This window comes from Vicugna pacos, chromosome 3 (genome assembly GCF_048564905.1).
Source record: "Vicugna pacos chromosome 3, VicPac4, whole genome shotgun sequence".
NCBI classification, from domain to species: Eukaryota; Metazoa; Chordata; class Mammalia; order Artiodactyla; family Camelidae; genus Vicugna; species Vicugna pacos.
In genome coordinates, this window is record NC_132989.1 from 58,891,149 (window position 1) to 59,035,327 (window position 144,179).

General features: G+C 34.6%; 2 long non-coding RNA genes across 3 annotated transcripts; both read left to right on the forward strand.

Annotated features, from left to right (window-relative positions):
* Positions 1 to 21,063: 21,063 nt before the first annotated feature.
* Positions 21,064 to 24,285, forward strand: LOC140695631 (uncharacterized). The gene is made up of 4 exons (XR_012071328.1): positions 21,064 to 21,146; positions 21,439 to 21,617; positions 22,893 to 23,044; positions 24,164 to 24,285. It is a non-coding gene; the product is annotated as an uncharacterized lncRNA (long non-coding RNA).
* A 15,953-nt stretch (positions 24,286 to 40,238) lies between these two features.
* LOC140695632 (uncharacterized) lies at positions 40,239 to 108,635 on the forward strand. Of its 2 annotated transcripts, none has more exons than XR_012071330.1 (2): positions 40,239 to 40,316; positions 108,432 to 108,635. It is a non-coding gene; the product is annotated as an uncharacterized lncRNA (long non-coding RNA). The 2 variants fall into 2 exon arrangements; XR_012071329.1 differs by lacking the exon at positions 40,239 to 40,316 and adding an exon at positions 61,976 to 62,056.
* The last annotated feature ends 35,544 nt before the right edge of the window (positions 108,636 to 144,179 follow it).

Sequence of the window (144,179 nt, forward strand, 5' to 3'; positions counted from 1 at the left end):
TTACTCAGGCTCAAGAGCTCAGAACAACCATTGTCTTGTCGATGTTTTCTTCCCTTGTATTAATCAGTCACTATGTCCATCTATTGTTTTTCAAGCTTCTCTCACTTGAACTCTTCGTTTTCATCATTACTACCATGCTAGTCCTCACTGTTTCACACTTGGACTCCTAATGCATTTCCCTGTTTTTAGTCTTTTTCCTCCAATAGATTATATGTACTGCAACAAGATCAAGATCAGTGTCATCAAGACACTACTTCCCCTTTGTCTACATGATGGAGGTCAATGCCTAAAATTGGAACTGAAGAATCTTATAGTCTAATTCCAACCTGCCTTTCTCACCTTCAACTCTTATATAAATCCTTCTCTGACTAGACCAGGATACTCAAACCAACTCACCGCAAGATGTTTTGTTGTAAGCTCTTATGTAGATGGAATGTATCAGCTAGAATAATTTGAATTGACTGACAGCAACTGAGACTCAATTCAAAGTTACTTAAATAGTAGGGGGTTTATTATCTCACATAAAATTCTTCAAATGATATTTTTTGGCATTGTGTTTTAATAGCTCAATGGCATCAATGACAGAAATTATTTCCAACTTTCTGCTAAACCATGTTTGGTATATTAAAAGAAAAAAAACATGGATTAGAATTGTGTCAACCTTCAATCTCTAAATCAATCACTTGGTAAGAAGAATGAGGTCCTTTTTAGTAGTTTGGACAAACCAAGTTCCCCCCACTGTAGGTGGGGAGGTCCCAGCATCATCTGAAAGACAAAGACACTGCAAAGACAAATCAGGGTTCAGATAACGAGAGAGGCTAATACGAATTTGTTAATAAGAGTCTATCCCGCCCCCAGAAATTCCTGGATCAATTACACATTTAAGGATTAATATTTATAAAAGTTAAATTTATTTTAGCTATTATAGCAGTAGACTACCTAGAAGAGAAAGTATACTGGCTAGCTGCACAATAGGAAGCAGTTTAGCCAATTAAAACTTTTATAAGCTATTACCACTAATATAAAGAAATACACACACACACACACACACACACACACCCCTACCTAAACAAGAAAACCAACAGAGACTTCCAAAATGTAGCTATGTTTACAAGACATATTCTTCCAGATGAGCTCTAGATGAGCTCAGTTTGAATGAGGAAACTGGATTTATAGATGCAAATGCCAGGCAGGATCCCGTCAGAAGTACTAGAAGAACACAAGAGAACAACTTGGCTTCCCTTAGAATTCTATTTGTGACATCAGTTTCCTTCAAAAATAAATCCAAAGGCACTTTCTTTCCAGGTAATTTTCCTGTTAAGGCCATCTCTGTCACCTCTCTTACACATTTATTCTTTCATTTTCAGGATTGTGTCTTAAGAAAAATTCAGTACTCTCCAGAAGATTCTTTAACTCAGCAGAACCTGTCAAGATAGGATCTTGTCAACTTATCCAGCTGGAAATAGTGAGCCATTATTTTGCTAGCTCCTTCTTTACTATTCTATATGAGAATGTTGTCATATATATGCAATATGAGCTCATGGACACCACAAAGAAAATAATCTTATAAAACATTTGAGAAGAACTTATGTGGAAAAAGCTTTTACAGTTATTAAAAAGAAAAAGACAAAAAAGACAAAAACATTTCTAATTGGGAAACGTTGCATTGAAATCTCTGTAGGAAATGGTCACATTAGACCTATAACACCTGAGAGAATGATTTTTCTGTTTTGTTTCTGTCCGTAGATTCCCTGTTTTTCTTTTCTTTCTTTCTTTTTTTTTTTTTTTTGCTCTTTTAATTTCTTTTTCTGGGAAAACAGTACTTGCACCCAAAGCCTCAGATAAAATTCTAGAAAAAAAATTCCACTCCAAATGGTAGCAATAATAAAATGACCTGCTACTTTGGATTCCTTCCTACATGCTAGTTATTGTCATGTGGAAATAAGATGTCTACCTTCCATATCTCTATCTATCTACTGAAGTTGTACTAAAGTATCTGTAGAAGAATGGATTTCAACAGAGAAGACAAAAAACTACGAATCCTACAGTCTCAGGCTTCAGTTGATTTTGTGTGTCGATAGAGGCAATTTACATAAATATTCCAAATATCTGGAGTATTTGCATTCATTTGACTTGCAGGTGGGCTTCTCTTTTCTGAGTTTTTCCGCTCCAATTTTTCAAATTTCTTTGTCTGCTAACCTGCCTTCACAAATCAAGCTGTTCGTTGGACACTGTTGTCTCCAGTAAGAGAAGCTAGAACTGAGGGGTATTTCTCTGGGCCAGATGCCTCAGTGGTAGTTCACAAGCAACTGCTGGAGCCAACTGGATGTTATTTGTACTAGAAATTCATCATCAGTGCCACCTCCCTCAGAGTGAGAAGCAGGACTCTGTCTTTTTCTATTAACATTTTATCAAGGGCTGTCCCACAGCAAAGCAGCCTCGACCCCAAAGATTTGTAGCCCTTCTATTCCACAGACAAAGCCACTTCCTAAGAGCCCTCAAATGTCAAAGAGATGGCTAGGTCATGATAAGCCCTGCTGTCCCCAGGAAGCTGTGTAAGAACTCACACTCCCCTTCTGCAATATTGGACTTGACCCTGGGCTCCCTTTGTCTGTCAGACTCCTTTTATGGTGAGCTCTTTCTCAAGGACCACACATCTCCTTTCAGTCCTGCTTTCTTTAAGGTATCCCTTATAGGTATGACATATTATCTTTTTTGAAATATAATTATAAATAATGATATAGTAAGACCTTAACTTCTCACAAACTTGGTTCAAATTCAATTCAATCTCATTCATGACCCTGGGTAAATCACTTACATTCCCAAAGCCTCATTTTCTGTTTAGAACAATAAAGAGTAATACTTTACTCACAATGTTGTTGTAAAGATCAAACACAATGCTCAGTGCTCCTAACGTGCTCTCTAACAAATTCTACATACCAAATTTTACATGTTTTTGTTTTTTAATTTTAGAAGCTTTCCAAATGCAAAGGAAAATCAGTGATGCAAGAGAACAAAAGAAGAAAACAGGGCTGTTTCTGGTCCTTTTTATCAAAAGTTTATCGGCTACATATCTGCCCAGACAATATGTCTCAGGTGTGCTGTCCTAATAATAAATAGCATGAATTACAAATTGGTTTTGATATTTGAGTTTTTAATTCTACTGGCAGATTGGGAAACAGTCACTGTAATATTGGATCTATTTGAAAGTAGGAATTATTTAATGCAACCTAAGAATGTCTAAAACAGTATATTAAAACTTGTTTGTTGACTGTTGTCTTTAAAAATGTATACTGAAATAGCAGATACTCACAGAAATTAAGAAAATATTAACAATAATTAAATATGTGAACCTACCAAAAAATTCTGCATTCTTTCAGAATACACGTGCACACATACACACATACTTGTATTACACTCTGTCACTTACACATGATCTATTCTTTAAGGCAAATTGATTAGGTTTCTAAGAAAACATAGCAACATATTTTAATAGTGATTTTTAAACTATTGTTAACATTGTTGTAACTGACTGTGACTGAGAAACCTGCTGGAACTAGGTATAAACTGACTCTGTTCCACTCTCTTCCTTGTTTGAACACCATAACCTGTGACAGATCTGGCTTATTTATCCCCACTTAACAGGGTTATTTGTGTGTATAATTTTTGATTTATCATAAATTCTTAAAATAATTAAATAAGACCCAAAAAAACCCTAATAACTCTGGAAATTGACAAAGAGAGCAAGAATAGCCACCATGACAATCATGTATGCCAACACAAAAGAACTTATTTACAAAACAGAAACAGACTCACAGACATAGAAAACAAACTTAAGGTTACTGAAGGAAAAAGGGGGAAAGGAAGAATTAAACTTGGAGTTTGGGATTTGTAGATACTAACTACTATATAAAAAATAGGTAAACAGGGTCCTACTGTATAGCACAGAGAACTATGTTCAATATCTTGTAATAATCTATAATGGAAAAGAATATGAAAGTATATATATGCATAACTGAATCACTATGCTGTACACAACAGAAATTAACGCAGAATTGTAAATTGACTACGTTGTAATTAAAAATACATATATAGGCCATATAGTACATATTGACTGAAAAACTCTTGTAAATATGGAACAATTATGTTTTGGAAACATGTAAAGCATCAGGCAAGCTAGGAAGATCCCAGTGGGAACAAGTTTATCTGTCAGCTGCTTTCACCCAAAAGAGGATAGGTATTCTAAAATGTATATATTTAGCAGCCATTTTATGACTGGTCCCCCAAATGAGAAAGTCAATCATCTTTTAACTCGAGTAAAGTCTAATCCCACTGTCTAGAGATCTTTTTCAACAATAAAGTTTTCCAAGTTTTAATATAGAAAGTATTAAATCTCATTACCTATTTTCCATTAATTATTAACAGGATGATATTTGAATTCCACTGCCCCGACCCTTCAACACATTCAAAATAAATAACACTGTATCCTCAATAGTGAACAATATTATTTTTGCACAATTTAATCAACTGCTACAAAACACACACTGGTTTCTATCTGTTTGACACTTGCTGTGTAAGATTTATTCCACTTTGGAAACAGAAGTTTTAGAAATGCTCTTAAATGTTAACTTTCTATTTCCTATCAAAGCATTTTTAACAGTATTCTGACACATCAGCATTTTTCTATCTCAACACCCTAAAAGTAAGCTCTCATAATATTTGCCCAGTTAATAATGCTCAATAGAAATATACATGATTTTTCTCCAATACAATCACAGAAACATACTTCTGCAGCACTGCATTTTAAAATGCTCTCGACTGATTTCTCCACAGAGCTTGCTTGTCACAGCGCTTTGTTAACCCTCCCTCCACAATGCAGTATCTCAGACAACTTTGCCTTGCATTGTCAATTAGAAAGAAAAATAAGAATAACCAAAATAGTTTGCCTTCCAAATTCTTTAGCTGCCCCAATGCTGAAAGCCAATGATGTGTAGAAAAGAAAAACCCTCATAACTCCTTGCCTGATAAATGAGTAGGGAGAATTTGACAGATCAGAACGAGATGAAGCAGCCTAAAACATTTGGCACAATGTGCGTCTGGCATACAGAGACTGCCTGTCAAATGCCTATGACTCCATACAGCAGCTAGGGACCCTATGGAGCAGCAGATGGGCCATTAAGGTAGTATTAATGTAGATGCCATCAGTTTTCAGTTCTGACTGGGACATACTCTTTAGAACTATGAGCAGCTGCTGCCATTTATTGTGACAGCTTCCTGCTAACTTTTGCCAACTGGCACAATCTGACTCTTTGTACCTGAGCTATTAAATGTGTGACTTCCACCATTTTATTCCTCCAGAGAACGCTTTTAATAATCGTCTAAAGAAGGAATGAAGCATTTATCACCAAAGTGAATATCCATACCGTGCAGTTCTATTGTATAAGACTCCCGCCCAGTGTACTTCATAGACCGTATATTAATACATTTTTATTAAAACCAAACATAGATCTTTCCATATATAGGGAAATGTTAAATTGAAAATTATCACTCATATTAAATCTAAATCTTTAATGTAATGTTGATGGACTTAACTATTAAGTACCTGGGAGCTTTTATCTTTAGAAATAGTTTTTCTCTAATTAGCAAATTTTTTTAAAAGCTATGTCACATGAAACAGAATAATAAATTAACAAACCAACAGTAAGTTATTTTGTGGCTTTCTAAATATAGGTAAATATTTTCATCTCAAAAGGTTCAAATCCACCTGGTGGTTTATTTAATATGTATAAAGAAATTTTAGGTGTATGAATGGATTTAAAAGCTCTCTATCTGAGTAATGTCAACTATAGATCGTGAACAATGCATTATAAATGATGGAATTGTGTATTTATCCCCTGCAGAATAATTTCAACAGAATATGCAACCCAACTACTGGCAGAAGCAGAACTCTGCTGCCTTCCTTTCACCCAGCTAGACTTCTAGGGATACACTGCATCATTTTTTATTATGTCGAACAAGAAAGCTCACAGTACAGCACAGCATACGGTTTGTCAGACAATAAAAACTGCAGCAAGTCATTATAAAAATGGCTGGCAGACATATTCATTATGCTGAGCTAACGTCTTTTCTGCTTCAAATATCCCTACAATCTGACCAATAATCTACATAGGAGATTTCTAAATAGCTCTCACCCACTCAATATTATACTTCATAGGAAGCTCTGCCCATGTATTTCCACCTGTGCTCCCATACATGTACGCACACACACATACACAGAGACAAACACTAGATCCTAAGGCAGTGAAACTTCTTAAAATCATTTAGAAATGTGCAATAAGGAAAATGCTTCTGTCAGAAAGGCACAGGAAAGTCTCAAAGATGTTTATAGTAATAAAACAGCTTTTGAAATGCTCAAGATATATGAAATATAATACTTTAAATACCCCATGTTACATGTCAAAGAAATATGTGAAATAATGATAGCTCATACAGACCAAAGAATAGTGAGAGGAATGACACCTAGATGTCAAGACACTCTCAGTGATTCCTGCGTTTTCTTTCCTGAACAAACCTATGACATTTGACAGCATTTCAGTTTTCTTTACTACCTGGGAGTAGTGTGTGTGTGTGTGTATTTCCATATGCATTTATTTGCCTTTGCATATTATTTCTAAAGGAATTGAAAAGTAGTTGCTTCTAGGAGACTCCAAAAAATGAAACATTATATTATGGAAATGGACCTAAAGAATAATATTATTGAAATTGAGTATGATTTACAAGAGTACAAAGTAAACAAAAATTGTTTTAAAATCTAGAGCCTGACTCTAAAACATGTATGTTAAAGTTTTGACTTATTAGATTAATCTTAGTAGTTGATAATGTTGATCTACTTAAAAGTTACACGGTTTAGTGTTGTTCTTGTTTTAACATTTCTGTTCCCACTAGTATTTTTTCACTTTACCTAAGAGTACCAAAATCATAAGACAACAGGAACTTGTTTTGAATACTTGATGAGCAGAGGTCATAAATGACGACATTACTTTGCGGTAGCTAACTTGTATAAGCCTCTCATAGGTTAACAACAAACAAACAAACAACTTAACTCTGTAAAAAAAACTGGCAAAATCTAAAACAGTTTTTGAAAATTCTCCATTATTTACTTTGACTAAGTATCAAAGAGGCCACTAGATGCTAAAAATTAGGAAAATAATCTAATAAAGCATTTGGAAAAAAAGGAACATCAAAACAGGAGGATTGCTCACGTTTCATACCGGTAGCAGTGTTCCCTCAGAGGGGTGTTTAACTGGGCTTTTGCAGCATGGGGTATGCTGTCTCTTCATGTGGAAACCAAAGGCCAAGAAATAAAACTACCATAGTGTCTCTGTTCAACAAAAAAGAATAAATCCATGGTGACCATGGAGAATGAGGACAGCATTCTTTCAAGAGGAATTGAGAGTTTTACAATACTGTGCTGATACAAGAAATCTGGAAATGATCCCAAAGAATTAAAGTGTACATGCATTTCCAAGAAAAACTAGATTCAGAAAGAGCTACATGAAGTTTATATTATTGCTCTTAGTTGAATGCTACTGCTTGAGAATGGTAGGTAATTTGGAATTTTAAAAGATGTGCCTTATATATGTTATTTTCAAGGAAAAAGCTGAATAAAATATTTTTCAAAAACCAAAGGACAGAAAGGCTGTCTATTCCAGTGAATTATTAAATAATTCTTTGTAAAATGTAACGCTAAGTAATAAAATGATGTCTAGGTAAGAAATTGTATTTGTTGTGATCAGAGCCAGCAATTACACTGATGTTTTCTACATGCGTGACTTAAACGTCTATTGAAGAAGTAAGAATAAGCAGCCTTTCTTTCAGATCCTATCTGCAAGGGTGGTTTTGTAAATCACCGCTTCATCATATGTGGTGATGCTGTGACATCAATGAATATATGTACTCTCAAGGATTTTCATCGATGATGTGTTTCAAACACAGTAGTGAAAACATTTTACTAAAAATGTAGGCACAGAATCTAGAATCTTTGAAATTCTGAGGCATCTTCCCATAGAGGAATCCCTTGTATTTCTAATCTGGTTCAAACTGCTATTGTCACTACTATCTGAATAGAAACATTTCACTCAACTATGAAAGGCATCTAAAGAGGTAAAATCTAAAGGCCTTAAAGAGAGAAGATATTTTAAGAGGTATTTTTATTAGAAGTAAGTGCATCTGCATTGTGATTTTTTTTAAGTTAGCAGATATGGACTTCATCATCAATAGTCTTAGATAAATTCACCCCTTATGTTTTGGTTTTATAATCTAGGAACAGGAAAACTCCACTGCCCACTTCAGATGTTATAATAAGATCATATGGTATTTGAATATAAAATGTGACAGACTAAGGGTCAATAATATTAATAATAAGTACCAAAATCATGGACTACATCTGCAACCTTACTCAATCCATAATTAGGTATTGTTGATTTTAGAACATATGCCAAATGCTACAATTTTTAAAAATACCTGTTTCTCTTTATCAGTCTGCTTATTTTATGAATTTCCGAAGCATATCAGGATCTTCCGTGATTCAACTAAATTAAACAGACATAACTGGAACAGTGAGAGACAACTTATTAGACATTTACTTGGCTAAAACAGGACACTCTAACGTACAAAAGTTTCCATTGTTAGTTATCTCTCAGAAAATTACCAAGGTTATGATGCCTGTTTCTCCTTTCACTTTTTAACCATAAAGGGAATAGTTTGTCTAGAAAAGTTTTATTAAAAACATACAGAAACTTGAAGCTAAAGCAAAATTCCACCCATTTGCATGTTCTTACTTAGCTCTTCACTTGTAACAAATAAGCATCAAAGTAAGAAATGTCTTATACACATAAAGGAACTGAACTTGATTTCCTTTGAATATGAAAACTACATTCTTGGCTTTGAGTGATTTTTCTTCTCCACAAACAACCACAGTGCATATCCAAGCACCAAATGCAGATAAGGAGGAATAAAGTTGAGATCCGCCTCAATCATCTTTCACCAAACTTTATCTCTTCCCATTCATACATACTTCTGCTTATAACTTACTTCCTATTGGAACCTTTACAAACCATGTTAACTAGTCTTAATTCAATGTATACCTAGATTAGGTAGAGGAAAAAAAATCTTTGCTTAGCCTAGAACCACTCTAGTCTTCCTCCTAACCCCAAAATTGAGGTTATCAGGAAGAAATAAACAAGCAAATGAGCAATAAAAAGCCTATTTTTAAAGTCTAAACTAAGTAATGCTATCAGTTGTTTATTTAAGGAGTGTTTATTGTCTTGAATGATAACTCTCAGTTTCTCAGCCTCTCTGCTCCATGTTTTCCTTTGTGAGATGAAGTCTAGGTGCACCAAAGTGCGTGAGACATGAAGCAGGGAAAGGTCAGGTGCTCAGATAAAGTGTCCATTGTCTCCTCCAGGCTCTGAGGTTATAGAGGTGTTGCTCACCCAGCTGGCCATGGAGGAGGAGCACCTTAATAGCATAGCCTAGTCTGATCTTTTAGTCTCTTTGGGAAGAGGCAGTGTTCCCATATGATTCAGGGCTCATCCAGGCTCATGTTGGTGCTACCAGAATTCTTTCATTTAATCTTTTATAATTAAATCTATAATCATCCAGCAGCAAGGTCCTTCTCGTGATCCCCTGTACTGGTCAAGTTTCTCCTGTTACAACATGGTATAAATAAACTCTAACTCTACCTTTTAGTGACTTGCAAATACAAATTTATTTTTCTTGCACAAAGGTTTGTGGTTTGGCTTGAGTGGCTCTGCTTTAGGCTCTAGGTCCTGTTCAGGTCTTTTTCATGTGTTTTTTACTTTGAGAACAGTCACTACCCAGATTAGGATCTTTTTGTGATGAATAGCAAAAGGGCAAGAGGGGCCAACAGAAACATATGATGCTCCTTAAGACCATGGCACAGACTAACATACTGTCACTTCTGCCCAGAGCCTACTGGCCAAAGAAAATCATATGACCAAGCCAAAATCTATGTAGGGGAGGTGTATAACCACATACTCTTGTCAGAAGCAATGGAAATTTAAATATTAGAGAGCGTGAATGTATATTTCTATGACAGGAAATAGTGATGTATTAGGTGCAATAATTCAGTTCACCGCATCTCCTCTGGAAAACTCTAGACTGAGTACCATCTGCTTCACGGTCTTGTCTATGTCCCACTAGCTAGGCCCTGGTTTCTTGTTATCTGACCACAAAGAACTGCTGGGCTGATGTGTCTGTGCTTCCACCCTGCCTCTCCAGAGACCTTACTAAGCCTGCCCTCCTTCCCTTCTCTAAATCTGAGATAGGAGAAACTGTGGCCAATTCTTTTTTCTTCACTTTTGTTCTTCGCAGCTTCTAATAATCCCACTCTAGACTAGAAAAGAAGAGATTTCTACCATATCATATCCTCAGTCTTTGGTACCCCATCTTCCTGGGAAACATTAAATGGCAAACAAGGTTATTTTCTTTGTGTATTAGAAGAATTCCATGATGCACATCCTCCAGGATCAAATGCTAGACGACGACAACAACATCAACAACAACAAAAGAAGGAATTTGGAAAATTTTCCCTCTAGGAAACTGCTTTGTTTGCAAAGCTAGAGACCAAATGTATAATCAATCCCATTTTTGAATATCAGAAGCTGAATACCAACTAAGTCTTTCCGTCTTACATTTCCTTGTAACACACACCTACTTCCCTTTAGACTTGATGGCTAGGGAGAAGGTTATGTTTTCTAGAAAGCAAGAGATAAAAGCACATTAAGTTTTTTTATATTGCCATTATATATGTAAGTTTATATTTTCCTTAATTTTCTGAGTTTCCACTCCCTGACAATAGACTATGTTGTATATAATTTTATTCCCCTTGGAAATAATCAGAATAACTATTAGAGAGAAAATAAATATATGATATAAGTAATTCAATAACAGTTGTCGCCTTGGGAGTTGATTCCTGGTAAAGAAATATTGACTGAAATAGCACTTGCATCCTCATTTGAAAAGAGGATGTCCAAAGGAAAGAAGGAAAAGGAGGGGGAGAGATGATTCTAGGAGCTCAGCTAAGGCAGTACAGAGGGAAGAGCAGAATCAGCATGCTCAGAAAGGAGACGTGTTTTTAAAACTGAATAAATAAAAACAAAATGAAGTGTATTTTAATCCGCATTTGTAACAGGAAATTCACATATATTAAAAAAAGAGATAGTGTAACAAAAATACACTGTAAGACACTGTAATGTTGGATACAGGTCATTTTTCATTTGTCCAAATTCATACTTTGTATAATCAAGAGAGAACTCTGTAAACTATGAAATTTAGATGTATCAATAGAGGTTCATCAATTGTAATAATAATAAATGTATCACTCTGTTCTTAAAAAACAGCCTTGAGAAAGAGACAGAAGAGAGGAAAGATATTTCATGTCCTTACAACAAAAGCCAAAAAAAAAAAAAAAGAAAGAAAGAAAAAAATCAGGCTTACTCATCAGTCCAAGGATCTATAAATGATAGGTTGTGATTTGTATTCAACATTCAAAACTTTGGGCTTGTTTTGAAGGGAGATAATTATGTAGAGATCCTTAGAGAGCACACCCAATCTGGTTATAAAAAGCATAATTCTGGGAAGCGGTACCCAGAAAGAACAGCCTGATCTGGTTTATAATAATATGTATGAGCAAAGTAAAAAAAGTAATTGTGTTAGAGGAAGAATATTTTTCAAATACACCTGCTGGAAGAGCCAAGATATTTCCTCATGTTACCTTTTAATAGGTTGGACTTCGTTTTATTCAGAATATTGGTACTTTAACTCAACCTACTTCCATTGACATCTCCATCAAAGGTTAGGATATAAACTGTACAGTCTGTATAATTTGTGAAGCTGGTAATAATTTGCTAACGATTAGCCTCAAAAAGTGCCTGTTGATAATTAAGTATCTTTTGATATGAGGAATACAGAAGAAAGTACTCTGAATTAGGTATAAATATTATCAGTTTCACAACAGAGAACTGTTTCCTTAATGATTTGCCCTCCAAGGCTCTCTTTTTAGAGGGGAGGAAACAGCACTATTTCTAGCAGGCCACAGGCCATCTCATTGTGCCTGGGACAGACTGGCTGGCTGAAGACCTTCCCGCAAATGAGCAACACGTTTTGTTTTTAAAATGGAGTTATTTTAAAATACTCAAAAATGCATGTGGTGTTCAACTACGAGTACAATTTAAATCATTTTAATATTTCAAATAAATCCAAGTATTTTTCAAAAGTAATTTTTCATACTTCAAAGTTTTTTTGGCACCTAGGTCATACTGGCAACATTAATGGAGGAAAATAATTCTATTTAAAAAGGGACCAAAACTTAAGTACAAAGCAGCAGCCTAACTTCAAAACTCTATTTTTTTTTTTTGCTTGTTTCCAAATAATACAATTTTTATCACAACCTTTAAGATCTATTTTAGTGATATATATTCCAGAAAAATTCTCCAGAATCTTATCAGGAAACAAATGGATGCATATCTCCATATAGCCACATCATTATTGACAGAACTTGTTCTCCCTGAGGAAGAGTTTCCTAAATGTTAGAATTGTTTTTCTATCCCCCAACTAGAATACTCTTAATATGTATTGTTAAGAAATTTATCGTAGACCCTTATAGGTTCTTCTAGGGTTAATCACTGCTCTGCCAATTCATTGACAGTAAAAGACAAAATTCATGCTTTATTGAGCATTTGTTTTGTGCTAAACACTGACAAATGCTTAACATAGCTTATCTACTTTAATCTTCATGAAGACCTTACGGGACAGAAAACCAAAAAAGTAGAGAGATTCATTACGTGACAGCAGATCCAACTGCTGCACTACTTGAACTTCATTCTTTAAAAATGTCATCATGCTGTTGAAAAGTCCACGTGATAATGGTGAAGGGGTGGAAATGTGGGAGAGTGTGTGGAGGGAGGAAAGAGAGAAGGCACTAAGGAGAGAATGACACTAGCATCAGAACATCTAAAATCACATGGCCTTGGTGGGGAAGCTTCTGCCTTCCCTGCTAACACTCAAGAGGTCACACTGCCAACAGATACAGAGCTCAGTATCATTGTCTACATTTTCTTCCAGAAAGGCATTAGGGACTTTTGTGCAAAAGACTGCTGATCCATTTTGTAATGTGTGGGAGTATGTGTATATGTGTGTGTGTATGTGATAAGAAAGTATAAAACTTTACAATATTTACACTCTCCTAATCGGAAATTCAGAGAGATACAATACTATGACTGATGTAGAAACAGGATCTCTATTGCACTTTAAACCAAAGTCCAGCTAAGGAATTTAGTCTTATAGATAAGTATCACAACCTCAACAATTCTCATGCCCTTTTAGGCAATAATGAAGTTTCTCAAAATCTAAAATAAAAAGAAGATACCCAAATCAGACAGTTTTACATACCAAAAACTATCTTATATACAGTGAAACACTGGAGAAAGACTAAATGTTCACAATAGTAGAATGTTAAATAAATAAGTATTTATATATAAATGCCATATATGTGATAATAATATGTATCTGAAAAGCATAAAGATGTTTTAGAGTCTTAAATTCATGTAGTATCATATAATATTAGATGGAAAGCATGGGATTCAATATTGCATAAAAATTCAGAAGGCCATCATCATATAAAGCAAAAAACATAGGATAAGAGACCCATACCAACAACTCTGAGTGGTTATCCGAGTACCAGGATTGTTTATTTTTCCTGTGTTTTTGTTTTTCTTTACTTACTTTTTGTATTTACTACAAAGAGGAGCTACTACGTTTGTTTTTGCAAAAATAATGCATTTAAAATTATAAACAACTTATCTTGCTGTCCCCATGAAATGAGATAAAACTTTATGAAACTAGATAAAATAAGATTTTTGAATAAAAAAAGATTTTCCATTCTGATGATCAGATCTTTTAAAATTATTTCACAAATTGCTTGCTAATATCCATGATATTTTCATATTTTAGATTCTACTTTAACATATTTCTAAATTGTTTAATAAAAATTAATTTTGGTAATTGAACTTATTCAAGACATAGGAAATACCTTTTATTTGGAACAATATTAAGGAATAAGTATGACAGAAAAATACTTAAACAGCTATCATAAATCAAAGAATTGGGTTGAAAAGTGTACATAAAATGCATAAGTAATATCTGTACTGAGACTTAGCATTGCTAAGTGTTCTATTCTACCACTACAGAAAAGTTCATTGGAAGAATACTTGCTTGGCTCATTTTGAATACTGGATAATTCTTTAAACTTTGCGTCTAGAGAAAGGGGTCTATGAAGAAAGGACTAGATTTTGCAGTTGAATGTTGCAGTTATGTTGTCTTACCTTTTATACAGTAAGTTATGTTTTCAAAGATCTACATTCAATTTATATTAGTCCTACAATGTCACTGCAAGGCATACAAACCAAATACCTAATGAAGTTTGCAGAGTTTTGTGACTTTTTCCATAGCCCACAGGTTGCAAATCTATGAACAGAGACCAAGTCTTATAGTCCTATGTTTTTTAATATAACACCTTTTTTTATTTCTAAAGACATTTCTTTTTAACCCAAGTGAGAGGAAGAAGTTGGACAGTAGGATCTCATTGCACAAGTCAAATTATGTCAGGTGAGTGAACTTGTCTAAACACAGGACAAAAGATGAAAATTGGAATTTATATGTGCATAAACTTGTCTGTTTTCCTCCAGTTCCTATCTCAGATCACATGCTTCTCATCTACTATTACAGTGCAAGGTACCTAGAGTGTGTTCCACAGCTGCTCCCAGGGTGTGGAGACTAATAGTAACTTCCTTGTCATTATATAGGCACAAGAAAACACTAACATTTTGCCTCAGAACTCTCAATTAACAGTTTACTCAGGCACTTCTAACCTGCAGGTCCATTAAAACAGTTTAAAAGGAGTGGGCACTGTAGTCAAACAGTATGTCACGAAATCTACACTTGGCCTTATGGAAACATGTATGTTGTATTCATAGAGAAACAAGGATACTAAGGTCAGAGTAGCCAGCTCCTTGCTGCAAAGTAATAGGTTTGAATTTTGTCTTGTTTATGACCATTAAAACATTTCAAAGAAATATCCATCACATGCGCTGTTGAGTAAAATAAACTAAGCTGCAGACAAAGCAGACAAAGACAATGGTGCTTCTGAAGTTGGTTAACAAGTAGATGTCAGTCTTTGCAAATATAGGACTTTATATATCAGTTTAATAAATTTTCAAATGCTTTATGACTTCAGTGATTAGGCATTAGAGCTAATTACTCTAAGTATTTTTTTCTTCAAGGCTTACTTGCTACTTTTACTCATTCAACTGAAACAATTAGATTCGCCAAGAGAAACGGGTAATGTCTTTTCAAACCATATTTCCCATAACACTTAGTTTCCTGCAGCAAATCATTAAACAATCAACAGATGCATTTAGTTTCCAGTCTATATAACTTTGAGCAATTATTTTGAAGGGCAAAGTGGCTTTTTTTTCTCCTTTGCTACCAAATATCTTCTCCTGCCCCAGTTAGATAGGTTATTAAAGAAACTGCTTTGCTTCTGTGTAACTTACACGCTACTTTCTGTTTCAAAATACCGAGTGTTAATATCAAGTGGTATGAAAGGTCTTGGCGCAGGGAAAAGATGAGATTTAAAGTTCACTTTGTGGACAAGAAAATGAGTGACAGTTGATACCCACAGTAAAGGAACCATCCCTGTTAGCAAGGATAAGCACCCCACAATATCACCTAGGAAACTATATGCTACAGAACTGACAAATTATTGGGAACCCCTCTCACCAACTGCCTTTTGTTTCATCCCCAAAATACAAAGCAAGTGTACTTTAGTGACATGATTTTTTCTTTTTCTGGCACCTTTCCATAGCCAATTCCATTCATGCAGAAAAAGGATGAAATTCCATCATTCGAGCATGACATCTCAAAATTCAAACTTAATGAGAGCTTTGGCAGCTTCTGTCGAAGGCAGACAGTGATTAACAAAACACTTCAGAGTACAAGGCACAGCAGTGCTCAAAGAAAACAGTGATGATCTCCACTTAATTGTAGAAAAGCCCAAAGCATCTGCCAGCCGAGGAGAGCTGGAGCCATAAGGAGCTATTGCTCAGATAGGCTGTCATCTCCAGAGATCAACAACCATATGCTCAGCTCAAGCACAAACTCCAAAGAAGTTAATTTTCTGACAAAATACAGGGATAAATATGACATTCAAACAAGTGTGCTCACCCATCCTGAACACACGTTCATCTGCACGCATCAGATTTATGCATCGTTTAAACACAAGCAAATATAATTTGTTTGGAACACAAACATTGCTGCATGAGTACAGGTATAATTAATCTTTGTCTGCTCCACAGGTTCTTGTGTTCTACTGGTTAACCACGCTTTTCAACAAACTTTTGATGAATGGAGAAGGCACTTGTTGCTTCATACCTAAACGTATATACATCACATGTGTTCAAGCTCTTGAAATCAATGCAACTTTTTAAACTCAAGATGAAAAATGAGCATTATTGGTATGATTTGAAATATGATACACATACACTCCCTCACATACACACACTCCCTCACATACACACACACAGATCTCTCTTCCTGTCTATCATCGGTCTGTTTATCTATCTGCCTATCTATCATTCTATCTACGAAAGTAAAGCTGAGATCTTGGCGAAACATTTCTGGGATACCTCTTTGAAAATATAAGCAAAGTTTTCCACCTAAGAGATACACATTTCTCAGGATAAAATCACTGTAGAAATTGTTTATTAGTACCGATGGTCATGATGTATTCTAGTTGAAAGTCACACAAGGTAAAAATAAGAAAATAAGCAATAAATGGGTGTCAAGCATAAGGGCTACAAAATTAAAAAATAAAACAATAAGAGATTGCATTCCAAGTTCGCTCATCATTGAGAGATCAGAGATTATTCTTGAGGTAATACTTCCTGAACAAATGCAACACGTAGCACCAGATGAACCAGCCTTAGCAGACTCTCAACTGTGCATGTCTTGAAATCAAGGTGTTTAAGCATTTGCACACTAGCCAAATGGTAGTTAATTTTTCAGAGGTGAATAATTACAGTCCTTTTAAAAATTAAAGAAACTATCTGGTGGTAAACAAAGTGCTTCAGTAGCAAACCTAACTTCTGCTTTAAAAAGAAACTCTGAATGCCCTTCACAAAAAAGAACTCGATTTCCCCTTTGTTTGTATCATCAGCATCGTCCAAGGTTGCACACTGAAGCTTAAGCATTGGCTTATTTTTGAATCATAGTCACTCTCCCTGTGTGGAGGTTACAGTGGAAAATGTTACATTGTCATGTCCATTTATAAACTTTGTTAGAGTTTGAGTTAACCTGCTATCTTGTAATTTTGTAATTTTGATGTTATTGTGTGCTCAGCATTTTAAAATGTTTTTTAAGATTTCTCTGATCATAGAACCAATTTATGCTTATAATAGAGAATTCATCAAATGCACGCAGGTACAAAAATAAAGTTTAAATCACCTTAAAGCCATAATTGGCAAAAAAGAAAACTGGTTAATTTTGATAAATTTTTCTCAAATTTATATATACATATATATAAAATGCTCATACCATTAAACTCATTAAATATGTTTAATTTTCCCCCTTACACTATACTCTGAACTTTAAGCATTATTTGTATAATTACAGATTTGAAAACATTTTTAAACTGCTAACATTCCATTGCATATTTGGACTTATTTTACCATGACTTATTTAACCATTTCTCTATTTGGAGTTTCTCTAATTTTTTACCATTATAAATGATACAATAATGAAATTCACTATAAAAGTAGTCTTAAGTTATTTCAGCTGGAGTTTCTAGATCAATTGATACGATTATTCTTAAGATTCTTGATACTTGTTAGTAAATTTTCCTCAAGAATATTAATGACAGTTAATTCTTACTGGATATACATGAAGATTATTATCATTTAATGGCATCTTTATTGATAGATATTTCCTTCAGTTAAACCATGTTCTAGATTACTATCAGAAAAAAGGGTTTGTGGTCTGAGAAACAAAAATGAATATGACAAAATTGATTAAAATGCCTCCAAACTAAGATGATTTGGGTAGAAGGAATACTTACAAATAAATTTCAAATGGAAAACTATGAGAATATTCATAATTTCAATTAGAATTGAAACATTATGGGTTTTGGGTTAAAATACACTTTTTACTTTAAGAATAGAGGAAATAAATAAAAGTCTATAAATAAGCCAAAATAGAAAAGGTAATGAAAAATAGTTCAGAGACAAAGTAGTAAAAGAAATATTTTTGACCCATAAGTATAGTTTATCCTCAGGTCAACAGTATATATTGATTTAACACTTTTATACACTTTTCAAGTCTGTCTTCAAGCATACACACAGGTTTCTTGAATAAGTTTCTTTGAACATTCTTAACCCTTAAACTGCTATAGTACCTTTTCCATCAAATGTCATAAAATAAATGGTCTGCACCCCACTGCTTCCATTTCCTCACTACCCTCATCCTGTTTATCCAATCTGACTTCCAATCCCATTATTCCACTACAAACAGTTTTTGAAGCACATCATTATTCTAAGTGTCCCTGGTTTATTTCTAACTTTCTTTCCCTTGTTTTTGTATTTCCTTCTTCTTGAAACCATTTCTAATGCTCTTCCCCTTCATTTGCCCCTATTCTTTCTTCCTTTGAGAACGACCTCTCTTCCTCTTCACTATCTACATTCAAACAGCTTTTTTTTTTTTTAAGAAATAACAAAATCAACACTTGCTCCAGAAAGCCTTCTCCTATGGCTGCAACTTGAAAGAATTCATGGCATACATTTGTCATTGATAACATATCACCTACTAGTACTGTTTTATAAACATGTCTTAACTCTCACAATAAATTTTAAATTGCTTGGAGAAGGCCTGAGGATCTTATATTTATGCATTGATTTGCCTATTATTTCATTCTTGTCAGAGAAGCTGTACTAATGGCAGAGTCCAACATCTTAGAAGGACCAGATGACTCTAGTCTCTCTAACAGCCTATAATTAAAACTGTCTCCTCCACAGTCATTCCTACTGCTCCCTGTGTCATATGATGTTTATTCTTCCACTGTGACAAAACCATGAGCATTCTCCCATGAAATTATGAATTTTAAAAGATCTAATATAGTGTGTATAGAATATAATGAATACTTAATACATCAATACTGCATTGTCTTTCTTACTTCAATTCCCAGTCCTTATTACTTCATTTTCTGTAGAAAATTGCCATTTCTTGCCCTCCAAATATCTGACTTATCTTCCTGTTAGCAGGAGTCTCTCTCCCACATTGTGTGGTACAGTCAGTTCCACTCTAACGTGGCATATGTGTTCCTAAAAACTGCCATGCAATGCAAAATTATACAACAAAATTATTTGGCTTAGGGAAAATGGGGCTAGGGGAACAACTTCATCAGTGACCCAGTAAAATTTTTTAAAACCTAACAACAACAACAAAAAAATAGCATGGTTTTACACATGTCAAGTGGTTAAGAAATTCATATATACTACAATAAATATGGCACTTTATCATGAAAAATATCTGAAGTTTGCTTATGAGTGAGTGATGGTAGGGCCAGAGCATGTGAGTTAGTGTGAAGTGGTGGAGGAGGGTTATTTGAAGCCAGAGAACACTGTAACACCAGTGGTGTGACTCATACTACACACAGTGAACTCGGCTATCTGGTAGATGTCTGAAGTTTGTTTCTGGGTGGGTAGGTGGTTGTGTTTCGTGTATTCCTAAGTGGCTTAGGTCAGCTGAATAGTTTTCTGCACTCGCTTAGTCTTTCTCACAATCATAATTAAAGAAACATGAAATTTGCATTATGCTCAAACTGTCCCCTCAACATATCAATGGAAATTTGTGTTTTCGAAATAAACATGACGTCAGAAGTGCAGGCACCTACCACATTTAGATGTGCTTTTCTATCCCAATTACAGAAGGTCCCAAACATCACCAGCTTTGTGTAAAATTCAGAACAGGAACAGGCTCTTCAAATGTTCCAGGTTCAATACAAATGCTTCTGTCATTTGGTCCTTATGAACCATTGGGTCCATTTGTACCCCATTTGTACTGTGGTGAATGGAGCTGCAGTCTAGAGCTTATTATATACAAAAGGTAAAATCATATTAATATCTTTCAGAGTTTATAGCAAAATCATGCCTTCTATAAATAGCTGTTTTCTTTCTGAGAAATAACTTGACTTTTTCTACCCTCCACTGTTAAACAACAGATAACCATGTGCCCTGATCGGCTTAGTGTTATTTAAATTCATGAACTCAGATGTCCCCAACATCCACTGATTGTCAAGTGATGGTTTTACTCATTGTAAAAGTCAGAAGGGCCTGAATGTACAAGTTGCAGGAAAACTTGACTTACACTCTCGACATGACAATACTTGCCACACGTCTATCAATTTCTTAATCCACACGTACGGACTCATAACTACGATTAGTTACCTGAAGAGGAAAAAACTGAATTTGGTTTATAGCTGGCTTTATATCATATGCCAGCCCAGAGTATACCCTAAGGACAGGTCAGGAAGGATAGAAAAGAAAATCTCCTACGGGGTAGAACTCTGTGTGACACATTTCATTATCCTCTTTGTCTGGAAGGAAAAATAGTCTGATTTTATACAATACGTGCAAATACCATACATGGATAGTGGCTAAGATATGGTCAGAGATTCAAAAATATTTGAAAATTAATAACTAGCTTAAAGAAATGTATTTGGGTAGATCAATTGAAACAGTTTCAGCATGGAAGGATATTTGTGTCCTTGAATGCTCACCTCCACTGTCAAAAAGTTTCTCAATAATCAGGCAGACAAGCAACTACTCTCTGTGAATGCCATTTAGCCTTTGTTTCCTAGCAACCCACTCAAGCCAGTGCTTTCACAATGGGCTTACAAACAAAGTGCTACCGTGGCAAAGACAGGGGCTACGTATGGGCCCAACTAAACGGACTTCCCTTCACCCAAATGGATCTGGCTACAACTACTGCTAGATGTCATGATGCCAACATGACAGGTCAGTCTAAAACCTATAAATCCCTAGAATCAATCATCCACTTGTTGGCTTGCCCATTACACACCAGCCTATTTCCATTACAGAGAGAACAGAAATTTGACTCACTGGGGGGAAAAAAACACTTTATGGATTTGAATTTTTCTTAACTACCTACCATGGTTTTGCCAGCAAAATCTTCTGGTTACTTGCTGCTATTCCATTCATCATCTTCAGGGAATTTACATTATAATTAAGAAAGTAGGTAAAGATCTGATATCTAGAAGTTTCATTGTTCTTATCATATCAATTACAGAAATAGATGCACTTACAGAACTGGAAGATGGTATAGCAAATGCAATAGTGTCAGGAGGTAGACAATGCCTTGAGCCATTGAACTGCTGTCCTATGTGATGAAGTGTTTGTTCTGAACCAGCAACAATATAGGAAAAGCTGGAGTTGCTACTCACTGAGATGGGACAGACTGCAGAAGGAGTAAGTATAACAGAGTTTCAGGATTTCTGTTCTGACACTTTGAATTTGAAGTGCCCTTTAGATATCAGTGTGGAGCCTTAGGGAAAAGGGGCCTGGGAAAGATGTATTTATATGAGAGTCATCAACAAGTAGATGGTATTTAAAGATAAAAGACTAGATGAGTTCACTCAGGCAGTGAAAGCTGAATAAATAAGAAGAGGTCCTGTGATTTTATGCTCTCTGAAACCCACCAGGGAGACTACAGGAAGCAGCCCCTAGGCAGGACGACCAAGAGGATGGTGTCTTGGAATCTAACTGGAGAAACTATTTCAAAAAAGGAGTTTTTGAAATAATTGATTTCAAATCAATTATTTCAAAAATGTTACTGTAAAGTCAAGTTGAAAAGCAGTCATTACATTTCACAACATGGGGGTCACTATTGCCTATGACAACAGCTGTTGCAATGGATTGATAGGAGCAAAAGCCTGACTGAAATGGGTTCGATAGGGTTTGGAAGGAGAATTCTTGATAATAAATACATAAACAATCGGGGGGAAATGTACTCTAAAGGAAAGGGGTCGGTCACAGAAATAAGGATAAACTGTTATTGCATGACAAGCAAGGGAAGGTAGAACACAGACACATACGCAAATGCATTAATAGACATGGGAAGCTTTAGAAGTTCTCTTCTGATTCCTCCCTGCTTCTGTTTTCACTGTGAAACATGCAGTAAGGTCATCCAGAGTGTGAAAATACGGAGCTGGGATAAGAAGTTTAAGGAAAAAAAAAGAAAATGTGGGATAGTAGTCTAGGACAAAGGAAGAGTATGGGGAATGGAGTAGCACTAAGCAATGGAGACCAGTTCCCTTGCATCTATTTTCCTCTAGTCTCTTTCAGCTCTTCATGCATACTCCTGGGGTGGGTAGAGAGTAATTTATAAAAAGAGCTGAGGATTTGCTAAGCCAAGAAAGATAAGCAACAGAGAAGATGCAAGGGTGTGATTATAAAAATGGTCCACGTGATCTGAACCAGCGGAAGGAGAGGTGAAAATCATATGCATCTCATCCTACTGAAAGCACTTAAATTCCTTCATTTCTGCTTCCTTCATTTGTGCTTATAACAAACACAGTTCCTTTACTGCCATTTAAGTACTGTACTATGTGTCCTGAGGAGTAAGTTCTTTCAAAATACAAATAGCCTGATCCCGACAGCAGCTCAGTCATAAGTAAGTGATCACTGACTAGTTACTACTTTTGTAAATAGTCAGTTGTTCTGTCTGTTGTTTCTGGTCCACAGAGAAGAACAAAAATTAGGTTGAGGGCTTACCTGTGCAGCAAAACATTTTCAGGAGATAAGAGAGAAGAGGACAAATCATGAGCTTTGAAATCATGCGGACCTGGGTGTGAATTCTGGCCCCATTGCTCACATGGTTTGTGTCACCAAAGAAGGTAACTAGACTTCTCTGCACCTGAGTTTCCTCATCTTTCAAATGAAGATAACACCTACCAGGCAGCTTTGCAGTGAATATTAAACAAGACAATATGCATTAGGTAATACCTTGTAGGCCAGTTTATTTTTTAAATGTAGATAGTTTTCTCCACTGACAGTAGATATGCCTAAATTGTATTATCTGAAATGCTTGTTTCCCTGAAAATTGTGTCATAACGTGATTCTATGGTCAAATACATTTTAAAATGCTGTGTCAAACAAGAGTAAACAGTATTCTTGATTACAGAACTTCTGAGAGGGTTTGATACGTTAATAAGCCTTTGAAATTTGAGAGATGGTTATAACATGCAAAGTATATGTATTTGACAAGACATTCCTTTTTTCCCAAATATTTAAATGGCCTACTATTTTACAAGATGTACTGTTGGGAGAAACTGTCTTAGACATTTCTCTCCCTATATTTCCACCCTAAAAAGTCATTCAAGGAAAGCCAAGCTCTATATACTCTATTTGGCAGAGCTAATGGCATTTTCAAAGGCCATGCCACACTTTTGAAGATTTGGCATCGTTATTTTTCGGGGAAAAAAATTCTACAGCCTCTTGACTAATGAAATAAAAAAAAAAATCTACTTTTAAGGATAGCCTTCTTACCTACCCCACCAGTCATCTGTATTTTAAGTTCAGTCAGCTTTTTCTTACTCAATATAACTTTGTAACAGTATGTGTTTTGTCACACCCATAAAATCTGAAAGTTGGAATAGCAATCATTTCATGTCTTAATTTTTTGTAACTTTTTCAATGCGTTTCCACATAATATAATCTATTAAACTATTTTTGTTTGATAATAAATCTTGCTAAATTTTTATAATCAAATTATTCCATGTCTTACACAGAGAAAACAAGTTAGCTTAGCAACTACCTGGATATACAGTTGTTGGAGGAGATTTAAAAAAACAAAAAACCCAAGCAGGGAATAGTTATAGAACTATACAGGAAAAGGAATATAAGGAACTGCTTTTTTTTTAATCAAAATAATGTCATTCATTAAGCAAGCGCATGACAAACTTTTATTTTTAAAAATTGAAATTCATTTTTCTTTTTCCTTTATTTCCTTCTAGAAATTACCTTATGATGTTAGTAAAGACCAGAAAGTTACTCTTCCTGTCTCTCCCTGATCTTTTATACAGTTAACCAAGAAGTGAACAAATAGCAAATAAAAGATCATCACTTTTTTACATAATCACTTTTTCCTAGAATTGCACACACATCTCTGGTCTGCCTTAACCATGGAAAATCGACATTTCTCATATCCTTGGATTAGTATGACATTAACTGAAGCATCACATTCTGCTAGTATCTCTTTCTCTTATTATTTTTATGTATTTTATGCTATTTTTAAAGTCATGCTGTTGAATATGTCATGACTGAATATGAGTGAATCCAAATATCAGATCTTTTGATATGAATACAAATGTCAGAAGGCAGGCAGGCCCTTGCTGGTTGAATTTCCTAACAGAGAACAAGTCCCATGTCCAACTAGAATGCCATCTCAACCAGGTGTCCTTATAAAAGTACAAGCATAATGGTCCAAGCATAATTTTAAACAAATTCAGAAAAATGTAAGTGTTTCAGGTTAACTTTGGGAAAAAAGTAAAACTTCAAACCTCTAAATCTAGCATCAACCTAAATATAATATGAAAAAAATTTTAATTGTGTCTTTCTAGGTAATTTAACTATCAGTTTCAGATTGTTAGTGTTAGTGACTAGTTTCAATGGGATAACTTAAAGGTAAAATAACATTCATTCCTTCTTTTTTGTTGTTGGTTTATTCTTCTTACTGGGTAATGTGTATAGCCAGGTCATTTAGATTTCCAGTAATCCATTTCAAAAAGTGACCACAGGTGACAGCGAGCCTTTTGACAGTCATCTTTTTAAAATCTTGATCTGAACAGTTGTTAAAGGAAATCACTGAAAGCTAGGTGACCCCAGAGTCTGGGGCCCTTTGACACAACATATTTAGAGCATCAAACACAGGTGCATGCCAACCTGATCCTAATTATTTTGGCTGCTAGAAAGAAAGATCGTTTTACTTCATTTTGGACTAACCTCCATTTTGCCATTCAACCCAAAATAATAATACTTAATGTGAGCTATGTAGAGACATAGTGCCTTTGCAGCATCCTGCGCTCTGAGCAATGTCAATCTATACTTCTTTTATTTGGGTGAATCACTTTCTCTTCGAGACTGTGGAAGAACACCAGCAGCGGGAAGGATACTTAGCGGAGTCGCAGTACATAAATAGCTCTGCTGAGAGCATTACAAAGGCTCTGTTGTGCTATCACACAGCAGAGCCAATAATACACAATATGAAAAATCCCTGCCAAGTGCACAGAGAATACAGACAATGTTTGCCATTTCTCTGGTCGGCTGTTTGTTATGTGTTACAAGAGTTTATAGCCATAGAGTCAGAAAAGCCTACCACACCCCAAAGTCTTTCTATTACAACAGTAACAACAACAACATAACAATAAACACACACACACACACCCATAAAGACATCAGAACAGCATCGACAACAACAAAAAGATAGTGGGGAGTGGAATTGAAACACAAACATTTCTATAGAAACAGAAATGGCACTTTTTTTTTCACAAAGCGCCAAAGCCTTGTATAACCACTTCCTTGAAGATGTCTTCTGTTTTCTGAAAGCACATCAATTCACACATTTGTAAGATTCAGAATATCAGCAGTCTTAGGGAAAAATCACACCTTAAAAAAGCATGTGTGAACTGAGTACCTTCTTTAAATGCTGAAACAAAGCTATTTATCCTCCATGAAAAGATATAATTTTATTTTCAGAGGACAGACTCTAAAATCAGCATCATTGACTTTTGTTTTCAAAATATGGCTCAGACACATAGCAAGAAAATAAGATACTTGAAAGCTACCCCTTAAGATTCTCTTTGACTTTATCTGCTACATTTGAAGATTGCGGTTGTCAGATACACATTCTGGGCATTCTTGATTTTTGGTACTTTCGACAAGCGTTTTCAATTTTTTAAGAGAAAAATGTTCATGAAAGTTGTATTATCATATTTTTATTATAATGGCTTAAAATAACACTGCAGTCAGAAGTGTTAAAGCTTCTCTTTCCTTCTCGCCCAGATCTCTCCTTCGTCTCATTTACTGTGACTCTTCCCTCTTATTTCACCTTCAGTCCTCTGATCCCCTCTGTCCTCTTCCATTTCTGTCTTCCTTTTTTCCAGTTACTTCTAAAATCATTCAAACCCTTCTTTGGCTTTTATCTTTATTTTCCATATACTTACTTCTGAATTTCCCTCTCCTTTCTTGATTTCTGGCCCTACCAAACCTCTCTCTCTCAAAAGCATGAGGCCACAGTAAAATTTTTGAAAATAATACTTTATAAATTTTCTCAAGTTGTGGAGAACAAAATGTTCAAGGTGAACCATTCCAGTAGATGTAAATTTCCTTTAGTGGAATCCAATCATACTTCATATTCCAGTTCAAAATTCACCTCTACTATGAAATCTTTCTGTTCTTCCTTAGGAAAAAAAAAATGTTTGCTAACCCATCTGCCCCCAAAGAACTGTATACACAATTTTATTTTAGAACTTGTCAGGTTCTATTATAGAAGGTGGTTCACATAGTCACCTGGACTAGTAAAGTGTTAACCACTTGACTGGAAGATATATGACTTATATATCTTTTTCTTTTCTGTACCCCAAATGAAATCCTAAATCCAGCAGGTTCTCAGTAAACAGTTTGAAGAAACACATATACCTAAACTATTCTGAGTTTAAAGCCCTGCTTTCTGCACCTTGGGGAAGACACTTAACCTCCACACACTCAGATTCCTATTTTGAAAATTACTTCCCTGGGTGGTGAAATAATGCATTTAAAGCATTTGGCACATAGTAATTGCTCAATTTGTGTTAGCTGTTTGTTCCCTAGGAAGGGAGACCTGGCCTCATAAAACATTGTTTTGGTGTGGTTATAATTTCTTTTAAAATAAAACTGCAAGAGTTTTCCCAAACACTTTTTATGGCCAACATCAGCCTGCAAATGTGCTGCGGGATGTCTCATTAAATGATATCTAGATCCCTTAAAGGTGACGTTGAGGACTTGAAACTTTTCTGTAATGTGCATCACTAGGGAGTAGGAACTCCAGATGGTTCACGGCAGAGCCAGCTGTCCAGGGAGCACTGTTTGATGAGAGCTATGGCCCAGAGAGAACAGTGAAAAGGTAAGAGTCCGTCTGAAAGTCTGGCGCAGAGGCCCAGAGTAAGCCTGCAGGCACATCAGATATGAGATCCATCATTCGATCTACTCATGAGTCATTTATTATTAACCCATTCAGTGTCTTACAGCATTGTAAATCCTGCTACATTAAAGAACAAACTAGCTAACACTCCTTGATATATAATCACTTTCTTCTGGAGATAATTTATTTTCTTTTTAGTACTCTCAAAGAAAAAAAGTCACAATCTAAACTATCCCAAGAACGTGATAGAGATTCCTGGTATTCCACTTGAAATAAATATATCTATACAACAAATGACACATTGTTCCCAAACTCTGCTGTACGTACTATGGGTAGAGATGAGAGAAAACTTCAGTTTTTTGTGTCTCTGGCAATCAAAAAATTTCACTTTCACTTCCTGCCTCACACATCCAAATGCCTTTTCCAAACTCCTCAAATTTCCCTAAATTCTCAATTTCTGAAACTACTCAAAAGAACCTAGGTTGTTTCCTCCCTTCACTTGCCTTAAATATATGGATATTGGTTTAGATATGACCCAAATCTATTCTTTTCTATTCAGCTTCATCTATTTCTCTACTCTGTATTTGTATCATTATGTTTTTGCCCCCAAAGATACTGCTTTGCACATGTATCAATAGAAACTCATCCTGATTTGTTTTGTGAAATCATTTTCCTATTTCCTCAAGGTCATTTTTATTTTCACTGTTACTTCTCTCAACCAGTCAGCCCTTACGACAGCTCTGATGTATGTAGTTACCAATACATCTAGGAAACAAAAAAAAAGCTTGACTCCCTTCCCTCTTTCTGTGATGCACCTACACTTCCAGGAGTATCAGGTGTTACACTTCTTTTCCTTCCAGGTCTCTACATGGGTTTGGTTTTTTTCCTGGCTTTACCTTCCTCCTTATCCAGTCTAGAATTCTTTGTCAATGACTCAAGCCTACCTCTTGCTAGCATCTCAAGACCTCTGGGCTCATATTTCCTCTGTTCCTACCTTCCAAATATTTAGCCCTGGACAAGCCCAGTCAACCACTCTCTTCATTTCTACATCAGTACTGAGCAGTGCCAGAGAAAAATCACAAAAATATGTCTTTTGGTACTTTTACAAATATACGGCTTCTGACTTTCACAATGCTCTCTCGGTTGATAAGTAATTTTAAATACCTTTTATTAATACTCTTTTCCATTTCTAGAGTATTTGTCCAAAGTTTCATTATTCTTTTGAAACTAGTATTAAAACTTTTCCCCATTTACTTCCAGACAATATTTGCCTCTTATTTTACAAATTAAAGAAATACTACATACAATTGATTTCTTTATTATTTTTCCTTTCAAGGAGGTTTTCTCACTCATCTTCCATTGAAAAAGAAAGAAAAAAGTAAGATTAAAATGTTATTTATATATATATATATATTTCTTGCTTGTGCAGTCTTTACTTCACACCTTTTTCTTTTTTATTTCTTGTTTCTTTTAGAGTCAATCTTCTAAAGGAATAATATACATCCACTGTTCAATTTCCATAATTCCCAGTCACCTCTTAACCACCACCATTTGATTCCTAGTCACTAAATTTGCCTTTGTTAAGAGCAGTAATCACCTCCATAGTCATTAAAGCCAAAGGTCACATTTAAGTCCTCATTTTTTTTTTTTTTATTTCAACAATGCCTTTGGCACTACTGACCATTTCCATACCTTTGAAAGTGTTTCCTCCCTTTGATATTGCAACATTCTTTTGTTTCTCTTACTTTCTGACAACACTACTTTTGGAGCTCTGCTTTATCTGTAAGTCTCCTGAATTTTGACATTCCTCCTGTGTTCCCTTCTCAGTTCATTCTAGTCTCACATGACCATTCTCTGTGTAATCTCATTCCTATTCCCAACAACTTCAAATAATCTGCATCTCGTGACAGATCCCATTACAGAGCTACAAATGTGTTATTCACTTCCCATTATGCATTTTTATCCATACATCCTGTTAACCTTCAGTTAAAGGTGCTCAAGTTACAAAGCCTCTTTTACATTTTCTCTCTCCATACATTCTATCAAAATGGTACTCCCCTTAAACTAGTTGTCCGAATCAGAAACCTGCTTCTCCCTTCCTTTCATTCTCCAGCCAATTAGTTACCTAAACCAACTTGTAAATTCCTTCTGTGTTCTCAATTCTGACAAGAACCACCTTAACCATTTTCACTTGATTTCTTGCTTTCATTAAAGCCATACCATTCTGACTCCAATCTCTTTCAAAATGCACCTCGAATGATCTTTCTAGAACCTCTATGGTTCCTACGATCTACAGGATGAAGCCCATACTCTTAACCATGCTTTTCAAAAGCCCCGCCTTTCTGATCATATTTCCCCGTACCCGTCTGCATCTTTCTCATCTTGCCTTCCTAGACATCTCAGTGCACTCATCATGCCTTCTGCTGGGCACCTGCCTCCCTCCTGCTGGAATGTCCTTCTTTTTCTCCCAAATTCTTGAACAACACTCAAGATACAGCTGAAATCTCCCCCTCAGACACTACTTGTTAGAGGATTGCTGACTTGCTTTGTCCAGCACAAGATTACGAGCTTCTTGACTAGAAGGAGTGTGCCTGTTCCATTTGGTATGGAACTTGGTTTTCTGTAGCTGCTTAATAGATGCGCACCAGTAAATAATATTCTCTTCTCTCAGCATAATCTAATTTCTCTCCTTGGTTTAAGCAGACTATTAAAATCTCCAGCTCACCTCTAGGAGTTTCTTAATTCTTTTAGTCATGAGCATTATGCCTAGCTTGCTACTGGCAATGTTAAACTTTTTCCTTTAAAAACAATCGTGAAGGTTAGTTCACAAACTCTTTTGAGTCAAGCTGAAGTCTATCAGTGCAAAAATAAATTAACGATGACAGTAGAGGTATATCTTGGGCTAAAGCTATTGAAAACATATACCATTCTTTAGAACAGCTCACTTATAATCTGATATTGGCAACATCCTAAATGTTCACATCATGAATAATGTGCTCAGTAGAAAGTTCGTAATTGACTTGCAAACTTAATTAGAAGTACTTTTTGAAATTAAGGGCTTTTATGTCAAAGGAAGAACTTAGTGAGACTGTATCTTTTCAAATATTTTCTCTTCCCACTAAGAAAGGTGCCAGTGACAATGAAAACCCAATTAATTAAAAAAAAACCTCTTTTTATCCTTAACTTTTAGTATTATAACCACATTTTATTAGACTACTCACAGATCTAAAACTCTTTTTTTTCTCACGGAATTTACAGGAAAAAATGTAAAATACGTGACTTGATCTCTGGCATTCTCCTAAGCCCCTATTTCAGTGTCTCTCCCCTCCTCCCCTCTCTCACAATGCCCCCTCCCTATGCACCAAGACAGGATCCCCCACCTTTCCAGGCACCCAGATCGTTTTCTGAAGTTAGTAGAGTGATAGAATAATAAAGGATTGAGGTTACACTCCCTCATGATAACTTTTGTTTGAATATAACACTCTGGAGGAGGGTGTAGCTCAGTGGTAAAGTGTGTGCTTAGCACGCATGAGGTCCTGGGTTCAATCCCCACTCCATTAAAACATAAATGAATAAATAAACCTAATTACCTCCCCCCCACCACACACACACACACACACACACACACACACACACACACACACACAAAGAAAATGAAAACAGCACTATGAAAGATGAAAAAATTTTCAGGAGCCAAAGGAATTATACTCAAATGTGCATTTTAGACTCAGACTAGCAATTGGTGGAAATATTTTTGTTTGGGGGAATGGGGTGAGAAGAGAAAACTATTTAATGCTGCCTAAATTATAACAACTATTCATAAGACCAGATGTATTGTTAATTTCCTGGAAAACATATCAGAACTGGTTTGAAGATAGGCCTTAAGCTTGCTTTTTAAAAACTAGTTTGATTTTTTTTCAACATCAAGGAAATCAGGCTTAAGTGGTACACAGTTGAGCACAGAAAATATCATTCAGGAAACAACCAGCAGACAAATACAACTTATGGGGTGAAAAACAAAGCATATGGCAACATAACACAGTAATTTTAAAGAACTTTAGAAAGAAAACCAGAAAAGGAAGGTACTTATGAAAGAGAAAGTAAAATAGCATATGATATCACTTACATGTGGAATCTTAAAAAAAAAAAAAAAAGGAGGAGGAGGATACAAACTAACTTATTTACAAAACACAGACAGACTCACAGACATAAAAAACAAACTTATGGTTATGGGGAGTTTGGGATTTGTAGATACTAACTACTGTATATAAAATACATAAACAACAAGGTCCTACTGTATAGCACAGGGAACTATATTCAGTACCTTGTAATGGCCTGTACTGAAAAAGAATATGAAAAGAAATATATATAAAAATGAATCACTATGTTGTACACCAGAAATTAACACATTGTAAGTAGATTATATTGCAAAAAAATTAATTTAAAAAAAATCAGAAAAAAAAAAAAAGAATACTTGGTCTCCAAGAAGTGTTAACTGGTGTTTGCATGAGCACATGCTTGGTGTGAGGGGTAGGGGCTGGAGGAACTGAGTAGCTTTTGGAAACTTTTATACAACTTATTTTAAGCCATAAACCACATTTACTCACTGCTTCTTCAATTCACAAGGAAAAAAAAATGCAAAGATGGATAACATTTAAAGCAAGATAAATGGTAAAGGGGCAGTATCTTGAATCTATCATCAACTAGTTCCTATGCTTGTAAACCAGATTTTGGAGTAGGAGTATAATTATTAGAAGATTTTTATGTTTGTCTTCATTGAGCTGAGGATCAATAGCATATGAGCTGAAGGGAGATTTTTCCCAGAGTTAGAGAGTTTTAGTAAATATCAATTTGCTAAGCCCTAGTGGAAATTTGAATTGCTATTTACAGACATGGAATACAAAAAGAAAAAAAAATGCTTCTCTTCAAAAGTGTATTTCAGTGTTGGACACTTGATAATAAATTTCAGGTTGATTCAAAAGTATTTAAATAATAAATATATCTTTAAACTCTGGCCTCATGAAATAGTTTTTAAGGTATATCTGTATCCCATTAATCATTGAAACTCCAATCTCCAGAAAAATGTCTAACCCCAATCTCCAGGTACTCAGTAAATATTTCCTAAATAAATGGTGGAAGTCATAAATTGCATTGATTTGGGCTGCTAATCATAATAAGGTTTAAGTGCTTACTGAGTGCTTTCTATGTACCAGGCATTGGAACTAGCACACAGAACAAGGGTTTTCTATGTAGTATCTCTTCTAATCCTCCTGGCAACACTCTAAAGTAAGTGGAATTGTGATCCTCAGTTTAAATATAAGGCAAATGAAGTACTGAGAGATGAAGTAGTTTCCCAAATAGTGAATGATGGTGTCACTCAGGCAGAGGGACTTCAGAATCTTGGCATCTTCTACTGTATTTGTTGATGCTCATTCATTTAATAAGCATTTATTGAGTGGCTTTTGAGTGCTAAGCACTGTTAGAGCACCAGGTATTCATGTTGTGATTAACCTTACTATACGGGGGAGAGGCAGGGGGAAGAGACAGAAGCTAAACTGATAAAGAAGAGATAAAAAGAAAATTAAAGTAGAGCAAAGGGGACAAAGTATGACAGTTCACACTTTGCTACTTTAGATAGGAGTCAAGTAAAGCCATTCTCTTAAGGTGATACTTGAGCTGAAACACAAAGGAGGAAGCCAGCTATGCAAGTATGTGGGCCCAGGGCACTCACGGTAGGGCAGGGCCTCTTCAGAGAATCTCAGAATCCCGAGGTGGCCAGTGTGGGCAGAGCAGATGAGAAAGTGCAAAGAGAGAAGGCAGTGAGGACGCAGGCGTGCTGGGAAGAGGCAGAGGACCGCATAGGCCATGAAATAGGCTTTCAGTTTTGTTCTGAGTGTTTTAGGAGCCCACTTGAGGGCTATGAGAAGAGAAGTGATTTTAAAAATAAACACACAGACATATATTTTGTTATTATGCAGACAACAGATTGTCCAGGATCGATTATCTAGAAATGGGAAAAATATGAGTTTAGAAATGTTACAAACATTAAATATTTTACTTCTGTAACGTAGTGCCTCTTAGGTCTAATGTGTTCAGCTGAGAAAATCTGCCTATAAGGAGAAAAGGAATGAACCACACCACGTCACTGCCATTTGCATCTGTATATGGCCCTCTTTTTCAGGCAATACACACTCTCTGAACCATTTCTTTTCTTATTATTTTATTCATCTCCATATGCTCATAACTTACAGATCAATAATTCCAACCCACACTGCTCTCCTCAGTTTCAGATCCACATGTGAAAGCATGCTACTGCCCTTATTCTTGACTATCCCAGTCAAGAGAACTTTGAACATCACATATCCAAAATTAAACTCTTCATCTTCTACTATCAACTCTATTCTCTCTTAAATTTCCTTTATTACTAAATGATATCACCATCCACTTATGCAAAGTCACAGGCCTGCGTCTGCTTATCCTCTTGTTCAGGAATATTTATTAAGATCCTACCATATATCAAAAATAATATTGACCCAGGATGCAGGTATGAACAAACAACTGTGGAGTCAACATATGAATCTCTGAGTCTAGTGGAGATGTGGTCAAGAAACAAGTAACACAAATGACTAGATATACAAGAGAAGCACAGAGTGCAAAAAGACTATATAATTTGGACTGAGAAGTTGGGAAGATCTCCCAAGGTGATTGCCACTGAATCTGAAACATGAAGTGATAAATGAGTGTTAGTGATAAGGTCAGTGAGGACTGGGTGAGAGTGGAGAAGAGAAAGAGATAGGGGTTGAGGGAAGAGAGAGAGAGAGGTAGAGTCAGAGAGGGGAGGGAAAAGAGAAAGAGAAAGAAAGAGATAAAGGCAAAGTTAGTTTACAGAGGGGAGGGCAGAGAATGTATTTTAGATTTTAGGCAGAAGGAGCCATTTACACAAAAGTTCTAGCAAGATAGTGGATAATGAAAAGAGAAGAAAGTTCAAGATGGTGCTCTGAAGAACACTAGCTATTAGAGACTGGTTTGAAAAAATAAAGAGCAGAAAAGAAGCAGGCAGAGACTAAGGAAAAGGAAAGGAAATGTAGAGTAGAAAAGCTAGTGTAGAAAAAAATCAGAAGAGTATGATGTCCAGCAAAAAAAAAAAGGAGTTTTTAAATTCAACTAAGAAATCAAAAATCAAGTGAAATGAAAACTGAAAATTATCCACTGATTTGTCAACATGGAGAACAGTAAAGACCTTAATAAGAGCAATTTTATGGTATGAAGTTAGAAGCAACTATAATTGGCTGTTTCGGAGACAGACCAGAACTCCTAGCAGTCTAAGTAATAAGAATAAAAACCTAAACAGAAATTAACAAATATCTTGAAGTAGCAATTCACAATGTAGAAAACTTCACGGGCCAACAAAATATAGGAAAAGCTGCTCAACCTTCTTGGTAATTAAAAAAATTCTGTTATTTTTTCCACATACCAGCACACAAAATTAACAAAAATATTCCATGTTAATAACATCAAGTATTGACAGTCCTCGATGAATATATAATATGCAATCATATGAAAGCACAGGAATCGTGTATAAGTGTTACAGTGCACACCTTGGAAACAACTTGTCTTTATCCAAAAAAGTCAAAGTTATCCCCGTTCTGTGACCCAAAAATGCCCTGGAGCAATTACACGATGTGTAAATACACCAGCATGTGCATATACATAGCATTATTTTTCCAAGCACAAAACCTAGAAGTAAATGTCCTACCATCAATAAAATAGATAAATATACTGTGCTATAAGAATATGATGGAGTATAATAGAATGCATTTGTAAAAAATAAATGAACTGTAGCTACAGATATCAACATAGATGAATCTCAAAAGTCCAACCCAGTGCAAAAAGCATAACGCAGAATACTACACAATGATTCAATGCATAAAATGTTATCAAGCACGTAAAAGTGAACAATAGTGTTTAGTAATATATACATAGTGGTAAATCAATAAAGAAGAACATAGAAAAAATAAAAAATTCAATATAGTGTTTATATTATTGCATTATATACAATATAACATATGAAAGATATGATTAAAGAGAGATACATTAAAAATGTTACATTACTCTTAATATTCTAATTATTCATAGATAATTGACACATGGGTATTCATTTCATCATCATTTGCTTCTTTGAATCCATGGTATATTTTTTCATTAATTTTTAAAAAGAATGACTGATAGGATAAGAAAGGAATAGATAAAGCGTAGACGATTCTTTGAAGAATCTTAGAGAGAGAGAATGATGAGAAGAAGATGTGAAGCCCGAGATAATTTTTATAGGAGGAAAGAGAGTCTTTTAATATCACTGAATAGGATCTTGAAGAGAACATGATCATAGCTCCAGGAGAGGTAGAGTAAGCTCTGAAGCAGGTGGGAGGGGGCATAAATGAAGAGAGGTTTGCATAGTTTCCTTTTTCTTATTCATTATTGAGGAAATAACACTCTTTCACAGAGATGTATCTGATAAAGTACCTTTGGACATAAATCACAATGTTTCTTGGAAATAAAATGTAAAGTCAAGTGCCCAGGTACTCTGTGACTTATTTCTTCATCTTCCCTTTTAAAAACACTTTATTGCAGAACATTTTCAATGGACACAAGAGTGAACAGAACAAGTATAATAAACCCCCCATGTATCCATTGACCAGACCCAAAGATGACTGACATATGACGATTTTATTTCATCTGTACCCCTATTCATTTCTCCCATTCCCACGTTATTTTAAAGCAAATCCTGGATAAGATATCATATCATATCATTTAATCTGTAAACGTTTTCATATGCATCTCTAAAAATGACCCTTAAAAAACCATATCTACAATGCTATCACTATACCATAATACATAATTCTTAATATAATAGTTGATTTCCTTCTGACACATCCTCAAACTCATCCCTTCCACCTTACTAGCAGTTTCCTCTGATTAGTACCATTTAAACATAATTTAAAATAGATCCACTATATCCTTGACTGGAATGAGACATCATCAATTTCCAGCCACTAAACCTGTAGATCTTCTCAAATTTACACCACTCTCTCCAACTTGACTTTTTTTAAATGGAAGAATATGTTTTCCCCATTCTCCTACTTGTATTCTGAGTCACAAGTTATTCAAACTAACTCATATTCCAAGATATCAGTCCTGGATCTACTTATGAATTAGAATTTTATTATAATAATAATTAGAGTAGTGTTTCATAGGAAGGGTTAAAAGAAAGTTGTAAAGAAAATGAAGATCAAGAAAAATTTAAGTCTATAAAAAATTCCAAGTGGTGATCAAATTTTGAGTTTTCTGTACTTAGTGCAGAAAAAAAAACTCAGTGCATGCACAAAGAAGCATGTCAAAATGGTTTGGTTTGTTCCCCGAGCTCTGACACCAGCTGACTTCGATTAAATAGCAGCGAGCTGGAAAAGCATTCTGGGTATTGGTATGCAAATGAATTCACCAAGCATTTCTTCCTGTGGTTTTGGAATTCCCACAGCCACAACTACAATGACACGTGTACTTCAAAGTTGCATTTTAAGCGAGTAAATATAAGGCTAAAACTGTCTTTCCATGAGCCAAATATAATCCTAACAGAGCTAACAATTTTCTCTAAGAGGAACAAAAGTATTTTTAATATAAGATTGTTTTTAAGTATTTCCAAAGACACTTGGGAACATATGCACATGGCATAGCCTTTAATCCATAATTTCAGCCTCAAGATGCTGTGATGGCTTTTATTGAATTAAGACATTTCTATTTCGGAGTTTCAAAGGAAGGTCATAACTGATATGTGTACAAAACAATTAAAGATCAATGATTGGATAGTAAGAGAATGTTCGGATAGCCTCTACAGCATCAGTTTTTAGTAGAAACTAATTGCACTCTGAAGCATTAACTAATTTGCAAAAAAGGGGAAAGAAAAAAAAATCATTCTCTCTCCAGTACAGAAATTCACATAGAGAATTTTAAAATATATTTATATTTGACACCTTGCCTGTCAATTCCCTTATTCTAAAGAGAATGAATTATAATAAAGGCATCTCTGGCTCAGAGAAAATATTCTGGTGGCAGTGCTTTAGTAATGTGACATAGCATCTTGATTTTTCTCAGTGTGTAACTCCACCCTCTTTCCACTCTGCGCACAACCTTGCCCCCCTCCAAACCCCCCACCTTAAATAAAGTAGATTCAGTTCTAAAATTATAAACTGAAATACAAAGTGCATCATGCAAACCATCCTTTTTCTGTGTAAGCCAAGATCACTTTGCAGCATACCCCTGCAGGGGACCTAACAGAGAATTTCCAAAAACATTAATGCATTCAGAAGAAATGTCAAAATAAAGAAAGCCTGTAAACATTGTCTGTGGGAAGCATTTTTGTGCCCTTCCCGAGTGCAAAACAAATTCTCATTTTCCCACAGAAGTAGGATCTGTTTCTGCCATCTAGTGACAATAAGGCCATTGGGTACTTAGAAAAGAAAAACATCTTCTAAACAATCTGAACAAATTCATCCAAAGCAAACAGGATTTTATACACATACACAGGCACATACACACAAACACACACATACACAAAGATTCTTTAGAAAGGAGTCTTTAGCAGGGTACCCAGAGAGTAAGTGGTGTCCCATGTTCCTGGCTATCTCTGAAATAAGATTTTTAAAAAGATAGCAGTACCTATATGTGCAGAGTCAAATCACTTTCACATGTTATTTTCACAAGGGTCCAAGACAGCGTTCAAGTATTGGTGGGGCTCTGGGCTCTAGGGTCAGCCTGTCTGTATCTGCTCCTATTATTTGAAATCTTGTTCTTGACCCATCTAAGCACAGGATTCAGCTCTCCTGATTATTAGGCTTTTGTTCCCTGCCTCTGTCTCCTATCTTCTGTACATTAAGTGAAGTTATATGGCTGCATTATGGTGAAAGTAGTACAGTAAAAAACTCACCTTTATTTAAAACATTCTGATTAAGAAATTTTACAGGAATATTAATGTCTACAAAAAATAAAAAAGCCAACTCTAATTTCTTAAATTAAAAAAGTCGCCATCTTATATAATAAGTCTCTAGCAAGACAGTTCCATACAGATTGGCATAATCAGAGTTTTAACCTCATCATCAGAGATGTCAGTGTGTCACATCTGTCCTCAAAATGATACCCTTGTGGTCATTAAACAATTGCAGTAACTTCAAACATCATGTCCAAACATGACATTTAGAGGAAGAAAGACACTCTTTCTTTCTTGAGTTCTTCTTTAAGACTGAGGGAGTGACGAAATCCTTACCAGAAGTGCCTCCTAGACTCTCATGTATCAGCAGCCAGAATTGGCCATTCCTGAACAAATCCCTGGTAAGGGAGACTGAAAACACTGTTTTGGAACTGTCATTCAAAGGAGACTAAGTATTAACCACCGTATCACAATCCAGTAAGTCTGAGTCATCCCGATCTGTCTAAATAGGTCACAGTAAAATACCTTTTCAAAACATATAACTGGAAGTTAAATTACTGAGCACACCCATCCCAATTCTCAGGGCTGGCATGGATATACTTAAATAAGCAGCTCTATTTATCAAGGTGGCAGCTCTTCTATCCCCTTGTTCTATTGTCTGGTATGTGAATGAATGATGCATGTGAACTATGCTAATTTCCAGAAAGTGTAACTACCAGTGTCTTTCTAGCCTGGGTTTCTGCCCATAAAATTTCATGTATGGGGCTTTCATGCCAGAGTGCACATGCCAATTCCCCTGCTATTTGCTTTTATCTCTCCTGGTAGTTGCTGTGTTGGAATAGAAGTAGAGTTGGGAATAAGGGAACAATATTTTTGCTTATCTAAGAGGCTAACACTTGGGAAGTAACAGATTTTTGGAAAGGGGCTCCAACTTGGAGAGAGTTAAATTTCAATAAATTTAACATAAAATAGAAAATTAAATAGGACTCAGCCAACATGTATAGATTAGAGCTAGGTAAGAGAAATCTTTAGCTTTTCTCTCATGATGGAATAAATATCAAAAACTTAATTAAACATTTGAGAGTCCAAAGGATGCATACTCTCAACATTACTCCAGAATCTCAAAGGACAGAGCTAATCAAATTTGGGAAGTGGGAGTTCCTGGTACCAATAACAGCTTTCTTCCTTTTATCTTAATGCTCACATGCACACTCTCTCGCTCGCTCATGTTCTCTCTCTCTCTCTCTCTCTCCTCTCTCCTTTCTCAAGTCTGCTAAGAATATTTTCACAAGGATCTACTAAACAGGTGGCTAACAGTTACTGAACATATACTACAAATAAAACACTGGGTCACACACATTACTTCATTTAACTCACAGAACCATGGGATACAAGAATGCATACTTTCCTCTTATTGATGTAAACTGAGGCCCAGAAAAGTAGAGTAGTTCATACAAAGTAAGTGACTGAGTCAATATATGAACTTAGATCAGTCTGATGACAAAGCCACTGGGTAAGAGATTAAATTTTACTGAATCAAGAAATTCTTTTATCTCATAGATAATTCTAAAGGATGATGTCTCCTACTTAAAGAAATTCTGACAACCCCTAGTGCATAAAATCAGACTACTACGCAGACAACTGAAGTTTGTTCAGTAACTGTTATCAGTCAGGTACCACAGTTTATGTTGTGCTAATAAACAATGACAACAACAAAAAGTTTACTGCTACCTGTCACTGGAAATAATGCACACTATTTTGGCTCAAATGTCATTGCCCAGAGTAAGTCTCATGACCATGCCTAACGTTAAAGGAATGGGAACTTGTAGTCTTCTTGCATGTCCAGAAGCAGCAGAGATCCAGAGGCGCTGGTGAGTGTTAGTGATGTCTGTGACACCTCTGCCTGGACATCTGTGCTCTCCGTTTCTTTGAAGGTGGATTCATAGAGGAGGAGAGCAACCTGTGCCTAGTGACACGGCACAACGGGAATTTCTCTGGCCATCTTTGCATGGTGAGTTCTACCTTCCTACATCACATGTTACATTTGTGGGTACTGAATACAAATCAGGTCTGAAATGAGTCTTTCTACATATATGCCCCAAAAGAAATCTGGTATCAAAAGCCAAAAGTAGAAATTCTTCGGGAAAAATAGAAACACCTAGCCTAAAAGACAATAATTTTAATTATGATAAAAGTTTCCCAAATAACAGAGGCAGATACATTTATATCCCTCAGTTTTTCTTTAAAAAATATTACATACCTTATCATTTTCAAAATTACCAAAGAAATATGTACTTGCTGCATCACACTGAATAATACAGAGGCATTAAAATGTTATTAGCTAGTATTCCTTCCCCAGGTATGTTGCCCCGAGTTAAATGTTAAATTTTCAGTGTATTTTCTTTGAGGCATGACTCAATACTCATACCAATATAGACAGTCTTATTCCTTTTAAGAGAAATTGGTTCATACAAAACCTGTTTTTCTACAACTGCCCTTTTACAAATCAAGAGCATCTATTCACATAAGGATGTATTAGTTTAACTCATTTATATGAATAGCTGCAGAATATTCCCTATTATAACTGCACCTTAATTTATATTTAGACATTCAGATTAATTCCAGGTTTTTGCAATTATAAACAAGAATAAAATAAACTATGTTTTACATGTGTTTTATGTACTATCATTTTTATTTTTGTACAACAGATTCCTAAAAATGAATAAGCTAAGTCAAAAAATATGTGTACATGTTAAAATTTAATAGATAGTGGCATATTATTCTCCAAATGTTTACTGTGACTTAATACATCATTTATCATCTACCTATGACTCTATCTCAGAGGCATAGAGTAAAGACAGATTGATTTCACCTGCATCCCTGTAAAATTTATGACACCTAAAGATTTACTTGTAACTTGGTTTTACTCACCAAATGTAAATGACAATATCTCAAGAAATGATGTAAGGAGGGAACAATACAATAGCTGGTAAAGAGATAAAGAGCAATTAAATGTATAGGCATTTGATTCATCAACTAGACTATACATGAGTTCTCCATGGCTTCTTCCTCCATTGACCAACAAAATAAAGTTTAAAGATCCTTACCTCATGACAAGAGACATTTCTCAAGAAAGGAAAGGGTATTTCTTTAGAGGCTCATATACATCCAAACAAAGGATACTAAGGTGCTCTGTTTGTAGTTCATTTGTCTACATGAATCCTGTTAACTTAGAAGATGAAGTAAAGCATCCTCACCATTTCAGTAGTTCACTTTGGATGATTTGCTTTCCAGCTGGGTTTTCCTCATGGGACCTAAAAGTATGTAAGAATGCTTTAACGTAAATCCCACGTTCATAAATTGCTAAAGCATTCTATCTTTTAAGCAAACACATTTTTTAACTATCAATATCATTTTGGAAGTTCGGTAAAGCAAAGAGAAAATCACTCAGAATTGCATATCAAAGTGGATAATGTGCAAAATATCTTGACCAAAAGAATAAATCTTATTAATAACATTTAACAGTTCAAATCAAAAAGAATAAAGAAGTGGATTTCTTCCTCTTACTTTTATATGCTATCAACATCAATGGCCAGTTACAACAGTCCACGAAGGCACTACAGTAATGACAATATGTTGATAAACTTCACATGGGGGTGGCCAGTTAAGTGATCACAAGCTTTACCCCAACCATAAGTGTATCGTATAATGTGACCTGGGCTCTGAAGAGGTTTGAGGACTATAAACAGACAGAATGATTACACATCGACACCCAAAGTGAAGAAATAACATGATAATGATATAAAAATCATGTTTTACTAACAAAAATGAAGTTGTAATATGGCTTCAATCTGATAAAGAACAGCACCTTAAGCAAGATGAAATTTCTGGTTTAAATGGTTTAATGATAAAAAAGAACATTCTAAGCTTTAAACTTTTCTTATATGCCATGATAAGATAAAATTTAGCCAAACATATTTCCTTAGGCATTATTATGATACTTATCACATATTCCATTCCCAATCTTACTCAGGGTTTCACAGAAACAGATTCTAACATGAGGCACAAGGGACATTATGGAAGAATTCCCTGGAGAAACTTATAAGGGAGTAAAGAAAGCAGGGCATAGAAAGGGAAAGCAGTTTAAGCAAGGGTGAGATTTCAGGCAAGGTCCTGAAGAGGGTAACTTCAGACCGATCCTGATGGGGAATTCTGGAGTATACGTTTATTTCAAAGTTGTCCTCTCTGTAGGTAAGGAAGCTGGGATTTCATGAACCAGTCAATCACTGGTTTGTCTGCTCCTAAGAGTAAATGGCTCCAGTAACTTGGGGACAGACCTCTGAAGAGAATTTCAAGTGCATGCAATTAGATGCAAAAGCACACAGAAAGTGGGAAAACAGTGTAGACTGTAAATGGGATCTGCAGGGTTCTGGGAGGAGTGCTGTAATTTCTGATTTTATTAGCACCATCCAGAAAATGTCAAAACCAAACACAACCTGTCCCAGTCAATCTAAATTAGGCTATTCTGTAGTTTCAAACGTTTCCCAAATCTCAGCAGCTGAAAATAAGAAAAGTTTGTTTTTGCTCATGATTAATGTCCACTGTAGGCCAGCAGAGGGCTCTGATCATTGAACTAACTCAAGGACCTAGGTTCTGACAGGATAGTCGACATCTTGTGTTGTCAGCCACTGCACCTGGGATTAACATGATTCTAGAAGATTCTGTACTGATAAGGAAATATTTTGATCCAGAACAGGCATACATTACTTTTGCTCGGAATTCAATGGACAGCACAGTCCTATGGCCCACTCCTCACGACCACAACAGGGCCTGAATGTTATGTACTGTCAAACGGTTAAAAGGTGAAAACTGGAAATATTTGGCAAGTTAATAATCACCAAAATGCTCAATGAATTCAATGTCTAAACCACCACTTCTAAAAAAGGAAAAGCTGTAAAGAAGTAAAATTCTACAATTTGAAATCATTAAGAAACACACAGATGGCTCAAAAAGAGCAAATAATTTCTCTACTATAATAAACTCAGTTAAATTCTGTTAGCTCAAATCAGATTGGAAAGTAACAGATTAGAAATCACATGTAAGTGTATTACATAATTTTGGCTAGTGAAATTAAAAATGCAAATGTCTGTAAAACCCTCTATTAATGGAGAAGAGAACAGAGAAGCTGGAAGGAAATCTATGTATTTTTCAAGGATAAAACCAAAATTTCCAAAAATCCTGCAGGAAAGGTGGATCAAGGAGAAGGACAACAGCAGAAAAAACTTGATCATTTGCATGAATGAAAGTTTACCCAAATATACAATGTGATGTTATTAACATGCACAAGTGCATCTCCTGAAAGACAGAAATATGAGACTAAAATTATTTCCAAATGGCATCATTTTTTCCTTTCTTCAATTCTCAAAGAGTTTTATGTCCAAATAGACAAAACAGTGGTGTAAAGGAAGTGCTCCTAGCCAAGGGTAATTTTCAGAACATCTGTGATTATTCCTCTTAATGTTCAAGAAAGGGCTGCCAATAAACAGGCCCTTGAAGGAAAATGTTATTTTATTTTATTTTACTTTATTTTGTTTTATTTTATTTATTTATTTATTTATTTATTTATTTATTTATTTATTTATTTAGGAAAATGTTATTTTAAACTGAGCTGTGGCAAGTTTGGAAATCTGTAATTCAACATTACATTACATAGAACAAGGGAATCTAATACAAATATTGGAGACTGGATTTCCAAAGTGATATCAAAGAAAGTTGTATCATTTGAATAGAGAAAAATGTATTATTCTATAGAAGGATGACACATGGAGAATAAATTATTTACTAATAAAGATTAGGCTAGAAAATTTCAGTATATTTAGAAACCAAGGGTTTGTCCATCAATCAACTGATTTTCAGTTAATTTATAACTTGGTTCAGAATCTAGTAAATTAGGTCATATAATCTTATTATCACATAATGCCAGTCAAAATATCAATACAGAGAAAAGTCAGTATTTGGGGAGGATTATCAAGAATATACAGCTCATTCATTCTAGAATCTGGGTCAATGGTTAGCAATTTTTTTTGAAAGCTAATAGTAAAAAAAATATAAAAAACAAAAAACCTCTCCAAACTGTTTTTTATCTCCATTCAAAATAAAATATACCTACACGGAGGGGGGAAAAACATATTCTTATAACTTACATTATTTACTAAAGTATGTCAGTCAGAACATTAGGATCAACGTTCTGGCCATGAAAATATTTATCGTGGAAGTGTTGAGATAATTTACTAACTTCTCATCTCTTACACTGGATAGTGTTTTAGAGTTTATTTGTTGATTCAGCAAATATTTATTAAGTACTTTTTATTGGTTAGTGTGTCCCTGTGTATTAATTTATCTTGCTCTGGAAATATCCCATTGAGGTTAGTATCATGATCCTTCCTTACAAAGGCAAAGTTATGTTCCTATATTAAAATGGTGAGTTAATTTTAGAGATTGGGTCAGAAATAACTTCTCTACAAAGCAGAGCATACCTGGCTCCTATTGTGTGCCAGGCATCCCGCTAGCAGGCCCTGGGGTTATGGAGAATAAAAGAAATGTTCTCTGGCCCTCCCTTACCTGACCCTTTCTTACTCCTGGCTGTAGGACCTCTCTGCTAAAGCTGGTGAGGTAACAAGGAACTTTATACTTAGAAGCAACAAATGTCATCAGTTTCCAAGAAGGATCCAGGGGATGCAAGCTGAACTGATGTTTTATTATAAAATGGCTTAAGTTGAGGCTTGGGAACCACTTATAGATTTGATGTTGCTCCTCACTTGCATTTTATTTTATTTTATTTTTTACTGACGTGCAATTGATTTACAATGTTAATTTCAGGTATACAGCAAAGAGATTCAGTTATACATATACACACATATGGTTTCAGATTCTTTTCCACTATAGTTTATTACAAGAAATTGAATATAGTTTCCTGTGCTATACAGTAGGTCCTTGTTGTTTATCTACTTTATATATAGTAATATGTATCAGTTAATCCCAAGCTCCTAATTTATCCCTCCCCCACGGTCCCCTTTGGCAACCACAGTTTATTACCTGTGTCCATGACTTTTCACTTGTACTGATATTCTGATATCTCTCCTTACATCAGCTGGATCATCGAGTGGTATGACAACATCATATAAAATAACCACCATCTTCCATAAAAGTACTTTTTAGTGCATCATACCATGGCCAGAGACCATCTTCCAATATTTAGGGATTTTACACAAAACAGACCCATTGTACTCCTCACCCTGTGATATATATGTTTTCAATTTTTCTTTCCTACCATATACAAATATATAAAATTTTGTTACCCAATCTTGGTTTCATGAATAGTTAATATGCTTCTTCAAAGCAACTCATTTCCTTTTACCCTTAGAGACAGGGATCACATTTCTGTTTCCTGATTGGTTTCTACAAAGCTTAGAGTCAAATTCGTGATTCACCTCTAGCAAGTGTATAGAACTCCAGGGCAAATACTAACCCACTCCTCGCTTAATTTTACCTTTTTATTCTTATTTTCCCTTACCCTTGGCTGTTTTACACATTGAAAATTCATTTCATCTTGCTTGCATGTTTATAAGTTCTGATAAATCATTTTTGTTACAACTCAGAGTATTAGTAAATAAATAACTAAAAACTAAACACTTTGGAATTTATTTGCAAGGCAACATATTCCAGAGCTCATAGCACTTATTTGTTGAAAAGGTAAGAAAAAGGCAGTAGCAATACAGCCCTTCAGTAAGTTCTTGAAAATAAAGATCATTCTGAGTAACACTGTTGGTAAAATTATATAGATGCAAGTCAGAGTTACAAGCAGAGATACAAATTACAGGAATAGACTGAAAAACAGCACACTTAAGGTCCCTGGGTTCAGAAAGAGACACAAGAGGATTTGCTAGGAGAACCAGTTTTCAGTTTCCTTGCTCCCACGCTGAGGAGCATGACTATTAGTAGTATATTAAACAAGCACATGAGAAAATTCGAATGAGAAAGCATTATTCATATTTATGTATGGTATCAATGGAAGATACAAATACTGGTGGTCTAATGACTATATATTTATTTATAAGGTGAGGCTTAACTTGAAAGTTCCTCTGAGCACATTTATTCCAAATCTTATGAAACAAAACTAAGAGTCTAATAACAACAGCAATACGTAAAGCTCATGGTTTTGAACTTAACTCTAAATTCATGAATAATCACACTCATCATGCATGTACATTCAAGAAGACTGTCAAGAATTAAGCCCACTCAGTTTCTGATGAATGGGTGTCTGCAATCAGCTACTAGATGGGTTACAGAAACCTCTGTGTTGGGAGCATCAGGAAAATAAAGACATCACCAGGGCAGGAGGGGACTAAGGTGTGCACATCTTTCCCTGCTCACTCCCACTTTAGGATCTAGAGGGCTCAATTACAAATAAACTTTCTCCATATTTTAAATTTTCACTTGGAAATGAGAGAAATTATCATTAACACATCAGAAATAATACTGTACAACGGAGCACGAGGAGAAATGACCTGTTTCGTGATCTACTACATTGGCATGATATTTAACCAGTGTAAAACATGAGGGAAACAGACATGTCCCAAAAAAGTATTTTCCATTTTACAATTTCTCAATTCATATTTGTAATAATCCAGTTTTGGTAAAGAACTACATCTGGGAATTACCATAGCATCTAACTCAGGTGCTGGGGTTCCAGGAATGAAGCTAGCAGAGCTGCCCTTATAAACCTCCCAGAGTACAGCAGGACAAGCAGGGGCCTTGGGCTCCTGTTCAGATCACTGAGGAACTTGAATGGCCAATTGCCTGGTCCGGAATACTTATTAAATGTGGTCACAAGTTATATAACTCCTGGGCTTCAATGTAATTGCCAATAAAATGTAGATAATAAGAACACCGAGGAACAGGATTATTGAAAGGATTAAATGAGATGATGTGTGCAATGAAAATAGCAACTGAATACACATTTGATGATTTCTAAATAAAAATGCTTTGTATGTTGTTTCTAAGTGAGAAATTTTAACCTAAATAATGTGTTTACCTCTTAACCACGAAGCTTTATTTATATTAACCAATATAAAGTATACCTTAAGTTAGCACAGTTTATAAAGGCTGTTATAGTTAGCTTAGATTTAAAATAATAGAATTAAGATCATGTATTCATCAAATATTTTTAAGCATGCAGAATTATGTTCACAGTTCAATTTTGAAATTAAAGAGAACACAAAAAAGATTGATAGTGAATAAATGTCTGACATCCTTTATAACTATTCTTTATTGAAAATTGTATCACTCAATCTATAAAAAGGGCTTTAGAAAACCACTTTCTCAAGTTAAACCTGATCAGATGGGAGGTTTTACTTGCATTAATAAATCGAATGAACAGTTTTAATTAAAAACTCATGCTATTTTCAAAATAATGCTGAAGAGTAGATTTCTGATCAATTGTAACTGCCAGATGGGAGATTTTCATAAGCTGTTTTTAATATTTCACTTTCATGAGCAAATCACTTAAATATGCTGCCTACCAATCTCAAATACAAATGCTATTCAATCACAGTATTAAAATAATGCAATAACTTAAGTACTTTTCTGTAATTTTTGTTTATAGACTTTAAATATAAGGCATGAAATTCAATAATTGAATTAACAAAGCTTTTCATCAAATTACTTTAAGTAAATTTCCATAGCAAGCACATCGATGAGGAATTATGACGTACCTGGTCGATAAGTTAACATTGTGCCAAGATGCTAATTCGACAAGTGTTGGTGATGACTGCAATGAAAAAAAAAATAATGTCTATGTGTGTTTTCCATAAGATTTTTATTTATATTAAGTTTCAGGAAATTAAGTTATATTGATATGTATAATTGAATGTGTTAGGGTTAGTATAAAAGAGAAGGGGGAAGCATCGCTCATAAGGGACATTATACATTTATCAAAAACATGACATTTTGCTTTTGCAAAGGACTTTGACATTCATTATTTTATCTGATTCTCAAAATATCCCCTTGATGTAAGGAAGCCATTACTTACCTGTTTAAATAGTAAGAAAACTGAGAAATATAGAGCTTTAAGGTTTTGCTAAACACACAGCACTAATTACAGAGCCCAGGTCTGGAGTCTCCCATGATGGTGTTCTCTTTCAGTACTTATCCTACATTTAGGTAGAGGTAAAAGGGATGACTCTAACTCATATTCCTCAGCTAAGTGTGAAAATAATTAGAATCAAGTAAGGAAAGAATAACAAGAATTCATTTTTTACTTTCTCTTAAAGTTCCTCAAGAAACCATAGCATAGAACAATTTTTTGTTTTTTTCCTAATCAGGAGAAGAAAAGATAAGCCACAAAAAGCACTAGCTGCAAAGTGATCAAAAAAAAAAAAAACAATCTTTATAGACCAACAACATCAGACGAACCACCAACAAACTAGATGAGTAGTCAGTCACCTTGTTCATCTCTAGCTCAGGACTGGGCTACGTCCTTGTTCATTTTGGCTTCATTATTACTCGCACTCTCACTTTTTTGAAGTGAATTGTTCTCAAATCCCCTTGCCAGACTGAGAAAACGGTTTAAAGGATTTTCATAACAAGCCACGCTAGAAATTTTAGAATTTAGCAGTCACGATGAAGCCAAGGGTCAAATGGGGATCAGGGTATAATATACAGTCACAATTAAGAGGGAAGGCATTTAGAGGAAACATCTTCAAAGACATGGGCATGTGTCCAGAAGAAGGTGAATTTGTAAGCTCAGATCTAGAGGAAAAATACAGAGTATTTTCTGTAGTGGCCTCTTTGTATATTAATGCCAAGGATAGACAAAATATCCTTAAAAGCAACCCTCAGGGAAAGCCAGATAAAACAAACACAGAGATTTAAACGATGTCAGCAAGAGTTTCAATCAGAATCAATGAGCTTAAACCCCAAATGACAATTTAATTTTTAAGGCAAAATATCTATGCTATACACTATACTGGTCACTTTCATATATGTTATTTGATTTTTGTAATATCCTTATGAAGTATGCAATTATATTCCCATTTTACAGGTGAAGAAATTAAGACCCAAATATTTGATAGAAGGCATAAGCAGGATAAACCCAAGATTTCTGGAAAGCAATGCATTTGCACTGAATTCCTGGATGTACACCCACAATAGGACAGATCTGAATATGAAACACATCAGCACAGTTTGCAAATACCACGAAGTCTCTTTCTGAGAACAGGGGTATAAGCAGTGCCAAGCACTACAGTGCCACAGAGCATCAAGGAGGATCTCGGTGGTTCTCTCTGAGGTGAAAGCTAGGGCTTCCTCTTTCCCATTTCATTCATGTCATAAAGAACCCACCTTGAATTCACCCTCATCCTGATTCAAAAAGACAACTTGATTACTGTTTGCTGACTCATGCTCCAGGGCTATTATGAAACTAAACAGTTTTTCAGTCAACTCTTTGCAAAGTATTCTTGCAGTAAATATGTTTGCCATTTTCATACTTTTTTATGGCAAAAACACCTCTAGTTGTGACTATTTCAACTGGTCACTTGATTCCAGTCTTGGCAATTGCTTTGTACGCCAGTTGTGGTATCAGGATTCTGTTAAGAGACAAATTAAAGAGAATATTATTAATCAAATCAATATTTTTTTCCAGCTGTTCTTTACAGGCAATGATGGAAGGATAAGAAAGATAATTTCCTTGATGAATGCTAGCATCTTGCCTTTTTATTGAGAGAAAAGTTAAGGATAAAATAATCAGAGTGCATTGATTAAAAAGTCTTAGACTAAGGCACAGCTTATATGAAGTTTGCTATATTGCTTGCAAGGGTTATGAGTCCAATCAAGGAAAAGCAGTAGTCTTCTTTGGGAAGCCTAACATCTGTGAGTCTGGAAGGCTGACTCAGTAATGTGCATATGACATCAGAAGATTGTCATATAACCATTCTAGCCAAGGCTAAGATTTGCTTTGGTGTCTAGGGTAGAATTGATTCCCCAGTTAATTACTCTTTCCCGAGAATATAAGCTGATGATGATGTTGCAGGAACATATATCTTCTAAAATATATAAAATTTGCTGTTATAAATATTGCTGCTATGAACACTGTGGGGCAGATATCTTTTCAAATTAGAGTTTCCTCCAGGAGCAACCTAAATGTCCATCAACAGATGACTGGATAAAGAAGTTGTGATATATATATAAATAATGGAATACTACTCAGCCATAAAAAAATAATGGCATTTGCAGGAACACGAATGGAACTAGAGACTGTCATACTAAGTAAAGCCAGAAAGAGAAATAAAAATTCCATATAACTTATATGTGGAATCTGAAAAAAATGACACAAATGAACTTATTCACAAAACAGAAACAGACTCATATAGAAAACAAACATGTGGTTGCCAGAGTTGCAGGGTGCTGTGGAGGGATGGGCCGGGAGTTCAGGATTTCCAGTGCTGACTGCTGTATATGGAATAGATAAGCAACAGGGTCCTACTGTATAGCACAGGGAACCTTGTAACAGCCTATGATGAGAAGGAATATGAAAAGGAATATATATATACATGTGTGTATGCATGTGTAATTGAATCACTATGCTGCATACCAGAAATTGGCACAACGTGTGTAAACCAACTATACTTCAATAAAAATTAATTAAATATAAATAAATAAATTGATAAATAAAATATGAAAAACCTGATGCAGAGGGCTAAAGAGTAGCAGTCACTCAAAATGGGTCATGATTTCATTATCTGAATAAATTAGAGGTCAAATAACACCTAGTACAGAATATTCACATACAGTAAAAACCTGACATAACATAGTTAGGATATGCGATAATGATGGCTAAGTATTCACAAAACTCCCTTTTTCCCTTCTGGGCATACCAGTCAATTACATTTCCTAGTCTCCCTTACAGTTAAGTGGGGCCATGTGAGGTTTTACAAATAAGGTGCAGACAAATGCCCCATGCCCTCCATGCTTTCATTCTCTCCCCTCACCTGACAGCCAAGTGCAGTTTCCAGCGGAGGGATCCTAGGGATGGCAGAGCCACTGAGTGAAAGGAACCTGGATCCCCTCAATCCATATAGAATAGAAACACAAGCAAGAAATAAAGTTCTCAGTGATTTAAACCACTGTGATGTGCACTTGGTTTTGCATATAGCAATTCCTAGCCTGTCCAGCACAGCCTCATCTTTATCACCCAACAACTGTTAAGTCTTCAAGACTCCTAACCTCCCTGATTTCTCTCTCGCTCTTAATTTTGAGGAAACAGTTTGTGTGCCTTCTCAGATTCTCTTGACTACCTTTTTCTTTCTCTCCTTTGGTCAGGTATGCATCCATATCAGGTCACTCCTCCCTTTTTGGACTTGTATGAAATAACACTCTTTAGAATAAGCAATCTCTCTTCCTGAGGGTCACCAAGGGGTCAGATGATGTAACCCAGTTATATAAAGGTAAAAACTCTCCATCGAGTTTAACCAATAGGTAATTTGAGGAGACAGACTTCTCCTTTCTTTCTCCTAGGTGTGATTTATTCTTACCACGCTTCCCAAGAAGGTCTATGTGCTAAGTGAACACATCCACTAAGTCATCTACATATCTCTTAGCGACTCATCATGCAATGAAGACCAGTGTTGTAAGATAATGCATTAAGTTGCTTTGTAACTTTTCTTGCATCACTAGCATTTTTCTTCTTACTTCAGATGCCTTGCATCTTTCAAAAAAAAAAAAAATAGCATCTCACTCCTTACCTCTCTCTATTTACTTTTACTCAGCATAAGTCCTCATCCAAGTAGACAAACCCTTTGAAGTCCAAGCACTTACCATCATTTCTGCCCCAGGGAAGTTTCAAAATGAGTTAACCTTCTTAGCATACAGCTGAATACCAGAAAAAATTAATAGAACCTAAAATCAGGTATTATTGGTATAATTTCATTATGTTATTATGATTTCCTCAAGATCAGAAATAACTATATTCAAGATTTAAATGAAACACATTTCAAAGTCAAATATTGGCCATGTGAGTTTTATAAGGAACATTTGCTCTCTTCCACCAATTCAGATGGTCAATAGCTTGTGCCATATAAAAAGAAAATAATCCATTTCTTCTTTATTAGGCCAACTCCAGGGCATTTCCTCACATAATTTTTACCATTGTCCCATAAGGTAGGTGTTACTATCCTCATTTTCTGCAGAGAAAACAGAGGCTCAGATGTTTGAAAAGTTTGCATAAAATCACTTAAACCATCAGTTACTGAGATATAATCCACACTCAGAGTTGACATCCAAGTCCACGAAGATTTAAAAGATACGTTTACATTTATAAAGTACTTTTGAAAAAAAAGCAGAAGTATCTACATTATTTTGCTAAGGTGAACTCTTGTAATATATAGGATACCATAAAGAATACCAAAACAGTAAGTTACCCCCCTCTGAACTGAAAGAATTAATTCAACTTTTGGAAAGCAACTTTAAACTAAAGCATAGTTTCTTCAGTAAAAAAATTCTGGCATACTTAATCAAGTAACAGATGCCATCTCAACAAACACAAAATATAAGAGCATTCTTCTTTCACTGGGCATTTGGCAACTTGTGAGAGAAATCAGGCAGCTGGGTCATAGCATAGTAAATTATTTAAAAGTCAAATATGCTCACCTCACACCATATGTTGAAACAAATTCCAGATGTAGTACTGAAAAGTTTAATATTTTGAAAATCAAGCCAAATAAAATGAAAATAATATTGAATACTTATCAAACCAAAAGACAAAGAAATCATTTTCTGTGCTATGAATTTACAAAGAATACACAAAGGAAAGTAACAAATGTTACCATAACATTTGAAATGTTAATACTAAAACAAAAACAAAAAGTGACTGCGAAATTTTTCAGCAAACATGGCATGGAATTAAAAGCTTGATTATATTTGTATGTGTATAAAACATGGAATATTCAAACTCCTGATAGAAAAGTCACTAGGAATATAACAGATAGACTGGCAAGAGCTTAAACAGATAATTAACATCAAAAAGAAAAACAGTATCAGATGTAAACTTGAAAATATTTAAACCCTCTAGTAGCCAGAAAATATAAGTTAAAACAAATACTATTTGACATGCAAAACAACAAAAATAGATAAGTAAATAAATGCCAAAAATGCTGGTACAAGTGCAGTGAATTGACCATCCCATTCATTCCTGATGACAACTTAAATTGGTACAATTCTTCTACAGAGCAATTTGGCAAACACCGTGTCAAAGTTATTCCCATTATTCATAGTCCAAGGAATCTAGCCTAAGGAAATCAGCAAAAAATACGGACAAAGTTAAATATAGGAAGGCCCAGTATTACACAGGACAAACAGAAGCAATTCGCTGTCTAACAGTAAGGGAATGCTTTAGGATATCTTCATAGATCTACTGGATACAATATCTGGCTGTTTTTAGAATGTTAACTGTAAAGACTGTTGAAGAAATGGAAATTAAGTATTTCCTGAAACAAAATTATGTGGCTCTATGCTTTTTAATTATTTATTATTATTATATTATTATTCTAAGTATCTTTTTAAATGCTTTCTTTAAAACTAAGTAGAATACATTAAAATTCTAATAGTAGTCGGATTCATGGATGCACTTTTTACATTTGTCCTGATTTTCAGATTTTCCCTAAGATCAGTTCTCTACATCTACATTTTTGTAAGGAGATTTATATATCAAAACGGTTAGGAAAAAACATGCCTGAACACTGGGATAAGAAACAGCATGATTGAGATAAATAGGGACAGACAATAAATGTCAATAGCAAATGGTTTCTAAGTATTGCCTCTTAACCAGCTGGATTCATATACACCTGCTGATTCCAGTAGGACACGTGTATCTGCTGAGTAAAGGAATCATCTAAGTTAGAGAACATAATTAGGTCTAACCCCTAAAACTCAGAAAATATCACTATCATGGTAAAATATGACTAAACAGAGCATTGTGATGCAAGCAGCAAAAGTAAGTAATACAGCAAGTGATTTATGTTGAATTTATCTATATCACCTGGTGTTCTGTACACTTTTTTTTTAATGGAGGTACTAGGGACTGAACCCAGGATCTCATGTATGTTAAGCATGCACTCTACCACTGAGCTACACCTTCCCCTTTTCTAAAAACAAATTTATTTTATTTCATTATTTTTTATTGGAAAGACTGGGGATCAAACCTGGGACCTCATGCATGCTAAGCACGTGTTCTACTACTGAGCTATACCCATCCCCCTTCACCTAGTGTCTTGAAGAGTAGTGGCCCCAACTTGGCAAATAGGTGCTTTTCAATAAAGAAATTGAAAAGTTAATTGAGCTGGCAGGTAGAGAGAGAGAGGGGATACATATAGATAAGCAGGCAGACAGAAGGACAGAAAAAGAAGTATCTCTTAGAGCTCTGTCTAAGTGTTTGTATATAGCCCCACCCCTCCAGGTGTTTACAACAATGTTTCTTGGCACTACATTACTAGAAACAGCTCTCATTCAACCACAAGCCTGCACATCGCCTGGGCCTCAATAATCAGTATGTGAAAGTCAAACTGAATTGAACCTGTTGATAAAGCCTGACAAATCTCATAAACAAAAGACAGTAAAAATGACTGATACTAGGCTTGGAACATGTTTATCTCCCTTTACATACAAGCCAAATGTTTTTTAGGACTTAAACGATATCTTGGAAACCAGAGAGTCCTCTGAGTCATCAGTATAGTGGTCTGCTCTCTCCACCCACTCTCCTCCCTGCCCCTGCTGCCCTCAAGAGAACACCAGTAATAGCTACCATTTATTGAGCCACGTGCCTCCCACGTGCCAGGGACTTTGCATCTGTTACCTCATTTATTTCCAGCCACAGCCTTGTAAGGCTGGGGCAATGGCTCTCGGAGGGCTATCCGCAGCTCTTGAAACACACTAGCAGCAACCCTTTCCTCCATGTGCTCATAAGACTAATTGGGCCAGCTCTCAGATATGCTGTGTGGAGACAATGTGTCAGGATTTATGATCTGCACAGTGATCTTCTCACACATCCTCTAACAGGTGATCAAAGAAAACATGCAAACCCAGAAATGAGGGGTAGATCGTGTTAGCAGAAAGAGAACAAGCCTCAACGTCATGAGCACAGTTAAATGTGTTCTCGGTTCATGGTTCTGCTGTTCACTAGTTGAGCAATCTCAGTTACGTCACTGCAACTCTCCAACTCTCCACGCCTTGGTGATCTCGTATTCTCAAATCAGAATGACCACCATTTTAGTAAAGGCTTTTTTAAAATTTGAACAGAAATCGTATCAGACATGCTTAGGCAACCCCAGTTGTACAGGGATATTGTTGGAAATGTAGCTAAATTTCCTCAGAATTTTGGACCAGAAACTAGAAAGTTGTCAGGAACATGAATAGCCCCTTTCTGAGGCAGACACTCCAGAAAACACCAGAAGGTCTACATTTAAACCCTCATTTCACCAATTAGTTGTCTCATCACTTAAACTAATTTGGTAATAGTGCTTAACACAGTATGTGGCCCAAGGTAGTCATTCAATAAATAGGAGCTATTTTATCATTATTTTACCGTCAGGATTAATTCAGTAATAATCCAGTAAATATTGGTGATATATTTACTCCACAGAGGTGTGAGAATATATTTCATAAATACACAAAAGCAGTCTAGAGAAATTACTGAGTTTCAGCTCTTAGGGAAGTCTGCTTGAGTTCCAATTCCAACCCTACCACCTATTAACTACTTGACTTTAAGAAAGTAACCAAAGATTATGATAACACATTTGCTTAACGGTGAAGATTAAATGAGATAATATGTATACAACGTTTACATTGATACCTGGTCAATTTAAATTAAATGTTCAAAAAGTATCTGTTACAAAACTGTTGTTTTAAAAAGTTTGTGTTTAGGAATAAAAAATTCTAGGTAAACTAAAGGGATAGAAAACATGAAAGAAATCCAAATTAGTGGGACAACTACAACAAAGCAGCATTTAATGGGAAAACTCGACCTTACTTCGCCCCTAGTCTGTCCTTCTTGTATTTCACTTTCCCTTTTCTTCTTTCCAGTCATCAGGAATAAAGAAATGACTAGTGACATCACTGAAATAGCTTACCAAACATTCTCGTGCAGCACCAGCACCACTTGGGAACTTGTTAGAAATGTACATTCTCAGGCACTTCCCAGACTCACTGGATTGGAAGCTCGTTGATGTGCACAGGACACGGGACAGCGGCGACAGGCTGCATTTCAACAAGCCCTCCACATGACCCTGAGTTATACTCAGGTCAGGGAACATTGCCTGCATATTAGAATCACCTGCGGAAATTAAAATATATATATATCTATATTGATGTCAGGGCTCTATCCTAAAACAGTTGAATAAAAATCAATGAGTAGGGGGTCAGGACAGCAATAGAGATATTTTTTAAATACAACAAAAACTTTCCCCTACAGTCAGAAAGACAATCACTGCAATAATCCATTCCACACAATCATAGTGCAGTGGCTCCAAGGCCATCACCTTGGATGTCTCTGAAAAGCATGAGGCTGGAGGTGGAGCTGGTTTTAAGTATCTCCAAACCTCATATTATAGATACTTGAACACTAAGATCTCCCCTGATCTCATTTCAGGGTTAACGCTTCCTCATGTGCATCTGATCCCATAAGGGAAACAGTTCTTAGATCTTTCATTCCTACTGACAGAAATCTCAGCAACCCAGAAGAAGATTTTTAAGCAAAATTTTATACATTAGCCAAATGCAATTTCAGACATTGGTCAAATGAGGTGGATAACAGGACAAGGAGGAGGGGATGCTTACCACTGTTTCATTTTAATTACCCAGCCTATTTTCTCAGCTACAGTGAATTACAGAGCATTGATCATTTATTATATTGAGTGGCATACCTTAATGAATACTAACTCATTTCAAACCTTTTTGGCAAACCCCAGAATGAACTGAACTAACTCTGTATCATTATGAGAACAGCCACTCAGCAGCAGCAAAGGTGCTAATTGGTAAAGTTAAGAGCAGTGAAAACATACCCTGCAAAGATATTTGGAGGCAGAAAAATGGAAGCACATTATAACATGGCCTAGAATGATAAAATTTCTATTATGTCATACAACAAAAATAAAGCCATTTTAATAGACTCATGTCAAAGGACCCATGTCTCCTGCTTTGAAAACAAATGTGCTGGCTTCCAGTCAACATTTCCAGGGCTTACCAGCAGGAGGTCATTACCCTTTGACAATGTTCAGTTACACAGACATTATCTCCAATTAACAGGTTTTAACTACACGGATTTCTCTCTTATTGAAAATAGTACTTTTTAAAATAAATAACTACAGAAATTATTCAGTAATCTTGTCTCATTGCTGGGACTGGAATGATTACATTTACTGCTATAAACACACACACACACAAACACACATCTGAGTCAAGAGAGTACTTTTGGTGTCCCTGAACTCTTTCAAAAGCATGGTAAACAAATATTCTAAATATCCTAATCTGTACATAAATAGTTCATAAAGACATCTTATTCATCTCAGAAAAACCTCCAAAACAAACAACAACAACAACAACAGAATACAAAAAAAAAAAAAATCCTTCCCTTTGTTGATGTAACCAAAACATTCTGGGTGTTTCAAATTTGCAAAATAAAGTAAGTACAAAGGACACATTTATCAATTGTAATACATTGTGTTTCTCATCTCACTGCAGAAGGTATTATGGAGTTCTGGATGAGGGCCAGAAGCTCAGAGGAGAATTTTTAACACCCTCTCAATAGACACATGTATGGCTTTTAACTACACAGAGTACTGGTCTTATCAGTATATAGCAGGGAAATGATTAAAATATTTCAGGCGAACTTAAACTTGGTTGTCCTTAGGTAGAAATGAAGCATCATTCTGGGCTGAAACCTCCAATTATGTAAGATAGGAAGTCACAGAAAGACATCAGATTCGTACACTGTCAGTCTACACGGCAGATGGTAGTGTCTGGCAATGCCTTTTTATAACAGAAAATATTATTATAAAAATATCCACAGAAGACATTTTTAGTTCTTTGACTTAATATGTGGAAAAATTAGAGATTTCTATAGAAATTAAAGGTTTAATGCCCAACAGTGTGAAACAGTAATTTTCTTTGAAATCTATGCATTAACTATTCTGTCATTTCTTAGAGAACTTTTTCCAGTTGGAAATCATCTGGTATTTTCATACCTCACTCTCTCTCTCCCTTTCTTGCTCTCTCTCCCTCTCAACCACTTATTTAAATTCAACCTAAATCTATATGTTTTTATACAACAGCTAAATCACTCCATAGTGTGTTGTGGTGGGCAGTAAATCACATTTTAGTCTTCCCCAATGTTATTACAAAAGAATTGCCTTTATCTCAAAGGGGATATTTCCTTATAGATGAGGTTTCTTGCAGGTAGAATTCTCCTGAGAGCTACACTTTTGAGTGGCATGTTCTTAAGCATATTGCATTATGTGTCAGTACAATTAGCATATTCTTCCGGATTGTAAAAAGTAACAATAGCTGACAGCTTAATTTGTAGGGAAATGGTCTGTAAAACTATCTAAGAACTAGGAAACCCAGTCCTTTTGCAGAACAAGCGGGAATAGCAGTTTTTGCGATCCTGGTTTGAAAATGGAGGAGGCTTAGGCTCCCAGGTGGATAGACCACTCGTGTCTTATACTGAGATACTGCGGTCAGTGTGGATATTGCTTGGGGAGCAGAGGGAGCCCCAGGGGTGGCTGAAAGAGAGGGAAGAGAAATGGAAATATCCCAGCCTGATTTGGGTAAAGTACAGAAGTTGTATCACTATAGCGATAGAAATGTCCCCAAAGATTTTCAAAGAATCTTACTAGCTGGAAAAAGATCTGTGTTCTCAGAAACGTTCTATTGCAGCCGCGTGCGTTCTCCAACTAACAAAGCACTGAGCCTGGTTCTTCCCACCAGAATGAGCCTGGCAAGGTGGGCAGTGAGCTCCACTGCATATCTGGACACAGATTCAGAATGTGCAAAACCCACTGTCAGGTAGAAAACCACAACACAGGCAAAAGAGCCACAGCCAAAAACCACTATTTTGGAGAATTTTATGAAACACCATCTGTTTCCTTTGTGTCATTTACATTGCTAAAGTATGACGGACAGTATGATTTTTCTAACTTTGATGCTTATGAAAAGGGTAACTGCATAAAAATGAAATTAACTATACAATCATAGATATATGACTCCTTTTCTTGGAGATATTCAAGAAGCACCAGAAGGACTTGGTTCTTCCAAATGCTTTAGTTTAGTAAGGATGTCCAGATAGGCTCTCAGAGCCTGGTCTCAGTGGACTGGACTCATTCCACAGCAGTCAATCGTTTGCTGAGACCCACCGGCTGAAAGTACTTTGTGATTGAGGTACAAAGAGACATGAAACTCATTCCCTGTTTGAAATATAGGTGACAAGCAGAGAAGTATGCACATAGTTAACTGAATGTAACATAAGTTCTTGAGTTATTATTTGATAAATATCAAGATAGTGTAGGCAACAGAAACTAAAATACTCTGGAGCATATGTTCCATTTCCAAATGCTATGAACCTCTCTGCTAGAGTCCACGTGAACTCCCATTCATTTTTATAGCAAACTTGTAACACTTAGCTAACATGTTAAAAGTCAGAAGCTGTGGTTGGTGCACTAAGGCAAGTGCTATTCATGCATATGTGTATAGTCAGAATGTAGCACAATATATTGAATCAGAAAACATAAGAAAATAAATGCTCTTTTAAAAAGTCTTTGATTTAAAAACACGGAGGACATGTAACAATCTCTTAGTAATGCTGAGTAATATAACTGTTTTAGTTATTTAGTTGTAGAAATATGAGTGAACTAAAACAAATTTCATTCACTAACATCGCCAACATGTAAGAAAGTGGAAGGTGTAAGTCACATTCTAATTTGCTCAGGAAATTGTGAAGAAAAAAATATAAATACCATTCTCTAATTATTCATTAAATTCATGTTAATGTAATTCTGTTCATAGAACTACTGAAGGGACAATGAAATGTAAACTTTATCTTATTAATTAACTATCCTGGAACTCAATCTTGCACACAGAATATTAATGAATTACAATCAGAAGAATTTTTGGACATTTGGTGGATGAATAAATGTTGAGCCCATATAGTCTTTCAAAATACAAATATAAGCCTATGGTTGTATATTTCATTTCATTTTTACACAGCTAATCTTTTCATAAGTACCAAACTTAAAAAATTAACCTGTCTGTAACACTTTAGCAATGTAATTGACCCAAAGTAATGACAGGTATATAGATATTATATAGATAATGCAGTTATATTTATATATACATATATATGTACATGTGCATGTAAGGGACAGAAACAGAGACAGGGAGAGAGAACTATGACTATAAATGCACTATAATTTCAAATGGAAAAAGAAATGGGAAATTCCAAAATGCAATATTCCCTTTCTACATCCAAACATTCAAACTGCCAAATTCTACCACTTTTTCTTTACAAAATTTCTAAAATCCATCTGTTCCATGATGAAATATACATTTTATCCTACCCATTTCAAACATATCAACTACCTCATTTCTTACATCACAGGCTCCCTGAATGCGGGGATATGCTAAACATGTGTCTGGTCAAGCCAAAATTATGAAATGGGTAGAACAGGCCCTTCTCTTTCCCCCTCCTTATCTTTGCCCGACTGTCACTTCCACCCTGTCCCCTGATTGTCGATGCTTTCAGGCTTCCGTCTGGCTTCCTAGAAAGCCCATGTGTTCCCCTTCAAGGCCAACGCCCTCTAGTTCTGTTTGTAGTTTTCTCTCTCTCTCTACATAGTCTTCTCATTAAGCCCACAAATCAGATCTCAATTTAGAACATACTTCAGTTTATTACATAAATTACAGTGAAATGTTAATAACTGTAAGGATGTAATCAGCTCCTAGAGGTTTTTCTATTTTAAATGCTGACTATTTCTCAATAAACAAAGTATTCATTTAGCACTGACTTGGCACTGGCTATGTAGCATTGGCTGAGTGAGACACAAAAGATATATAACAGATTGTCTCTGTTCTTAAGGACTTTAACACTGTTTGCATGGGTGGAGATATTGCTAATATGAAACACTTTGAGCTAAGCTGTCAGTCTCTCATTCTAATATAATTGGAACTTTCAGTTGGAAGCATTCAGGGTCGGATGGAGGAGGTAGAAAATCTTCAGGAAGGACATGAGTCATTAACAGAACTCTGGGAAATATCCTGGATTTGACAAGGCAGAGACAAAGATTAAGGTCATTTTCAAAGCTGGACAGAGTATGAGAAAAGGGACAGAGATAGGAAAACAAAATAACCTGTGCAAGGGACTCTCTAGAGGCTAGGCTAACTGAATGGGACAAGCAGATTCACCGCTAGGGACAAAGTGGATGACAGCCACATCTATCAGGAAAGTGCACCACCAGGCAGTGAAAAATAAACTTAAGTAGGCTGGATGGAATGTTCATTTTCTACTGTCGCTTTCCTTTCTGGAGATTGTAGGGAATAACCCTTTGCTTTACCTTTTCCAGCCTTGAGAGGCTGCTCAAATTCTTTAGCCGCACCCCCGCCCCCAGATGGCCAAAACGTCATCTCTGGAACCTGGGAAGATTACCTACATGGCAGGTGAGACTTTATAACCATGATTAAGTTAGGAACTTTGCTATAAAAAGATTATTTTGGATTAGCCAGCTCAATCTTATCACATAGATCCTTAAAAATCAGTGAACCTTTCCCAGTCAGGATCAAAAGGAGATATGACCACAGAAGAATGATCAGGTAAATGAACTATTTCTGGCTTTCAAGTCAGAGGAAGGGGGCCAAGAGCCAAGGGATATGGGCAGTTTACAGAACCTGGAAAGGCAAGGAAATATGCCGCCCCCTAGAGCATTCCAAAAGGGACAACAGCCCAGTCCAATAGCTCAATTATAGCCTAGTGAGACCTGCATCAGAATTCTGACCTACATAACTACAGGATAAAAAAATCTGTGTTGTTTTAAGCCATAGGAAAAAATAAGCTTACCTAAGTGCTGAAATAAGTGGATACTGTCTACAAATAAAAAGCATCATACTGTATTTAAATTCCTGTTCTCCTGTTTAACAACATTTGCCATCTCCATGTTGGGAGATAAGAAAAAGCCCAATAAACTACTGTATATTTATTTTTCTTGATTCCAAACTGTAATTTTTCTGAAGACTTTCATAGATTTGTAGTGAAGTTGTCATAAATGTAGTACGTCACACTCTCATAAAAATATAACAATCAATCTTGCAAAAATAACATTTCTAGAACGAGCAAATCTTTCAACAAATCACTCTTCAAATAAACAATATTTGTTACTGTTTTTGCTTTTTTTATGAAGAAAATGAGACACAGTGAAATTAAGTTATTTGAGATCTTTAAGTTAGTGAGTGACAAAACCAGCATCTGACCTTGGGTCCCTCCAGCTCTTCATTACTGCACCAGCAGATGTATTTGTTTTCTTAGAATGTGATAGTGTTCTTCCGCTGCAGGGGAACTGTCCCCTGACTGTCTAGTACATTTTATTTTCAAGTCATGCAGAAAAGAAAGGAGAGGTAAGTGAAGAGACTCCAACACAGAGGGTTTTGCAAGTTTGGAGGGTTTATATGGCTGTAAACTCAAAAGAGAATCCACATAGGCCAAGTCATCTCTGCCCTTTGTTACAAACGAAAGTATAGAAGTCATTCCAAATTAGGAGTCTACTCCTGTGCTATCTTTAGAAAGCCCGCTATGCCAGCCATGGAGCTGGCCCTCAGATCTCCTTTCAAGGAGGACTTGCTGCAGGAGTGCTGTCAGCCAACAACCTTGCGATGCAGCACATTTGGAGTCCACCCAGGTGTTCACTGGAAGAACATACTTTTCATAGGCAGTTCCAGCCGTGATGGCCGGAATGAGAAGTTTGAGGAGCTGGCCATCTTTGCCCATCACAGACCCCTCTCATGGTCACTCTCTCCTCTCCAGCTCTTCGTGAGCCTGCTGCCACTTTGTCAGGGCAGCACTGTTTTCTGAGACTCTTTCAATCCAGTCCTCCACTCCACCTCTCTCATTTCACAGAGGTCAGACCTGCATCACAATCTGAAGTTTCCCTTCTCTTTCTCCCTCTCTCCTTCTCTTCAATGCATATTACCTCCAGGACGTCTTTTGCACTTGTACCTCACCTGCACCTATGATTACAAAGCAATCCTATCATTATAAGTTCAGGAGTCAACTTCCCTCCAAAAATAAAACACACTTTCAAGTAACAAGGTTACTATGTCTCCTATGCAGCTCAGCTGCTGGTGTCTAGGATTTTCTGCTCAGCAGGTGGCCACCTGGATGCTTAGTCAATGTTGTTCCACGGGAGCATCCTAGGAGAGCAACACTGGTGGCAACAAGACTGAAAACTATCTATAAATACTTTCAGTCTCCTTGCCAGAAAAGCTGGTGTGTTCTGTTGTTTCCTCCATACCTGCAAAGAACAACCTGTGCCTTTATTTCCATCTGCTGCTTGTGAGAAAATCAAACCTGTGTTTCCTCACTAAGTGTATTTTCAGCCTTCACTGATATTAATACAGCCCGTCCACCTTTCATTTTATTAACCCAGGATGAATTACGAGCTGCCAGAAGAGGTATCACATCTACTGCACATCTGAGATCACTTCGAGATTATGATCTCTTCCCCCAAAATAATTCTAATGCTACTTATAAAAATAATTACACACATATGCAAGTGGTTGGATTTTACCTGAACCATTTCCTAGTTCCATTATAAACCTTTGTTTTTCCTTGGCTTGCAACATGGCATATGTGCTTTTTTTTATACTCTGGTAAAGTAACTTGACAGTTGGTAGCTGTCTGGCTGTTTATTCAACATATGTACCACTTAATGCACAGGTCTCAGTGAGACGGTCCCCGAAGTCGATCCAACTGGGATAAAAGTCAACAAATGGAGCTTTGCAGGGAGTGCATTTACTTGGGGAGAGTTAAATATTTGAAAGGTGTTTAGCAGTTAAGCTTTAAGCCTAATGCCATAAGAATTTACAGGGTCAGGATCTCCCCCAGCACAGCACAGACTCTTCATTTCACATAGGAGCTCCATATGTTAGGAAATCACCTTTTTAATTAGATCTCTGTAGCCTTGTTCTAAGTTACCACTGTCACAAGTCTTGGATGAAATCCTATTCTCAGGAAACCTTTCAGTAAACAGTTAGCTGTAGGTTCTTACAAGAAGATATTGAGACAGTCTCTCCCAGATTGCAAGTGATTTTAAATTAGCTGCTCTGAAAAGTGGTGGGTGTGGTGTTATTTCAACATCCTCATCTGTTACCTGAGCCTCTTCCCCAAGGAAAACAAAATGCGCTCAGTAGTTCGCATGTCTGAAAGTGGAATTGGCTAGGGAGTTCTGTGGCCTATTCTGGCCTGTCTGGACTAGCAGATGGGATACAACAGAAATCCCCAGCCCGTTTTGGCCATCAGGACTGCCGGAGTGCGAATTCATCAGAGAAGTAAAGGTTCCTGAAATTTTAGAAACGATCAAGGGAGAAGGAAGTGAATGGAAAGTTATATATGAGGAGCTATTTTGCACCGTCTGTTAAACAGATTTTCAGGTACCATCCTCCCAAAAACCCTCAAGGGAAAGCACTACTAATATTTTCACTTTTTAGATGAAAAAATAATTGAGGCTTAGTGGCCAAAGACTCCCAAGGACAAACAACAGTACCAGTCAGGTTCTAGTTCATTTGTGGATGAAACCAAAGTCCTGTTCTTCACCAGCATGGTACACTGTCTATCAGCAGTATAGTCTATAATGAAGATGTCTCAAAACTTTTGTAGAAATTGCAGGGATACCCAAAATGAGGCTCTTTTGACCCTGGAGTTAGCCTAGGCTCCAGAGATAAATTAACTTCTAAAGTCATCAATTCTCAAATTTACTATATCAGTATGATAGTGTGGTATATAATAAAAATATGTAGGGGGGAGGGTAATAGCTCAGTGGTAGAGTGTGTATATAGCATGCATAAGATCCTGGGTTCAATCTCCAGTAACTCTATTAAAAACATAAATAAATAAGTGAAAAATAATTAATAAATAAATACTTAAGAAGAAATACATATGTGGTCTTAGTTCTTGGTTCCTGGATCACAGCTCCCAAAATCCTTAGAATTGCCTAAGTGTTAAGAGTGATAAAGTTGTCTCCTGTTATACTAATAAATGGCTTTTGGAAACTGCTGAAGGATGGAGGCTGGTTGCCAGTGAAGCCAATTCTGTGACTGGAGGGTTAGAACTTTTGGCTCCACGCCCCACCTCTGGGAAAGGGAGAGGAGCTGGAGATGGAGTTCAATCTCCAGTGCTCAATAATTTGATCAATTATGCCTGTGTAATGAAGCCTCCATTAAAAACCCAAAGGACAGGCTGGGGAACACGCAGAGGTGCTGGGGGAGTGCTGCTCCCGCAGGGGCCATGGAAGCTCTGTACTCTTTTCCTGTGTCTTGGTCTCTGCATCTCTTCCAGCTGGCCATTTCTGGGTTATACTGTTTTGTAACAAGCTAGTGATCTAACAAGTAAAATGTTTCTCTGAGTTCTATGAGCCTCTCCATCAAATTAGTTGAACCCAAGGAGGAAGTCATGGCAACCTCTCATTTATAGCCAGTCAGTCAGAAGTACAGGTAAAACTCTGGACTTTCAGTTAGCATCCTAAGTTGGAGGGGTTTTTTGGAACCTCCAATTTGTAGCCAGTCAGTCAGAAGTACCAGTAAACAACCTGTGTTATGGGGGTTTGGTGTGGAGCAGTCTCCTAGGACTGAGCCCTTAATCTGTCAAACTGGACACTACCTTCACGTAGAGAGCATCAGAATTGATTTGAATTGTAGGATATGCAGTTGGTGTCCTGGGGAGTTGCTTATCTGGTGTGTGAGGGAATCATTCCTCTACCACTACCACCAACTTGGAATTTGGGGGAGCAGAATACAAAAGAATCAGACAAAAAATGTTTTCTTTTCCAAATTCCCATGGTCCTCCCATATCCGGGATCACATAGCTGACACTATGGCACAACCAATCATGTTTGGCTACTCAGTGAGTGTCGAGCTCTCCCCTCTTGGCAGCTACCACACAACCAGGCAGACCAGGTAGACCTAGTGTTTTGACCCTTTCTCTCTATTGTTAGATTTGAATAAAATCCCTTAGCTAAGGACATGGGATCTGGTACACCATGTTTTGCATCCAAAGCGGTTAGCATGCAAAGGAACTGGATGATACAACTTGGAAATGCTGGAGAGTTAACTCACTATAAGGAAAACATTGACCTATGGAAAAGAGAAGACACGAAAGAGCCAAAAGACAAATTTCTTCTTTCCTGCATCAACTCACATGGATTATTCCACGCAGGATGCCCAGGAATATACTGTGTGCCAAGTAGTTACCCCTGCCTGGCACCATGACGGCTCAATGTACAGCAAGAGTCAGACATAGAAACACAGCATTTCATTTATCTTCCACATCCTTTCCTCATCTCATTGCCCTTATTCTTTACTCTCCTTGTCTCAGGTTTGCACACATGAAATAAAACACTGGCACTTAATCGTCACCTCAGGCTCCATATTCTAGGGAAACTGGCAAGCAAAGCCACTTCGTGAATATAAGAATTACTACATGGGATTGTTAAACATGCAGATTCCCTAGTGTTGACCTTCTCTATGTTAAACATGGAAACTTCTGGATCATTATTTAATTACAGATGTTATCTTTCTTTCATATTAATCTGTGCATTTAGATGGTATTCTGTGGAATAACTCAATTTGCCCGAGTAGTAAGTTTTTGTTTTCTTCCTCCATGCTAAGAAAACTACCAATTGTTTTGAAACAAGCAATGAAATCTGATTGGTCTAACTCAGTTATAACAGCACTGTTCCCAAATTTCGAAGCCTCTCTTGAAGTGGGGTGCCACCTGTCCCAGTGGACGGGATGGTTCTGAAAAAAATTTGCCTTAATAATAAAGAAGGATAGATGAGGCTGGCTTGGAGTCTGACCTTTTCCCAACCCTTCTTTCCTAAATGTCAACATGATGCCTGGAGATGCAATACCGTTTACATTTACCCACCAGCTTCAACAGGATATGTGACCATATGTGACAGGAAGAGGAGGAGTCAACATGGTGAGGACAATGGAGTAGAAAGATAGAATTGTGGGTCTGGACTTCTTACAATGCGGAAAAACAATAAAAAACTCTGTTTGCTTAAGGTATTTTACTTAGGCCTCCTGAGACTTAGAGCCAAATGCATTAGTAACTGATACAGATTCTTAGTTTTGTGCATTAGGTGAAGAGCCTCTGGAAATCCATGATTTCACATGTGGAATTTATCTAACAATGACATTGACTTCAATCCCATAAAAATTGGAAAATTTTTAAAAGAGAAAACTCAGCTAAGATAGCAGAGAAGTGGAATGTGCAGTGAGTTGATATATCACATAACCCAATTATTATCAACACAAGTGCAGGATAAATTGTATTTTCCCTACTTTGCAAATAAGAATTGCCATCTAAGGAAGAGCCAAATATTTTTTCTTTAGTATTATAATTAAATGGTTCAACTAGTATTTAAGCACAGGATTATGAGGTTTTAATATGTGTATTTTTGCCAGTATAAAGCTTTCCTTCCTAAATGTATATTTGAAACAGTGATGAAATTTTAATAATAGTCTTACATTAATCATTATAATGAGATCAAACAGGTTTTAGAAGCACTAGCTCTAATTCTACATTATTTTCAAGAGTTACAAATCTTCAAAATTAAAAAAATAAATAAATTTACATTTATTTCAACAGGGAGCAGCTTTCTTCCCAAAGAAGACCTATCAATGTGTTAGGAAACATCAGTATTACAAAGAACAATGTTTGGGAAAGTGGTATCAGCACAGTTGCATGTGTTTATTCATTATTTATGTAACATATTAGAGTCCATCACTTACCATGATTTATATACACTACACACACATAAGTATCTCTATCTAGATATGTATCTATCCATACATATATTACACACATCCAAAAATCTTTAGGTTTCATTCTAAGAAGAGGCCAAATTTTTTTTTGTATAACACCCTACGTACCTCAATGTATCAATACACATTTAACTCCAGTTCCTTACTGTACTTAATAGAAATTCACAAGATAAAAAAAGAAAAAGTGTAGGAAGGATTTACTAACTTGGTCAAGGTGACATAATGAAATTTCTGCTTTCAGTTTATTCTTCCAGTCACTGGACAATCCTTCTGTAGTTTACTCAAACTAATTTTTGAGTTCTGGAAGATGAGAAGGGAGAAAAAAAGTAGATAATATTTAATTTCAAAGGATAATTCTACTTTTCTCTTTTGGGTAAAAGAGGAAATAACAAAAATATGGTAGTATGAAACTATCACTTGAAAGAAAACATCTACGTTTAAGACTAATTAAAAATTGTCAGCATTTCAATTAGCATGGATGTTGCTTGGTTTCAGCTTTGCAAATTTACTACAACAGTCATATGGTCAGAATGGGGATGGAGCTCTTATTTTAATTATGAGTTTTGCTTCTGCAGAAAGAAAAATGTAGATTTATCATGCTCTAATAGATAATCAAAGGAGAAGAGTTCAAACTCTCAATAGTACAATGACTCTCCCCCAAACAGACCTTTTCCTTTTAAGCCCCAGATCAATAAATGACCCTTTTGATCAGAGAACAAACTAAAACCTCCTCTATATTTTGCTTGTTACTTTCATTTCTCCTTCAAGAAAAGATGAAGCCACTTAAGCAGCAGACCACAAAAGCACTGTGGCACTTTCATCCTAGTAAAGAGTTCAAAAAGTAAATAAAACTTTTTGGAACTTATCTTGAAGAACAAAGCTAGCACCCAGTGGCTCAATATGCCTTTGGGGTTAGGGGTTTATTCAGAGCATCAAGAATCAGTATTTCCATCTAGACATACAGGTGATCTAAATAGCATTCATAGGACTTTAAAAGCCTTTTTGAAATAAAAAGTAGAGTGAACTACAAAAGTATAAATTCTAAGTTTTCCTACATTATTCCTACTTTGTAGAGCATTTGGTCAGAATTGGGGTGCCAGGACATCATATAGCAATCACCTATGAAAGGATACACTGGTCCACATGGCCGTGGCACAGGAATAGATTAATGAGAACCCAGCAGCATGCCTCTCCTTTTCAATTAGCTTTCTGTCCATTTTCACAGGAAGCCACTGGATGGGGAAACTTTGTGGGTATTTGCCACCCCCCCAGCAGAGCCTCATCTTCTCTTAATCTACTGAAATACAAACTAATTAAAGGAAGTGTAAATGCTGAAAAATAAAAAGAAAGGATACATGGGTATATCTGGCAAGGACTGATGCACACATTGGCAGCAAAACTGGATATTTTGGTGGAAAATAAATGGTTAGGGAAGAATAAAATATCTAACTCTCTGTAAGGCTGACATTTCTGTTTTTTATGAAGTGATTTGGGGGCATTCTGGGCATAATGGGATAAGGAGATTAAATTGTGAATAATATTAAGAAATATTACTCTTGAATACATTTTAAATGTGAGGACAAAGTACAAAACCTCTTCTTTCCTCCACCCTCTGGCACATTGCCAAATTAAGGAAGTATTCACTGGGTGGTTTATTTGGTTCATATCTGCATCACTGAATAGGCAAAGCTACTGAGAATACAGTTCAGTTTAAGTTCCACATTTTGATCACCTGCTATTTATTTCCTTTTGGCCCTAAGATGATTCAATACCTGTTTTGCTCTCACAGTCACAGTTAAATTCACCCACACAATTGAAATCTAGTTGGAAAGAAAAAAGAAAAAAAAAAAACTTAGCTATTTCTATGGAAAATGTGCCCTAAGGAAAAAACCACTCTAATGTCAGAACAAAAAAATGACAATTTTGTATTTGAGCATTTCTTACTGGAAATGTTAATTGCAAAATGTGCCAGCTAAGATTTGCTCTGTAGTTATCAGCACGTGTGTATCTCATTTGCTGCTTTGTCTTGCTGCAGTCGGAGTGAGTGATGTTCTTGAATTATTGCTCTTTCCAAATTCTTTTTCCTTCTACTTCCCTTGCTTTGCTAGTTCTCAGGTTTCAGTCGCCATTGTTCCCTTCCTCTGGTACTCCTCCTGGAATTCTAGCTTTGTAAAACGCTGTCGTGAAAGGTTGCAGGATTTTCTCCCCTCCACTTGTATACTGCCAAGGGACTCTTTTTGAAGGCCTTACTTTCACCATCAAGAACTAGGGAGGCAGACCCAGTGGCCTTAAGGGATTTAATTAGAGTTCACCAAGTTACAATCTCCAAGCTCTCAAAGACCTAATTTAAATACAAGTTCGCTCATTTTTTCAACTATTTCTTAGACTGTTATTAAAATTTCAGGTTATTAAAGGGAACATCCTGCGTTCTGCAATACACAGAAAATAAACCTGGGTTATGCAGAATCTCAAACATCCTCCAGGTGCAAATGCAAAATTCTGCCAATTGCTAGGAAAGTAATAAGGAATAAGCATATAAATTATGGAAACTATTGTGGAATTGTGTTGATCATTATCATTTATATGGGTAACACCAGTTTTATAGGAAATAATCATTGGCACCAGATCAGTGAGAGAAAATACGTAATTTAATGTATTTGTGGTCAGTTGTCCTATTAGTACCTTGTATAAAAATGATTATTATTATGACTCTTTAATTTAGGTGGTGGTGTATTCCTTTTCTTAAGCTGTCAGCCAGAACCCTTGTTAAAAGCTGATGATGAATCACATCAATTTATAAAAACTTTCTGGTCAATCAAATCTCTGGAGCACACAGTTATGATAGGAGAGCCATGTATAATGTAATTTCTGATTGACAACATTGCAACTTAAAGAGAAAAAAAAAATGCTGGTCTTCTTTTTGCCCTTTCCTTTCTACGCTAAGAATTGTGTCTTAATTAGATCTTCTAACCAGAGACTGACTTAAAACATGAATTGACTACACTTTGACGTCAAAAATTAAACAACTAACTACCTTAGAATCCACATAGCTTGGCATGAAGAACCAACAGGGCGACACTGGGAGGTACCACTAAGCCAGGGGTCACATAAATCAGACAAATGGGCAAAAAGAAAAGCTAATAGGTCTTCCAGAGCATTTAATGATTTAAAGATCACTCAAACAAAATGGAAGAAATTCATAGAGGGCAGAGAGATGGAAAGAAAATGAATGCTTTGCCACCTCAATTTGATTCGGGGTGTAATTTATAAAACACTTCAACATTGTTTTGTTGCTTTTTTTTTTCCCTAATCTCCACCAGAAAACTCCTTAGTGAAATAATTGTGAGAACTCTGTAACAGCCATTGTTTTCAGGTATTTCTCAGCTTACATCCCTTAGTGTTATCATATAATTAGTATATTAGCTTGCTTAACTTCCACTACAGCTTCAATAAATGGATTAAAGATCTTGGTCTTTCAGAGAGCTAACTGATGAGACACAAAGAATTTAGGTCATCTCTACACTTTGGATTTTTTATTATTTATATGCTTTTAAATGGCATAAAATCTTAGGTACTTCTCCATCTAGTATTTAAATCATTTCATTCTTAAAAAAATAGCAGTAAAGTTACAAATATGAAATATTTTATGCCAATTTACACTATAAGTCAAGTCATATTTTAAACCTGCTTAGTTTTTGGCATTACTGTACAGAAAAATAGTAAAATTATCATCTTATAAAAGCACACTAATTCTCACTTACAACATTACAAGACTAGTTTATTGGTATGAATTCACACGAACTTCCCAAGATGAAATATTTTTCATAATTTAAAATTTTAAAGTTACGGTTTATAATGATCACCCTGGAGCAGTAAAGGAAAATCTGTTTCTTTAGTAGATGTGTTAAAAATTCTTTCCATTTGCTTTCCACCAAAAGATCATGCTTAAGTACTTCCATTAAATAGAAAATATTTTTCAGGTTTGCCTTATTATTTAATGAAATTCAAAATCAGTTTGCAAAGGCAATCGCCCCATTCCCCCAGCCCTCCAAAAAAATCTTGTCATTTCATGACAAACATAGATTTCCTGAGAGATGGAAAACATTCACTGTGAAAATTGCTATATTTATCCTTGAGACATATTTGGTAAAATTCACTAATTTGCCCAGTGCATAATTTCAGTATGTTCATGGAAAAACAAACTGTCTTCCCAATGACTTTGAAACAGAATCCCTCTGCTCTTAGAATTCAATGGAAGCAAGTGCTATGTAAATACTAATGATGAGTATGATCTTCCCAGGCAGTGGGAAGGAAAATTCTCTTTCTGGTCACATACATACACACACACACACACACACACACACGTGTATGTGATCTTTTTAGGAAAGGCCTTTATAATACAGTCATAAAAATAATTAAAACGGTGCTTTGCAAATAAACATTTAAGTCAGAGACCAAGATTGAGACAACAAAGCAAGATGACTACTTCTCTTAATCACATAGTTGAGATGCTATCTGCCTTTCCAGTGGTCTCTGAAGATTCTAGTTGAAGTTAATTTGTTTTAATTGGATGCTGCAAAATTTTCTCACATAATATGCTAAAAACTGAGCTAAGTCTACCTTTGGTTCCCTCTGATAAAATTTTTTGGTTTTGTATATGCTAGTTGATAAAAAGGAACTGAATTTCTCAAATTTAAAGGTGAATGTGGACTCACCTCGGAGTGGTGCTCCCAGTCTCCTGTCCAAGGAGAGTTCACACAGCCTCAAATCATGACCAGATTGCTTTTTGTGCATTATTAAGTAAAAGCCATTAGACATCTCATTTAATTTAAAATAAACATAGAATCAGACTTGATTTTGACTACTCACATGTAGGTTGGTACTGTATATTTATCTAAATTACTATGTAATAGATTTCACAAAGAACTTTCAACAAAACATAAGCACATAAAATATTCATAATTTAACCATTTCTTCTGCTTACAATTCTAGCATCGAAAGAGGCAGGGAAGTGTAGCCAAAGTGAGTGACTTCATGACCATAATAGACCATAAAAGGCTATAATGCATAGTTTAATGCCTTGCACACCAAAATGTTGGGAGCAAATTAAGGGTAGCTTCTATAAATTGAATGTGTACCCCCCCGCCAATTTATATGTTGAAATCCCAACAATCAATGTGATAATGTTGGGAGGTGGGCCTTTGGGAGGTAATTAGGTTATTAGGGTGGAGCCTTCTCAAGTGGGATTAGTGCCCTGATTAAGAACCCAGAGAGCTCCCTTGTCTCTTCAGTGACACGACAGCCACCTATGAACCAGAAAGCAGCTATCATCAGACACCAAACCTGCCCTTGCCTTGATCTTGGCCTTCCCAGCCTCCAGAACTGTGGGATATTGTTATAGCAGCCTGAGTGGGCTACCATCACAGCTATAGCTTAACTCGTGTACATTTCTGGAAAAACACTTTCCTTCATAAAGAAAATTCCATCCTACATATCTGCCTCTCTTGACTAGGGTATGTAAATTTATATAATTTTTACTATATCTTGACTAAAAATAATTACAAAAAATCAACATAAAAAGTAGACGATGTGAGATTGCAAAATCATAAAACATCATAAAACCGAGGGTGAGTGTTATGAGGCAGAGAAAGGACTAAAGATTTCCTGCATTTTTTTTTAAGATTCTGTGAAAATACTCTATTAAACCAAAAGGCCAAAGGAGAACCCAGAGAAAGTCCAGGGCCCAAGATTAAAACCACAGAAGAGTTTCAGAGATTCACTAACTTAAAGGAAAAAGTTTAAAACAATATATCCACAGCCTAAGAAACTGCTAGTTATAGTAGATGAAACATTTTGAGCATTATCACAAAGGAATGATACTCAAAATATATCTAAGATCCACCAGTTTTTCATGCCTATTCTAATCCTTGCTCTCTTCACTTTAATTCTGGGTTCTTGTACCACCTGTTGACACAAATGCACTTGATTGTAGAAAAAAACTAGAAGTTACAAAAACAGCCACTCAGCTAGTCCTCAGGCCTCTTGCATCTGTCCTTCCTCAAAGACATTCTGTCTATCACTGACCACCAATATGTGAGACATACAACTGAAAATGCTCATTTTTAAGGTCTGGATTAAATGCTTACTGAGAGGGTCACATTGATTATACCAAGACCATCATTGTTTTCACCTGATAACATAACAGACATAAATTTGAACTAAAGTTTAAAAGAACTGACAGCTCAGCAATTTTCTTATAGTTTACTTGTGCTAATACTATGAGTATTGCTTTCACTGTGAACTTTCTGTATAGTTTTTTTTCAATTCACTAGAAATCTTTGGAGACTTAAGTTAGATAAAACTACAAAACATAATATATGAATCATCTTAACTGAATACTCATCAACTGCAAAATGTATCAAGACATGGAATACAAATGAACAAGGCAGTACCATAAGACAACGTGCAGTATCCTCCCTGCCTTGAGAATATCTCACACACAGTATGTAACTTGTGACTCTTTGACATTTTGTACAAGACTGGGTGCCAGTGTTGATCCTTATATTACTAAGGAATTATGTTTGAGTTTTTATACAAATCACATGGTATAAAAGTTATATCTTCCTCTAGAATTCCACCATCATGTACGTAGTACTTCTCTGTAGTTAGTGCACAACCCCTCCCACACAGGATGGAGGGAATAACTATATATTATCATCAGACCAATATTCATAAAACTACCAAAGATGTACCAGTCCTCTCAAGTATTTACATCATGATTTATCAGGGATTTCCTGTACAAATCCGTTTTATTCTAACATTGAAAGTTTTAATATCATCCACCCTCATTTTATCTTTTTCCCTCAGTTCCCATGACTGCTCAACACTGATGCCCTGTTTTCTCTGGCTCAATCTCTACCACACAATGGAGGTTTTTCTAAAACTGTCTTCCTTTTTTCCTATATTCCTGTCTAAGTTCCACTTCCTGAAACTTTCTGCAATTAAGTAAGTCCACACTGTTTACTCCTTTTATACAACTGCATTGTTCATTGTCCCATATAAGTCATTCATTCATCTGAAAAACTCTGTCTTTGGTCTTCTTCTGCCTCCTCCTCAACCCATTTTCCAGTTTTCAGTCATTGTCTTTTATTTGTATAAAACACTTAAATACCTGCCTATAAGGTGAAAAATCTTTAATACGTTGTTTTACTGGATTTATAGCTACACTGTGAATAACAAAACACAACGTGTGAATGATTTTAAACTGGGAACTAATTGCTGACTATTATAACACTATGGGGAAGGCATTTTAGGATTTCATGACAGCATTACTTCCAGTATCATCAAGGGATCTAGGGCCCTTCAACATTGCTGCTTTGCTATTTGTTAGATTATATCCTTGCTCCCATGATCCAAGATGGTTCACCACCCCAAACACATTCCAAAAAGTAGGGTGGGAGAGAAGAGAGAGATGGAAGAACTGTCTCTCACTCGAAGGACAGATTCTACAAATAATACACCCCATCTTCTCACACCACTTTGCCCTCAACTTAGTCAAAAGTCACACCTCGCTAGCAAAGAGACTGGAAAATACAGTATTTATCTCAGGTATTTGTAAACCCAGCTAAAAACTGGGTATTTTTGTTAAGAAAAGAGAAGTGAATAGTAGACAAGGATTTCAGGGCTCTCTACCATTAACTCTATGTCTCTCTAGTATTCTCATTCTTTTACTCCCTCTACTTTAGCAGTAATAAAATTCTTTCATTTCCTCAGTCTCTACCTTTAGCCTGAGCCACACTATCTATCTTGGGATGATTAACATCTAGTCATTCTTCACCCCTCACATTAAGATCACTCCCTCAGGGAGTCCTCCATCCAGTTGAGCCTTATTATAAAGTCCAATAGCACTCTAACCCCTTTGATACATCCATTATACTTCTGTTTGAATGTTTAATGCTTGTTATTTTTCATTGTGCAATCTAATCCATAAAAATAGGTCAATGTGACAAAAGCTCAAAGTACCTTGAGAAAAGATTTATCATAAAAAGTCAGCAAAGCCTTCAGTTTGGAAGTTGGAAGTTCATTTTGGAAACTGAATTTTAATCTGTGCAGGCATAGGTAATGGGAAAAGAACTACAAGGAATGCAACCCATTAATTGGGTGGACCAGACTTCACTGAAAGAAGCAAGTTTATTTTTTCTCACTATAGGATTTGAAAACTCACTATATGAATCCAGTTTTCACTGTTTCTGGGATGAAATCTCAGACAGGTCCCACAGATTTTTCTAGTCACTTGTAGATTAATTGAAATGCCCAGTTCATCCTAATCATCCCATAACTGCAGGCCAGTCCAGTATACTTTATAACTTCAAACTACTATTCAATTTAGACTACTTCCAAGGCCTTGGAAGCCTAGAATTAGGAAGAGAAATTAGAAATGAAGAACTCTGTCTTGTAAAGGTGGCAGCATTATAATGCAGCATTGGCAAGCTCTGGGTGGCTATTGATGCATCGCTCTTTTGTCTTTCATTGGGGAATTTTGTGGATTCAACAGAGATGCTTCTACCTGAGCTCTCCAATTGTAGCTCCCATAGTGCTGGCTCTGACTGGCCACTTACAACACCCTCAGCAACCCCGTGCCTCTGTTGAAATAGTTGAACACTTCTTTACAGTCCCCTTGAGTGGAATTTCTCACAAGGAAACCTAAGAATGAATACTTTTAGTGGGTTTCATACCTAGTCACCAAAAGACACCCTTTTTCCCTTCAAACTCTGAAGCTCATGCAAACACTATTACTTCCCTTTATTAAATCAGCAGGAAAAGGCAGCTTCCACCAGATCCTCTGTCCTTTTTAGGTAAGAGAGAGAAATTAGTCACGAGATCCCCACAATGCAAAAGAAAGCATGTTAAACTCTCTGAGCTGTCCTTTTGAAGGTCCCTTCATTTAATCTGATGCGAGAAATACCCATTTTCATGTCCTCCATGAAAGGGGTGGAGATCAAAACAATTTTAAAAATCTCTTCAAAGAAAAACATAGGCAAAACATTCTCTGACATAAATCTTAGCGATGTCCTCCTTAAGGCAGTCTACCCAGGCAATAGAAATAAAAGCAGAAATTAACAAATGGGGCCTAATTAAACTTATAAGCTTTTACATAGCAAAGGAAACCATAAGCAAAACAAAATGACAACCTATGGAATGGGAGAAAATATTTGCAAATGATATGACTCACAAAGGTTTAATTTCCAGAATATATAAACAGCTCATACAACTTAAGGACAAAAAAAACCAAACAACCCAATCTAAAAATGGGCAGAAGATCTAAACAAGCAATTCTCCAATGAAGACATGCAAATGTCCAACAGGCACATGAAAAAAATGCTCAATATTGCTAATTATCAGAGAAATGGAAATCAAAACTACAATGAGGTATCACCTCACACAGGTCAGAATGGCCACCATTCAAAAGTTCACAAGCGATAAATGCTAGAGAGACTATGGAGAAAAAGGAACCCTCCTACACTGCTGGTGGGAATGTAGTTTGGTGCAGCCATTATGGAAAACAGTATGGAGATTCTTCAAAAGACTAAATATAGACTTACCGTATGATCCAGCAATCCCACTCCTGGGCATATAACCAGAGGGAACTATAATTTAAAAAGATACATGCACTCCAATATTCATAGCATCACTATATACAATAGCCAACATATGGAAACAACCTAAATGTCCATTGACAGATGATTGGATTAAAGAAGATGTGGTATATTTACACAATGGAATACTATTCAGCCATAAAAAAGAATAAAACAATGCCATTTGGTTGGACCTAGAGATCATAATTCTAAGTGAAGTAATCCAGAAAGAGGAAAAAATAATACCATGTGATATCACTCATATGTGGAATCTAAAAAAAGAAAAAATGAGTATACTAATGAATTCATCTACAAAACAGAAACTGGCTTACAGACATAGTAAACAATCTTATGGTTACTGAGGGAAAGGGAGTGGGAAGGGATAAATTTGGAAGTTTGAGATTTGCAAAGGTTAGCCACTATATATAAAAATAGATAAAAAAATATTCTGTATAGCACCGGGAATTATATTCAGTACCCTATAGTAACTTTTAACGAAAAAGAATATGAAAACAAATATATGTATACTGTATATGTATGACTGGGACATTGTGCTATAAACCAGAAATTGGCACATTGTAAATGACAATACTTTCATAAAAAAAGAAAAAAACCTCTTCAAAGAAATTTCTCCTTATGTCAATCTTCTAGTAAAGTTTAGCTACAGGTGATTGAACAGTCTTAGAACTGACTTTACTGTGTCTTAGTATGTGCTACAGAGATAAGGAAACACCTCGCATGAAGATGAAGAGATATATGATTCTCTTGTACATACAGCCTTCATGGCCTCAAATAAGACTAAAAGAGAGGCATTCATTTAACATCACATTTTAGGAGAAAAAATAAGGTTAATGTATAATTTAGAATCAGGCAACCTCTGGTTCTCCTGTATTTGGAGATAATCTAATAACCACCTTGACAGATGCAAAAGACTCATGCACCATACAAACAAACAAACCAACAAAAAAATTGAGGGAGAAAGCTGACAAGGGAAGTTGGAGACTTGAAGATCATTCTTAAGAGTTGAAATTTGTCCTACAGGCTAAACAGAAACCACCACAGAATTTTACTGTGAGATTATTTTCAAAAACACATTATATTTCCCTTCACACATCTGTAATCACTTCAAACCTTGAGAATGATAAAATTTGCTATAGGGACATTTCTATTAGTGAGTCTATTATAATGTGATAGAATTGGATGGTCCCACTGGATTTACATATCTCTGCATTTGGTTCAAAAATTATAGAATTTCAGAGTAAAGAAATCATAATATTCAACTTCAATTAATAATACAATGGAAAAAACCTTTGTGAAATTCCTAGGCCACACAAAGACAGGAATACTGCCAATGAGGGCAGCATAGTAGCCTCTAATATAATTTTTCAGTTGAAGTCATGCAATCTAGCTGAAGAAAAGTTCAAAGTAGGAAAAAAAATCTATAAAATAACTTAGATAAGTCAGTAGGAATGCTTCCTTATGAACATTTTTTCTGAAGGAACTGTCCTTATCATTCAATTCTAAGTCTTAATAAAGAAGAAAGGGAGTTGGAAAGTCATATGACTTGATTCTACAAGAACCAGTTAGTGAATCTGAATAATAGTGCCAGAGATATGATAATCAAATCCAGATCTATTAATGACACTGCCATGAGAAGTATGTAAATATAAAAATAAAAGGACAAGAAGAGCCCCGAGGGACCACACATTTCACAAGAACAGTTTCTGATGAGCTGCTATCCAATACAGTATTCTGTATGCTGTGTGTGCTGACAAAGATAATTACATTTCAAACTAACTTAATTTTGTCTCAGAATTCCAACTCACATTTCTGCAAGATCTAACAATACATCACTGTCCACTGTGTCAAAGGTGAGTGATAGATCCAACTTTGACAGTAGGCATCCACTTTTTCCCAGAAACTCTCACATATCACTGAAAACAAACAGGTAGTTCCTGATAACTTAATGGGCTCCACAAAATTCATGTTAGAATTTTATCAAATATTAATCATAGATAATTGTGTCTTCGGGCAAAATATCAAACAAGTTCCCATTCTTTTCTTTTTCCCTAGAAGAGACAAAAACTAGAAAATCTTTATCAAAGTCTAGCAGGAACATAGTTGATAATCCTTAAATGTCTGTTGAATGAACATATGCACACAATTTTACTCAACAGTCAATGAACTAGAGAAGAAAAGGCATGTAAAACAGTGTGCTAATAGGTTATAATATTTTCATTTTTTATTTAAAGTATATTCTGAATATAATTCCTCAATTATATGTGTCAGCAGAGCCAAATAAGTCCTTAAAATAAAACATAAAAAGCAAGATAATAAAACTAACTGCAACAAAGTTTCCCAAAACATGCAGAGATGTCTTCTGTATTTTTCCAAGACTTGTTCTGAATAATACTTTTAAGAATAAAAAGGAGGAAGAAAATTTTATATCTATAGTGGGTATAAATCAAAGGCCATAAGCTAAGGTATGTGAATAAAAATCACCTTCATTATTTTCTTTCAGTCAATAAATTATATTCCCCCATCCCACTAAAATGGGGGGAAGTCAGCTCCATTCATTCTATTGTGCTTCCCTCCAAGATGGTGGGAATGCCCATAGTCATCAGTCAACACCAACTACCACAACAACAGTCTCTGTCTCAGTCTTTATTGTTCCTTCAGAAGTGCCATTTCTGCTGTTTCAATGCCCTTCTCATCATCTAGTGTCCTGTCTGCAGCGATCTGCCACAAAAATGTGCTAATTTTAGTTACATACCAATTATTTCTCTCCCCAAGTCTCTGTGAATACTTTCAACTTAAGAGATATCTCCCTCTTTTTCTCTTGTCAAACTTTCCAGGGTATCTAGCATATTCTTATCGGGACTGAGTTTTATCAAGATAAGCCAGGAAAAAAATTGCATTATTTAAGAATAAGTTGAGCTGTTATCACAGAATATTTAATAAGACTGAAACAACAAATTTACTTCTCTTTCACATAACATCCACAGATGAGAGACCTTCTAATAATAGGAGAGTTTTACCATCTTCAATCTAGGGGTCCTTGTTTTTGAATCAAGGTACTTGCTCAGGTTTTCCTCACCTCCTAGCCAATGGAAAGGAGAAAGACTGCCATATTAAATTCTTTTTTAAAAAATTTCAATACTTTTATCTTCGACTGTGTGTTGTAAGAAAAGTACAATGGAGCCTGTGCTAGGGGCACGGAGCCTTGATTCACTCTTGGTTCTACCTCCCTGAGATATCCCCTCCTTCCTGAGACAAGTCTTGGCCACTTCCTGCCCCGCCTCACCCAGTGCTGTTACTGTCCCCCACCCCCAGCATAAAGTCATATCAACATTTGTGTATAGGCTTTTATCTGAATGTCAGTTTTCCTTGCTCTATGGAAAATACCTAAGACTGATATTACTGACTCATATGGTAAGTGTATGTTTCACTTCATTAGAAACTGCCTATCTGTTTTACAGAGCAGTTGTACCATTTTGCATTCTCACCAGCAATGTATGAGAGTTGGTTGCTCTGCATTATCACCACACTTGATACTATCATTGTTTTTTTAAATTTTAGCTACTTTAGTAGGTGCGTACTGGCATCCCATTGTGATTTTAATTTGAATTTTCCTATTACACGATAATGTGGAAGGTATTTTATGTACTTATTTTCCATACTTATATCCTCTTTGGTGAAGTGTTTGTTCAAGTTTTTGCCTGTTTTTAATTGGGTTGTTTGTTTTCTTATTGTTGAGTTCTAGGAATTCTTTATATTTTCTGGATATAAATTATTTGTCAGATGCATAACTTACAAATATTTTCTCCCAGCCTGTAGCTTGTCTTTTCCTTCTCTTGACAGCTTGGCAAAGAAAAGTTTTTAATTTAGGTATAGTCCAATTTTTCAGTTGTTTTTCTCTTATGGATTATGCTTTTGGAGCCATATCTAAAATCTCTTGGCCTGACCCCAGGTAATAAAGACTGACTTCTATGTTTTTTATTAAAAGCTTATAGATTTATATCTTACATTTAAATCTATGATTCATTTTGTATTAATTTCTGTGTAAGGAATGTGTCTATATGTCTGCAAACGGATGACCAATTTTTCCAATAGTATCTACTAACAAGACCAGTCTTTATGTTTAATTTCTTTACACCTTTGTCAATAATCAAATGGCCATATTCATGTAGGTCTATTTCTTTACTCTTTTATGTTCCATTGATTAATAGGTCTATCTCTTCACCAATACTACACCATCTTCATTACTGTTTATAATGCTTATTGAGCAATTTTTTTTTATTCAAATAGGTTTGTTTAGAAGCATTTTTCCCCCTGTGGGCAGTTGGTGGTGTGAGAGCCCTTAGAGAAAAGAAGATTTGATTTCATTGGGATGGGGACATAGTTTGAGATGACAATGCTTTTTAGCATGTATAGAGTATGCTTGGGGACCTGGCCTCCAAGATTGGGGCAAGCGGTACATGGAGAAGTGGGTGCATACTAAAGACTAATACTGTTTACTTGAAAATGAACATTAGTCATTTTTTGTGTAGCCTTATGGACTTTTGCTCTCTTCATTTGTAGCCTAATCCTTATTAAATACTGAAGAACACAGATGGAGCTTTTTCTATACAATTTCCTTTATCTCAGAGCTATTTGCTGAAATTTCTAGTTGTCTCAGCTTCCCAGGACTCAAATTTCCAGCTTCTCAATTCAGCATGGCCACCAGATCCTGTCTGTGTTTTCTGGCCATGCCCGTAGTCTGAAAACTGCCACTGGGCAGAAATCCTAGGTCCTTTTAGGGCTCACCATCTTTGTTTTATTTTTCTCAGGGATAATAGTCTTTTACTGTCATTTTCCAATGTCTGAATATAGTTGCTTCACATATTATTCCCATTTTCTAGTTGCTTACAGGGAAAGTTTAAGGCCAATACTTACTACTCCAATATGATTGAATGCAGAAGTCTATTCTTTCATGTTTAACCCTTTAGAATAATGTTGGATTAGGTATGTGTGCATGCTCATGTGGATAAGAAATAGAATTTCATAAACATTTACATATAGATATTTGTGTGAACATATGTTTTCACCATATGATTGGTAGGATGTGATAAGGGTACAGGAATTTTCAATGATATACTTTTGTAAGGTGGTTGTACCATTTGTATTCTCACCACCAATGGAAGCAGTTACCATTTGCTCCACATCCTTGTGCTTGGTATCATTCCTTTTTATTTTTTATTTATTTTTCCATTCTATGAGGTGTGAGTTTAACTTGCATTTTGCTGATTAATGATGTTAAATATTTTTCACATGCTTATATTCCATCTGTTTATTTTCTTTGGTGATATGTCTGTTCAAATTGTTTAAACATATTTTAACTGGAGTGGATTTTTCTTATTGAGTTTTGAGAGTTCTTCATATATTCTGGATACAAATCCTACACCAGATGAAAATATTTGCAAATATTTTTCACATTGTCTATAACTCATCTTTTCATTGTTTTAATAGTTATTTTTTAAAAGCTTATGTTTTTCATTTTGATAAAGTTTAACTTAGCAATTTTTTAATGGATCATGGGGTTTTTTTGTTTGTTTTATCTAAGAAATCTTTACCTTAGGCAAGATCACAAAGATTCTTTCCTATGTTTTCTTCTTGAAGTTTTCTAGTTGTATATATTATATTTACGTATATGATCCATTTTGAATTAATTTTTGGTATGTATAAATGTTCTTTTCAGGTTTTTTGTATGTAGAGGTCCAATTTTTCCAACATCATTTGTTGAAATCACAATCCTTTCTACATTGATTTGGCTTTACATCTTAGTCAAAAATCAATTAACTATACTTATGTAGATTTATTTCTGGATTCTATATTCTGTTTCATTGATCTACATGTCTATCATTTTATTACTACTGCACTGACTAGATTAGTACAACTTCATAGTAAGTCTTAAATTAGTTAGTATAAGTTCTACAACTCATTTTTGTTTTTGTTTTTACTTTACTAACTACTTTGTCTTTCTAAACAAATTTTAGAATCAACGTGGCATTGTCTACAAAATCTTACTTGGATTTTTTTGTAACTACTTTGAATCTACACATTATTTTGGAGAGAGGTGATACCTAAACAACATTGAGACTTCCAATCCATAAACACATATCTCTTCATTTATTTGTGTATTCCTTGATTTCTTTCATTTCTGTTTTGTAGTTTTCAGTAGAAAGGTCTTACACATATTTTACTAGGTTTACATATGAACATATAAGTTGGTGCAATTATAAATAGTGCATTTAATTTAAATTTCCAATTGTTTATTACTAGTATATAGAAATAGAATTGATTTTTTTATCTTGACTTAGTAACCAGAAACTTTGTTAAATTCACTAAAAAGCTTTAATAATTTTTTGTAGGTTTTTAAAAAATTTCTATGTAGGCAACATGTTGTCTGTGGATTAAAACAGTTTTATTGCTTCTTTCCAGCTTGTAGGTTTTTGTATAGGTTTAACCCTATTGCACTGGCTAGACTGTATCCTAGTATGTTGAATAGGGATGGTGAGAGCAATACCACTGTTTTACTGCCAATGTTAAGTGGAAAGACTTAATCTTTTACCAGTAAGCACAATGTTATCTGAAAGTTTTTATGTAAATGTCTTTTATCAGGATAAAGACTCTCCCTTCAACTCTTAATTTGCTAAGAATTTTTAACCATGAATCAATGTTGAGTTTGGTCAAATGCTGTACTGCATCTGTTGAGAACAGGGGTATGTTGGTAAATGTTTAAAAACTAAAATTCTGGGGGAAAGTATGAAGAGTGCTACTGTGAACATTCACATTCAAATATTTATTTACATATTTGTCTTCAATTCACCCCAGTTTGCTTTTTGATTAGTGTTAGTATGGTATCACTTTTTAATACTTTTTATTTGAACTATTTCTGTTTTTGTATGATTGTAGGCAGCATATAGTTGGGTGTTGCTTTTCCTAACTCATCTGAGTATTTTTTAATTTTAACTAAGGTACTTATACTACTTATATTTAATGTATTATTTATAATTTTTATTTTAAATCTACCAAATAGCTAATTGTACTCATATTATCACCTTTTCCTTGCACTCTCTTCTCCTCCTGTCCCATATCCTTTTAAAATTACTTTTGTATTTTTTTATGACTCCATTTTTTTGGCTTATCAGCTATACTTCTTTTTTAGGAGTTCCATTATGATTAATGAAATACATCTTCAACTATCAAATTTGCCTTGAAGTAGTATTACACCACTTAGCATAGAGTATAAAAACTTCAAAGCATATGCTTCAATCATATCCTATTTGGCCTTTGCATTATTGTCATATATTTGTTTCTATCTATGTTATAAACCTCACAATGCATCATTATTAGTTTTGCTTTAAGCTATCAATTATCCTCTGAAGTGATTTTTAAAATAAGAAATCAATTTTTAAGGGCACATGGAATATTCTCCAGGATAAACCACATACTAGGTCACAAACCAAGTCTCAGTAAGTTTAAGAGGATAGAAATTATATCAAGCGTATTTTCCTACCATCAAAGTATACAACCACAAAACAACTACAGAAAGAAAAATGGGAAAAGATCAAACATGTGGAGATTAAACAACACACTACTAAAAAACCAAGGGGTTAAAAATGAAATGAAAGAAGAATCAGAAAATACCTTGAGACAAATAAAAATGAAAATACAACTTTCCAAAATCTATGGGATGCAGCAAGAGCAATTCTAAGTGGAAGTTCATAGCCATATAGGCCTTCTTCAAGAAACAAGAAAAATCTCAGATAAACAACCTAACCTACCACCTAAAAGAATTAGGAAAAAGAAAAGAACAAACAAAACACAAAGTCAGCAGAAGGAAAGGAATAACAAAGATCAGAGAGGAAATAAATAAAATAGAGAGCATAACAGACAATAAAAAAAGATTGATGAAATCAAGAGCTGGTTTTTTTGAAAAGATAAAGTTCATAAACCTTTAGCCAGGCTCACAAAGAAGAACAAAAGAGAAGACTGAAATAAACAAAATAAGAAATAAAAGAGGGGAAATTACAACCAATACTACAGAAAAACAAAAAGTCGTAAGAGAATAGTATGGACAGGTATATGCCAACAAATTGGAAAACCTAGAAAACTGTAGACAAATCTTTAGAAACAAACTGCTTTAACAAGACTGAGTCAAAGGGGAAGAAAAACAATCTGAATAGACCAATCATTAGAAGTGAAACTGAATTTGCAATAAAAAATAACTCCCTGCAAACAAAAGTCCAGGACCAGATAGCATTGCTGGGGAATTCTACCAAACATATAAAGAAGAACTAATACCTATAATACTCAAACTATTCCAAAAAAAAAAAATTGAAGAAGTTGAAACACTCCCAAATTCATTCTATGAGGCTACCATTACTAGGATACCAAAACTAGACAAAGACACTACAAAAAAAAGAAAATTACATGTCAATCTCTTTGATGAATATAGATGCAAAAATCCTCAACAAAATATTAGCAAACCAAATCCAACAATACATTAAAAGCATTATACACCATGACCAAGTTGGTTTTATTCCAGTATCACAAGCATGATTCAACATACACAAATCAATAAATGTGATACACCATATCAACAAAAGGAAAGACAAAAACCATATGATTATCTCAACAGATGCAGAAAAAGCATTTGACAAAATTCAACATCCATTCATAATAAAAACTCCTATTAAAGTATACATAGGGGAACATGTCTCAATATTATAAGTCATTTACTATAAATCCACAGTCAATACAATAGTCAGTGGGGAAAAGCTTTAAGCCTTCCCACTAAGTTCAGGAACTCACAAGGATGCCCACCCTTGCAGGTTCTATTTAAAATAATATTAGAAGCTCTAGCCACAACAATCAGACAAGGAAAAGAAATAAAATGTATCCAAGTAGGAAGTGAAGAGGCAAGACTGTCACTATTTACAGATGACATAATATTATATATATGAGAACCCTAAAGTCTCCATCCAAAAACTATTAGAAGTAACAAATGAATTCAGCAAGATTTCAGGCTAGAACATTAATATACAGAAACCTGTTGCATTTCTACACACAAATGAACTATCAGAAAGACAAAGTAAAAAAATAATCCCACTTAAAAATCACATTAAAAAGAATAAAATACCTAAGAATAAGTTTAACCAATGAGTTAAAAATATTCTGAAAACTATAAAACACTGATGAAGGAAATTGAAAATAATTCAAAGACATGGAAAGATATCATTTGCTTTTGGATTGGAAGAATTAATATAGTTTAAATGGCTACAACACCCAAAGCGATCTACAGATTTAATGCAATGTCTATCAAAATACCCAGGACATTTTTCACAGAACTAAAATAAATAATTCTAAAATCTATATGAAACCACAAAAGAACCTGAACTGTGAAAGAAATCCTGAGATAAAAGAATAAAGCTAAATCTGGGGTATAACCCTCCCAGATGTCAGACCATACTACAAAGCTACAGTAAACAAAACAGTATGGTACTGGCACACAACAGACACACACATCAGTAGAGCAGGTTAGAGAGCCCAGAAATAAACCCAAGCACCTATAGTCAAACTACAACAGAAGAGGCAAGAATATACAATGGAGAAAAGACAGTCTCTTCAAAAGTGATGGTGGGAAAACTAGACAGCCACAAGTAAAACAAGGAAATTAGAATACTTTCTCATATCCTACACAAAAATAAACTCAAACTGGTTTAAAGACCTAAATATAAGACATGAAACTTTAAAACTCCTAGAAGAGAACATAAGCAGAATACTCTTTGACATAAATTGTAACAATATTTTCTTGGATCAGTCTCCCAAGGCAAAAGAGGTAAAAGCAAAAATAAACAAATGGGATCTAATTAAACTTAAAAGCTTTTGCATAGCAAAGGAAACCATCAACAATATAATGGAATATAATCTGCAAAATACTGAATCGTTATGCTGTATACCTGAAACAAAGACAATATTGTAAAGCAACTATACTTCAATAAAAAAGAAAAAATATTGTCATTAATTAACCATAATAAGTGATTAAAAGATTCTTAACTAAACCTCTCTCAGATTACATTATGATGTGATACCTAAAAGATACATTTCCCTCAAATCAAAAAAAAAAAAAAAAGATTTTTGAGGGAAATGTTCTACAGGAGTTGTTGAGCAGCAAAATATCAAGCTTTAAGTCTCATATACTGGCTGCTGTCAAAGGCACAGAGAAAAACATTGCTGAGATCACCTAACAAATCTTTAATCAAGGGTTCCTCAACCTTGTCACTATCAACATTTGGGGCTGGAAAATTGTTGTGGGGGCTGTCATGTGCATTGTAGGATACTTAGTAGCATTCCTGGCTTTTACCCACTAGATGCCAGTAGCACTCATCTAATAGTAACACTCAAACATTGTCAAATGTCCCCTGGGTGTGAAGTGGAAATACACTCCCAACTAAGAACCAGAACTAACCATCTACTGTCCTCAACTTCAGTTAAACCTGAAGCATAAATCCAAAGGTAAATAGTCTCATAATCTGAAAACTGAGGCTCTCAGAGTGCCAAAAGAGCTATGTATTTGTATAGATAGAGATACAGATACAGATATACAGATTTTATATTGATCTTGATATAGATATAGATATTTTAGAAAAGTCTATAGGATGTTCACCAAGAAGGAATTAAAATGATGCGACCATCACTTAGATTTTCTCAGGATACTTCTATAAACTTGAATAGAAGTAGTAACACAAAACTTAGGCATTTAAACTCCATCAGCACAAACTTATTTCATATAACAATGCTCAGCTCTATACATTGTTCTGCTGCTTACCAGATATACCTTTGTTAATCTAAATTAGCCAGTGAATGCAAGCCTACTCCTTAACTTGTGGGTCAGAGGAGGACACTAATGACATTTAAACTTTGATATCTGTCAAGCGCCCTCTGCTTTTATTTGAACTTCCACTCTGCTGAAACGATGGTATACTTAAATTTGTAACGTTTTATGAGTTCATTTTCACTAAACCTCTTAATACCAAAGTGATTGCATATTATAATTTTTTAAATCAGGTTACATTTATAGCTGTGCTGTAGGTTGGAATCTTAAAGTTAATTATGCTGAATGGCAAATCATTATCATCCAAGACCAGAAAGGTACAAAAATAAACAAGAAATAGCACGTGGTAGGAAGGACAATGCTGCAGTATCTTGTGAAAATGTAATTTTTCCAACATTAGTAAAAGAACCACCCATTAAGAGCAAAGCTAGTATCTCAGCCCATCTAGGTGTTCAGATGGTTAATCATCTGTTAGCTTCTTAAGGTAAAATCCTATGCCAAGTGGTGTTATAGACAGAGTAACCAGACAGAGAGTCAAAAGTTGTCTCTGATGTTACGGCTGTGAAAAAGGCAAGTGTATATTTGCTAATATGAGTTAGGCATGGTTAGGTAGCTGTGAAAAATAAAATCCACATCCAAAATACTTCTTTCCCTAGCCTTTTGTGAGCTTTGGGGCATACTCTTGCTTTTAGTTCAAACTATAGTTTTCAATTATTTGGCTCCAAATGAATTTTTCTCTAACATACTTCACATCTCTAAAAATACCACCTTTCCTAAGCTGAAAATTGTTAAAGAAACGTCATTTTCACACTTTGACACTATCTTATCACATTTATTTCATATGTTTGGCAGTTTGGGCTTTTCGCCATTCAGAATTTGGCTAGTGAATTCTTTCTTTTTCTCCCCCCCCCCTTTTTTTGAAACAGTAGTTATTTGGTTTTTTGTTTATTTTCACTGCTTTTTTGTTGTTTCTGCTGTTTTTGTTTATTAAAAGGCTTTATCATTTCCTCCAAACATGAGACTCTTAATTACAGGGATCAAAACCAATAGGATAACTGATGCTTTCATTTAGAAAGGACTGTTAAAGAAATCATCCCTCATTACATTCAATATATTTTTCACAAAACAACATATGTTATAAACATGTTTCTAAACATTTAACAAATATTGTTTACTTTTATTTTATGTACACTTAACATCCACTTACAACTGAGATGGGTTTTGTGTATATATGTGAAATCTCTCCTGAGTCTCCAGCTCCCTGGACTGTGTTTTCAAAAGGCATTTCAATACTGCCTAGGATCTTGTGCCCACAAAAGCCAAAATTCAACCAAATGTCTCTTTGATATTCCCCCTCCAGGTTTCTGCCTCAGGACTCAATGAATTAATAATAACTTATATGTCATTTAAAACAATGGAAAGGTGTCTTAATCCAGAGGTTTTCAACCGGAGCAGAATTTGCTAGAATTATCTGGGGAGATTTTTTAAACTTCATGGATCTGTCTCCTTCTGCCTATCCAAAACCTGAAATATCTAATAGAACTGATACCTGTAAAAAATAAAATAAAAAATAAGATTCTTCTTCAGAACTGTATATAAAAATGATTTTAATGTTGCAAGCAGCAGAAATCATCTCTGAAATATTTAACCAGAGAAGACATTTACTGATAGTATACTGAGTTGCTCAAAGACGTGCTAGGGAGTCTGATTAGCCGATTCAGAATTGGGCAAACCCAAAAAGCCAGGCGAGAGCCATGGCAGTAATCAAAGCCACACCCCAAATCCCAACCCAAGAGAGCCCTGCTGGTCACTGAGTACCAGATGCTGTCTCCTGTGACCGGCTCTGGGCACTGAACATGAGCACAGCCTTCTTCTTTTATTACACCTGGAACATGAGTGGTGATGGCCCTACGCCACCTACCATGAAAATGGCTTCTCATCCCTGCTCCTTGGTTTACTAGATCAGAAGCTGGGTGAGGAATCTAATTTGCTTAGATAAGCCAGAAGCGGTGCTGGGAAACTGAGTATCTGGCAGTTTCAGCTTCAACATTTAGAAGCTTAGAGGATATAGACACACTCCAGATTCTGGACAAAAAAGTGTACATATCTGACTCAGTCTCAACTAATAAAAAACTACTTTGAAATCCTTCTCTTCATTGGTAAAATATGTACCTTTAAATATACATAATGGTTAAGTTTACTAGCAGGATTTTTGATCTAGAAATGAATAATCTAAAGCACTGGTTCATAATTTATAAGCAGATCTAAGCTTCATTAAAACAAAGAACAGAAAACAAATCCAATAATACTGAATGAGAAAAATATATATCACTCCAGAAGAGTGAGCATTTTTATTCTGCATTTGTTTTACCAGTCCACCTATACTATAAATCTGAATTTGTCCTTTATTTCTTGGATAACAAAAATGGTGTTAGCCTGAGAATGAGGAGGCCTGAGTTTAGTCTTGGCTATGCTACTAATATACTGCACTCCCTTGTATAATTATTTATTTTCTCTGTGTCTCACTCTCCTATTCTATAAAATAGGTACATTAACAGAGGGTCAAAATACTTTTCAGAGTTATTAAAAGAAACGAATACTAACCTTCTCAGGGCTGTTTCTCACACTAGACCCCCCGTATCACAGTGGTCCTCCAGGATCACTCTATCTAAATTGGCCCCTCCTAGAAACTCACTCTCTTATCAAACTTGAGTTCTTTTATCACTCTTCAGCAACATCTTATTCATTTAATTGTTCATTGTTTATCTTTCTACCATGAGAATATGTCTCCAGGGGACAAGGGCAAGGTCTGTCTCACTAACTAATGCATCTCAGCCTCTAGAACAGAGTCCAGCACACAGCAGACACTTAACAAACACTCATAAACAGATGAAGGAGCTAAAAGATGCGAAAGCACTGGGAAAATTAAAATATCTATAGAAATTAGCCTGTCTATAGGAATATTTATTTTTCAAGAGTTAAGACAAAAGTAATCTTTTTCATTTAAATCAGGTATCTCTGTTGTCAACTCTGCTGTCAACAAAAATATAAACATTTTAGCAAATGCCAAAAATATTATTCCCCTTCTGATTAGGGGGAGCAGAGACATATTTTTCCATATACGTAAAGAATTGCACACAAAAAGATTTTTTTGTGTCTCTCTCCAAATACTTTTCTTTTCCTATAAGAAGAAACTTTCTATGTTATGTGATCAAGTACCTGCAATGAATAACACAAGACCAGAAGAGGACAAAAGACACTGGCATCTCTTTCCTTGGTATGATGGTTCACCTAATACACTCTCATTCGATCTCTTTTACAGTGATATACCACTGCCACTGGCCTTCTAAATGCTCCTTAATTTCTTCCTCCTGCTGTACTGCATGATTTTTAGCAGGATGAACAAAGAATTACTAGTCCATTTTGATCAGCAGTAAATCTCCCTTTTGCCCTTCTTGCTTCTTAACTGTACTTTTAGTCTTATTTTCTGAAAATGATTAATTTAAGTAGAAAGATACTATACTGAAGCATCCTTGGATTCTACTTCTTTCTAACTAACTACTGTGTGGGTGAAACTCAAATGCATTGAACTTGGTCAAATCTTTGACACTTTCCTTGTAAGATTAGATCAAATCAGGAGTATAGAGCCCATGAAACTGACAGATTCTATATTACCCTTCCTTATTAACTTGCATAAATTATTTTCCTCTTTGACCAGTTTCATTACTTGTAGTATAAAATTAAGAAGTCTACAGTGCTCTGTGAAATTCAATCTAGAGTCTAATGTACGATGTGGCTTGGAAAATTCCTTAAAGACTAAAATAATCTATCTTTGAAGTACAGATAAAACTAATTACAGTATTCCTTACAGATGCAAAAACAAAACTCAAGAATTATATTCTCATTTTATATATGAAAAAATAGGTATTGGTAAGAGATTAATTAACTAAGAGAACATTTGGTCAATTGAGGTTGAAAAAGCAGTGTAATATACTGAAGGCTAAAGTACCAATCAAAGAAATATTTCAAGTGTCATTTCTAATTTTGTCAAACAATTGCTTTATGACCTGAGAGCGATAACTTACAGATCTGGAGTCTTGTTTTCTTATCTGTAATTTGGGATGCTTTCTGGATTTAGAAGTACCATAGTCACTAGTAGATTCTCCATTCAAGATCTCTCTTTTCACACAATTATGGGCCAAGAACACGTGGAACCCACAGCAACTGATCTATCACATAGATGCCTGTTCCAAAAGAAAAGGAAAGAACTAATTATTTGTAAGACATTCACAAAGTACAGATGTTGTCATGCACATGAGGGCATCCTAGCGTTTCCTTGTGGTAAGGTACCCAACTGAAACTCAGCTACCTTAATAAGTCATAAAGATGGATGCAGAAATGTGCAGAATGAAAACAGCACTCTTCATATACTGATATTTATATATGAGGAGAGAGGAGATCTTTTTTCTTTGATGTAATGATGAAGGAAAGGACAAAGCTAGTCATAGGCCAAATTTTGAGGAACATACATTTTTAATACTTTTGACATTTTTACTTTTCTTCATTCACTAAATCCTCTAGTCTCAAGAAGATCATCCCTCTTATTTACCCCAAACGACACTCCAATCACAACTGTCTATATGGCAACTTCCATAGAAATCATTAATGTCCTAGTATACGACTTACAACAATTGTTCTAATGGATTAATTGACAAATACAAATAAAGAGCTGTCTAGTGGGGAGCGATACATCTCAAACCATCCTACAAGGGTGAATGATACTGTACTGGAGGGAAGGCATTAGGATGTATCTTTAAAAGTGATGAGGATTGTTTGTGGCCTTTTACCTGTGACCTGTGACATATGTGTTCTTGGATCACTCTTCTTAAGAAAATAGCCAGGCACTTTGAGTTCCTTTCTTGTGCACTTTCCTAAGAAAGGGTGCCTTTAATTTAGCTTAGCTTCTATTATAGTCTCATGAATATGCTTCACTTCAATCTATCTGCACAGTGATAATACACAGCTTCTTGTGGCTCTCAGGCCAAAGTTAGCTGGAAAGCTTCTTATGATGTTTGCTCCCACATTTTGAATTCTTTACTCTCAGCATTGGTTTTTAAGTAGAAAAATCTTTCCTTTGTTGTTTCGAAGATAGGGGCATGGTGATGTTAATTTCAGGGTAACAGAAATGTTAATAGACAGTAATACTAGTAGGCAAAGTAGTAGGAAAAAACATGGAAAAAAGACATAATGGCAAGAAAAGTATGTACACCAGAAATTGACACAACATTGTAAATTGTACTTCATTGTAAACTATACCTCAAAAAAAAAAAAAAAGAAAGAAAGAAAAGAAGAGAAAAGAAAAGAGAGAAAGAAAAGTAATAATATCAGTGGAAATGGCTAAAGACAAACTTTGCATAATGGAAGATGTAGCAGGGGTATTTGCTTTTTTTCTTTTGTTTCCTGCTAGGATTCTTTCTATGTGTGGCTCCAGGATTAGTGGGGCCAGAGCAAGCCCATCTTTCCTAGGTTATAGAAGTTCTCTAATAGCTCAAGTTTACTGCTGTAGGCCATGTTGCATAAACTGTGAGAGTCATGGATGAGATGAAATGAAAAGCTAAGTAAACCAATAGAAATAAAGGTTCTGGAATGTATCTTTCACAACCTCTGCCCATCAGAGGATTTAGAAATCAAACACATTAATTAATATAGTACTTCTTTCTCTTAATATCTCTGATTGCCTAAAATAAAATTAAATGGTGAACTCTAATGCATTTCTAGTGCAGAGAAGATCAGACTATGGTTTACACAAAAGAGCAGCAGATGAATGCATATCTGATGCTTAAATGCATTAATCTCTCAAAACACAGAACAGACAAGTGCTATAACGAATGGGCCATAGAGTGAAACAGGACAGCAGCCTTCATCCAGTGAGCTATGAGAAAAATCTCTGGGTAGCAGGATTAATTAGCAGCTCGACTGCTGGAGGATAGCTGTGGAAAGGGACAATAGGTAAGAATATGTCAATTTAGAAGAAGAGAACAAAAATCCATTGCAAAGCTATAGAACCCAGAAACAGCACATCTTAGAGACAAGATAGATCAAGCATTTCTAAATCAGTATCTTTTAAGTTTTTTTTAAAGAAGAAAAAAAATCAGTACAGTATATAGTACATAAAGGATGGATGTTCAATATTTTTCTTCCCAGATAGTAAACTATTAACATTTAAATTTTAATTCTACATGAAGGTTTAAATTATTTTTTCCATTGAGCAAGGTGAAAAAAATCTGATTAAAACAGGAGCAAAAAAGAAAGAAAAATTGTCCATAAAGAAAAATATCCTGCTTTTCATTACAACTTGTCTTTAGTTGATAAAATCCCAACAGCTCTATTCCATTTGGTGGGGTAGAGGGAGGAGTCAGCATCTTTCCAATTCATATAAACTAGAAGGAGAAGTCTAACAAACAAAATATTGACTATCCTTTCAAATAGCTCAATTGGGAAATAATGATTAGTGTCAGACATAATATCACAGGGTCATTAACCTTTCATCCCACAGTACAATATTTCACTGCGTTTGCCCCAGAAATCAGTTACAATAGACTCTACCATTTGTCATGTACATCATTTGGATTTTCTGAATGTAAGACTAGTTGACCTTAACCATTCTACAACTACTAGAAGTTGAAGGTCATGCCTTAAGTCATTGAAAAGAGAATTTCCTCTGAATTGGTAATAAACTCTTGACTCTGACCTGTGACATTAATGCCATGAAGTAAAATGTTTTCCATCTTTGAAATTTACATAGAAAACACATTTACTTTATTCTACCAGATCATTCTCTTACATCTTTACAAGAATCTTGCCCCTTTAAAAGCAGCTATTCAAGCAGTAAGATTTACTTACTGCTAAAATTAACTTGCTTCCAGAGAATTTGAATAATTTATCTTATTTTCTCTACTGTATGTTTGATAGCTAGAGAAACAGAGAGGTAGATATCAAAAATTTGAATAATCTGAGAAGCCATAAATATGATGTAGTTGAAAAATGAAAAAAACCTGCTTTTTAAAAAATTCTGTAAATATTTAAGACTGATGTTTCAAAATCTCTGTCAATTGTTAACTTTTCCCTGCATATCATTTGTTTAAGTAAAAAAAAAAGAGGAAGGACCCTGGTTAAATACTTTACTGTATTTAATATATTTAAAATCTCATATAACATTGTCACAATTATATACACCTGGATTTTATCTGAAAAATGCTCTACAAGAAAATGCAATGTACTCAGATACCAACCCCCTCCAAAAAAACAAAACAAAACAAAACAAAACCCTAAGGTTACATTGTTTAGTTTGAAACCTATCTTTCAGACTTTTCATTTCACTTTATTTCCTATCATACCATGTAAATGTGGTTTTTGTGTTTCTTAGTGAAAAAAGAGAACAGAACGGTTCTAAAGGCTTAGCATATTGAGTAATCAAGGCACCATGAAAATTCTCTATTTTTCATCAACTTAGATTTAGAAGTGTCCTAGGGAGAAATGTAAACATAAAGGTAAGAATAGAATATACTCTTCCTTACATGAATATATGAATAGCATGACTATCTCTGTTTTACAAACAGTGATTTGTGTATCACAAGTATCTACTGCAACTTCTCTCTCTCTCTCTCTCATCTCCATATGTTTCATATATTTAATTATAACAATATGTTTATGTACATGCCTTTCATTTATTTTCTCCTTTCCAACATGATTTTGATTTTCCTGTGCACCAGAAGCACACCATACACATCTTTCTGCATTAATGCCTGGTACATATTGGGTACTAACTAAATTCCTGTTGGATATTGGTAAGGAATGAAAAACGAAATTTTATATGTTTAGTATTGATTCATTATGTAACACTTCATTTAATTTTCTTAAAGCTAGGAAATAGCTCCTGTCAGCTGGAAGGAGCTTACTGTACTTGTGTGCTATGTTTGAGTTTAAAACTTGGCTCCTACACTTATTAATTATGAATACTTAGGGATAAGTATATTTACAAGATAATTAGGCAAGATACTTAGCCACTTGTGCCTCAATTTCCCACATGTGAAATGGATATAGTAATTGTACATACCACGTAGGGTTATTAGGAGTTTTGTTTGGGTCACAGTAAGTAAAAAAAAGCTCAAAGGGTGCCTGGTAGAGTAAGTGCCATGTAAGTGTTTGCTAAGGTAATTACGGGTAAATATAAATATGCCCTATTTATCTGAAAATAGGATAATAATACCTACTTCATAGATTTATTAGTACTAAGACAATAAATGCAAAGCAACTAATAGTTCTCTGGTAAATTGGGTGTGAGATATGAAAGAAAGAGGAGTCCAAGATGACTCTAAGGCTTTTCTCCTGAGCAACTAGAAGAAAGGAGATGCTGTTCACTGAGATGGGAAAACTGGGAGGAACACTTTCAGTGGGAGTAATTCAAAACTCAATATTGGAAATGTTAAATTGGAAATTCTATTAAATATTTGAACCTGTATTTTGGGCAAGCAACTGGATATCTAACAGAAAGAAAGAATACAAATCAGTAATCCCAAAATGAAAGTACTAACCTATGGGGCCTATACTGAGTTAACTGAACCATTTAGATACATCAGTTGTTTCTAATTTATTAGATATTTGGGATCTTTGAAGAAGATAATGGTAGACACATGAACACATACACACCAAAATGTGCATACATTTAATTTTATGCTTGGAAATTTGATTTCATTCACATAAGCCATAAAGACACTGTTGACAAAGCTACAATCTTCTCATTCTAATTTTTCATGCAAAACAACACTCCCTGAAAAATTATTTTAGCAAATTACACAAATAAAATCAAATATAAACTTTATTTCTACATACAAGTTAATTTCAATAGACAGCTGTTATTGTATGGCTTGAAAAGCTAAAAATATGTATGATACATTCAATTTATTTAGATACTAAATGATTTTAGACTTTGTATTTTGATGGTAACAAGGTTTTAAAACCAAAATCCACATAAATACACTTTAGCAAATAATATCAGAGTTCTCATGATTCACTTTACAACATCCTTATGGAATTCTGTAAATGAGTAACTGCATTTTCTAAGAATGTGAGTTGAATATCTATCAATATCTTTGTCCTCAAACCCATGAGATCATCTGGTAAAATCTGTATAATCCTCATAAACATGTATTCCAGCATTAAAACATTGGCATAGATATCTATCTAGTGTCATGTCTTCCAAAATGGCGGCATGGCCAAAATATTTCTAAATTCAAGATCATTATTCATGGTAAAAATGAGAACTCAAATCAACTTATTTTCCCCATTAATAAAGTCAAACTTAGGATCTAAGATAACTAAACATTGCATAAATTTATTACTGTAAAACTATTTTGAATCAGTTGTAGGAATGAACAATAGAAAAGAAAATTAAGAGCACAAGTAATTTACTATAGCAGAAAAATAAATACTTAGGAATAAATATAACAAAAGAGGTATAAAACTTGTACTCTGAAAACTACAAAAAAGTAAATACCTAAATAAATGGAAAGATAGCTCATGTTTCTTCATAAGAACACTTAATCATTAAAATGGGAATACTTTCCAAATTGATTTATAGATTTAAAGTAATTCGTATCAAAATCCAGTTAGCTTTTCTGCAGAACTGACAAACTAATACTAAAGTTCATATGGAAATTTCAGGGACTCAGAATATCCATTTAAAATTATACTCTATGAAGTTGTCTTTTAAATCAATTAGAGGAAGAAAACAGCTATACAGTACATCTGTACTACCTTTTGGATTTATCTATCTAGTTATCTTTCCTGGTGCTCTTTATTTTTTTATGTGCATTCAAATAAGTGCCTAATTTTTTTTCACTTCAGCTTAAAGAACTCCCTTAGTATTTCTTGTAGGGCAGGTCTTCTAATGCTAACTATTCTTAGTTTTTATTTATCTAGGAATGTTTTAATTCCTGTCATTTTCTCAAAGACTGTTTTGAAGGATACAGAATTCTTGGTTGACAGTCTTACTTTCAACACTTTAAAAAGGTAATTCCACTGCCTTTTGGCCCCCAAAGATTTCTGAAGAAAAACCAAATGTTAATTTTATTGAAGATAACTTCAAATGATGAATTATTTTTCTCCTACTGCTTTCAAGATCCTCTCTTTGTCTTTAGTTTCAAGTTATTCTACTTGTAGCTCTTTAAACTTCTTGGATATGTTGATTAAAGCTTTTAATCAAATTTGGGTAATTGTTTATCCTTATCTATTCAAATATTCTTTCTGATCCTTTCACTCTCTCCTTTGATATTGGAACTCCCATTACATATATATTTTTATTCTTGATAGTGTCCTACGTGTCTCTGAGTTTCTGGTCACTTTTTTTTCCATTCTTTTTTGTCCTGTTTCAGACTGGATAGACTCAGTTGACCTATCATCAAGTTCACTGATTCTTTTCTCTGCCAAAACAAATCTACCTTTGAGCCTCTACTGTGGATTATATGCTGATATATAACCCTTATACCTTCTTTTAGTATTCTAGAAATTGTTTCCTGTACTTCTTTAAACATATATATAATAGATGTTTTAACGTCATTCTAAAATACAATATCTAGGTTACTGAAGAAAAGTTTCTATTGATACATTTTTTTCATGTACATGGGCCAGACTTGTCCATTTCTTTGCACATCTTGTACTTTTTTGTTGAAAACTAGACATTTAAATAATATAATGTTTATATTATTGATATTATTTTTATATATCATTTATACATTTAAATTATTACACTATCATTTGTATTTATTTTTATTTATTTACTTATTATATAAAATACCCAAAGTATCAGATACCTACTTCCCAAGGTTTGTTGTTTTACTGTTTATTTAGTGACTATCCTGGACTAATTCTGCAAATTCTGGATACTTTATCATATGTGGCCACTGAAATCTCTGTTTGGTTAGTTCAGTGGTCAGCTAATTACTGGACAGAGGTTCCCTTAAATCTCTTGAACCAATAAGTTTTCCAAAACTTGCCAAGTGACTGTGCATTTGGAGGCACACTTTTAACTCTCTGGCAGGAAAATTATAACTCTACTTTAGCCTTCACTTCCTGCTGGCATAGAGCCTCTAGATCAGCCAAAGGTGAGAAATTAGCACCTTCTCAAGTCTTTCCGAGGCAAATGTCCAGCAATGTGCATATGAGTGGACTTCTAAATTCCTACAAATATGTTAGACCTTTATAAAGCTCTTTATGAACATCTCATTTTCCCATATACTTTCTAGGTTTTTTGGATCATTTGTTAACCCCAACTGATACTGCTGCCTCAAACAGCCGTTACATTAAAAAAAAAAAAAACTGCCACTGATCTTTTTTTTTCAAATAAGTGCCTTGTACACACAAAGGGAATTCTAAATCAGATAAAATAAAGATAAGTCCTGAATACAGAGCTTTTTATGGAACTGTAAGACAAGTAAAATAGTGAGAATTCTCTAGGGATAGGATCTGGGGAAGCTCCAAATCATTTTTGCACCCTTAAGTGACCAACAGGCTGCTGGCCCACAGATACGGTAGTTGTGAGGCTGTTGGTTTTCAAAGCTGCAATAGACTGAGGACAGGGGCATGGATTAGGACATCAGTAAAGCTAAATGTTATTACTGTGACTCAGCTGGTTAGTTTTCTGTTTTGTTTTATTTTGATTAAATATGTCTCAAATTTTTACAAGCATTTAGCTAATTTACAGAATTCTGAAAGTGAATTTTAACCATTTTTGCCAATATTTTCCTCACTTTTTTGGAGGAGCAGATTTTTGGATGCCCTTATCTCACCATTGTGGAAAAGGTTCTCATGACCCTCTGTGAGCAAACAATCAATATGACTAATTCAAAGATCCCATGGATTATATAACATGCTCATGTAAGTCATTGCTAAAAAATCAAAGCATTAAAATCAAACCATTCCAGTGTTATGTTTCTCAATTTCACCATATTAATTCCTTACTTATTTTACCTTCATTTTTGATCTTAGCTCTTGTGATTTTTACAAAAATTTTTAATCTCTATTGGAGGTGAACAAAAAGAAAGATGGAAGGAGAAGAAGTAATAATGGACAATGATATAACACAAAATACAAAGAAATGATAAATTTCAAAAGTTAAAACATTAAATATTTTTAAATATTTTAAAGAAAATTTTTCTTGTAAATTCTTTACAAGCTAAATAGCCCAGTGTCTAATAAATGTAAGAATTAATTGCTTTAAAGGCAAAAAATATAAAGCAAAGCCAGTACAAAACTGCTGTCTATGGGGAAATAAAGTGAATTCAGTATTTTTTAAATATTTGAAGGTTTAAATTGAACTGTAATCGGGAAGGAGATCAAGATGGCAGAGTAGGAGGACATTGAGTTCACCTCCCCCCATGAACATATCAAAAGTACAACTATTTGTGGAGTAACTCTCACTGAAAACAAACAAGGCTGGCAAAAAGACTTTTAGACAACTCTGGCTGTAAGAAAGATTCACAAGAAATCAGAAAGGATGGAAAGAGAAGCAATCAGGTTGGGAACTGCATCTCTGGGAGGGGACACAGAAGATGAAAGGGACCCAGAGCTCCTCCCTGGGGATTAAGCAATTTAAATAACACATTGGGCACCACAGCCATGGAGTCCAACACAGGCAGGATAATTCCCCTAGCTGATTTAAAAACCAGTGGGACTAACAGCAGGGCTGTAAGAAATCTAGACTCCACTCATGAAGAGCATGCATACTTGCTTACTTCTGAAACAAAGTAAAGGAAGCAAATTGAAACTGCCCAGGACTCTAGCCAGTTTGCCTCAACCACCCCGGCAAGCACATCAGCCTGAGCTGAGTGACTGCCTCAGCCTGGTTTGCTCCTTGGCACAGCTCCTCATTAGGGTAAGAGCTGCAAAGGCCAAAGAGATTGCACAGTTATAAGGGACAGAGCCAGCTTAGACCTAGCACGGCATCTGAACAGGGAGAAGGTGGTCATTGCTGGTGATTACAGAGGCAGCAGGTGGGAAGCAGTCCAGAAATCTGACTTTCTGGGATCACCATGGCATATGTCCCAACTCACACCAAGTGCCTGCTCCAGCCCTTCTTACTCTAGCCCTGATCTCCTCCGGGTCAAGGCTGTCTGTGCTGGTAATGGAGAGAGCACATAATTAGAAGGAATGATGTCAGCTCAGACCCAACTCTCAGGGCTTCTCCTTCAGCACCTAGGAACCTGACACCACACCCAATAGAATGGTATAGCCACTGAATAGGGGTAAAGCCCCAGCTCACACCTGGCTCTGGCTCTACCTACCCATCTTCAGTTCCACCCCCTGCCAAGCTGACAGATGCCAGCACACTCTGGGGAAATGTGACTCATCCAGCAGATCCAACTCTCCCACCAAAGTGACTGGGCATGCACAAACCTATAGGGATGCTCCCACATAAGTTTACCCCTTCAAGACTGGGACACAAAGCTGTCCCAAACATTTCATAGAGATAGAGAAAGTTAAGCAAAATAAGACAGAGGAATTTATTTCAAATTACAGAACAAGAGAAAATCCCTGAAAAAACAACTAATAAAGCAGAAACAAATAATTTACCAGATAGAGCTCAAAGCATTAGTAATGAATATACTGAGTTACGGAAAGGAATAGATTAATCCACAGTGAGAATTTTTAACAAAGTAACTAGAAAATAGAAAAAAAGACCCAATCAGAAATGAAGACTATAGTAACTGAAGTAAAAACACACAAGAAGGAATTAACAGCAGACAAAGTGATACCAATAAAAATGCGTAAGTGATCTGAATGACAGAATAATGGAAATCACCTAATCAGAACAGCAAAGATAAAAACAAATTTTAAAAAGTGAGATCAGCTTAAGGGACCTCTGAGACAATATCAAGCACACCTACATTAGCATGGTAGGGGTCCCAAGAGAGACAGAAAGTGGTCAAAAATGTATTTGATAAAATAATGGCTGAAAACTTCTCAAACACAAAGAAGGAAACAGATACCCAGATACAGCAAGCACAGAAGATCAGAAACAAGATGGAGCTAAACAGATACATAGAAAGACATCTTGTAATTAAAATAATAAAAGTTAAAGATAAAGAGAGAATTCTAAAGGCAACAAAAGAAAAACAAAGAGTCATATACAAGAGAACCCCCATAAACTATCAGGTAATGTTTCTGAAAAACTTTTCAGGCCAGAAGGGAGTAGCAGGTTATAAAGTGAGGAAAGGAAAAAACCTACAACCTTGGTTACTCTACTCACAGAGATTATCATTTATAATGGAAGAAGAACTTCTCAGACAAACAAAAACTAAAAGATTCATCAATATTAAACACACTATAAAAGAAATGTTAAAGGGTCATTTCTAAGCAGAAAATAAAAGGTTAAAACAAGAAGTTTACAGTTAAGAATCAGGGAAGGGAAAGTACCACTAGTAAAGGCAAGTATATAATAAAGGCTGTGAATCAGCCACTTATATATGCTAGTAAAAGTTTAAAAGACAAAAAATTGTAAATCAACTATACTTCCAATAAGCAGTGAAGAGATAAACATAAAAATGTAAAACATGACATCAAAAACAAAAAATGTGAGGAGTTTAAAACGTGTATCTTTTAGTATTTGTTTGAACTTAAATGACTGCCAGTTTAAAACAAGTAGATATAGTTATAGGTCAACATATAGGAACCACAAGACAACCACAAGTCAAAAACCTGTAATAAATACACCAAAACAAGAGAGAAAGGAACATAAGCTTACTATTAAGGAAAATAATCAAACCACAAGGGAAGAAACAAAATGAAAAAGAAACAGAAAAAATACAGAAACAACTGGAAAACAAGTAAAAAACAAACAAACAAACAATAACCACACACCTATCAATAATCAGTTTAAATGTCAATGGACTAAATGCTCCAATCAATAGACACAGAGTGGCTAATTAGATTTAAAAAGAATAATATGATCCATCTATATGCCTCTTACAAGAGACTCACTTCAGAACTAAAGACACACTCTGAGTGAAAGTGAGAGAATAGAAAAAGGTATTTCATATAAATGGAAATGACATGAAGGCAGGCATAACAATATTCCTATCAGACAAAATTGACTTTAAGATAAAGCCTATAATATAAGACAAAGAAGGGCATTATATAATGATAAAGGGATCGATACAAAAAGAGGGTATTGTATTTGTTAACATACATGCACCTAATATAGGAACACCTAAATATAAAGCAAATATTAACAGACATAAGGGAGAAACTGACAATAATACAGTAACAGTAGGGGAATTTAACACCTCACTGACATCAATAAACAGATCATCCAGACAGAAAATCAATTAGGCAACATTGATCTTAAATGACAAATCCGATCTATTAATTTGGACTTAATAGATATCTATGAGATATCCAATCCAAATACAAAAGAATACACTCTCTCATCAGGTGCACATGGAACATTCTCTGGGGACAGATCACATGCTAGACCACAAAGCAAGTCTCAAAAAATTTAAGTGGACACAAATTATATCAAGCACTTTTTCCAACCACAAAAGTATAAAACCTGAAACAATTAGCAGGAAGAAAAAAGGAAAAAAACAGACATGTGGAGACTAAACAACATGCTACTAAACCAATGGATTAATGAAGAAATCAAAGAGGAAATTAGAAAAATCTTGAGACAAATGAAAATAAAAACAAAACTTTCCAAAATCTGTGGAACATGGCAAAAGCAATTCTAAGAGTGAAGCCACTACCAATTCAGGCCTTTCTCAAGAAATAAGAAAAATAACAAATAAACAACATACCATCTAAAAGAAGCAGAAAAAAGAAGAAAGATAAATTTCAAAATCAGAAGGAAGGAAATAATTATCAGAGTGGAAATAAGTAAAATGAGATCAAAAAACAGTAGAAAAGATCAAGAAAACCAAGAGTTGTTTTTTGAAAGGATAATCAAAAGTGATGAACACTTTAATCAAAAATGAACAATCATCTAGAAATATACAACCTTCCAAGACTAAATAAGGGAGAAATAACAATCTGAACAGATAGGTCACTAGGAGTGAACTGATTTGCAATAAAACAAAAGCAAACCAACCAGCAAAGTGCAGAACTGGATGTCTTCACAGGGGAACTCGACCAAACGTATGAAGAAGAACTAACCCCTATCCCTCTCAGACTATTTCCAAACAACTGAAGAGGCTGAAATACCCCCAAATTCATTCTCTGAGGGTGTTATTAGCCTGATGCCAAAAAAAAAAATACAATACAAAAAAAATGAAAATCACAGGCCAAATCTTTGATTACATATATGTAAAAAATCCTCAACAAAATACTACCAAACCAAATTTAACAATGTAGAAAAAGGATCATACACCATGAGCAAGTAAGATTTATACCAAGGATGCAAGGATGGTTAAATATTGGCAAATCAATCAATATCCTACACCACACTAAAAAGAAGAATAAAAAACATATGGAAATCTAATTAGACACAGCAAAAGCATTTGACAAAATAAAACATCCTTTCATGATAAAAACTTTCACTGAAGTTGGTATCAATGGAACATATCTCAACATAATAAATGCCATTTATGACAAAAGCACAGCTAACACCATGCCCAATGGTGAAAAGCTGAAAGCCTCTCCTAATAAATTCAGGAACATGACAAGGATGCCCACTCTCATCTGTTTAACATATATTGGAAGTTCTCTTTAACATAGTCTAAGTCCTACCCACAGCAATCATATAAGAAAAAGAAATAAAAGCCATCCCAATTGGAAAGAAAATAGTAAAACTACCATTATTTGTGGATAACATGATACTTTATATAGGAAACCCTAAAATCTCCACCAAAAACTATTGGAAGAAATTAATTCAGTAAAGCTGCAGGATACACAATTAATATACAGAAATCTGTCGCTTTTCTATGCACTAATAATGAAATGTCAGAAAAAGTAAAAAAAAATCTTGTTTAAAATCACATCAAAAGAAGTAAAATATCTAGGAATAAACTTAACCAAGAAGGTGAAAGACCTACAGTCTGAAAACTATAAAACACTGATAAAGGAAACTGAAGATGATACAAAGAAACAGAACAATACCTTATGCCCTTAAATCGGAAGAATTCCTATTGTTGAAATGACTATAATATCCAAAGCAATCCACAGATTTAATGCAATTCCTATCAAAATACTCAGTACTTTTTTCACACAACTAGAATAAATAATCCTAAAATTTATATGAAACCATAAAAGACCCTAAATTGCCTAGTCAATCCTGAGAAAGAAGGACAAAGCTAGAAGTATCATATCCCGCTGGCTTAAGACAATATTATATAGTAATCAAAATAGTAGTACTGGCAAAAAAAAAAACAGACTCATTGATCAGTGCAACAGAATAGAGAGCCCAGAAATTAACCCACACACTTATGGTCAACTAATCTATGACAAAGGCAGCAAGAATATATAATGGAGAAAAGAGAACTTTGTAATATACCGTGCTGGGAACACTGTACAGCTACGTGTAAAACAATGAGATTAGGACACTTTCTCACACACACAAAAAAATAAACTCAGAATGGATTAAAGACCTAAATGTAAGATCTGAAACCATAAAATTCCTCAAAGAAAACACAGGCAGAACACTCTTTGACATAAATCATAGCGCTATTTTTTTACAACTATGATTAACAAAAAATAAAGGTTGATAATATAAAGTTTTGATGAGGATGTGAAAGAAGTAGTATTCTTATCCTCGTAGGGAGAGATACAAACTGGTACAAACTTCTTAAGAGATAATTTTATAATATCTAGGAAAACCAATCACTTAGAAATAAATCACACAGACATAGAGATTCCTTTACACTGTTTGCAAACAAAACTTTAAAATAATCCAAATGTCTATCAGTAGAGAAATGGTTTAAAATACTTAGTCCCATCCACACTCAAAAATAGCATGAAAAAGTAAGAAAAACAAAAGACATATAAATCAAAGTATTGATCCATTTTATTTCAAGTGAAAAATTTTAAAAATTGTATGTGGACTATATATATATGTGTGTATATATATAGGTATATAAACATAGATAATGTGTAATTCCTTTATGTAAGTGTGCATAAACACACGTCCAATACATAGATATAGATAATAATATAATTATGTGAACATATAGGAAAGGGCCTTAAAGCTGCCTTTCAAATTGTTTACACTAGTTACCTACAGTAGGACAGTGAAATCTTACTGCAGGAGGCTAGCAGGTAACATCAAGATTTCATTATTGCCTTTGTTGTTTTTTACTTAATACTATTATTCTCAAATATTTTCCCTTCTTTAAAATGAGCAAACATTCTTGCATTGTTTTTATAATTTATGTTTTATTTATCATTTACCATTCAAAAATTTCACCCAATTTAAAATGTCACAATTTTTAATGTTGTTTATACTTAGCCTAGTTTTTTTTCCTATCATTATACCCATTGCCTATTTGATAGAAACTTGCCTGGTTACATTTCAATGGAAATGAATTGGTTTCCTTTTCTCTATAAAGAAAACAATATAAAGATTATGTAAAATACTGTCCAAAATTTTCTAAACAGACGTAATAGAATTTATTTGTCTCTTATAAAAAGATGGAGGATCTTTGTTCATTTGTTTAGAAATATTTAGGTATTTGGCAACTCTGTTCAAATTTAAGCAAAATTTACACAACTGGTATTATTTAATCAGAGGATCTAAATCATACCATTAGAAACAGTACTGGTTTCATTTTTCCCTATGAAACATCATGTCATACATGGCAACAGACAATATGCAGTTTTGCAAGACCCAAAGTAACTGTTACATGTGTCTAAAAGAGCATTTAATTTATTCTTAACAATTTGAATATTTTCTCAAAGTCAAAGACATCTTTTATATCAAGTTGCTTTTACATACATTATTGTTTTGCAGGAAACAGTAAAAGTCAAGTTGCTTGGGAGTACATTAAATTATACCAGTTAATAGTGTTAGAGAGATGGCTTAAAAATAAATTGCCCATAATACCTTTTAATAAAGGTGCTAAATGCACTTTTTTATTCTTTGTTAAAAACAGATGCCTATTTGGCACTGCTCGGAATCCCATTTGCCATGTATATTTTGATTAATATTATACTAGGTAATCTGCTCTACGTGGTCTAGGTTCAGTAACCTCACTGTAAAATAATGAGCCTTCAAGAATAAAAAATATGCTCACTATAAAGCTGCATATTCTGAGAAGCCAGTGAACGTATTCAAATGAAATGAAAAAGTGAGGTTTTCACCCAGTAAATTTGCTTGAAGTGAAACTTACATTTCTCAATTTGTATTTAGCTGTCAGTCTGCACACTAAAAACTGGACGAGCCATCAACCTTTTGCATATGTTTTCTATAAATACCTTTTCTTCTCTGATTCAACTGCCACAGGACTCTGCAGAGGTAGTGAGTGGTCTTAAGGGAGCTTACAGCAATCGGGAGGCAGCCAATGGCAGTGAGTTCACACACTAAGTGGCATCTTCAGAAAAAGACCAGCACTCATATTTTATGAAATGTGTAACATGATTTACCCAGGGTTGTCAGAAGAGATGAATTTCAGCCAATGCAAGGTAATAAATAGTAGTATGTGCTGCATATATTTGACTTATAACCCTTGGCATTTTGAAACAAAGTTCTTTTGAAGAATTCATTTTATACGCCATAAACTTTTCTATTGTTTTTCCTGTTTGGGCTGTCTTTGTCAACAGACTTCTTGTGAAAATATTATTTAAAATTGTAAATGAAGCAATATTTTTGAGAATACTCACCTAGGACTTTCTTTCCAGGGAACACTTGAAATAGGAAAGTTAGTAGTGTAGAATATGGTTGGTTTCATTAAATCAGAACCTAGGCAGGAAAATAAAAAAGAAAACCCAGTAAGTTGTTTGTCCATGATTATGGGAAATTTGTTATTAAAGTTTAGTGCTATTTTATCTTGTGAAACATTTACTGTCTTTTAGAAATACAGAAAAACCATTTTGTTATATTTATTTTTACACATTTGGAGTGAAATTTGAAGGCTCAGAAAATGCACAGATGCAAATTTTTGATTCAAGGCAGAACACTTTCCATTAAATATAAATTTAGCTTCTTTCCAGATTCCAAGAACCTAATGAATGCCTTACTTTGCTGTGGTCCAGCGGATAATTGCCACAGAATCATTCAGATAGTCACACATAGCTTTGCATTTCAGTTTACAGTTTCTTCTTTGTTTTCCTCCCGACACATAAACACACAAATATATTTTAGAGGTTCTCATATGTCCATTACAAGTATCTAGTTCATGTTTAGCACCATATTATAGCTATACATAAAACACACAAATTTGTTTAAAAACAAATTTTAAAATCTGCCACCCACACTTCTGTGTGTAAGAGTATATATTTCCAAATAATATCCATAGAGAGATTTCAATATCTGGTTATGTTCACAAAATACAAAATCACCCCCCACACACACTCATACCCTTTTGCCAAACACACATACACTTCCCATGTAATATGGACACTGCCCTTGAAACTGTGCCTGCTTTTTCCAGTCGTGATTCCATTTTGAAGTTTCTCCTGGCATAGTCTCTTGAGTTCACAAAGGAAACTTGAAGCTGGCCCTTGTAACAGGGCCCCAGAGGCTCTGCACGTGCAGTAGCTCCTTACATCTCAATAACAGAAAATCAGACTTGGGAACAGACATGTCTTCTCAACCTTAGGGGGAATGTGAAGACCACTATTTGAATTATTCATTCAACAGAGAACAGGAAGATTATGTGACCACAGCCCACCTTCATAACTGAACATTTTAACATCATTATAAAAAAACATGTATTATGTATCTGTTATGGTGCTGAGCCAGCCACTGTGTAAAATGAATTTATGAGAATTATATCCTCTATAAATTTCCAGTTAAGATACAACTGAATTTCCGTAAGACAGATAATGAACATCTATGTAAATTCTATAAATATGTCTATAGATAAGTCAGCCAAAGGTGAAATGTGCACACCATATTTAACTGAACAAGTTTTCGGGGTTGTTTGCTTTTAATATCAGCTTTTCTAGACCAAGAAGTAATAGAATGCAATTTTAGTAATTGAGAGAGGAGTCAGAGCAAACAATAAACTTCAGTATCCTCCAATTTGAATGAGTTTCCAAGCTTTCAAATTTTATATATAATGAATATAAATTATTCCTAATTTCACCACTGTCACCAAAAAGGCTTTGACATAGGTCAGCAAGTTAACTTTGTGTAAGCTCCTCTAACTGAACGTAAATTGAGAAGGGAAATTAAGATTGTACCTGTGTTGACACTCAGATTGGCTAATCTAATAAACAGAGAATAGAAAAGAGAATCAGTAAAATAAATAGATAATTATAGTCAAGTACCCTGCATGGTGTGTTAAGAGAATTTAGAGAACATCTGTCTAGCTCCAACTGAAGATGTGCAGACTGTATTCCACAGGACAATCACACGTTACAGAGACCAAGAACAAACCTGGATGGACTACAGGAGTAAAGGTGAGGAATGGGAGTGATAAGAGGAGCGTGACACACACTGAGAACCTTGTGCAAAGTACAAGAGGCACAGGAAAATTTTGTCTCTTCTAAGAAGTACATGTGGAGGAAGAGTAAGGGAGGAGCAAAAAATTGGCATTAATCATTGTAACTAGCACAACTGGCACAACCTTGGAAAGAATGAGCCTTTGTAACCAGGAAGACTGCCCTGTTTCTCACTTCAAATAAAAATATTAGCAAAATGTTACAGTCAAAGATAAAGAATAAGGATGTATTGTTATTCTATATCCTCCATTTATTTAGATGAATTGATATTCTCAACACCTGAATATTTTCCTAACCTTCTCCAATGGACAGACAGGCAAGTTTGCAATAATGATAGCGGTCAACTTTACGCATCCCCTATTGCCCGAATTCCATCACTTATTCCTAGTTTACCAATAATTGCTAATAATTAGAAGAGCAACTAAATCACCTTCTAGATTGAAGGATGAGTTAGTGTGTAGGGGCCATCAGTGACAGCATGTCAGCTCTGGTGAAATGATTAAATCACAATCTTGTAGTAACCTATAATGAAAAAGAATATGAAACCAAATGTATGTATGTCACGCATATGACTGAAACATTATGCTGCACACCAGAAATTGACACACTGTAAACTGACTATACTTCAGGTTTTAAAAAAGCAAAAAAAAAAAAAAAAAGACCCAAAAAGGTATTTGGGATATTCCCAGGGTCAGACTGTAGGCAAACATTAGCACCCAATTACCTTCCTTTACTGTTCTCCAGAATCTAAAAGCCTGCCTGAAGATGGTTACACCAGAGAAATATTTTTTTAAAGGGCACTAGCAAAAAAACTCAGATAAAACACTACTTTTGGCCAACCTGCATTGTGTTCTTAAATTATTTGTACTTTGGGTAATGAATCTTCTCTTGTTTTTTTGAAAGTTTATTAGGTGAATAATCTTTATTTTCAGTAAAACCAGAAAAAGGGGGGGGGGGGTAACATTGAGAATGGGAATATAATATTTAAACAAAAAGATTTAAAATCTAATGTTTTAGCAGAAAACATCTCAGAAAAAGAATCCTCTGTAGATACATGACTCTATTACTTCAGGATTAGAACTTTAGGTCTGTTGACCCCAAGTGAAGTTGAAAAGTCAAAACCACTTCTCTCTCCTTTCTGCTCTTGTTTTCTTTCTTTGCAGTGCCTCATTAGATAGATAGATAGATAGATAGATAGATAGATAGATAGATAGATAGATAGATAGAAAGAAAGAGAGAAAGAAAGTTAAGAGTCCATCAAATTAAGGTCAATTGGGAATTAGTCAACTAAGATAGATCTGAAGAAATTACAGAACATACAGTATGGAAAAAATTTAATTGAGAGCAAAATTATGAGACATAGAGTAAAGAGAGATTCAAAACTTATCAAAGAATTCTAAGAAAAGAAGAACTCTAGAAAAAGAGAATATACAGAATCTTGGAAAAGCAATGAGAATTTTCCAGAAAGACAAACTCCAGAGAAATGAAGAACAATAATCCTCAAGCAGGGAAAACAAAAAATAAACCAATATCAAGACACCTCAGTCAAATGTATAATGCTAAAGAAAAGACAATATTTTAAAAGCCAACAAACAATGCAACCATAATTTTGAAGGTAAAGTGAAATCTAACAGCAATAGTGAAAGCCATAAATCATTGAAATGTTACATTTAAGTGATAAATCAGAATAGGATTATGTATCATGAGAAATTATCTTTCAACAACAAGTGAAAAGAGCACTTTGGGGTAAATAACAATTGAGAGGCTTTGCTAGCACCAGACCTTCACTAAAGGAAAAAATCATAGATGGATTTAGGAAGAAAGAAAATCAATGTAGAAAAAATGGTGAGCATGTGGATAAGTCTAACATGATGCTGGTGAAGTAAATAATATAACTGTCTGACTTAGGAGGTTAAAAAGTAAAAAGAAAAAATCCTACCAAAATAGTGCGAAAATCCTGGGCAATAATACCATGTAACTTGAGAGGGAGGATGATTGGATTTAAAGCATTCTGAATTCTCTTTTAAGAGCTAGATTGGATTAAAAAAAAATCCCACTATATGCTATTTATAATAAACACTAGTAACCATGGCATTGAAAGATAGAAAATAAAAGGGTAGGAGAAATAATATACAAAAAAAAACAGTAACCAGAGGAATATCAACACAACCTTTTCATTTTAGATAATATACATTTTAGGGCAAAACAATTAGTAGAGAGAAAGAGAAATGGCATATATTGATAATATGTTTAATTCACCAAGATATAATAATTCTAAAATGTTTCATGGCTTCTATATATATAACTGAAGTTAATATAAGCATCCAATATAAGGAATTTGTAAAAGAATGACATAACAACCTAATAAACCCAAGGAAAGCAGATAATGAATCAACAAATTACTATAGTATAAAATAAAGACCCAATAGAGAAAATCAAACAACAAAGTCAAAAGTAGGTCCTATAAAAAGACTTCACTAACAATACTGAGACTCTTCTAGCAAGACTTATTAGGAATAAAATAAAAAGTAACAAATAATATTAGAAATTAATAAAAGGATAATCTAAACACAGATGTAGTAGAAATTTCTAATAACAGTAAATGAATGAATAACTTATGCTAGTATGTTTGAAAACATACAAAAAAAAGACAAATTTCTAAATAATGTTACTAATTTGAACAGAAAAGAATCTGAAGAGTTCTATAACCAAAAAGAAAAACAACTGGTAATTCAAAATTGTCCTACAAAGAAAGCCACACATAGTTTTATAGGGAAGCTCTGCCAAACATTCAAAGAGCAGACAATTTCAATCCTACAGAACTTCTTTCACAGAATAGGAAAAGCATGAAGACTCTCAAATTCATTCTGAGGATATATCCCCTTCATACAAATTTAAAATTTTTTTTTACAAAACTAAAGACCATTCTCACACATAAAAATTTATTCAAAAATTATAAAATTGTAAACTGAATACACACAGCAACATTGTTCAAATTAGTGAAACATTTAAACAACCTAAATACCTACAGACAAGAGAATGGATAATTTGTAGCTCCAGCATGATGGAGCACAGGGATATATGTATAAGATAAACCCATAATAGAAAAGAGAGGAACTATTAATAACCACAAATTTCAAGATAACAATAATTTCATTGGAGAAAGGCACATTATCAGAGATGAGAACTCACTAAGTTCCAAAGGTGTAGGTATTATTTTATTTCTTAATCTGAGTGGTGGGTACCCAGATATGAGTTTTGTGTGTCACATTTGAAGATACTAAATACCACATGGGAAAATTTAAATTTACAGGGTGTCTCATTTTCTAACTATCCATGCTATGAAACTAGATACACTATTATTTGTAACAATATTATGCGCTTATTATTAGAGCTTTGGGCATGGGTTTTCTCAATGTATAAGCATCACTTGATTTACTCATCAGAAATTGATATGTAATAATATTAAGAACAGGTTACCAGGGGAGAAAGGGGGTGGGAAGGTATAAATTGGGAGTTTGAGATTGGCAGATACTAACTACTATATATAAAATAGATAAACAACAAGTTCATACTATATAGCACAGGGAACTATATTCAATGTCTTGTAGTAACCTAGAATGGAAAAGAATATGAAAATGAATGTATGTATGTATATGTATGACTGAACATTATGCTGTACACCAGAAACTGACACAACATTGTAAACTGACTATACTTCAATAGAAAAGAATAACATTAAATTTTAAAATGTTATGGTGACTTTGCATTTTATGAATAAACTCCACTTTGTTATGAAAAAAAAGAACAGTTTTCCAAGCTAAATAGCTACAGCATTTAATCTAACTTTACATTCTGAAATTTTTAAGTTGTTACTTAACTAACAGTATCTATATTTTACATATTACTCAGTAGTTTTTCGCCTAGATTCTGACTTCAGTATACTCTGTCATATAAACAACTTCCATCTCCAGAATGTGTGCGTCCTGCATAAAACTACATAAGCCCTAAATAATTAATTTACTGTCGGGCTACATATAGTATCCCTTCAAAGAGTCATGGACCCAAGAGTTCTTCAGGTTTACAATTTGTTAACAAGTAACAGAGCTCTTAGCTGAGTTTTTTTTTAAAGGAAAGAAAAAAAAAAGTAGTTTTACTAAATAATTGCATACTTAACCCCGACTACAGTTCCACTTCCAAAGGCATTTAAACCACTATGACTAAATATTTTTCCTTTTCCTATTTTCCCTTGTAAATGTTTGAAAATGCTTTCTATGATAACTTTTCAAATGCTTTTAATAACAATGATATAAATTCCATCTACTGTTAAATCCAAAAGAAAGTGACAATGTTTATAAATAATTTTTAAAATTCTGCCATATAATAGACTTTTTTCTCTTTTATATTAGGGAATTCAGAAGTCTAAAATGAAGCTCGACCTAAGATACTGAAAATATAAACATAATGACAAAACTGTCAACATTAACTTTTCCCAAAGGACTTGACAAACATCATATTTGGATGTTTCATTTATTGTCCTAGAATTTGGGGAACGTTTTATTTATTTTTTCAAAAGTTACAGATTCTACTGGTTTAAATAAATGCCTAATATGAGGACCTAAATATATTTGTGATCTTCACAATGGCCACAGTGTCCCTGTGGTATCCACAGCGTCCCTGTGGTATCCACAGCAAGCTCTTCGATCCCTTTATGTTTTTTTCTTTATGGACATAAAGAGAATTTTTAAAAGTATGACTTTTAATTGATAAATATTATTGTATACCCTAAAATAGAATTATTTCAAATATAATCATGCTAGGAATGTTTGATAAATTTGCTTTGTCTTACAAACAATGAGATAATTTGTCCTACAAACAACTGAAAATAGGACTTGTTGTCTTTTACTATTATATTCCTTTTGTTGGTTGTATTTTAATGTGTTTTGGGCATGATAATAAACATTTCAAAACTATATATAATGTGCTTTCTAGTGTCTGGTGCACTATAGCAATTAAAAGCAGTAGGATTGTTTACTTTCTTATTTGATGTCATCATAACTTGGATGCAAGCAGTTTTTTTCTTTAAAGTTGTACCCCCTCTCTTTAAGACCTCAGTGTTTGGTGCATTTTACACTATTAGTGTCTTATATAGGACATATATGATATAAATGAGAATTAATAGCCTATTTCTCTAAATCACAAGTTTTAATTCCAAAGTTTAATTTAAGAAAAGCATTGTTTCAAAAAAAAAAAAGCAAAGCATTATTTCTATGACATGCAGCAGAAGAATAGCTCTAGAGGTTCATGTCAGTCATGCTAAACATAGTATCATTTTGGCCACCATCCAAATTCTGCTAGCAGTTTCACTGCCAAAATGAGGATGATAATTATGGAACACGTGCATGGGGACTACACGTATGTATGTACACACATACAGGTTGAAGGACACACCCAGTGGTGAAGTCTCATGGATGTTTTCTAAGGTCGCTCCTAATGTGCAGAGATGGGTATTGTGCCTGAGTAACCTGTTTCTCGTGTGATGGTTTCATTTCCATTAGTGACCAGTATTTAGAGTTTGAAGCTAATGAGAAAAAGAATTTAGACCTAAATTTAAAAGTTTAAATTTAAATTTAATTTATCTCCTCAAAGAAGATACCCCTGACCATCAACTCAAGGATAAAAACCCCACACTGTGTACTAGAGGTTTCAAGTCTTCACTTTTCATAGCATGCAAAATACAGAATTGTAATTATTTGTTGAATCATTGTCTTAGGTTGGATTCTCTATAAGCAGAACCTGAAACAGGATTCATGAGGCAAGTAACTTATTTAAAGAGGGCTCTCAGAAGAAACCTCTACGGGAGGAAGGAAAACAAGGCAGCTAAGAAGAGAAAGTTTAGCAAAGATGTAGTTGAAGTTTAGCTTTGCCATGAGCCACAGGGGAGCTTTGGAACATAAATTGTGCCACAGAATATATCCTGCCTTGAAGTAAGGTAAGGTTATCAGACTTCCACATACAGCATCAGTCATTCAATCAACAACTGCCTCAAGGCAGTGGAGAGGCAAGGGCTTAATTCCTAGACATCTCCAAGCAAGATGACTTAAGTATCCTCAGAACAAAACTCCAAAAAAGGTTATACATGTGAGTCATAACTGCAAAATTCTACCATAGCAGTTGGGGTGGAGGCACAGCAACCAATAAAAAGGTCCTCAGGAGATCTAGGTAGGGCACCAATGAGGCTGTGGCAATAGCCCTTCTTCCCCTAAAACTAAAAGCTCAGTAATGGCAGAGGTGGTTAGGTGGCTTCACTCTTGTTCAGGGGTCAAATGATATCAGCACATACTAGAGACTCAAGAAATTTTTAAATAAATGAATCAATGGAATCATCTGGCATTTGGCAAATTATGTTTCTACTTACTTTAAATTCACTATCATCTTAATGAGAGTTAGCCCTGTGTATGGATTGCATGCATTGATACTCAGATATAATATTTGAGTATACAGTAAAGCCCAGTAGATTAAGATATACATCACCTAATCCAGAATTGTTACTATGATTTTCAACTTAATCATTATTTTTCAAAATCTATTCATTCAGTATTTAGGTCAATACATTACTTTTGTATGTAGTCAGGGCATGAATAATAGCTATTTATCTAGTAGGGTTTAGGTAAACAGTAAGGCAAAAAGATCTAAAAGTCAAAGATTTCTATTATTTTGTTATGCTAACACATTTGTTAGCCAATGAATTCATGTTGGTTAATTTATGATTTGTGGCACATATAGTTATATGATTGTAATATTAATGTAATGCATTTTATACTGTTATTCACCTAAATTATGTCATAAAAATTTTAGTTTATCTACATGCCCTTCATATTTACAGTAATGAATATACAAATACATACATACATAAACAAATATATATATGTACATTCTGTTGGATTGTATGGAATATTAGTGAAATATTTTACTACTAGATACTTTCATTTTGTTTATAACTTGCTGTCATTATTAAAGTCATAGTGAACATATCTGGGGATATTTTTATTCTGTTTATTGTTTACTTGGGATAAATTAGGAATAAAAACATAATATTCAAGCCTAAAGTAATTTAATTTCTCTGCCATATTGTTTTTTTGACAGGCTATATTAAATTATCAGTAAGTAGTAATGAATGAATAGGGCAATTTCTTTACAGTGTCCCCAGAAATGGATGTTCTGGGTTTTGTTTATTTGTTTGATTCTACTCTTAAAACAATATTTTTAAATTGCTTTATTTTAATTTCTTTGATAATTAGAGAAACTGACATTTACCTCTGTCTTTTTACCAACTTATTTTCCTATTTATAAACTGTCATACTGGCCATTAATTTATGTGGAAACTTGAATCTTCCTTACAAATTTGAATATACATTATCATTATCATTTTGAAGAAAATATTTATAAATTATATATAACTTAAATAGTAAACAATATAAACATTTTATTTAGGTTTTATTCCTTATTTCCCAGCAGATTAATATATATTTATACTTCATCATAATCTCTCCTCTTGAATTTTCTATTAATTCAAAACAAGAAAAATGTTATACCACCAAAGAGTTGTTAATTATTCTATTCTATTATTTGATAATTTTTCTTTTGTTTAATTTTTGTTTATTGATTTTAACATTTATTTTAAATTCACTATTTTATGCACATACCATTTATTTTAAATTAGGACAGCAAGAGATGAAAGCAACATTTTCCCACAATTGTTCCAAACATACTTATATAATAATTCTGTTTTAATTTTGTCTAACTTAGAAAGTTTGTTATCACATAACAAGAGTTGGTATATAATTAAATAATATTTCAAATCTTTACCTTATATTTCACTCAACATTCGAAATGTTGAACAAATTACGTAGTATTTTATATATTGATGCTAAAATATATGTTTTACTGTCTGATGGAGAAGGTTGCTTTTATTATTATTTCATAATCCCACATATTTTTCCTAAATAAACATCTTCAAGTTTACATTTTATGAAAAATCACATTGCTAAGTTCAAATCAAATTTTGATGTATTTAAATTCGAATGTTTTATATGTACTTGCCAGAATTGGTTTTTTTGTTAATATAAAAGAGTCCTTTCCAGGAATATGTCTATATCTCCAATTATTCAAATTTTCATTTAAATCTTTTAGGATATTTCCATCTAAAATTTCCATCTAAAGTTTCTCCATATATTAAAGTTCAATTTTATCCTTAAATATTTCATATATTTGTTATTCTGACCAGTTTCTCCTTATTGAAAATTATATTTTATAGCTGTGATTTACTAGGATATAAAAATAGAAGAAAATTTCTACCTTTTATTATGAGTAAATATTAGTCTATGATGGATTTACATGCATATATTAAGTATATAATTTCATATATATACACACATATATAAGATATAGATATAGATATATACACATTCCTAGCCAACATTTCTCATTTATTTTTTCCTTTGTTTGCATTTCAAGAAATCTAAATGCTTCACTAAAAATAAAGAAGTATTCTACTTGATTTTAAAATTAGTCCATTCCCTTTAAGATTCTGAAAACAGTTATATGGCTATTTTCTTAAAAATGCACACGTGTAGAGTCAGACATACACGTACACAGAGAGATTTGTGCATAAATGTTGCTATTAATTGTAATACTGTTTTTCTATTTAGTAAGAAAGAATTTTTTCTTTTTATATTGTATGATGCATTTATTAGAATTCGGTTTTAAATTTTAGCTAGTACTTTTTAGGCATCTATTAAATTATTACATGTTATTTTCTTATCTTACTTGTTGATGTGGTATTATGTTAAAATTTTTGATATTGATATTGATCCTTGGATTTCTAAGGAAGAAAAAACTTTTACTTGTTCACTGTGTAGTTTTCTTTAAGTATAGCAATTAAGTTTGAATCCTTAATACTTTATATAATAGTCAATCTCTTTATCAGTGAGATGAGTGAGATGTTGGTTTTGTCATTAGAGAAGACAAAGTGCTGATGTACAGTGAGAAACTAGACAATTCAAGAAGCTATTTTAAAGGAAGACAGGAAAATATCAAAATATCAATGGAAAAAATCAGGAAAATATCAAAGGCAGGAAAATAAATCATCCCAAAAGGCAAATATCACTCATAAGAACTTTTTCCTAGGGAAAGCACAGTGAAAAATAATTAAAGAATATTTTGTGTTAAATTATAATTGAGGATAAATATAACCATCAAAAATATTTTCAAGTAACTATCTCTGCAGTTGCCAACAATGAACAACAGACAGTGAATCCTTTGAAGTCAGAGTACCCCTCCCCTTGTTGTTGCTGTAAATAAAAGAATGCTTTTGGAATCTGGTATTTCATTTCTAATTTTATTTTAATTATTTTCTTAGTTATCAAATTACTGGAAGCAGCTCATTTTTTATATAGTAAAATATCTGGTTCTTATTTGTATAATAATTCAATTATGGATACATTCTCTAAATAAGAAAAATATTCTGGATACCTCTAAAATGTGAGCGCATGCTTCTGAATGCTTGCAAGTAAAGTGCTCTTCATCTTGTCAGTGTTTTAAACTCCTATTCAATTTCTGAAACATTTTTAATATAAAATCTGTCTTGATTCTACCTACAGCCTTGCAGGAAGAGTTTTTTTCTCCTTCCCAATCTCAACTGTGTCTTTGTTTATGTTAAACACAGTGGAAATACATAGACTTAAGAACTGAAAAAAAAAAAACTCAGATATTCAAATACTATATTCGCTGTTTAGTAGCAGTGTGAGACTGAATGAATTACTGAAGAATTTTGTTTTATTTTTTGCTAACTAGAATAATTTCACTTCCCTCACAGGGTAAGTTTGAGACTTTTCTGAAAGAATGTGTATGTTAAATCTCAACAAAAATAGCTCTTTTTCACTTTTTTCTAATATTTTTAATGTTTATATTTATATTCATCATAGAATTTCCCTCCTATTATAATGTTCTTTCAGTCCACCTCAGGTCAAGGATATTATTTATTCATCTTTGTACCTCATGTTCAACTCAGTGAGTCTGGGAAATCAATTACTGCGCTCCAACCCTTGGGAATCAAAAAAGACCAGAAAGTTCTTGCCTGATTAATTCCTTAAACTCCTTTATGTATTTGCCTAGAGTGCCTCCTGTGGTGCTTGTATCTACTGTGTATTACTCTGGACACACGAGCAATAGTCCCTCACTAAGTGCTTGTTGAGAATGTTTGGAAAAAAATAAACTGGAGCTCAGATCAAGACGGTGGAGTAAGAGATATGGAGCTTACATCCCTCCATGAACATATCAAAATATACATATATGTAGAATAATTCTCACTAAAAACTAACTGAAAACTGGCAGGACTCCTTTACAACCAAGGTTATAAGAAAGATATAAATGTAAGCCAATAGGAAGGGGAAAAAAGTGATCAGGTTGGGATTTGTGCCCAGGTAGAGGACTCAGACAAAAAGGGGGATTACACAGGTGGGCACCCACCTTGGGGAGTGAGTGGTTCAGGCCACAGACTGGGTGCCCTAGGCCTGGGGTTCTACACAGGGGATGAAGCCCCCTTGGCTGTTTGGAGAACCTCTAGGACTAACAAAAGGGCTGTAGAAAGCTGAACTTCCTCTGTGAGGCAGGGCAAAGAGAGGTCTGCTCTAGGGGCTGTAGGGTTTCCTGCAATTGCCTCACCACACTCCCCAGCCTAAGGTGAGTGAATGCTCAGGCCACACTCGCTCCATATCACAGCATAGCACTGGATGTGGGACAGCCACAACGAAGGGAAAGACTTAACCAGGAGATGTAGAAATGACCTGGTCCCAGGGCAGAGCCTGGATGCAGAAGCAGCAACCACTTTTGGAACTTACTCAAGCAGTATCTCAGAAGCAGCCCAAATCTCTGATGGCAGCTGCTCCACCACAGCACACCCCTGGATACGTGTCAAGAGTCCACAGGTGCCCTTGCAGAGCAGTTCCACAACAGGGTGGGGGAGGCAGAAGCTGGGGGCAGTGATTAACTGTGAGGGACAAAAGGGACTTGCACCTGAGGCTGCATCTTAGCTGAGCCATGAATGGCTGCACAGGCAACACACTGGATCTCTGTCTACAACTAACACAAGCCAAGAGTCCACATAGGCCCCACTTGTTCCAGCACTGCCCCTCTCTAGGACAAGGGATCCAATAAAGGGAAAGGGAAAAATGAACACTTAAGGGGAACAGAGCCAACTTGGACCAGATCCCCAGTGCTTCTGCTACAGTAACTTGGGATCATATCCCACCTCCAACAGGGCAGTGAAAGCCACTGAATAAAATGGAAGTCCCCCTTCACTCCTGCTGTCAGCTCTAGCCCCTCCATCACCAGCCCCACCCCATACCAAGATGATAGTTGCTAGCACAGCCTGAAGAAAGATGTGACTTATTTCTAAGTCAAATCCAGCACCACCACCAAAGGCATTCAGCACACACAGTCTGTATAGGGATGCTCCCACATAAGAACACGCTTTCAAGACTACAACAGCTAACAGTTTCATCTAAATTTCTAGAAGCAGAGAAAGTTAAGGAAAACAGAAAAATAGAGGAACCATTCTCCATTGAAAGAAAAAGAGAAGAAGACCGGAAAAAAAATACTGAAACAGAAATTATCAATTTACCAGATAAAGAATCCAAAGCATTGGTAATAAAACTGTTTTCTGAATTAAGGAAAAGAATTGATGTACACAATGGAAATTTTAACGAAGTAGAAATTATAAAATGACCAAATCAGAAATGAAAATTTTAACATATGAAATAAAAAACACACTAGAAGAAATGAATAGCAGACTAAATGATACCAAAAAATGCACAAGTGATCCAGAAGATAGAATAATGAAAATCACCCTATCAGAAAAATAAGAAGAAAAACAAATTTAAAAAAATGAAAGCAGCCTATGAGATCTCTGAAATAACATTAAGCATACCAACATTCACATTACAGGGGTCCCAGAAGGAGAAGCAAAGAGAAGAGGATTGAAAAAGTATCTGAATAAATTATGGCTGTAAACTTTCCAAACATAAAGAAGGAAACAGATATCCAGTTACAAGAAGCAAGAAAGTCTCAAACAAGATGAACCCAAACAGACCCACACCAAAAGATATCATAATTTAAATAGCAAAAGTTAAAGAGAAATTTTAAAGGCAGCAAGAGAAAAAAAAAAGTGTCATATACAAAGGAATCTCCATTGTGAAATCAGTTGATACCTCTGCAGAAACTTTGCATGTCAGAGGGAGTGACATGATATATTTAGCGCTGTAAAGGAAAAACCTGCAACCTAGGATACTCTATTCAGAAAGATTATCATTCAGAATCAAAGAAGAGATAAAGAACTCAGAGAAGCAAGAAATAAAAGAGTTCATCAGTACTAAACCAACCTTAGAAGAAATGTGAAACGATCTTCTCTAAGTGGAAAAATAGAATCAACAGGAAAGGGAAAATCCCACTAGGAAAGCAAGTATGTAGTAAGGACTAAGGATCAATCACTTAAATAAGTTAGTAGAAAGACAAAAAAATTGTAAAAGCAACTATAACTACAATAACAGTTGTGGGATAAACTTGAATATATAAAATATGGTATCAAAAACAATAAATTTTGGGGGGGATGTAAAAAATGCACATCTTTTAAAATGTATTTGAACTTCAATGACTATCAGTTTAAAACAAGAAGACATAAGTCAACATATAGAAACCCTATGGTAACCACAAATCAATAATCTACAATAGATACACAAAAACTAAAAGGAAGGGAAACAAGCACACTACTATAAAAAATCATCAAACCTCAAGGGAAGACAAAAAAGAACAGAAAAGATAATAACTACAAAAACAACCAGAAAGCATGTAATAAAATGACAGTAAGTACACATCCATTAATAATTACATGTCAGTGAATTAAATGCTCCATCCAGTCAAAAGACACAGAGTGGCTAACTGGATTTAAAAACAAGACCCTTCTATATACTGCCTGTAAGAGTCTCACTTCAGGGCAAAAGATACATATAAACTAAAAGTGAGGGAATGGAAAAAGATATTTCATGCAAACAGAAATGACAAGAAAGGGGATAAAGCAACATTTGCATCAGGCAAGACAGACTTTAAAACAAAGGCTATAACAAAAGACAAAGAAGTGGATTAAATAATGACAAAGGGATCAATACAAAAAGAGGATATTACTCTTATTAGCATATATACACCCAATACAGAAGCACCTAAATATATAAGGCAAATATAGATAGAAAAGGGGAGATTGACAATAATACAATAATAGTAGGAGACTTTAACACCCCACTGACACCAATGGACAGGTCATCCAGACAGAGAGTCAATAAGAAACATTGGTTTTTAAATGACACAAGAGACCATTTGGATTTAACAGATATCTATAAAACATTCCATCTCAAAACAGCAGAATGCACATTTTCTTCAAGTGCATATGGAACATTCTCCAAGATAGACCAATGCTAGGACACAAAACAAGTCTCAACAAATTTAAGAGGATAGGACTTACATTAAGTATTTTTTCTCACTACAGTGTATCAAATAATTTTCTATCAATTATATGTTTTATTTATAAATATTACTTTTAACATAATTTTTAGTATGTACTTCATTTAGTATACCACTTATCAAGTAAAGGAAATCATGATTTAATTAATTAATGCTAACCAAATTAATTATGTAGTCTTTAATTATCCTTTAAAAATATTTGTATCAATCCCTGGTAGAAAGCACAAAGACATTTTATGCTTTTGATAAATTGATCAAATAATGTTATACAATTATCAGTAATACATTTCTTTTGAACTCAAATAAGCATCCACCTACTCAGTGTGTTAACTGGGGGAAAATCAGTTAAAAGATACCCCTATGAGGTATAGCAGAAAATTGTACAAATCAATTTATACCATCTTGAAATGGAAAATGTGAATTAACTGTTACAAAGCCGGAGCTCACAAATTGGCAAGAATGTCTATAATAGGAAGTAATCTATTAGAAAGTAATCTGGACCAACCAGAGCTATCTCTAATAGAACTGAATAATCAGAAGAATTTAATCATTTTCTAATGAACAATTATACAATTAATTGACCTTACGGTTAAGTTTAGAATTTCACTGATGAATTCTTCATAAAGCAAAGCCAATAAGAACCATATTTACACAGGATCTCTGGAAGAACTCCCAATGGCAAAAGCCGAAATCATTTGATCAATAGTAAATAAATTACCACAGTACTGAGTTTTAATAAAGAATAAAATAATTATCCTTGAGTCTGTATTGATTTTATTTTTTATTTTTCATATTTTTCATTTTCACCCAACAATACTGACTTTTTTCTTTGGAAGTGCATTTCAATAAATTTTAACATCTGTATGGACTTGTGTAACTACCACCACAATCAAGATACAGAACAGTTCCACCACAACACAGAACTCACTTATGTTGTCTTTTTATAGTTACCTCCTCACCCAGCATTACATCTGGCAACGACTGATCTGTTCTCTAAAACTGTAGTTTTTCTTTTTTAGGAACGTCATACAAATTGAATCATATGGTATGTAACCTTATGAAACTGGCTTTTTTCACTCAGCCTAATACCTTTGAGATTCACCCAAGTTGTTGGCTATGCCTGCAGTTTGTTCTCTTTTGTTGCTGAGTAGCATCCCATTGGGTGCGTAAATACAGTTTATCCATTCACGCACTGAAGGACATTTGGGTTCTTTCCAAGTTACGTTTGGTTTGGTTTTAGCAAATATGAATTGAGCTGCTATAAACACTTTAATACAGGTATTTGTGTAAATACTGGCTTTCAGTTCTCTAGGCTAAAAACCCAGGAGTGGGATGGCTGGGTCTTATGGTAAGTGTATGTTTAAATTTATAAGAAACTGCCAGAATGTTTCCAGAATGTCTATTACCATTTTGCCACCAGTAATGTATGATCTCCACTTCATCTGCACGCTTGCTAGTGGTTTTTCCCCTTAGCCATTCTAATAGATGTGCAGTGGTATCTCACCATGACTTTAATTTGCATTTCCCTAAAGGAATTAGGTAAATGCATTTTCATATGCCCTTTTTTGCCATCGTTGTATCTCTTTTGGCAAATGTTTATTTAAGTCCTATGACCTGTTTTTAAATGTATTGTTTGTTTTCTTATGGTTGACTCTGAAAAGTTTTTTAAAATATCCTGAATACATTTTATTTGTTGGATATGTAACTTACAAACAGTTTTATCTAGTCTGTAGCTGTCTACATTTTCTTAAACTGTCTTTCACAGAGCAAAAGTTTCTTTTTTAATTTTGATAAAGTCTAGTTTATCTTTTTCTTGTATGAATCATGCTTTCAGTGTCACATTTAAGACTTCATCTACCACCAGATCACATAGACATTCTTTCTATCTTCTAAAAGTTTTATAGTTTTACATTTTACATTTAGATCTGTGATTCATTTTGAGTGAATTTTTGTTTAAGGGGTAAGGTTTAGGTTGAGGTTCATTTCTTTCTCTCTTTCATCTTGGTGTATGTCCCTTTAGCAATGTCACACTGTCTTGATTACAGGAGCTTTATAGTAAGTCTTAAAATCAATGAATGTGATTTCTCAAAATCTATGTATTATTTATCAAATATTTTCATTGTCATATAAATAAATGTCTAAATAAATCAATAAATACATGGAGAAGAAGGAGTAGAACTTTCTTACCAAAGAACTGAAAATAATCTGGAAGGAATGAGGAAAATATAAAATTACCATTAGGCCATCACATTAATAATTGCTCCAGGCAATATACACTAATGAATGCTAAAATTTTTAGTGGCCAAAACATTAAGGAGAAACAGGATAGTTGCATGGCCTCTAGGTAGCTCCCAACAATATTTTTAAATTACTATGGTGGTTTTAATGTATATTTTCAAATTATTTGATACTCCTCCTTGAAGGAGGTGGAGCTTAATTCTCCTCCCCTCAAGAGTAAGCTGGACTTAGTGATTCACCTCTAATAAATAGAATACGGAAAATGAAGAATCATAATTTTACAGTGGGAGAACCTGGCAGACAGCACTTTAACTAAATGATTATGGTTAGAATCACCAGTAATGAATCGTGTTGATACTAGGTTCTCAGACATAATGCAGTGAAAAGGGTATATCACCTCTGTGGAATCCTTTCCAGTGGTGCATAACCTCAATCTAATCAGGAACGATACAGAAGACAAACCCAAATGGCTATAAAATACTGACCAGTACTCTTTAAAAATGTCAAGGTCATGAAAGATGAGGGAAAACTGAGGGACTAACTGCGGATTAAACAGGACTACAGAGACATGATGACTAAATGCACAGGGTATCCTGCATTAAAAACATGGAACAACAACAACAACAACAACCCAGTGAAAAACTGGTAAAAATCTGATAAAGTCTAGGGTTAATATCATTGTACCATGTTAATTTCTTAGTTTTGATAAATAAACCACGGCTATGTGAGTTAACATATGAGGAAGATTCGTGAAGTATATGGTGAACTCTCCATAATGTCTTTGCAACTCTTCTGTAAGTCTAAATAAAAAGTCTAAAGAAACATGTTTCCCTTTGTTCAGTGATAAATACCCAAGCATTAACAGTGAAAAGAGCAACATTCTTTGTTTATATCCTCTTTTAAAGAAATTAATCACAGACATAAAACAATCCTTTCACTTACAAAAAAACTTAGATTTTCTCATTTTTTATCAAGTAACATCCAGCAGTGAATAAGACCACACTGAATATTTATTCTGCTGTTAGAAACTGTAGTGTAGACTTTTGGAATGTATATCTATTGATTTTGCCAGTGTTTTCTCAACTTTCCTTTTATTTGATAAAATCACCATAGTTTTCGCTGATGAACCCCTCTCCTGCACTCTCACTTCATTTGGTTTTGGACGGAGCTGTTTTAGGGGAGGCATCAAGTTCAAGACCTGGCCTTCAAAGTGTTCCAGATGCCCAGTACTATCAATGAATTTTAGAATGAGTGCAATTCTTTGGTGATTCAATCAAGACCAATCTTGGAACAATTTTTTTAAGTGCCTGGAAAACAACTTTCTCACATTGCAATGAACTGTTAGGACTGATGTAATCTTAATCATGAAGCTATAGGGACCCACAAGGTGGAGCCTGGAGATGGGATCAACACAATAGAAAGCAGATCCAAGAGATGAGGAAACTGAGAAAGAGAAATATCTGGTCTCGATGACATTGTTTAATCCACTTTGTTTAGCTATGTCTGAAGATTATTCTGGAAAACTGACCCCAGAAAGTTCTGGGTCAATAAATTCCTTAACTTCTGTTTTGTAATTCAGGGGGTATTGGAATTAGGGCGTGTGCAATTTGCCTCAGGAAAAAGTCCTTCAAAATTACCAATGTACGTGTTGGATAAAATAAACCTGAGGTACTTATTTGTGTCTTTTTTAGACAAGAAATGAGACAATAGAGATTTATTTTGAATCCTACTGATTTATTCCATATCCATTCTATTTAAAGCTGAAGAATGACAACCCATCTTTCCTTTCGGTTGCATATAACACAGAAGATATTACAAGAGAGTTCATGACATATATCCTGGTAACATAAATGCAATCAATCAACACTATAAAATTAATAGATAACTACATGTGCATTATTTTAAAACTTGAGAGAATATATTGGAGAGCATCTAGAAGAGACCCCCAAAAGAGCTGGAGAGTTCAAAGTCAAGAATCTTTATTTTCTCACATAGGATATCTATAAACCTTACTTATATTTCTGGAACCAAATTAAAGAAACCACATAAATAGAGGGTTTCATAAAAGCAAGACTTCAAGCAAGTAAAACTCTGCCATGGCACTTGTACTTCTACTCATCTCCTCAGCAGAAACTTCAAGGATTAAGTAGAGTGTGTATATGCCATCTGTGTTCTTGCACAATCCATGTCTTCAGTTCCATACAATTTCCTCAATTAAAATAACACATTGAGTATATAATTCCTAATTTAAAGCATAAAAAGATTTGATTCCCTATGTGTTGAGTTATTTCACGACATACTCAAAAGGAAAGTAACCGTTTTGGAAGAAGATCTCCAAATGGAGGCTGGAGTAGTAGCAGAATGCTTCCTTTGAAAATCATATCAGGTGTTGTAAGATTCCATCCCTAGCATGCAAATGACAAGATTTTAAAATTAAGATCCATTGGATTCTCTTCGAAACAGCCCATTTTAGCATTCTTTAAACTTCCTACTCTTGACAAGCCCCTTACCCCCTCCCACCCTTATCCACCCAAAAGGTTCCCAAACTAAGTTGTATAAAATTCTACATGGAAGATTTACAAGGGTACAATGTGAGGACAGGCAGATGTTCTTTGATTTGCTCTTTGAGTGGGAAGGGCATGTAGAAATGGCACTAGTTTGAATGACATTTGGAGTAATGGCCTGCCATTCTGCTGGCACTTCTAGTGTTAAGCAAGTGATCTGCAAAGTAAAGTGGATTCACAGTGAGAGTCAGCACCAGTGCACAGGTCGCCCGTAAAAATAGAAGATTCCATTATTCTTCGGGCTCCCTAGAGGGAGCAAGGTCTCTAGCATCATTACCAGGACTAAATCTGACTTTTCTACCTCCCCTAATTTCCTGCTAGTAATTATAGGTCAAGCACTCTTTTGTAAATTATAAAACCTTTGTTCTTATCAAAAATGAATAGCTGAGGAAAAAATTATAAAGAGAGTCCAAGGAAAAAAATTTCAATTAGAAAACCAAGCTAATTTGGTATGACCAAAGACTGTCAGGCATACTGACAGTGCTCTATTATGCAGTCATTTGGGCTCTTTCAAATTAGTTATGTTAATGTCCTGTGAGTGAATGTAACACTTGGATGGGACAAGATTTCTGCAATTAATTTCTGCAGTCAGTGGAGAGACAAGCAAATTTATTTTCCCCCCTCTCTGGGAATTGGTAGTGGAGGGTGTGAGGTAGCGAAAGTGCATTTAGGAACAGAGTACAAGCTAAACACAAGCCCTAAATAAAGCAGAAACAATGGGAGCCAATGCCTCCTCATTCATTCAATTGACAATGTTTTGCAGCTTAAACCTGTTTTATTAATTATGTTTGACATTTCCTTAATTAGTTTCATTTACACCAAATCAATCCCTACTGCTGTATGGCATCATTTATCATTTTGAAAAATTTGCATACTGAGTGCTGACTTTTCCTACTTAATTATACATTAAAAGTGTCAAGCGCGCTTGCTGCCTGGCATTATCTGCGGCAGAAAGGTTTGTGGCTGGACGGTGATGGTATTAATCATTAAGAGCCCCCAAGTGCTGCTGGGTAATATCTGGGGAGTAGAGTGGCTCTCATTTTAACGCTAGAGAGCAGAAGTGCTTTTGTAAAATGACCCAGAGCAAAAACAAAATAAATGACCTAAAACATTCCGGTGTATTGTAATGCTTTGCTCTTTCAGTAAAAATACGCTTTGGCGGGTAGGTTTACTATTAACTATTCATTTTCTGTAAATTAAAACACTATGAATCCACTAGTAGCAAATTGGTGATCTCTGCCTAGACTTGAAAACAAGATATTGTGGTTGAATACATAATGGTGACTTGGTAGCCGACATTCCAATATACACCAACTCAAATGTGTTACTTTACAAATGAAAGCTAGGAAATTTAGTATACCATTAATACCGTGATTGATGTTGCTCATTGCTTTTCTACTTAAATCTTTCATGAATAAGAAACTATGTTTCACTGAACAACATGGAGTGCAACCAAACACAGAATATGGTTAAAAATAATGGAACTTCATTGGTACACTCTTATGGTTAGATTTCAATATTATGGAATTTTCAGTGATGAAAAATTATGATGGTAAAATTTTTAAGCACAAAGCATGATCGGGAGTCACAGCAATGAAAGAGTTAACAAGAACCTGTTTGTAAATTGTGTATCAACTATGCCTTCTTTCATGTCAGAACCCAAACTTAGTGCATTTAATATTCAAATTCATTTTCAAATGCTTGTCCATTAACATAATATATGCCACTTTGCAAGCCTGGTCAGAGAAATCTGTAACTAAATAATTTTCAAGTTTCCTTCATATCAGATGCATTACATGCAGTGTGAAATTATTTCCCCACTCAATTCCTTTGCTGAACAGCAGAAAAGCAACACACAATATTGTAGATATCACTGCAAGTGCATACATTCTTTAGGAGCTACTATATATGCAGGAAAATTTATAATTGCTAATTTTTAAGTGAGCATTTAATTGTATAGCTTGTGTATAATTATAAGGTTAATATGCAATTGCAATACAGTATTACTTTAAACTTAAAAAAGAGGAATGTATATGGCATAATGGATTTATGTAAATGTTATAAATAACTCATTTATGTTTTCAGTTAAATATGCTGTGCTTTTAATGATGCCATCATTAAATGGACTTGTTTGTTGTCACATGAAAATAATTTAATAGTGGAAAACACGTATCTAATTTAAATACTTAATGTTGGAAAACACCAAAATAATCCACGTATTTGGTGACAAATGAGTTAAAATTTTTAAATGTTGAAACCAATATTATATTTTTATATATCTTGTGTTTCTCAAATATTATATCTTTAAATCTACATTTACATTCTTTCTGGCCCTTTATAGCCATGGTCCTTCTAATTCTAGTTACAAATTTTAAATGGGCAAATAGCTTTTCTCACCAGGAAAGAATAAAAAAATGTTGTAAATAATGATGATCATGATACAAAGACACAGCCTATTTTTAACACTACGTCCTAGTCACTATGCTAAATAGTTTATATATATTGATTTTATCCTTACAGTAATCTGATGAGACAAATATATGATGACTTCACTAAAGCTAACAATTTTAAGTAACCAATCTAAGGTCACAGATCTAAGGGCAGAGTTCAGCATCACAAAAAGATCTCCCCTCTGAAGTGATGTTCCCAGTGATTTCGCTGAACTACATACGTTTATAATATTCCACAGACTTCTAGAGGTACATATGCTGTGGTGAAAGGAAATAGCATTTTGAATCTGACTGATAAGGTGAAATCCGAGTCTATCACTTACTGATTCTGTGACTTTGGGCAATTTACTTAAATTGGGCTCTTTTCTCATTTGTTTCACATGGTTGCTGGAAGAAGTAAGAACCGGTCACATCACACTATCTAAGTAATAAACATGACTTGTCCTATCCCTATTAGATATAGAACACTTGTTAACACGTGACCCGTCAATGAGGATTAAGCCCTCCTTCATCAGCTTTGTTCACTATGGTTCACCAAACACCGACAACAAAACTGGGCACATTGTAGGAACTCACAATTACCCATGAGTCTGTGTGAAAGTAATGTCTTATAATGTTGAGTCCTGCAACTTCCTCTCCCTAGTATTCACCGTCCAACTAGAATCTGTGCTTCTTTTAGAAAAACATTACCTGTCTTTTCTCCTTTACTGCTCCTCCAATGCATTCCTACTCTATGTCCAGGATCGGGGCACTTCTGATGCCCCTTTCTCAACCTGATTAGTGGAAACTGAAGTAACAGCCAAGGCGAATATATGTTCATAATCTAATCAAAGCTAACAGAGTTAAACCCAGAGAGAAAACCCGGACATGACTATGATTTTTCACTAACAGTACATTCTCTAATATGTAGGTATATAATAGTTTTAACATAACAGTTGATAACCTTATCCAAAGACAAAAACCAAAATTTCCCCAGAGTACTTAATATTTGCTTGCAACATTTTGGATGGTATTTGACATTGTGAACTTTAGGACTGTAGTAGATTTTTCCTGGCACTGGATTTCATTACATATTTTTAAAAGAAAAAAATCTTCAATGTGTGAATCGAAATTCAAAAAATCACACAGTGAAATAAACATATGCATGTATGAGTCATATAAACATAAAGTTCATTTATATACATACTCCACACAGCTTTACTTGCTTCATTATATGGAGTAGCTCCAAATGCATGTGGCCTTTCAAGGATACACACATTCCAATATATATATAAAATCTACAGTTCAGAAGCTCTCTACTTGTTAAAAAATTAGAAAAACTCATTTACTTGGCTCTTACAGGATTCATTAACCTTTGTCTTCTTTTAAGAAACCAGGAACTGTTCTAAAACTGACATTGTCATTAAAAACCAATAGGAAGCCACCATTTTTAAATTAAAGTCATTAGATAAGTTTTTCAAGAGTTAAAAAAAGATTAGAAAAAAATTCAAATGAGAAAAATAATTTTGCTTTGGGTGTAAAAAGGCCCCAAGAGGAATTCTTCAAGTTTTGTTGGAAAGTACTCTTTTACTATCAGAATATCTGTGAAATTTCAACCTCGAGTGTTTTGAAAGGATTTAACTGTTTCATGCTTCAAAATGAAACAATTCTTCAGTAACAATTATACGATTATCACGTATAAGAAAAATATCACACGATAGGCTAACAAATATTTTCCAGTGACAAAGTTCTAAGAACCACAGTAATATTTCATGATTTGTTAATACTTAATTAATTTATAATTATACATCAGTATAATTGTACTTCCACTATCATCAAGGAAACAGAAGAATCCTCTTACCTTGACTTTTGAGAATATAATTCTTTAGGTAATAAAATAAACCAAGTATATAATTCTTTATAAGTGCACTGACATCTTTTCCTATTGTCCAAATGGTGTCATATTTATTCTCACCCTTTTGCCTAGACATGTCCACACCACAGCTTTCCATTGAGAGAAATGACATATGTAGATAAAGAAGAGTTAAGAGTAGGATTGGTAGTTGTGATGTGTTAAGAACTTGAAGTTAACTCTCACCATAGTCTCATGACTACCATTCTTTAATGCACTAAACTTAGTAATACTGGACATGACTTTGCAATGTAGTTTCTACTATTTCTCTTTCATACTTAGCCAGAAAAACACATCAACTCTAGAATTGTAATAATGATCCCACCATTAACTCCCTGTATTCCTTTCACATTACGCTGTCCTACAGCCTTCAAAGAAAACATTCTCTCTCTAGGCAGCTCCTCTTTATTTCTATTTATATACCCACCACCAGATTTTTTTTTAATACCACTTCCATCCCCCAACTTCTCATCTCAGAAGCACTCCAACTTTACACCTTGGTTGCCAATTGTTTTTATGTTCCAGTCATGAACTACTCTCCCTTATATATGTCTTCTGGCCTTCTCCCATCTCTGAGGGTTTTTAGTATAACTTTGCTCTAAATTGGAGAACTCTCCCACTGCTACCTGCATATCCAAATTTTACTAACTATGTTCTCAATTGAAAGTGCTATCTCCTTCTCTGGTTTCCTATAGCACTGCCAACACTGTAGAATCATATTTATAATTTACCCCATGGCAGTGTTTTTATTGTTCACTGTTAGTATGTGTTCTTTCCCAGACTACATTTTAAGTTTCCTAGAAGATAATACTACAATTTATTTTTCTTCATCCACACAGAAACGCCATGGAAAATGACAGTTATATTAACTTCTCTATATCCTTGTCTACACTGAGTAACTTAAGAGATAGTACAATGCTTAGAAAAATTCCTGCTTCACAATCAACATTCAAGAAATTCTGTTTGACTATTAAATAAAAGGAAACTTTCTTTTGATCTATTATTTCTACAACATATAAACTTATTATGCAAATATACAGAAAATAAATCAAGCAGAGTATCATTTTAAAATATTTAATCCTTCTATGAACTTGCCATTCTTCCAAGAACTTAAGGAATTTCATGTGGAATTTAAATAATTACATTATTAATTAATTTTATATAATTAACTATAAAATTTCAATATCTTAAAAGTGGAGTATACCTGCATTAAACTCTTTAGATTAAATATCTTCAGTCATAAGAGAAAGCATAGAATGACTTTTTTCAGAGGGCTAACTTGGAATATTTATAACTATTTACTATTTTAACAATGAGAAACAAAATCAAACACTTCCAAATAAAATATTTTCAAAGGATAGAAAAGAAATCAAGTACACAATATTACAACCGGGAAGCTTTTGGAACAACTGAACATGAAATTGTGGATTCATATTCTAAGTGTCATGATCACAAGTTATTTAGTATAGCTCTGTCTATTTCTAAATTTCTGAGTCTGCAAAAGGCAGACATAAGTAGTGAGCAAAGCCTCAAAAAAGTAAGACCAATTGAGATTTCCTGCTATCACATACAGGGCTTTGGCAAAATAATGCTTTATTAGTCAATCAAGCAGCAATCCCACATTATCAAAATTAATTAATTTATTAAAGAGAGAGTAATAAAATCAGTATTTTTACAGAGTTGTTTTATTTTTGCCTGAGTGGATAATTTGTTAAAAATCTAATAGTATAAAAATAAAAACTATAAGATAGTCTTTTTAATTAATGGGAATTAATTTTTTATTCTCTAAATTTGACATATGAAGAGAGGGAGAGTGAAGAGAAAAAGAGAGAAAAGAAAGGAGAGAAAGAATATCAATGAAAATATTGTTAAATTTAATAAAAAGTTATAATTGACATGAGTAATACCAAGACAAAAGTTAGTCACAGATTTTTTTTAAATGTAAGATTAAACATCAAGGGTGATTTCTCCACAGGGTTTCAAGCTTTTCCTTTAAGTGGGCATTACTAAAGTTTATTTAAAATTCAAAAACTATTCTTCCCTACACACACCTAATGGTTTAATAAGAATATAGAAAATAATATTTCACAAAATATCTAAGACTATAGCCACTCTCCCAAGTATATTAAATATAGTAGTAGTATCCATATTTCTGTATTATATTTTAGCTTGTGTATCAGTATCATAAATTTACTAAGTTCTGAACATAGTTCAGGACTATTGGTCAGAAGAACATGGCCTAGTCTGTTATTTAACATGGTCAAGAAGTAAAGTACTCTAAAACAACATTACCATTAATTCCTTATATGTGTGGACAGTGCTCTCAGCTTAAGTCATTGCCTTCTACCAGCAACTTTCAAGACACATGCAAGCAAGCATATTTAATAAACTGGCAAAATTTCATTTGTATGTATGCAGAGAAGAATTCTGGGAAAGAATTTAAATTATGTCCACACTGAGTTCCAGCTATATCTACATTGTCTTGTAGACAGTGGTGCCAGACATGATGACCCTAAATCAGCATCATATCCTCAGTCATTTCAGTTGAGAGGCACTCTGAGTATAAAATGGAAGCTGTTGATTGAATCCATTGCCAGTACAGCCTCTGGATACAGGATTAGTTCTTGGGCAAAAGACAGCTAAGTGAAAATCAGAAAGCTGCAATACATAATGAACACAGCAGTATTATCTCAAGATCCCTTAATAGTGCCATTGTTGGCAAAAATTGGGAGAGAGAGTTCTCCCAGTTCCACTATAGGCCACATTCGAGTTTGGCTCCAAGGCAGTCATTAATAGAAAGGGCTGCTGTGAGCATCTCAGTGCAGCAGAGGAACAGTGGACATGTCCACTGTGCTGAGCAGAGTAGCTCTGGGGTAGCAGCAGGGTCCATAAGGATTGCAAAGAACAGGAAGGTAGCTGTTGCCTCAGGAGCTGCGGTTCAGCAATAGAAAATATCAGTGTTGGGCCAGTAGGTGCTGACTCATTTCTGAGCAAATGTGAGACCTACCTGGGAAAACAGAGAAATGCTGAAGGAGAATCTGTACTTCTGCCATTTACTAGCTATATGACACTGAGCAAGTGAGGAAATCTCTTCCATGTCTCAGTTTCCTCATATGTAAACTAGAGATAATAATAGTATTATCATTGTCGATGTGAGGATTGAGTTAATACACTTGTTGGACATATATAACTATTATGTCATGCTATTGTTTATATTCTTTCTCTAGTAATTTAAGTGATAATTCCAAAAACCATGAGATACTGGAGAAGAAAACTGTAGATGATACAAAGAAATAGAGAGATAGCCCATGCTTTTGGATTAGAATAATTAATATTGTCACAATGGCCACACTCCCCAAAGCAATCTACAAATTCAATGTAATCCCTATCAAAATGCTAATGGCATTTTTCATGGAGCTAGAACAAGTAATTCTAAAATTTGTGAGGAACCACAAAAGACCCTGAATTGACAAAGTAATGCTGAGAAGAAAGAACAAAGCTGGAGTAATCAACCTCCCAGACTTCAGACTACCCTAAAAATCTACAGTGATCAGAACAGCAGAGTACTGATACAGAAAAAGAGATACCGAGGTCAATGGAAGAGAATACAAAGCCCACACACGTACAGTCAATCTACAACAAAATAGGCAAGAACATACAGTGGGAAAAGACAATCTCTTCAATAAGTGGTGCTGGGAAAACTGGACAGCTATATTTAAAACAATGAAATTAAAACATTTCCTCTTACAATATACAAAAATAAACTCAAAGTGGATAAAAGACCTAAATGTAAGACCTGAAACCATAAAACTCTTAGAAAAAAAAAAATAAGCAGAACACTCTGACATAAATTGTTGCAATATTTTCTTAGATCTGTTTACTAAGGCAAAAGAAATAAAAGCAAAAATTAACAAATAGGACCTAATTAAATTTAAAAATTTTGCACAGCAAAGGAAACCATTGACAAAACAGACAACCTACAGAATGGAAGAAAATATTTGCAAATGATGTGACTGACAAGAGGTTAATATTCAAAATATATAAACAGATCATACAACTCAATACCAAAAAACAACCCAATCAAAATATGAGCAGAAGACCTGAATAGATCTTTTTTTCCAAAAAAGACATGTACATAGCTAATCGGCATATGAAAAGATGCTCAATATCACTGAAGAAATGCAAATCAGAAAAACAATTAGATGTTGTCTCACACCTGTTAGAATGGCTATCATCAAAAAGTCTACAAATAAGAAATGGTGGCAAGGATGTGGAGAAAAGGGAACCCTTGTACTCTTGGTGGAAATATAAATTGGTACAGCTACTATGGAAAATAGTATGGTGGTTCCTCAGAGAACTAAAAACAGAACTACCATATGATCCAGCAATTCCACTACTGGGTAGATGCCCCCCAGAAAACACAAAAACACTAATCTGAAAAGATATGTGTACCCCAATGTTCATAGCAGCACTGTTTATAATAGCAAAGATACAGAAGCAACCCAAGTGCCCATTAACAGATGAACAGCTAAAGAAAATGTAAATATCACACACACACAAGACACACCACACACACAAAGGAATACTACTCAGATACGAAAAAGAGTGAAATTCTGCCACTCGCAGTAACATGGATAGACCTAAAGAATATTGTGCTTAGTGAAGTAAGTCAGACATAGAAAGACAGATATGTATGATATCACTTATATGTGGAATCTGAAAAATAACACAAACAAATGCATATACCAAACAGAAATAGACTCACAGATATAGAAAACAAACTAGAGAGGGAATGGGAGGAGGCAAATTAAAGGTATGAGATTAATAAATATAAACTACTATATATAAAATCAATAAGCAACAAGGATATATTGTATAGCACAAGGGACTATAGCCATTATCTTATAATAATTTTAATGGTGTATAATCTATAAAGTTACTGAATCACTATGCTGTATACCTGAAGCTAATATAACACTGTAAATCAGTTATACCTCAATTTAAAAAAATTAAAAATAAAACTACAAAGAAAAGAAAAAAGAAAAAATTCAGAATCTCACAATACCTTGGGAGACAGTGCAATATAGTGGAAAGAGCATGAACCTGGGAGTTTTTAACTAAATTAATGGCTATTTGACTTGGGGCAACTTGCATAAAATCTCTTAGTTTCCTTATCTATAAAATAATTATATTAAATCTTTTATCATGATAAAATATCTAAACTATCAAATAATACTAACCAAAATTTGTTGAGCAACTATGTTCCAAGCATTGGTTTAAGGGGTTTAATGTGTTAACTCATTTAATGCTTCCTCACTAGAATATTATGAGGTAGATAAAATTATTATCTCTGTTTTTCAGAAAAAGTAACTGAGGCACAAATCACCTTTCTAAGTCTCCACAAGTAAATGACAGAAGCAGCATTTGAATGGATATTCTGACTTAAACATCAATAGCCTTAGACACTATAATATCACCACTCAGTGTCTGGAAAATTGTAAGTGTTTATTAAGTGGCAGCTGCTATTATCATCTGGATCATCACAAATAATGATTATCATTATCCTACAGATGTGCAGAAATATTGGTGAATAAAGTACTGGGCATAAAAATCTATTTACTGCATATATATTTAGAATCACATTAATAGTTGATAGATTTTTAAATATTTAATAATACAGCACACAAATTTTTATTTTTTGGTAAAATATTATTTTAACAGTACTATTTAGGATCACATTTTTCATGTTTGGTCAGATTTTTTTAAAGATTTTCTTTAAAAAAAAAAAAAGAGTTTCAGATTTGGCCCAAAATTCATAGAGACCTAACAAATTCAGAGAGACCAAATCACATGTACTCTCCCTCTATGAGTTCATTAACTTTAAATGGATTAAATTTGTTGGCATAACTCCTTGCAATGAGAAAAAATCTTTTTATACACTTCTAGAATTTGTTATTTTAAATCTTAAACAATCAGGTTAATACAATAGAAGTTTTCTTGAGTAAGCAAAATACTATGCTAAATTATGTTTTTTTGAGGGTTCGGGGGGTTTACTGGTCAAATTCTGTGGCTAGACTTTTATTTTTTGTTTTTTTCATTCCATGGTTAAGTTTCATTTTTTTCCAGGTTTATTGAGGTATAGTTAACAATAAAATTATAAAATACTTAAAGCCCACATCATGGTGGTTTTCTCTATATACACATTGTGAAAGGACTCCCACACCTAGTTAATTAACACATCCATCACCTCACATATTTACTTTTTTTTTTTGAGTTATAGTCAGTTTACAATGTTGTGTCAATTTCTGGTGTACAGCACAATTATATTCACCTTTTTCTAATGAGACCATTTAAGTTCTACTCTCTTTTAACAAATTTCAATTGTATAATATAAATACAGTACTATGAACTATAGTTACCACGTTTGACATTAGATCCTCAGACCTTATTCATCTTATAGCTGGAAGTTTACACCCTTTTACCATGTTTTAATAAAAAAATTACATCTCTATGTTGAATGCATTTCTCTCTAAAATCATCCTAACTCTATTATGTGAATAAGATCTCATAGAAACGGTGACTATTTCAAAGTAATCAGTGGATAAAGATGATCTTGGATCAACCTAACAAAGATTCTAATTAGTTATTGCTTTACAAACATACATTATTATGAGTTGTTTTTCTTTTAGAAGTCATAAAAATTTGTCAGTCATCAAAAGGTGTTCTAGTTATTAAGATTGAGCATTATATAGTCACACATTTTCATGCAAAATTAAGGTCAAGTGTAATAATGACTTTAGATTTCTGAGTTTTAATTTGACTTTAAAATTATAAATTTTATAAGATACATTTTAGTTAGTCATTTAACTTTTTAGAAAATGACGTATGAATCAAGAAGAATTATCCAATCATTATTTTTTCATGTAAGTTGTTAGCTAAAATATTAAATTTAGATTTTAGATTGTAATTATTTTGATAATGTTGGTATTTAGAAAATAATGTCATTTAAACAAATATCCCTCAAAGTGGAAAATACTGATGAAAACATAATTCAGTATATCAAATTTTATACTATTTATATTCTTAGAGTTCATAATCTGCATAAGGTAAATTTAATCACAAATTGGTCTAAAGTAGTCCATAAAATAATTTTAACCCCTATTAACTTTAACTTTATCACTGCCTATTTTGAGTAACATTTATTACAACAAAATTCTTCTCAATAGTTACTCTAATTCAGTTTGAACTTTCTGTACACATACTCACAAACACATAAGACATTTTTCCTACCTAAATTTTGGTCCAGAGGATTATTTCTTATTAATACTTTAAACATAAAATAGGTAACATATCAAACTTTGTATTTAAAAGCTTTTTTTTTTTTTTGGCTGGCTGCTTTGTTGGCACTAAAGTTAAATAAGTTAATGCCAAATTCTCCATTTTAAAGTAACTTGTACAGATTGCCATTTTTCCTATTTGAATTCAATTTTTATACTGGGGAATATGTTATTAAAAATCAGACTTGATTAATATTAGAAGCTTCTAATACCACAGTGAATTCAGGAGTGCCCCTGTCTCGCAACACCAGCACCCTGGGGTGACTCGCACAGCTGACTGTGGAATACATTACCAGGCTCCCATACACAAGCTAGGCATTCTATCGTAATCATTCTTTTCTTAGCACAAATTTGTAGGTCTCTGTGATATGAAGCTATTGGTAGTTCTGCCTGTACTCAAATGAAGTGATACTGAATTTCTATTATGCATGTGCCTTGGAAACCTCACAGCTCTCCATAAAGATTTTATTCACACAGCAGATTTGTTGTGACTTAGATAGTTTCAGACAATTTTAGATTTGAATGGACATGGCAGGATTTGAAAGTATAAAAGAAGTATCAGGAAAAAGAAACATGCAGAAGCAAATGATACATTAAGCAACCTACAGCACAAAGCAAACTGTATTGTAGTAAACAAAACCAGCAAGTACATCTTTGAAGGACCTCTCATGGGGGCTAATCTTTTCATATTGCATATATGAGTTGGTGATGGAATTTTTCAAGTCCTTTCATCCTATGAATTAAGTTTTGATAAAGCCTTGTTCCTTATATAACCTTCATATTTTTGAAATAAATTGTTCATAATAAGACAGATTCTAGTTTTCATTTATCTTCCCAGTGGTCTAGGCCACAAATACAAAAGGGAAAATAAACACAGTTGCAAACAAACATTTATTTCTCAACTAAAATTGAGAAGATTTAATTGGAAAAAGTAGAAGAGTAATTTTTAGTGGAAATATGAAGTGTAGAGTTCAAATAACAGTGAATTAATTCATGGCAAAAGGTGGGGAGAAATGAGTTAATATATTTAGGGCAAATAACAGGTTTAATATAAAGTTTCCTTCATTATTGAGAGTGTACTAGACATCAGGCATAATTTAGACACTTTAGAAATAACACTGAACAATGCAGACAATATCCATTATTTCATGAAGCTTATTTACTAATGGAGGAGATAGTAAATAAAGAAGCAAATAAATTAGAAAAAAGAATAATGCCAGGTAGTAATAAATGCTATGAAGAATAATATAAACTAGACTGATGAAACTGAATCTATCTGTGATAGTAACAGGGTACGGGGAGGCAGCTACTTTACCTTTGGTGACTAGGAAAGACCTCAAAAGAGAGGTGATGTGAGCTGAGATATGAATGACAAAAAGAAGGTAGCCATATGAAGGCCTGTGGGCTTCTGGATTGACATACAGCAAATGCAAGCTTCTTTTTAGGCTAATGTTGCTATCAGATGGGATTTCTTCTTATCACACACATTTATATTACTTGAAAAATAATTCACCTCTGGACAGTATGGAGGTTCCTCAAGAAATTAAAAACAGAACTATCATATGATACAGCAATAACCACTTCTGATTATATATTCAAAACAAAAGAAATTATTATTTCAAAGAGATATCTGGGCTCCCATGTTCACTGCAGCATTATTCTTAATAACCAAGGTGTGGAAATAACCTAAATGTCTAATAATGAGTGAATTGTTTAAAAAATTATACATATGTATGTATACATATATATATGTGAAAAAATGGTATTTTATACACACACACAGATGCACACAAACACACATATAAATACAGTGGGATATTGCTCAGCCTTGATAAAGAAGGAAATCTTGCCATTTGTGACAACATGGATGAATCTGGAGAGTATTGTGCTAAATGAAATAAGTCAGACAAAGAAAGACAAATACTACATCATAGTAGCACTTATAAACTTACATGTGGAATCTTAAAAAATAAGGCAAATATGTGAAGTGGTAGGTGAATTAGTTTAGTAGATTATGGGAATCCTTTCACAATATCAAATATCCTTTCACATATATCAAATCATCACTTTAAGTACTTCAGATATATTATGACTTTGTCCATTATACCTCACTGAAGTTTAAAAAATGTTCATATGAACATATACACAGAAATATTTCAATTTTGGAAGAAAAGTTGGATAGAGATTAAGGGAGAAAGAGGAGAAAAACAGAAAGGAAAATATGTAGTAGCTATATTGAGAGAAGCCAAACACATTTGTCCCAATAGATGTTAAGAACCTGATATACCTAAGCAAAAACAAGATAAACAGCACATCAACCATGTATTTTTGGAAGCTTTAGTTCTGACCCCAAATCAATCATTTTTTTTACCATAGTCATTCTCTAATTTTACAAATAATGTTAATGTATTTGATTTCTATGAGTATCCATTTTACATGAATTATTTAATGTAACCACAACAACACTTTAGTTCTGCCGAAATCCTTCAAGACCTGCACTCTGAGCATTCTCCTCCCTCTACTCCTCTCTAGCCTAACTTCCCAAAGTTCCTGTGATAACCTGGCTCTCTCATGTTGCAAAGGAGGACTATACGATGTATTATAACATACTAAGATATTAACTATTTATTTATCATATTTGAAAAGAAGTGAAATAAAAGGTAACTGTTAATACAAAATAACATGTCTACATATAAGATTTCAGTCATCCTCTAACCCTGTTGGAGAAGATATATTTCTAAGTAAAATACCATTTTATTACTCTTCAAAAACACTATTATTCATCCTGCATGTAAACCTGGTTTTGAATATAAATTTGGGATTGTTCTGATCCAGAAACTTCGAGGTAACCATCATCAATCTGAAGGACCTCTAGAATGCCCAAGGTTACAGATAAATTCAAATGTGAATTAAATTGTATCTCTGATATACATTTGATGCTTCCCTTGAAACTGCCTTTACATTCAAGTAATTTTTATGACATTAATAATTCATAATGTCATTGAGGGCAAGGACAACACCTATCCCAATCATGTCTTATTTTTATTCCCCACTAATATAGGATTTGGAATTGTCAATGGGTCATGCTAGAGGAAAAGTACTGGATAATGTTAGGGAGGAAGGTGGTTAATGTGATCAGGCCATGTGTGTCTACTAATTGGCACTTATCAAAATTATGCTCCTACCTTCCTACCAAGACTCAAAGATAGGGATGCAATTTTTTTTTTAACTCAAACTTTAGATTCTTCTTTGGAGTAAAACAGGCTCTTCACTGTTTACAAGGTTATTTCTGAGTTGCAAATATTCTGTTTTTTAGAGATGCCTTATTTTTTGATGATGATGTATCAAAGAGATGGCTGTCAAGTTCTTGAGAAAGACATCCCTGGGTTGTAAAACTGGCAAAAGGTGGGAGAATGTTTTCATATAAAGGGGCAGAGAAAGAATTTACAGTTGGAAGTTTTTTAAAGTAAATGCTCCATGAAAAAAAAGATCAGAAGCCTATGGTCAGAAAGAAATCTGTCTAAAGTTTAGTCA